We start from the raw sequence: 144,179 nt of genomic DNA, 5'->3' as shown, positions 1-144,179 counted from the left end.
ACGCAAGTTTATTCTCCTTTTCTACTAATTTGTAGTTATTATTACGCTTAGCAAATTTACCACCCAAAAAAATGGGTCTAGACCTACGTTTGGGTCAAGTTTCGTGGAATTCTGAGAACGTTCAAAATTTAGCTGTTTGTCACGGTTTTATTAAAACAAGTTTGTTTCCCTTTTCGACTAACTTGTAGTTATTATTAGGTTTAGCAAATTTACCACACAAAAGAATTGGTCTAGACCAACGTTTGGGTCAAGTTTCATGGAATTTTTTTTGGGTAAATGTAATTTTCAATAAGATAAAAAAAATACAGTACAACAAACTGGCAATCAGTTGGTTTCTCCCTCGGCTGGCCAAGGGATACGCCAAAGTCTATACAAAGCTCGTGTACTGACCGAGGTAGCTAATGTGATACTAAGCATCCGCTGCCTGACGTCATCAACTATCAATTTAGCTATGATGTTTTGTGTCCTTTCAACGTGCTCGAATCGTCTCAAGTTCCTTTCTCTCCAAATGTGGTAAACACATGATGCTAGTAGTGCTCGATAAGCAATGTGAATGATGTGCTTTCCCCTCCATCTCCATGAAGCCCACTCAATATCTCTTGTCCAGTCTGTATTGGGCCAATGGAATCCTAACACCTTCCGGATTGTTGTGAGACACTGTCGACTAAATTTGCACTGGAAGAATAAGTGGGCGTGTGTTTCTAGTGCCCCCTCATTACACAAAATGCATGTGCCAAGATGACATAGCCATGGTTTGTCTGTCGTGGGTAGCTTGCCAAGGATGGCAAACCATAAGATGAATAAGTGACGAGGAATCTTAAGAGAGCCCGAAAGTAGTGAAGACCAGCCTACCTTCGGCCTAGGGGGATCGAACAACCTGTAAAGAGGCTGAGTTGTGGGTTGTCCCTAATCAAATCTCCATACTACCCGGTCATCTCCTCCGCGGATTGCCGGTAGTGTGTGTGTGATCTCCAAGCACTCGAAATCTGTGATCATTGGCCACTGCCATTCTCTTCCACTAATCACCGTGCTGAGTTTTGCTGATTTGTCAAGTCTGAGTAGCCTCGGCCCCTGTGGAAATGTCTCTATAAGAGGACCAAGAGAATGCCAAGGGTCCTGCCATAGGTGAAATCGTCTCCAATCACCGATCTGATAGTCCACCATAGGGCGGAGAAAAGCCCGTAGTTGTAAGATTTTCCTCCAACCCCAAGAACCTTCGTGTTCTTGGATCGTCCATATACAGGTGTCACGTAATCGGCCTTGATATAGCCACTCAACCCAAATAGAAGTCCTATCACATCGAATGATATCACAAAGTTTCTTGGTCATTAAGGCGCGATTCAAGGTGGTAATGTCCTTGAATCCTAGGCCTCCCTCCTCCACCGGCCGACATAATTCTTTCCATTCTACCTTTGCGTAGCCACTGTTTGTTGTGCCCTTCCATAAGAAATTTTGCATCCTCTTTTCAATTTCGTATGTAACTTTCTATGGTAAAATGAAAGCCGAAGTCCAGTATAAGCTCACCGACATCAGTACAGATTTTATAATTTGTACTCTACCGGCATATGAGAGTGCCAAACCCTCCCAACCAGAAATACGTTTATCAATTTTCAACAATAATGGATGACAATCAGCAATCGATAATCTGGAGGATAATAGAGGAAGTCCCAAACATCTCATTGGCAGAAGTCCTTCCTGGAATTCAAGTACTGCCAGCATTTCCTCCCGTAAACCCTGTGCTGACCTCGAAATAATAAGGTGACCTTTTTTTTTGGGTAAAGGTAAGTTTCATTAAAAAAAGGAGTATAGTACAACAATCAATTGGTGTCTCCCTCAAAAGACCAAGGGATGCGCTTAGCAAGGATTTTGTAATAATAACAGACCAAGGAATTCTCAGAACGTACAAAATTTAGCTATTTTTGCACGGTTTTATTAAAGCCAGTTTGTTTCCCCTTTCTACTAATTTCTAGTTATTATTACGCTCAGCAAATTTACCACACAAAAGAATGGGTATAGCCCTACGTTTGAGTCATGTTTTGTGGAATTATGAGAACGATCAAACTTTAGCAGTTTGTCACAGTTATTTCAACGCAAGTTTGTTTCCCTTTTCTACTAATTTGTAGTTATTATTACGTTTAGCAAATTTACCACACAAAAGAATGGGTCTAGACCTACGTTTGGGTCATGTTTGAGGAATTCTGAGAACGATCAAAATTTAGCAGTTTGTCACGATCATTTCAACGCAAGTTTGCTTCCCTTTTCTACTAATTTGTAGTTATTATTTCACTTAGCAAATTTACCACACAAAAGAATGTGTCTAGACCTACGTTTGGGTCAAGTTTTGTGAAATTCTGAAAACGTTCAAAATTTAGTTGTTTGTCACGGTTTTAATAAAACAAGTTTGTTTCCCTTTTATACTAATTTGTAGTTATTATTATGCTTACCAAATTTACCACACAAATGCATGTGTCTAAACCAACGTTTGGGTCAAGTTTCATGGAATTCTGAGAACGTTCAAAATTTAACTGTTTTGCACGGTATTATTAAAGACAGTTTGTTTCCCTTTTATACTATTTTGTAGTTATTATTACGTTTAACAAATTACTACACAAATGCATGGGTCTAAACCAACGTTTGGGTCAAGTATCATGGAATTCTCAGAACGTACAAAATTTAGCTATTTTGCACGGTTTTATTAAAGCCAGTATGTTTTCCTTTTCCAATAATTTCTAGTTAGCAAATTTACCACACAAAAGAATAGGTGTAGACCTACGTTTGGGTCAAGTTTTGTGGAATTCTGTGAACGATCAAAATTTAGCAGTTTGTCACGGTTATTTTAACTCAAGTTTGTTTCCCTTTTCTACTAATTTGTAGTTATTATTATGCTTAGCAAATTTACCACACAAAAGAATGGGTCTAGACCTACGCTTGGGTTACGTTTCGTGGAATTCTGAGAACGTTCAAAATTTAGCTGTTTGTCACGATTTTATTAAAACAAGTTTGTTTCTTTTTTGGTAAAAGTATGTTTCATTGACTAAAAACGGTACAGTACAACAATATGGTCCCGAAATGGTTTTATCCCTCGACAGGCCAAGGGATTCGCCATAATCGAAATAAAGCACGGCGACTGACTGATCTAGCGAGTGAGATGCTATTGTTTATCCCTTTTCTACTAACTTGTAGTTATTATTTGGTTTAGCAAATTTACCACACAAAAGAATTGGTCTAGACCAATGTTTGGGTCAAGTTTCGTGGAATTTTGATAACGTTCAAAATTTAGCTGTTTGGCACGGTTTTATATAAGCAAGTTTGTTTCCCATTTCTACTAATTTGTAGTTATTATTACCTTTAGCAAATTTACCACACAAATGCATGGGTCTAGACCAACATTTGGGTCAATTTTCGTAGAATTTTGAGAATGTTCAAAATTTAGTTGTTTTGCACGGTTTTATTAAAACAAGTTTGTTTTCCTTTTATACTAATTTGTAATCATTATTACGCTTATCAAATTTACCAGACAAATGCATGTGTCTATACCAACGTTGGGTCAAGTTTCATGGAATTCTGAGAACATTCCAAATTTAACTGTTTTGCACAGTTTTATTATAGCATGTTTGTTTTTCTTTTATACTATTTTGTAGTTATTATCACGTTTAACAAATTTACTACACAAATGCACGGGTCTAAACCAACGTTTGGGTCAAGTTTCATGGAATTCTCAGAATGTACAAAATTTGGCTTTTTTGCACGGTTTTATTAAAGCCAGTTTGTTTCCCTTTTCCACTAATTTCTAGTTATTATTACGCTTAGTAAATTTACCACACAAAAGAATGGGTCTAGACCTACGTTTGGGTCAAGTTTTATGGAATTCTGACAACGATCAAAATTTAGCAGTTTGTCACGGTTATTTCAACGCAAGTTTATTCTCCTTTTCTACTAATTTGTAGTTATTATTACGCTTAGCAAATTTACCACCCAAAAAAATGGGTCTAGACCTACGTTTGGGTCAAGTTTCGTGGAATTCTGAGAACGTTCAAAATTTAGCTGTTTGTCACGGTTTTATTAAAACAAGTTTGTTTCCCTTTTCGACTAACTTGTAGTTATTATTAGGTTTAGCAAATTTACCACACAAAAGAATTGGTCTAGACCAACGTTTGGGTCAAGTTTCATGGAATTTTTTTTGGGTAAATGTAATTTTCAATAAGATAAAAAAAATACAGTACAACAAACTGGCAATCAGTTGGTTTCTCCCTCGGCTGGCCAAGGGATACGCCAAAGTCTATACAAAGCTCGTGTACTGACCGAGGTAGCTAATGTGATACTAAGAATCCGCTGCCTGACGTCATCAACTATCAATTTAGCTATGATGTTTGGTGTCCTTTCAACGTGCTCGAATCGTCTCAAGTTCCTTTCTCTCCAAATGTGGTAAACACATGATGCTAGTAGTGCTCGATAAGCAATGTTAATGATGTGCTTTCCCCTCCATCTCCATGAAGCCCACTCAATATCTCTTGTCCAGTCTGTATTGGGCCAATGGAATCCTAACACCTTCCGGATTGTTGTGCGACACTGTCGACTAAATTTGCACTGGAAGAATAAGTGGGCGTGTGTTTCTAGTGCCCCCTCATTACACAAAATGCATGTGCCAAGATGAGATAGCCATGGTTTGTCTGTCGTGGGTAGCTTGCCAAGGATGGCAAGCCATAAGATGAATAAGTGACGAGGAATCTTAAGAGAGCCCGAAAGTAGTGAAGACCAGCCTACCTTCGGCCTAGGGGGATCGAACAACCTGTAAAGAGGCTGAGTTGTGGGTTGTCCCTAATCAAATCTCCATACTACCCGGTCATCTCCTCCGCGGATTGCCGGTAGTGTGTGTGTGATCTCCAAGCACTCGAAATCTGTGATCATTGGCCACTGCCATTCTCTTCCACTAATCACCGTGCTGAGTTTTGCTGATTTGTCAAGTCTGAGTAGCCTCGGCCCCTGTGGAAATGTCTCTATAAGAGGACCAAGAGAATGCCAAGGGTCCTGCCATAGGTGAAATCGTCTCCAATCACCGATCTGATAGTCCACCATAGGGCGGAGAAAAGCCCGTAGTTGTAAGATTTTACTCCAACCCCAAGAACCTTCGTGTTCTTGGATCGTCCATATACAGGTGTCACGTAATCGGCCTTGATATAGCCACTCAACCCAAATAGAAGTCCTATCACATCGAATGATATCACAAAGTTTCTTGGTCATTAAGGCGCGATCCAAGGTGGTAATGTCCTTGAATCCTAGGCCTCCCTCCTCCACCGGCCGACATAATTCTTTCCATTCTACCTTTGCGTAGCCACTGTTTGTTGTGCCCTTCCATAAGAAATTTTGCATCCTCTTTTCAATTTCGTATGTAACTTTCTATGGTAAAATGAAAGCCGAAGTCCAGTATAAGCTCACCGACATCAGTACAGATTTTATAATTTGTACTCTACCGGCATATGAGAGTGCCAAACCCTCCCAACCAGAAATACGTTTATCAATTTTCAACAATAATGGATGACAATCAGCAATCGATAATCTGGAGGATAATAGAGGAAGTCCCAAACATCTCATTGGCAGAAGTCCTTCCTGGAATTCAAGTACTGCCAGCATTTCCTCCCGTAAACCCTGTGCTGACCTCGAAATAATAAGGTGACCTTTTTTTTTGGGTAAAGGTAAGTTTCATTAAAAAAAGGAGTATAGTACAACAATCAATTGGTGTCTCCCTCAAAAGACCAAGGGATGCGCTTAGCAAGGATTTTGTAATAATAACAGACCAAGGAATTCTCAGAACGTACAAAATTTAGCTATTTTTGCACGGTTTTATTAAAGCCAGTTTGTTTCCCCTTTCTACTAATTTCTAGTTATTATTACGCTCAGCAAATTTACCACACAAAAGAATGGGTATAGCCCTACGTTTGAGTCATGTTTTGTGGAATTATGAGAACGATCAAACTTTAGCAGTTTGTCACAGTTATTTCAACGCAAGTTTGTTTCCCTTTTCTACTGATTTGTAGTTATTATTACGTTTAGCAAATTTACCACACAAAAGAATGGGTCTAGACCTACGTTTGGGTCATGTTTGTGGAATTCTGAGAACGATCAAAATTTAGCAGTTTGTCACGATCATTTCAACGCAAGTTTGCTTCCCTTTTCTACTAATTTGTAGTTATTATTTCACTTAGCAAATTTACCACACAAAAGAATGTGTCTAGACCTACGTTTGGGTCAAGTTTTGTGAAATTCTGAAAACGTTCAAAATTTAGTTGTTTGTCACGGTTTTAATAAAACAAGTTTGTTTCCCTTTTATACTAATTTGTAGTTATTATTATGCTTACCAAATTTACCACACAAATGCATGTGTCTAAACCAACGTTTGGGTCAAGTTTCATGGAATTCTGAGAACGTTCAAAATTTAACTGTTTTGCACGGTATTATTAAAGACAGTTTGTTTCCCTTTTATACTATTTTGTAGTTATTATTACGTTTAACAAATTACTACACAAATGCATGGGTCTAAACCAACGTTTGGGTCAAGTATCATGGAATTCTCAGAACGTACAAAATTTAGCTATTTTGCACGGTTTTATTAAAGCCAGTATGTTTTCCTTTTCCAATAATTTCTAGTTAGCAAATTTACCACACAAAAGAATAGGTGTAGACCTACGTTTGGGTCAAGTTTTGTGGAATTCTGTGAACGATCAAAATTTAGCAGTTTGTCACGGTTATTTTAACTCAAGTTTGTTTCCCTTTTCTACTAATTTGTAGTTATTATTATGCTTAGCAAATTTACCACACAAAAGAATGGGTCTAGACCTACGCTTGGGTTACGTTTCGTGGAATTCTGAGAACGTTCAAAATTTAGCTGTTTGTCACGATTTTATTAAAACAAGTTTGTTTCTTTTTTGGTAAAAGTATGTTTCATTGACTAAAAACGGTACAGTACAACAATATGGTCCCGAAATGGTTTTATCCCTCGACAGGCCAAGGGATTCGCCATAATCGAAATAAAGCACGGCGACTGACTGATCTAGCGAGTGAGATGCTATTGTTTATCCCTTTTCTACTAACTTGTAGTTATTATTTGGTTTAGCAAATTTACCACACAAAAGAATTGGTCTAGACCAATGTTTGGGTCAAGTTTCGTGGAATTTTGATAACGTTCAAAATTTAGCTGTTTGGCACGGTTTTATATAAGCAAGTTTGTTTCCCATTTCTACTAATTTGTAGTTATTATTACCTTTAGCAAATTTACCACACAAATGCATGGGTCTAGACCAACATTTGGGTCAATTTTCGTAGAATTTTGAGAATGTTCAAAATTTAGTTGTTTTGCACGGTTTTATTAAAACAAGTTTGTTTTCCTTTTATACTAATTTGTAATCATTATTACGCTTATCAAATTTACCAGACAAATGCATGTGTCTATACCAACGTTGGGTCAAGTTTCATGGAATTCTGAGAACATTCCAAATTTAACTGTTTTGCACAGTTTTATTATAGCATGTTTGTTTTTCTTTTATACTATTTTGTAGTTATTATCACGTTTAACAAATTTACTACACAAATGCACGGGTCTAAACCAACGTTTGGGTCAAGTTTCATGGAATTCTCAGAATGTACAAAATTTGGCTTTTTTGCACGGTTTTATTAAAGCCAGTTTGTTTCCCTTTTCCACTAATTTCTAGTTATTATTACGCTTAGTAAATTTACCACACAAAAGAATGGGTCTAGACCTACGTTTGGGTCAAGTTTTATGGAATTCTGACAACGATCAAAATTTAGCAGTTTGTCACGGTTATTTCAACGCAAGTTTATTCTCCTTTTCTACTAATTTGTAGTTATTATTACGCTTAGCAAATTTACCACCCAAAAAAATGGGTCTAGACCTACGTTTGGGTCAAGTTTCGTGGAATTCTGAGAACGTTCAAAATTTAGCTGTTTGTCACGGTTTTATTAAAACAAGTTTGTTTCCCTTTTCGACTAACTTGTAGTTATTATTAGGTTTAGCAAATTTACCACACAAAAGAATTGGTCTAGACCAACGTTTGGGTCAAGTTTCATGGAATTTTTTTTGGGTAAATGTAATTTTCAATAAGATAAAAAAAATACAGTACAACAAACTGGCAATCAGTTGGTTTCTCCCTCGGCTGGCCAAGGGATACGCCAAAGTCTATACAAAGCTCGTGTACTGACCGAGGTAGCTAATGTGATACTAAGAATCCGCTGCCTGACGTCATCAACTATCAATTTAGCTATGATGTTTGGTGTCCTTTCAACGTGCTCGAATCGTCTCAAGTTCCTTTCTCTCCAAATGTGGTAAACACATGATGCTAGTAGTGCTCGATAAGCAATGTTAATGATGTGCTTTCCCCTCCATCTCCATGAAGCCCACTCAATATCTCTTGTCCAGTCTGTATTGGGCCAATGGAATCCTAACACCTTCCGGATTGTTGTGCGACACTGTCGACTAAATTTGCACTGGAAGAATAAGTGGGCGTGTGTTTCTAGTGCCCCCTCATTACACAAAATGCATGTGCCAAGATGAGATAGCCATGGTTTGTCTGTCGTGGGTAGCTTGCCAAGGATGGCAAGCCATAAGATGAATAAGTGACGAGGAATCTTAAGAGAGCCCGAAAGTAGTGAAGACCAGCCTACCTTCGGCCTAGGGGGATCGAACAACCTGTAAAGAGGCTGAGTTGTGGGTTGTCCCTAATCAAATCTCCATACTACCCGGTCATCTCCTCCGCGGATTGCCGGTAGTGTGTGTGTGATCTCCAAGCACTCGAAATCTGTGATCATTGGCCACTGCCATTCTCTTCCACTAATCACCGTGCTGAGTTTTGCTGATTTGTCAAGTCTGAGTAGCCTCGGCCCCTGTGGAAATGTCTCTATAAGAGGACCAAGAGAATGCCAAGGGTCCTGCCATAGGTGAAATCGTCTCCAATCACCGATCTGATAGTCCACCATAGGGCGGAGAAAAGCCCGCAGTTGTAAGATTTTCCTCCAACCCCAAGAACCTTCGTGTTCTTGGATCGTCCATATACAGGTGTCACGTAATCGGCCTTGATATAGCCACTCAACCCAAATAGAAGTCCTATCACATCGAATGATATCACAAAGTTTCTTGGTCATTAAGGCGCGATTCAAGGTGGTAATGTCCTTGAATCCTAGGCCTCCCTCCTCCACCGGCCGACATAATTCTTTCCATTCTACCTTTGCGTAGCCACTGTTTGTTGTGCCCTTCCATAAGAAATTTTGCATCCTCTTTTCAATTTCGTATGTAACTTTCTATGGTAAAATGAAAGCCGAAGTCCAGTATAAGCTCACCGACATCAGTACAGATTTTATAATTTGTACTCTACCGGCATATGAGAGTGCCAAACCCTCCCAACCAGAAATACGTTTATCAATTTTCAACAATAATGGACGACAATCAGCAATCGATAATTTGGAGGATAATAGAGGAAGTCCCAAACATCTCATTGGCAGAAGTCCTTCCTGGAATCCAAGTACTGCCAGCATTTCCTCCCGTAAACCCTGTGCTGACCTCGAAATAATAAGGTGACTTTTTTTTTTGGGTAAAGGTAAGTTTCATTAAAAAAAGGAGTATAGTACAACAATCAATTGGTGTCTCCCTCAAAAGACCAAGGGATGCGCTTAGCAAGGATTTTGTAATAATAACAGACCAAGGAATTCTCAGAACGTACAAAATTTAGCTATTTTTGCACGGTTTTATTAAAGCCAGTTTGTTTCCCTTTCCTACTAATTTCTAGTTATTATTACACTCAGCAAATTTACCACACAAAAGAATGGGTATAGCCCTACGTTTGAGTCATGTTTTGTGGAATTATGAGAACGATCAAACTTTAGCAGTTTGTCACAGTTATTTCAACGCAAGTTTGTTTCCCTTTTCTACTAATTTGTAGTTATTATTACGTTTAGCAAATTTACCACACAAAAGAATGGGTCTAGACCTACGTTTGGGTCATGTTTGTGGAATTCTGAGAACGATCAAACTTTAGCAGTTTGTCACAGTTATTTCAACGCAAGTTTGTTTCCCTTTTCTACTAATTTGTAGTTATTATTACGTTTAGCAAATTTACCACACAAAAGAATGGGTCTAGACCTACGTTTGGGTCATGTTTGTGGAATTCTGAGAACGATCAAAATTTTTAGCAGTTTGTCACGATCATTTCAACGCAAGTTTGCTTCCCTTTTCTACTAATTTGTAGTTATTATTTCGCTTAGCAAATTTACCACACAAAAGAATGTGTCTAGACCTACGTTTGGGTCAAGTTTTGTGAAATTCTGAAAACGTTCAAAATTTAGTTGTTTGTCACGGTTTTAATAAAACAAGTTTGTTTCCCTTTTATACTAATTTGTAGTTATTATTATGCTTACCAAATTTACCACACAAATGCATGTGTCTAAACCAACGTTTGGGTCAAGTTTCATGGAATTCTGAGAACGTTCAAAATTTAACTGTTTTGCACGGTATTATTAAAGACAGTTTGTTTCCCTTTTATACTATTTTGTAGTTATTATTACGTTTAACAAATTACTACACAAATGCATGGGTCTAAACCAACGTTTGGGTCAAGTATCATGGAATTCTCAGAACGTACAAAATTTAGCTATTTTGCACGGTTTTATTAAAGCCAGTTTGTTTCCCTTTTCCAATAATTTCTAGTTAGCAAATTTACCACACAAAAGAATAGGTGTAGACCTACGTTTGGGTCAAGTTTTGTGGAATTCTGTGAACGATCAAAATTTAGCAGTTTGTCACGGTTATTTTAACTCAAGTTTGTTTCCCTTTTCTACTAATTTGTAGTTATTATTATGCTTAGCAAATTTACCACACAAAAGAATGGGTCTAGACCTACGCTTGGGTTACGTTTCGTGGAATTCTGAGGACGTTCAAAATTTAGCTGTTTGTCACGATTTTATTAAAACAAGTTTGTTTCTTTTTTGGTAAAAGTATGTTTCATTGACTAAAAACGGTACAGTACAACAATATGGTCCCGAAATGGTTTTATCCCTCGACAGGCCAAGGGATTCGCCATAATCGAAATAAAGCACGTGTACTGACTGATCTAGCGAGTGAGATGCTATGGTTTATCCCTTTTCTACTAACTTGTAGTTATTATTTGGTTTAGCAAATTTACCACACAAAAGAATTGGTCTAGACCAATGTTTGGGTCAAGTTTCGTGGAATTTTGATAACGTTCAAAATTTAGCTGTTTGACACGGTTTTATATAAGCAAGTTTGTTTCCCATTTCTACTAATTTGTAGTTATTATTACCCTTAGCAAATTTACCACACAAATGCATGGGTCTAGACCAACATTTGGGTCAATTTTCGTAGAATTTTGAGAATGTTCAAAATTTAGTTGTTTTGCACGGTTTTATTAAAACAAGTTTGTTTTCCTTTTATACTGATTTGTAATCATTATTACGCTTATCAAATTTACCAGACAAATGCATGTGTCTATACCAACGTTGGGTCAAGTTTCATGGAATTCTGAGAACATTCCAAATTTAACTGTTTTGCACAGTTTTATTATAGCATGTTTGTTTTCCTTTTATACTATTTTGTAGTTATTATCACGTTTAACAAATTTACTACACAAATGCACGGGTCTAAACCAACGTTTGGGTCAAGTTTCATGGAATTCTCAGAATGTACAAAATTTGGCTTTTTTGCACAGTTTTATTAAAGCCAGTTTGTTTCCCTTTTCCACTAATTTCTAGTTATTATTACGCTTAGTAAATTTACCACACAAAAGAATGGGCCTAGACCTACGTTTGGGACAAGTTTTATGGAATTCTGAGAACGATCAAAATTTAGCAGTTTGTCACGGTTATTTCAACGCAAGTTTATTCTCCTTTTCTACTAATTTGTAGTTATTATTACGCTTAGCAAATTTACCACCCAAAAAAATGGGTCTAGACCTACGTTTGGGTCAAGTTTCGTGGAATTCTGAGAACGTTCAAAATTTAGCTGTTTGTCACGGTTTTATTAATACAAGTTTGTTTCCCTTTTCGACTAACTTGTAGTTATTATTAAGTTTAGCAAATTTACCACACAAAAGAATTGGTCTAGACCAACGTTTGGGTCAAGTTTCATGGAATTTTTTTTGGGTAAATGTAATTTTCAATAAGATAAAAAAAATACAGTACAACAAACTGGCAATCAGTTGGTTTCTCCCTCGGCTGGCCAAGGGATACGCCAAAGTCTATACAAAGCTCGTGTACTGACCGAGGTAGCTAATGTGATACTAAGAATCCGCTGCCTGACGTCATCAACTATCAATTTAGCTATGATGTTTGGTGTCCTTTCAACGTGCTCGAATCGTCTCAAGTTCCTTTCTCTCCAAATGTGGTAAACACATGATGCTAGTAGTGCTCGATAAGCAATGTTAATGATGTGCTTTCCCCTCCATCTCCATGAAGCCCACTCAATATCTCTTGTCCAGTCTGTATTGGGCCAATGGAATCCTAACACCTTCCGGATTGTTGTGAGACACTGTCGACTAAATTTGCACTGGAAGAATAAGTGGGCGTGTGTTTCTAGTGCCCCCTCATTACACAAAATGCATGTGCCAAGATGAGATAGCCATGGTTTGTCTGTCGTGGGTAGCTTGCCAAGGATGGCAAGCCATAAGATGAATAAGTGACGAGGAATCTTAAGAGAGCCCGAAAGTAGTGAAGACCAGCCTACCTTCGGCCTAGGGGGATCGAACAACCTGTAAAGAGGCTGAGTTGTGGGTTGTCCCTAATCAAATCTCCATACTACCCGGTCATCTCCTCCGCGGATTGCCGGTAGTGTGTGTGTGATCTCCAAGCACTCGAAATTTGTGATCATTGGCCACTGCCATTCTCTTCCACTAATCACCGTGCTGAGTTTTGCTGATTTGTCAAGTCTGAGTAGCCTCGGCCCCTGTGGAAATGTCTCTATAAGAGGACCAAGAGAATGCCAAGGGTCCTGCCATAGGTGAAATCGTCTCCAATCACCGATCTGATAGTCCACCATAGGGCGGAGAAAAGCCCGTAGTTGTAAGATTTTCCTCCAAAAGAACCTTCGTGTTCTTGGATCGTCCATATACAGGTGTCACGTAATCGGCCTTGATATAGCCACTCAACCCAAATAGAAGTCCTATCACATCGAATGATATCACAAAGTTTCTTGGTCATTAAGGCGCGATTCAAGGTGGTAATGTCCTTGAATCCTAGGCCTCCCTCCTCCACCGGCCGACATAATTCTTTCCATTCTACCTTTGCGTAGCCACTGTTTGTTGTGCCCTTCCATAAGAAATTTTGCATCCTCTTTTCAATTTCGTATGTAACTTTCTATGGTAAAATGAAAGCCGAAGTCCAGTATAAGCTCACCGACATCAGTACAGATTTTATAATTTGTACTCTACCGGCATATGAGAGTGCCAAACCCTCCCAACCAGAAATACGTTTATCAATTTTCAACAATAATGGACGACAATCAGCAATCGATAATCTGGAGGATAATAGAGGAAGTCCCAAACATCTCATTGGCAGAAGTCCTTCCTGGAATCCAAGTACTGCCAGCATTTCCTCCCGTAAACCCTGTGCTGACCTCGAAATAATAAGGTGACTTTTTTTTTTGGGTAAAGGTAAGTTTCATTAAAAAAAGGAGTATAGTACAACAATCAATTGGTGTCTCCCTCAAAAGACCAAGGGATGCGCTTAGCAAGGATTTTGTAATAATAACAGACCAAGGAATTCTCAGAACGTACAAAATTTAGCTATTTTTGCACGGTTTTATTAAAGCCAGTTTGTTTCCCTTTCCTACTAATTTCTAGTTATTATTACACTCAGCAAATTTACCACACAAAAGAATGGGTATAGCCCTACGTTTGAGTCATGTTTTGTGGAATTATGAGAACGATCAAACTTTAGCAGTTTGTCACAGTTATTTCAACGCAAGTTTGTTTCCCTTTTCTACTAATTTGTAGTTATTATTACGTTTAGCAAATTTACCACACAAAAGAATGGGTCTAGACCTACGTTTGGGTCATGTTTGTGGAATTCTGAGAACGATCAAAATTTTTAGCAGTTTGTCACGATCATTTCAACGCAAGTTTGCTTCCCTTTTCTACTAATTTGTAGTTATTATTTCGCTTAGCAAATTTACCACACAAAAGAATGTGTCTAGACCTACGTTTGGGTCAAGTTTTGTGAAATTCTGAAAACGTTCAAAATTTAGTTGTTTGTCACGGTTTTAATAAAACAAGTTTGTTTCCCTTTTATACTAATTTGTAGTTATTATTATGCTTACCAAATTTACCACACAAATGCATGTGTCTAAACCAACGTTTGGGTCAAGTTTCATGGAATTCTGAGAACGTTCAAAATTTAACTGTTTTGCACGGTATTATTAAAGACAGTTTGTTTCCCTTTTATACTATTTTGTAGTTATTATTACGTTTAACAAATTACTACACAAATGCATGGGTCTAAACCAACGTTTGGGTCAAGTATCATGGAATTCTCAGAACGTACAAAATTTAGCTATTTTGCACGGTTTTATTAAAGCCAGTTTGTTTCCCTTTTCCAATAATTTCTAGTTAGCAAATTTACCACACAAAAGAATAGGTGTAGACCTACGTTTGGGTCAAGTTTTGTGGAATTCTGTGAACGATCAAAATTTAGCAGTTTGTCACGGTTATTTTAACTCAAGTTTGTTTCCCTTTTCTACTAATTTGTAGTTATTATTATGCTTAGCAAATTTACCACACAAAAGAATGGGTCTAGACCTACGCTTGGGTTACGTTTCGTGGAATTCTGAGAACGTTCAAAATTTAGCTGTTTGTCACGATTTTATTAAAACAAGTTTGTTTCTTTTTTGGTAAAAGTATGTTTCATTGACTAAAAACGGTACAGTACAACAATATGGTCCCGAAATGGTTTTATCCCTCGACAGGCCAAGGGATTCGCCATAATCGAAATAAAGCACGTGTACTGACTGATCTAGCGAGTGAGATGCTATGGTTTATCCCTTTTCTACTAACTTGTAGTTATTATTTGGTTTAGCAAATTTACCACACAAAAGAATTGGTCTAGACCAATGTTTGGGTCAAGTTTCGTGGAATTTTGATAACGTTCAAAATTTAGCTGTTTGGCACGGTTTTATATAAGCAAGTTTGTTTCCCATTTCTACTAATTTGTAGTTATTATTACCCTTAGCAAATTTACCACACAAATGCATGGGTCTAGACCAACATTTGGGTCAATTTTCGTAGAATTTTGAGAATGTTCAAAATTTAGTTGTTTTGCACGGTTTTATTAAAACAAGTTTGTTTTCCTTTTATACTAATTTGTAATCATTATTACGCTTATCAAATTTACCAGACAAATGCATGTGTCTATACCAACGTTTGGGTCAACTTTCATGGAATTCTGAGAACATTCCAAATTTAACTGTTTTGCACAGTTTTATTATAGCATGTTTGTTTTCCTTTTATACTATTTTGTAGTTATTATCACGTTTAACAAATTTACTACACAAATGCACGGGTCTAAACCAACGTTTGGGTCAAGTTTCATGGAATTCTCAGAATGTACAAAATTTGGCTTTTTTGCACGGTTTTATTAAAGCCAGTTTGTTTCCCTTTTCCACTAATTTCTAGTTATTATTACGCTTAGTAAATTTACCACACAAAAGAATGGGCCTAGACCTACGTTTGGGACAAGTTTTATGGAATTCTGAGAACGATCAAAATTTAGCAGTTTGTCACGGTTATTTCAACGCAAGTTTATTCTCCTTTTCTACTAATTTGTAGTTATTATTACGCTTAGCAAATTTACCACCCAAAAAAATGGGTCTAGACCTACGTTTGGGTCAAGTTTCGTGGAATTCTGAGAACGTTCAAAATTTAGCTGTTTGTCACGGTTTTATTAATACAAGTTTGTTTCCCTTTTCGACTAACTTGTAGTTATTATTAAGTTTAGCAAATTTACCACACAAAAGAATTGGTCTAGACCAACGTTTGGGTCAAGTTTCATGGAATTTTTTTTGGGTAAATGTAATTTTCAATAAGATAAAAAAAATACAGTACAACAAACTGGCAATCAGTTGGTTTCTCCCTCGGCTGGCCAAGGGATACGCCAAAGTCTATACAAAGCTCGTGTACTGACCGAGGTAGCTAATGTGATACTAAGAATCCGCTGCCTGACGTCATCAACTATCAATTTAGCTATGATGTTTGGTGTCCTTTCAACGTGCTCGAATCGTCTCAAGTTCCTTTCTCTCCAAATGTGGTAAACACATGATGCTAGTAGTGCTCGATAAGCAATGTTAATGATGTGCTTTCCCCTCCATCTCCATGAAGCCCACTCAATATCTCTTGTCCAGTCTGTATTGGGCCAATGGAATCCTAACACCTTCCGGATTGTTGTGAGACACTGTCGACTAAATTTGCACTGGAAGAATAAGTGGGCGTGTGTTTCTAGTGCCCCCTCATTACACAAAATGCATGTGCCAAGATGAGATAGCCATGGTTTGTCTGTCGTGGGTAGCTTGCCAAGGATGGCAAGCCATAAGATGAATAAGTGACGAGGAATCTTAAGAGAGCCCGAAAGTAGTGAAGACCAGCCTACCTTCGGCCTAGGGGGATCGAACAACCTGTAAAGAGGCTGAGTTGTGGGTTGTCCCTAATCAAATCTCCATACTACCCGGTCATCTCCTCCGCGGATTGCCGGTAGTGTGTGTGTGATCTCCAAGCACTCGAAATCTGTGATCATTGGCCACTGCCATTCTCTTCCACTAATCACCGTGCTGAGTTTTGCTGATTTGTCAAGTCTGAGTAGCCTCGGCCCCTGTGGAAATGTCTCTATAAGAGGACCAAGAGAATGCCAAGGGTCCTGCCATAGGTGAAATCGTCTCCAATCACCGATCTGATAGTCCACCATAGGGCGGAGAAAAGCCCGTAGTTGTAAGATTTTCCTCCAAAAGAACCTTCGTGTTCTTGGATCGTCCATATACAGGTGTCACGTAATCGGCCTTGATATAGCCACTCAACCCAAATAGAAGTCCTATCACATCGAATGATATCACAAAGTTTCTTGGTCATTAAGGCGCGATTCAAGGTGGTAATGTCCTTGAATCCTAGGCCTCCCTCCTCCACCGGCCGACATAATTCTTTCCATTCTACCTTTGCGTAGCCACTGTTTGTTGTGCCCTTCCATAAGAAATTTTGCATCCTCTTTTCAATTTCGTATGTAACTTTCTATGGTAAAATGAAAGCCGAAGTCCAGTATAAGCTCACCGACATCAGTACAGATTTTATAATTTGTACTCTACCGGCATATGAGAGTGCCAAACCCTCCCAACCAGAAATACGTTTATCAATTTTCAACAATAATGGACGACAATCAGCAATCGATAATCTGGAGGATAATAGAGGAAGTCCCAAACATCTCATTGGCAGAAGTCCTTCCTGGAATCCAAGTACTGCCAGCATTTCCTCCCGTAAACCCTGTGCTGACCTCGAAATAATAAGGTGACTTTTTTTTTTGGGTAAAGGTAAGTTTCATTAAAAAAAGGAGTATAGTACAACAATCAATTGGTGTCTCCCTCAAAAGACCAAGGGATGCGCTTAGCAAGGATTTTGTAATAATAACAGACCAAGGAATTCTCAGAACGTACAAAATTTAGCTATTTTTGCACGGTTTTATTAAAGCCAGTTTGTTTCCCTTTTCCACTAATTTCTAGTTATTATTACGCTTAGTAAATTTACCACACAAAAGAATGGGTCTAGACCTACGTTTGGGTCAAGTTTTATGGAATTCTGAGAACGATCAAAATTTAGCAGTTTGTCACGGTTATTTCAACGCAAGTTTATTCTCCTTTTCTACTAATTTGTAGTTATTATTACGCTTAGCAAATTTACCACCCAAAAAAATGGGTCTAGACCTACGTTTGGGTCAAGTTTCGTGGAATTCTGAGAACGTTCAAAATTTAGCTGTTTGTCACGGTTTTATTAAAACAAGTTTGTTTCCCTTTTCGACTAACTTGTAGTTATTATTAGGTTTAGCAAATTTACCACACAAAAGAATTGGTCTAGACCAACGTTTGGGTCAAGTTTCATGGAATTTTTTTTGGGTAAATGTAATTTTTTCAATAAGATAAAAAAAATACAGTACAACAAACTGGCAATCAGTTGGTTTCTCCCTCGGCTGGCCAAGGGATACGCCAAAGTCTATACAAAGCTCGTGTACTGACCGAGGTAGCTAATGTGATACTAAGAATCCGCTGCCTGACGTCATCAACTATCAATTTAGCTATGATGTTTGGTGTCCTTTCAACGTGCTCGAATCGTCTCAAGTTCCTTTCTCTCCAAATGTGGTAAACACATGATGCTAGTAGTGCTCGATAAGCAATGTTAATGATGTGCTTTCCCCTCCATCTCCATGAAGCCCACTCAATATCTCTTGTCCAGTCTGTATTGGGCCAATGGAATCCTAACACCTTCCGGATTGTTGTGAGACACTGTCGACTAAATTTGCACTGGAAGAATAAGTGGGCGTGTGTTTCTAGTGCCCCCTAATTACACAAAATGCATGTGCCAAGATGAGATAGCCATGGTTTGTCTGTCGTGGATAGCTTGCCAAGGATGGCAAGCCATAAGATGAATAAGTGACGAGGAATCTTAAGAGAGCCCGAAAGTAGTGAAGACCAGCCTACCTTCGGCCTAGGGGGATCGAACAACCTGTAAAGAGGCTGAGTTGTGGGTTGTCCCTAATCAAATCTCCATACTACCCGGTCATCTCCTCCGCGGATTGCCGGTAGTGTGTGTGTGATCTCCAAGCACTCGAAATCTGTGATCATTGGCCACTGCCATTCTCTTCCACTAATCACCGTGCTGAGTTTTGCTGATTTGTCAAGTCTGAGTAGCCTCGGCCCCTGTGGAAATGTCTCTATAAGAGGACCAAGAGAATGCCAAGGGTCCTGCCATAGGTGAAATCGTCTCCAATCACCGATCTGATAGTCCACCATAGGGCGGAGAAAAGCCCGCAGTTGTAAGATTTTCCTCCAACCCCAAGAACCTTCGTGTTCTTGGATCGTCCATATATAGGTGTCACGTAATCGGCCTTGATATAGCCACTCAACCCAAATAGAAGTCCTATCACATCGAATGATATCACAAAGTTTCTTGGTCATTAAGGCGCGATTCAAGGTGGTAATGTCCTTGAATCCTAGGCCTCCCTCCTCCATCGGCCGACATAATTCTTTCCATTCTACCTTTGCGTAGCCACTGTTTGTTGTGCCCTTCCATAAGAAATTTTGCATCCTCTTTTCAATTTCGTATGTAACTTTCTATGGTAAAATGGAAGCCGAAGTCCAGTATAAGCTCACCGACATCAGTACAGATTTTATAATTTGTACTCTACCGGCATATGAGAGTGCCAAACCCTCCCAACCAGAAATACGTTTATCAATTTTCAACAATAATGGACGACAATCAGCAATCGATAATCTGGAGGATAATAGAGGAAGTCCCAAACATCTCATTGGCAGAAGTCCTTCCTGGAATCCAAGTACTGCCAGCATTTCCTCCCGTAAACCCTGTGCTGACCTCGAAATAATAAGGTGACTTTTTTTTTTGGGTAAAGGTAAGTTTCATTAAAAAAAGGAGTATAGTACAACAATCAATTGGTGTCTCCCTCAAAAGACCAAGGGATGCGCTTAGCAAGGATTTTGTAATAATAACAGACCAAGGAATTCTCAGAACGTACAAAATTTAGCTATTTTTGCACGGTTTTATTAAAGCCAGTTTGTTTCCCTTTCCTACTAATTTCTAGTTATTATTACACTCAGCAAATTTACCACACAAAAGAATGGGTATAGCCCTACGTTTGAGTCATGTTTTGTGGAATTATGAGAACGATCAAACTTTAGCAGTTTGTCACAGTTATTTCAACGCAAGTTTGTTTCCCTTTTCTACTAATTTGTAGTTATTATTACGTTTAGCAAATTTACCACACAAAAGAATGGGTCTAGACCTACGTTTGGGTCATGTTTGTGGAATTCTGAGAACGATCAAAATTTTTAGCAGTTTGTCACGATCATTTCAACGCAAGTTTGCTTCCCTTTTCTACTAATTTGTAGTTATTATTTCGCTTAGCAAATTTACCACACAAAAGAATGTGTCTAGACCTACGTTTGGGTCAAGTTTTGTGAAATTCTGAAAACGTTCAAAATTTAGTTGTTTGTCACGGTTTTAATAAAACAAGTTTGTTTCCCTTTTATACTAATTTGTAGTTATTATTATGCTTACCAAATTTACCACACAAATGCATGTGTCTAAACCAACGTTTGGGTCAAGTTTCATGGAATTCTGAGAACGTTCAAAATTTAACTGTTTTGCACGGTATTATTAAAGACAGTTTGTTTCCCTTTTATACTATTTTGTAGTTATTATTACGTTTAACAAATTACTACACAAATGCATGGGTCTAAACCAACGTTTGGGTCAAGTATCATGGAATTCTCAGAACGTACAAAATTTAGCTATTTTGCACGGTTTTATTAAAGCCAGTTTGTTTCCCTTTTCCAATAATTTCTAGTTAGCAAATTTACCACACAAAAGAATAGGTGTAGACCTACGTTTGGGTCAAGTTTTGTGGAATTCTGTGAACGATCAAAATTTAGCAGTTTGTCACGGTTATTTTAACTCAAGTTTGTTTCCCTTTTCTACTAATTTGTAGTTATTATTATGCTTAGCAAATTTACCACACAAAAGAATGGGTCTAGACCTACGCTTGGGTTACGTTTCGTGGAATTCTGAGAACGTTCAAAATTTAGCTGTTTGTCACGATTTTATTAAAACAAGTTTGTTTCTTTTTTGGTAAAAGTATGTTTCATTGACTAAAAACGGTACAGTACAACAATATGGTCCCGAAATGGTTTTATCCCTTGACAGGCCAAGGGATTCGCCATAATCGAAATAAAGCACGTGTACTGACTGATCTAGCGAGTGAGATGCTATGGTTTATCCCTTTTCTACTAACTTGTAGTTATTATTTGGTTTAGCAAATTTACCACACAAAAGAATTGGTCTAGACCAATGTTTGGGTCAAGTTTCGTGGAATTTTGATAACGTTCAAAATTTAGCTGTTTGGCACGGTTTTATATAAGCAAGTTTGTTTCCCATTTCTACTAATTTGTAGTTATTATTACCCTTAGCAAATTTACCACACAAATGCATGGGTCTAGACCAACATTTGGGTCAATTTTCGTAGAATTTTGAGAATGTTCAAAATTTAGTTGTTTTGCACGGTTTTATTAAAACAAGTTTGTTTTCCTTTTATACTAATTTGTAATCATTATTACGCTTATCAAATTTACCAGACAAATGCATGTGTCTATACCAACGTTTGGGTCAACTTTCATGGAATTCTGAGAACATTCCAAATTTAACTGTTTTGCACAGTTTTATTATAGCATGTTTGTTTTCCTTTTATACTATTTTGTAGTTATTATCACGTTTAACAAATTTACTACACAAATGCACGGGTCTAAACCAACGTTTGGGTCAAGTTTCATGGAATTCTCAGAATGTACAAAATTTGGCTTTTTTGCACGGTTTTATTAAAGCCAGTTTGTTTCCCTTTTCCACTAATTTCTAGTTATTATTACGCTTAGTAAATTTACCACACAAAAGAATGGGTCTAGACCTACGTTTGGGTCAAGTTTTATGGAATTCTGAGAACGATCAAATTTTGCAATTTGTCACGGTTATTTCAACGTTTATTCTCCTTTTCTACTAATTTGTAGTTATTATTACGCTTAGCAAATTTACCACCCAAAAAAATGGGTCTAGACCTACGTTTGGGTCAAGTTTCGTGGAATTCTGAGAACGTTCAAAATTTAGCTGTTTGTCACGGTTTTATTAAAACAAGTTTGTTTCCCTTTTCGACTAACTTGTAGTTATTATTAGGTTTAGCAAATTTACCACACAAAAGAATTGGTCTAGACCAACGTTTGGGTCAAGTTTCATGGAATTTTTTTTGGGTAAATGTAATTTTCAATAAGATAAAAAAAATACAGTACAACAAACTGGCAATCAGTTGGTTTCTCCCTCGGCTGGCCAAGGGATACGCCAAAGTCTATACAAAGCTCGTGTACTGACCGAGGTAGCTAATGTGATACTAAGAATCCGCTGCCTGACGTCATCAACTATCAATTTAGCTATGATGTTTGGTGTCCTTTCAACGTGCTCGAATCGTCTCAAGTTCCTTTCTCTCCAAATGTGGTAAACACATGATGCTAGTAGTGCTCGATAAGAAATGTTAATGATGTGCTTTCCCCTCCATCTCCATGAAGCCCACTCAATATCTCTTGTCCAGTCTGTATTGGGCCAATGGAATCCTAACACCTTCCGGATTGTTGTGAGACACTGTCGACTAAATTTGCACTGGAAGAATAAGTGGGCGTGTGTTTCTAGTGCCCCCTCATTACACAAAATGCATGTGCCAAGATGAGATAGCCATGGTTTGTCTGTCGTGGGTAGCTTGCCAAGGATGGCAAGCCATAAGATGAATAAGTGACGAGGAATCTTAAGAGAGCCCGGAAGTAGTGAAGACCAGCCTACCTTCGGCCTAGGGGGATCGAACAACCTGTAAAGAGGTTGAGTTGTGGGTTGTCCCTAATCAAATCTCCATACTACCCGGTCATCTCCTCCGCGGATTGCCGGTAGTGTGTGTGTGATCTCCAAGCACTCGAAATCTGTGATCATTGGCCACTGCCATTCTCTTCCACTAATCACCGTGCTAAGTTTTGCTGATTTGTCAAGTCTGAGTAGCCTCGGCCCCTGTGGAAATGTCTCTATAAGAGGACCAAGAGAATGCCAAGGGTCCTGCCATAGGTGAAATCGTCTCCAATCACCGATCTGATAGTCCACCATAGGGCGGAGAAAAGCCCGTAGTTGTAAGATTTTCCTCCAACCCCAAGAACCTTCATGTTCTTGGATCGTCCATATACAGGTGTCACGTAATCGGCCTTGATATAGCCACTCAACCCAAATAAAAGTCCTATCACATTGAATGATATCACAAAGTTTCTTGGTCATTAAGGCGCGATTCAAGGTGGTAATGTCCTTGAATCCTAGGCCTCCCTCCTCCACCGGCCGACATAATTCTTTCCATTCTACCTTTGCGTAGCCACAGTTTGTTGTGCCCTTCCATAAGAAATTTTGCATCCTCTTTTCAATTTCGTATGTAACTTTCTATGGTAAAATGAAAGCTGAAGTCCAGTATAAGCTCACCGACATCAGTACAGATTTTATAATTTGTACTCTACCGGCATATGAGAGTGCCAAACCCTCCCAACCAGAAATACGTTTATCAATTTTCAACAATAATGGACGACAATCAGCAATCGATAATCTGGAGGATAATAGAGGAAGTCCCAAACATCTCATTGGCAGAAGTCCTTCCTGGAATCCAAGTACTGCCAGCATTTCCTCCCGTAAACCCTGTGCTGACCTCGAAATAATAAGGTGACTTTTTTTTTTGGGTAAAGGTAAGTTTCATTAAAAAAAGGAGTATAGTACAACAATCAATTGGTGTCTCCCTCAAAAGACCAAGGGATGCGCTTAGCAAGGATTTTGTAATAATAACAGACCAAGGAATTCTCAGAACGTACAAAATTTAGCTATTTTTGCACGGTTTTATTAAAGCCAGTTTGTTTCCCTTTCCTACTAATTTCTAGGTATTATTACACTCAGCAAATTTACCACACAAAAGAATGGGTATAGCCCTACGTTTGAGTCATGTTTTGTGGAATTATGAGAACGATCAAACTTTAGCAGTTTGTCACAGTTATTTCAACGCAAGTTTGTTTCCCTTTTCTACTAATTTGTAGTTATTATTACGTTTAGCAAATTTACCACACAAAAGAATGGGTCTAGACCTACGTTTGGGTCATGTTTGTGGAATTCTGAGAACGATCAAAATTTTTAGCAGTTTGTCACGATCATTTCAACGCAAGTTTGCTTCCCTTTTCTACTAATTTGTAGTTATTATTTCGCTTAGCAAATTTACCACACAAAAGAATGTGTCTAGACCTACGTTTGGGTCAAGTTTTGTGAAATTCTGAAAACGTTCAAAATTTAGTTGTTTGTCACGGTTTTAATAAAACAAGTTTGTTTCCCTTTTATACTAATTTGTAGTTATTATTATGCTTACCAAATTTACCACACAAATGCATGTGTCTAAACCAACGTTTGGGTCAAGTTTCATGGAATTCTGAGAACGTTCAAAATTTAACTGTTTTGCACGGTATTATTAAAGACAGTTTGTTTCCCTTTTATACTATTTTGTAGTTATTATTACGTTTAACAAATTACTACACAAATGCATGGGTCTAAACCAACGTTTGGGTCAAGTATCATGGAATTCTCAGAACGTACAAAATTTAGCTATTTTGCACGGTTTTATTAAAGCCAGTTTGTTTCCCTTTTCCAATAATTTCTAGTTAGCAAATTTACCACACAAAAGAATAGGTGTAGACCTACGTTTGGGTCAAGTTTTGTGGAATTCTGTGAACGATCAAAATTTAGCAGTTTGTCACGGTTATTTTAACTCAAGTTTGTTTCCCTTTTCTACTAATTTGTAGTTATTATTATGCTTAGCAAATTTACCACACAAAAGAATGGGTCTAGACCTACGCTTGGGTTACGTTTCGTGGAATTCTGAGAACGTTCAAAATTTAGCTGTTTGTCACGATTTTATTAAAACAAGTTTGTTTCTTTTTTGGTAAAAGTATGTTTCATTGACTAAAAACGGTACAGTACAACAATATGGTCCCGAAATGGTTTTATCCCTTGACAGGCCAAGGGATTCGCCATAATCGAAATAAAGCACGTGTACTGACTGATCTAGCGAGTGAGATGCTATGGTTTATCCCTTTTCTACTAACTTGTAGTTATTATTTGGTTTAGCAAATTTACCACACAAAAGAATTGGTCTAGACCAATGTTTGGGTCAAGTTTCGTGGAATTTTGATAACGTTCAAAATTTAGCTGTTTGGCACGGTTTTATATAAGCAAGTTTGTTTCCCATTTCTACTAATTTGTAGTTATTATTACCCTTAGCAAATTTACCACACAAATGCATGGGTCTAGACCAACATTTGGGTCAATTTTCGTAGAATTTTGAGAATGTTCAAAATTTAGTTGTTTTGCACGGTTTTATTAAAACAAGTTTGTTTTCCTTTTATACTAATTTGTAATCATTATTACGCTTATCAAATTTACCAGACAAATGCATGTGTCTATACCAACGTTTGGGTCAAGTTTCATGGAATTCTGAGAACATTCCAAATTTAACTGTTTTGCACAGTTTTATTATAGCATGTTTGTTTTCCTTTTATACTATTTTGTAGTTATTATCACGTTTAACAAATTTACTACACAAATGCACGGGTCTAAACCAACGTTTGGGTCAAGTTTCATGGAATTCTCAGAATGTACAAAATTTGGCTTTTTTGCACGGTTTTATTAAAGCCAGTTTGTTTCCCTTTTCCACTAATTTCTAGTTATTATTACGCTTAGTAAATTTACCACACAAAAGAATGGGTCTAGACCTACGTTTGGGTCAAGTTTTATGGAATTCTGAGAACGATCAAAATTTAGCAGTTTGTCACGGTTATTTCAACGCAAGTTTATTCTCCTTTTCTACTAATTTGTAGTTATTATTACGCTTAGCAAATTTACCACCCAAAAAAATGGGTCTAGACCTACGTTTGGGTCAAGTTTCGTGGAATTCTGAGAACGTTCAAAATTTAGCTGTTTGTCACGGTTTTATTAAAACAAGTTTGTTTCCCTTTTCGACTAACTTGTAGTTATTATTAGGTTTAGCAAATTTACCACACAAAAGAATTGGTCTAGACCAACGTTTGGGTCAAGTTTCATGGAATTTTTTTTGGGTAAATGTAATTTTTTCAATAAGATAAAAAAAATACAGTACAACAAACTGGCAATCAGTTGGTTTCTCCCTCGGCTGGCCAAGGGATACGCCAAAGTCTATACAAAGCTCGTGTACTGACCGAGGTAGCTAATGTGATACTAAGAATCCGCTGCCTGACGTCATCAACTATCAATTTAGCTATGATGTTTGGTGTCCTTTCAACGTGCTCGAATCGTCTCAAGTTCCTTTCTCTCCAAATGTGGTAAACACATGATGCTAGTAGTGCTCGATAAGCAATGTTAATGATGTGCTTTCCCCTCCATCTCCATGAAGCCCACTCAATATCTCTTGTCCAGTCTGTATTGGGCCAATGGAATCCTAACACCTTCCGGATTGTTGTGAGACACTGTCGACTAAATTTGCACTGGAAGAATAAGTGGGCGTGTGTTTCTAGTGCCCCCTCATTACACAAAATGCATGTGCCAAGATGAGATAGCCATGGTTTGTCTGTCGTGGATAGCTTGCCAAGGATGGCAAGCCATAAGATGAATAAGTGACGAGGAATCTTAAGAGAGCCCGAAAGTAGTGAAGACCAGCCTACCTTCGGCCTAGGGGGATCGAACAACCTGTAAAGAGGCTGAGTTGTGGGTTGTCCCTAATCAAATCTCCATACTACCCGGTCATCTCCTCCGCGGATTGCCGGTAGTGTGTGTGTGATCTCCAAGCACTCGAAATCTGTGATCATTGGCCACTGCCATTCTCTTCCACTAATCACCGTGCTGAGTTTTGCTGATTTGTCAAGTCTGAGTAGCCTCGGCCCCTGTGGAAATGTCTCTATAAGAGGACCAAGAGAATGCCAAGGGTCCTGCCATAGGTGAAATCGTCTCCAATCACCGATCTGATAGTCCACCATAGGGCGGAGAAAAGCCCGCAGTTGTAAGATTTTCCTCCAACCCCAAGAACCTTCGTGTTCTTGGATCGTCCATATATAGGTGTCACGTAATCGGCCTTGATATAGCCACTCAACCCAAATAGAAGTCCTATCACATCGAATGATATCACAAAGTTTCTTGGTCATTAAGGCGCGATTCAAGGTGGTAATGTCCTTGAATCCTAGGCCTCCCTCCTCCATCGGCCGACATAATTCTTTCCATTCTACCTTTGCGTAGCCACTGTTTGTTGTGCCCTTCCATAAGAAATTTTGCATCCTCTTTTCAATTTCGTATGTAACTTTCTATGGTAAAATGGAAGCCGAAGTCCAGTATAAGCTCACCGACATCAGTACAGATTTTATAATTTGTACTCTACCGGCATATGAGAGTGCCAAACCCTCCCAACCAGAAATACGTTTATCAATTTTCAACAATAATGGACGACAATCAGCAATCGATAATCTGGAGGATAATAGAGGAAGTCCCAAACATCTCATTGGCAGAAGTCCTTCCTGGAATCCAAGTACTGCCAGCATTTCCTCCCGTAAACCCTGTGCTGACCTCGAAATAATAAGGTGACTTTTTTTTTTGGGTAAAGGTAAGTTTCATTAAAAAAAGGAGTATAGTACAACAATCAATTGGTGTCTCCCTCAAAAGACCAAGGGATGCGCTTAGCAAGGATTTTGTAATAATAACAGACCAAGGAATTCTCAGAACGTACAAAATTTAGCTATTTTTGCACGGTTTTATTAAAGCCAGTTTGTTTCCCTTTCCTACTAATTTCTAGTTATTATTACACTCAGCAAATTTACCACACAAAAGAATGGGTATAGCCCTACGTTTGAGTCATGTTTTGTGGAATTATGAGAACGATCAAACTTTAGCAGTTTGTCACAGTTATTTCAACGCAAGTTTGTTTCCCTTTTCTACTAATTTGTAGTTATTATTACGTTTAGCAAATTTACCACACAAAAGAATGGGTCTAGACCTACGTTTGGGTCATGTTTGTGGAATTCTGAGAACGATCAAAATTTTTAGCAGTTTGTCACGATCATTTCAACGCAAGTTTGCTTCCCTTTTCTACTAATTTGTAGTTATTATTTCGCTTAGCAAATTTACCACACAAAAGAATGTGTCTAGACCTACGTTTGGGTCAAGTTTTGTGAAATTCTGAAAACGTTCAAAATTTAGTTGTTTGTCACGGTTTTAATAAAACAAGTTTGTTTCCCTTTTATACTAATTTGTAGTTATTATTATGCTTACCAAATTTACCACACAAATGCATGTGTCTAAACCAACGTTTGGGTCAAGTTTCATGGAATTCTGAGAACGTTCAAAATTTAACTGTTTTGCACGGTATTATTAAAGACAGTTTGTTTCCCTTTTATACTATTTTGTAGTTATTATTACGTTTAACAAATTACTACACAAATGCATGGGTCTAAACCAACGTTTGGGTCAAGTATCATGGAATTCTCAGAACGTACAAAATTTAGCTATTTTGCACGGTTTTATTAAAGCCAGTTTGTTTCCCTTTTCCAATAATTTCTAGTTAGCAAATTTACCACACAAAAGAATAGGTGTAGACCTACGTTTGGGTCAAGTTTTGTGGAATTCTGTGAACGATCAAAATTTAGCAGTTTGTCACGGTTATTTTAACTCAAGTTTGTTTCCCTTTTCTACTAATTTGTAGTTATTATTATGCTTAGCAAATTTACCACACAAAAGAATGGGTCTAGACCTACGCTTGGGTTACGTTTCGTGGAATTCTGAGAACGTTCAAAATTTAGCTGTTTGTCACGATTTTATTAAAACAAGTTTGTTTCTTTTTTGGTAAAAGTATGTTTCATTGACTAAAAACGGTACAGTACAACAATATGGTCCCGAAATGGTTTTATCCCTCGACAGGCCAAGGGATTCGCCATAATCGAAATAAAGCACGTGTACTGACTGATCTAGCGAGTGAGATGCTATGGTTTATCCCTTTTCTACTAACTTGTAGTTATTATTTGGTTTAGCAAATTTACCACACAAAAGAATTGGTCTAGACCAATGTTTGGGTCAAGTTTCGTGGAATTTTGATAACGTTCAAAATTTAGCTGTTTGGCACGGTTTTATATAAGCAAGTTTGTTTCCCATTTCTACTAATTTGTAGTTATTATTACCCTTAGCAAATTTACCACACAAATGCATGGGTCTAGACCAACATTTGGGTCAATTTTCGTAGAATTTTGAGAATGTTCAAAATTTAGTTGTTTTGCACGGTTTTATTAAAACAAGTTTGTTTTCCTTTTATACTAATTTGTAATCATTATTACGCTTATCAAATTTACCAGACAAATGCATGTGTCTATACCAACGTTTGGGTCAAGTTTCATGGAATTCTGAGAACATTCCAAATTTAACTGTTTTGCACAGTTTTATTATAGCATGTTTGTTTTCCTTTTATACTATTTTGTAGTTATTATCACGTTTAACAAATTTACTACACAAATGCACGGGTCTAAACCAACGTTTGGGTCGAGTTTCATGGAATTCTCAGAATGTACAAAATTTGGCTTTTTTGCACGGTTTTATTAAAGCCAGTTTGTTTCCCTTTTCCACTAATTTCTAGTTATTATTACGCTTAGTAAATTTACCACACAAAAGAATGGGTCTAGACCTACGTTTGGGTCAAGTTTTATGAAATTCTGAGAACGATCAAAATTTAGCAGTTTGTCACGGTTATTTCAACGCAAGTTTATTCTCCTTTTCTACTAATTTGTAGTTATTATTACGCTTAGCAAATTTACCACCCAAAAAAATGGGTCTAGACCTACGTTTGGGTCAAGTTTCGTGGAATTCTGAGAACGTTCAAAATTTAGCTGTTTGTCACGGTTTTATTAAAACAAGTTTGTTTCCCTTTTCGACTAACTTGTAGTTATTATTAGGTTTAGCAAATTTACCACACAAAAGAATTGGTCTAGACCAACGTTTGGGTCAAGTTTCATGGAATTTTTTTTGGGTAAATGTAATTTTCAATAAGATAAAAAAAATACAGTACAACAAACTGGCAATCAGTTGGTTTCTCCCTCGGCTGGCCAAGGGATACGCCAAAGTCTATACAAAGCTCGTGTACTGACCGAGGTAGCTAATGTGATACTAAGAATCCGCTGCCTGACGTCATCAACTATCAATTTAGCTATGATGTTTGGTGTCCTTTCAACGTGCTCGAATCGTCTCAAGTTCCTTTCTCTCCAAATGTGGTAAACACATGATGCTAGTAGTGCTCGATAAGCAATGTTAATGATGTGCTTTCCCCTCCATCTCCATGAAGCCCACTCAATATCTCTTGTCCAGTCTGTATTGGGCCAATGGAATCCTAACACCTTCCGGATTGTTGTGAGACACTGTCGACTAAATTTGCACTGGAAGAATAAGTGGGCGTGTGTTTCTAGTGCCCCCTCATTACACAAAATGCATGTGCCAAGATGAGATAGCCATGGTTTGTCTGTCGTGGGTAGCTTGCCAAGGATGGCAAGCCATAAGATGAATAAGTGACGAGGAATCTTAAGAGAGCCCGAAAGTAGTGAAGACCAGCCTACCTTCGGCCTAGGGGGATCGAACAACCTGTAAAGAGGCTGAGTTGTGGGTTGTCCCTAATCAAATCTCCATACTACCCGGTCATCTCCTCCGCGGATTGCCGGTAGTGTGTGTGTGATCTCCAAGCACTCGAAATCTGTGATCATTGGCCACTGCCATTCTCTTCCACTAATCACCGTGCTGAGTTTTGCTGATTTGTCAAGTCTGAGTAGCCTCGGCCCCTGTGGAAATGTCTCTATAAGAGGACCAAGAGAATGCCAAGGGTCCTGCCATAGGTGAAATCGTCTCCAATCACCGATCTGATAGTCCACCATAGGGCGGAGAAAAGCCCGCAGTTGTAAGATTTTCCTCCAACCCCAAGAACCTTCGTGTTCTTGGATCGTCCATATATAGGTGTCACGTAATCGGCCTTGATATAGCCACTCAACCCAAATAGAAGTCCTATCACATCGAATGATATCACAAAGTTTCTTGGTCATTAAGGCGCGATTCAAGGTGGTAATGTCCTTGAATCCTAGGCCTCCCTCCTCCACCGGCCGACATAATTCTTTCCATTCTACCTTTGCGTAGCCACTGTTTGTTGTGCCCTTCCATAAGAAATTTTGCATCCTCTTTTCAATTTCGTATGTAACTTTCTATGGTAAAATGGAAGCCGAAGTCCAGTATAAGCTCACCGACATCAGTACAGATTTTATAATTTGTACTCTACCGGCATATGAGAGTGCCAAACCCTCCCAACCAGAAATACGTTTATCAATTTTCAACAATAATGGACGACAATCAGCAATCGATAATCTGGAGGATAATAGAGGAAGTCCCAAACATCTCATTGGCAGAAGTCCTTCCTGGAATCCAAGTACTGCCAGCATTTCCTCCCGTAAACCCTGTGCTGACCTCGAAATAATAAGGTGACTTTTTTTTTTGGGTAAAGGTAAGTTTCATTAAAAAAAGGAGTATAGTACAACAATCAATTGGTGTCTCCCTCAAAAGACCAAGGGATGCGCTTAGCAAGGATTTTGTAATAATAACAGACCAAGGAATTCTCAGAACGTACAAAATTTAGCTATTTTTGCACGGTTTTATTAAAGCCAGTTTGTTTCCCTTTCCTACTAATTTCTAGTTATTATTACACTCAGCAAATTTACCACACAAAAGAATGGGTATAGCCCTACGTTTGAGTCATGTTTTGTGGAATTATGAGAACGATCAAACTTTAGCAGTTTGTCACAGTTATTTCAACGCAAGTTTGTTTCCCTTTTCTACTAATTTGTAGTTATTATTACGTTTAGCAAATTTACCACACAAAAGAATGGGTCTAGACCTACGTTTGGGTCATGTTTGTGGAATTCTGAGAACGATCAAAATTTTTAGCAGTTTGTCACGATCATTTCAACGCAAGTTTGCTTCCCTTTTCTACTAATTTGTAGTTATTATTTCGCTTAGCAAATTTACCACACAAAAGAATGTGTCTAGACCTACGTTTGGGTCAAGTTTTGTGAAATTCTGAAAACGTTCAAAATTTAGTTGTTTGTCACGGTTTTAATAAAACAAGTTTGTTTCCCTTTTATACTAATTTGTAGTTATTATTATGCTTACCAAATTTACCACACAAATGCATGTGTCTAAACCAACGTTTGGGTCAAGTTTCATGGAATTCTGAGAACGTTCAAAATTTAACTGTTTTGCACGGTATTATTAAAGACAGTTTGTTTCCCTTTTATACTATTTTGTAGTTATTATTACGTTTAACAAATTACTACACAAATGCATGGGTCTAAACCAACGTTTGGGTCAAGTATCATGGAATTCTCAGAACGTACAAAATTTAGCTATTTTGCACGGTTTTATTAAAGCCAGTTTGTTTCCCTTTTCCAATAATTTCTAGTTAGCAAATTTACCACACAAAAGAATAGGTGTAGACCTACGTTTGGGTCAAGTTTTGTGGAATTCTGTGAACGATCAAAATTTAGCAGTTTGTCACGGTTATTTTAACTCAAGTTTGTTTCCCTTTTCTACTAATTTGTAGTTATTATTATGCTTAGCAAATTTACCACACAAAAGAATGGGTCTAGACCTACGCTTGGGTTACGTTTCGTGGAATTCTGAGAACGTTCAAAATTTAGCTGTTTGTCACGATTTTATTAAAACAAGTTTGTTTCTTTTTTGGTAAAAGTATGTTTCATTGACTAAAAACGGTACAGTACAACAATATGGTCCCGAAATGGTTTTATCCCTCGACAGGCCAAGGGATTCGCCATAATCGAAATAAAGCACGTGTACTGACTGATCTAGCGAGTGAGATGCTATGGTTTATCCCTTTTCTACTAACTTGTAGTTATTATTTGGTTTAGCAAATTTACCACACAAAAGAATTGGTCTAGACCAATGTTTGGGTCAAGTTTCGTGGAATTTTGATAACGTTCAAAATTTAGCTGTTTGGCACGGTTTTATATAAGCAAGTTTGTTTCCCATTTCTACTAATTTGTAGTTATTATTACCCTTAGCAAATTTACCACACAAATGCATGGGTCTAGACCAACATTTGGGTCAATTTTCGTAGAATTTTGAGAATGTTCAAAATTTAGTTGTTTTGCACGGTTTTATTAAAACAAGTTTGTTTTCCTTTTATACTAATTTGTAATCATTATTACGCTTATCAAATTTACCAGACAAATGCATGTGTCTATACCAACGTTTGGGTCAAGTTTCATGGAATTCTGAGAACATTCCAAATTTAACTGTTTTGCACAGTTTTATTATAGCATGTTTGTTTTCCTTTTATACTATTTTGTAGTTATTATCACGTTTAACAAATTTACTACACAAATGCACGGGTCTAAACCAACGTTTGGGTCGAGTTTCATGGAATTCTCAGAATGTACAAAATTTGGCTTTTTTGCACGGTTTTATTAAAGCCAGTTTGTTTCCCTTTTCCACTAATTTCTAGTTATTATTACGCTTAGTAAATTTACCACACAAAAGAATGGGTCTAGACCTACGTTTGGGTCAAGTTTTATGAAATTCTGAGAACGATCAAAATTTAGCAGTTTGTCACGGTTATTTCAACGCAAGTTTATTCTCCTTTTCTACTAATTTGTAGTTATTATTACGCTTAGCAAATTTACCACCCAAAAAAATGGGTCTAGACCTACGTTTGGGTCAAGTTTCGTGGAATTCTGAGAACGTTCAAAATTTAGCTGTTTGTCACGGTTTTATTAAAACAAGTTTGTTTCCCTTTTCGACTAACTTGTAGTTATTATTAGGTTTAGCAAATTTACCACACAAAAGAATTGGTCTAGACCAACGTTTGGGTCAAGTTTCATGGAATTTTTTTTGGGTAAATGTAATTTTCAATAAGATAAAAAAAATACAGTACAACAAACTGGCAATCAGTTGGTTTCTCCCTCGGCTGGCCAAGGGATACGCCAAAGTCTATACAAAGCTCGTGTACTGACCGAGGTAGCTAATGTGATACTAAGAATCCGCTGCCTGACGTCATCAACTATCAATTTAGCTATGATGTTTGGTGTCCTTTCAACGTGCTCGAATCGTCTCAAGTTCCTTTCTCTCCAAATGTGGTAAACACATGATGCTAGTAGTGCTCGATAAGCAATGTTAATGATGTGCTTTCCCCTCCATCTCCATGAAGCCCACTCAATATCTCTTGTCCAGTCTGTATTGGGCCAATGGAATCCTAACACCTTCCGGATTGTTGTGAGACACTGTCGACTAAATTTGCACTGGAAGAATAAGTGGGCGTGTGTTTCTAGTGCCCCCTCATTACACAAAATGCATGTGCCAAGATGAGATAGCCATGGTTTGTCTGTCGTGGGTAGCTTGCCAAGGATGGCAAGCCATAAGATGAATAAGTGACGAGGAATCTTAAGAGAGCCCGAAAGTAGTGAAGACCAGCCTACCTTCGGCCTAGGGGGATCGAACAACCTGTAAAGAGGCTGAGTTGTGGGTTGTCCCTAATCAAATCTCCATACTACCCGGTCATCTCCTCCGCGGATTGCCGGTAGTGTGTGTGTGATCTCCAAGCACTCGAAATCTGTGATCATTGGCCACTGCCATTCTCTTCCACTAATCACCGTGCTGAGTTTTGCTGATTTGTCAAGTCTGAGTAGCCTCGGCCCCTGTGGAAATGTCTCTATAAGAGGACCAAGAGAATGCCAAGGGTCCTGCCATAGGTGAAATCGTCTCCAATCACCGATCTGATAGTCCACCATAGGGCGGAGAAAAGCCCGCAGTTGTAAGATTTTCCTCCAACCCCAAGAACCTTCGTGTTCTTGGATCGTCCATATACAGGTGTCACGTAATCGGCCTTGATATAGCCACTCAACCCAAATAGAAGTCCTATCACATCGAATGATATCACAAAGTTTCTTGGTCATTAAGGCGCGATTCAAGGTGGTAATGTCCTTGAATCCTAGGCCTCCCTCCTCCACCGGCCGACATAATTCTTTCCATTCTACCTTTGCGTAGCCACTGTTTGTTGTGCCCTTCCATAAGAAATTTTGCATCCTCTTTTCAATTTCGTATGTAACTTTCTATGGTAAAATGGAAGCCGAAGTCCAGTATAAGCTCACCGACATCAGTACAGATTTTATAATTTGTACTCTACCGGCATATGAGAGTGCCAAACCCTCCCAACCAGAAATACGTTTATCAATTTTCAACAATAATGGACGACAATCAGCAATCGATAATCTGGAGGATAATAGAGGAAGTCCCAAACATCTCATTGGCAGAAGTCCTTCCTGGAATCCAAGTACTGCCAGCATTTCCTCCCGTAAACCCTGTGCTGACCTCGAAATAATAAGGTGACTTTTTTTTTTGGGTAAAGGTAAGTTTCATTAAAAAAAGGAGTATAGTACAACAATCAATTGGTGTCTCCCTCAAAAGACCAAGGGATGCGCTTAGCAAGGATTTTGTAATAATAACAGACCAAGGAATTCTCAGAACGTACAAAATTTAGCTATTTTTGCACGGTTTTATTAAAGCCAGTTTGTTTCCCTTTCCTACTAATTTCTAGTTATTATTACACTCAGCAAATTTACCACACAAAAGAATGGGTATAGCCCTACGTTTGAGTCATGTTTTGTGGAATTATGAGAACGATCAAACTTTAGCAGTTTGTCACAGTTATTTCAACGCAAGTTTGTTTCCCTTTTCTACTAATTTGTAGTTATTATTACGTTTAGCAAATTTACCACACAAAAGAATGGGTCTAGACCTACGTTTGGGTCATGTTTGTGGAATTCTGAGAACGATCAAAATTTTTAGCAGTTTGTCACGATCATTTCAACGCAAGTTTGCTTCCCTTTTCTACTAATTTGTAGTTATTATTTCGCTTAGCAAATTTACCACACAAAAGAATGTGTCTAGACCTACGTTTGGGTCAAGTTTTGTGAAATTCTGAAAACGTTCAAAATTTAGTTGTTTGTCACGGTTTTAATAAAACAAGTTTGTTTCCCTTTTATACTAATTTGTAGTTATTATTATGCTTACCAAATTTACCACACAAATGCATGTGTCTAAACCAACGTTTGGGTCAAGTTTCATGGAATTCTGAGAACGTTCAAAATTTAACTGTTTTGCACGGTATTATTAAAGACAGTTTGTTTCCCTTTTATACTATTTTGTAGTTATTATTACGTTTAACAAATTACTACACAAATGCATGGGTCTAAACCAACGTTTGGGTCAAGTATCATGGAATTCTCAGAACGTACAAAATTTAGCTATTTTGCACGGTTTTATTAAAGCCAGTTTGTTTCCCTTTTCCAATAATTTCTAGTTAGCAAATTTACCACACAAAAGAATAGGTGTAGACCTACGTTTGGGTCAAGTTTTGTGGAATTCTGTGAACGATCAAAATTTAGCAGTTTGTCACGGTTATTTTAACTCAAGTTTGTTTCCCTTTTCTACTAATTTGTAGTTATTATTATGCTTAGCAAATTTACCACACAAAAGAATGGGTCTAGACCTACGCTTGGGTTACGTTTCGTGGAATTCTGAGAACGTTCAAAATTTAGCTGTTTGTCACGATTTTATTAAAACAAGTTTGTTTCTTTTTTGGTAAAAGTATGTTTCATTGACTAAAAACGGTACAGTACAACAATATGGTCCCGAAATGGTTTTATCCCTCGACAGGCCAAGGGATTCGCCATAATCGAAATAAAGCACGTGTACTGACTGATCTAGCGAGTGAGATGCTATGGTTTATCCCTTTTCTACTAACTTGTAGTTATTATTTGGTTTAGCAAATTTACCACACAAAAGAATTGGTCTAGACCAATGTTTGGGTCAAGTTTCGTGGAATTTTGATAACGTTCAAAATTTAGCTGTTTGGCACGGTTTTATATAAGCAAGTTTGTTTCCCATTTCTACTAATTTGTAGTTATTATTACCCTTAGCAAATTTACCACACAAATGCATGGGTCTAGACCAACATTTGGGTCAATTTTCGTAGAATTTTGAGAATGTTCAAAATTTAGTTGTTTTGCACGGTTTTATTAAAACAAGTTTGTTTTCCTTTTATACTAATTTGTAATCATTATTACGCTTATCAAATTTACCAGACAAATGCATGTGTCTATACCAACGTTTGGGTCAAGTTTCATGGAATTCTGAGAACATTCCAAATTTAACTGTTTTGCACAGTTTTATTATAGCATGTTTGTTTTCCTTTTATACTATTTTGTAGTTATTATCACGTTTAACAAATTTACTACACAAATGCACGGGTCTAAACCAACGTTTGGGTCGAGTTTCATGGAATTCTCAGAATGTACAAAATTTGGCTTTTTTGCACGGTTTTATTAAAGCCAGTTTGTTTCCCTTTTCCACTAATTTCTAGTTATTATTACGCTTAGTAAATTTACCACACAAAAGAATGGGTCTAGACCTACGTTTGGGTCAAGTTTTATGAAATTCTGAGAACGATCAAAATTTAGCAGTTTGTCACGGTTATTTCAACGCAAGTTTATTCTCCTTTTCTACTAATTTGTAGTTATTATTACGCTTAGCAAATTTACCACCCAAAAAAATGGGTCTAGACCTACGTTTGGGTCAAGTTTCGTGGAATTCTGAGAACGTTCAAAATTTAGCTGTTTGTCACGGTTTTATTAAAACAAGTTTGTTTCCCTTTTCGACTAACTTGTAGTTATTATTAGGTTTAGCAAATTTACCACACAAAAGAATTGGTCTAGACCAACGTTTGGGTCAAGTTTCATGGAATTTTTTTTGGGTAAATGTAATTTTCAATAAGATAAAAAAAATACAGTACAACAAACTGGCAATCAGTTGGTTTCTCCCTCGGCTGGCCAAGGGATACGCCAAAGTCTATACAAAGCTCGTGTACTGACCGAGGTAGCTAATGTGATACTAAGAATCCGCTGCCTGACGTCATCAACTATCAATTTAGCTATGATGTTTGGTGTCCTTTCAACGTGCTCGAATCGTCTCAAGTTCCTTTCTCTCCAAATGTGGTAAACACATGATGCTAGTAGTGCTCGATAAGCAATGTTAATGATGTGCTTTCCCCTCCATCTCCATGAAGCCCACTCAATATCTCTTGTCCAGTCTGTATTGGGCCAATGGAATCCTAACACCTTCCGGATTGTTGTGAGACACTGTCGACTAAATTTGCACTGGAAGAATAAGTGGGCGTGTGTTTCTAGTGCCCCCTCATTACACAAAATGCATGTGCCAAGATGAGATAGCCATGGTTTGTCTGTCGTGGGTAGCTTGCCAAGGATGGCAAGCCATAAGATGAATAAGTGACGAGGAATCTTAAGAGAGCCCGAAAGTAGTGAAGACCAGCCTACCTTCGGCCTAGGGGGATCGAACAACCTGTAAAGAGGCTGAGTTGTGGGTTGTCCCTAATCAAATCTCCATACTACCCGGTCATCTCCTCCGCGGATTGCCGGTAGTGTGTGTGTGATCTCCAAGCACTCGAAATCTGTGATCATTGGCCACTGCCATTCTCTTCCACTAATCACCGTGCTGAGTTTTGCTGATTTGTCAAGTCTGAGTAGCCTCGGCCCCTGTGGAAATGTCTCTATAAGAGGACCAAGAGAATGCCAAGGGTCCTGCCATAGGTGAAATCGTCTCCAATCACCGATCTGATAGTCCACCATAGGGCGGAGAAAAGCCCGCAGTTGTAAGATTTTCCTCCAACCCCAAGAACCTTCGTGTTCTTGGATCGTCCATATACAGGTGTCACGTAATCGGCCTTGATATAGCCACTCAACCCAAATAGAAGTCCTATCACATCGAATGATATCACAAAGTTTCTTGGTCATTAAGGCGCGATTCAAGGTGGTAATGTCCTTGAATCCTAGGCCTCCCTCCTCCACCGGCCGACATAATTCTTTCCATTCTACCTTTGCGTAGCCACTGTTTGTTGTGCCCTTCCATAAGAAATTTTGCATCCTCTTTTCAATTTCGTATGTAACTTTCTATGGTAAAATGGAAGCCGAAGTCCAGTATAAGCTCACCGACATCAGTACAGATTTTATAATTTGTACTCTACCGGCATATGAGAGTGCCAAACCCTCCCAACCAGAAATACGTTTATCAATTTTCAACAATAATGGACGACAATCAGCAATCGATAATCTGGAGGATAATAGAGGAAGTCCCAAACATCTCATTGGCAGAAGTCCTTCCTGGAATCCAAGTACTGCCAGCATTTCCTCCCGTAAACCCTGTGCTGACCTCGAAATAATAAGGTGACTTTTTTTTTTGGGTAAAGGTAAGTTTCATTAAAAAAAGGAGTATAGTACAACAATCAATTGGTGTCTCCCTCAAAAGACCAAGGGATGCGCTTAGCAAGGATTTTGTAATAATAACAGACCAAGGAATTCTCAGAACGTACAAAATTTAGCTATTTTTGCACGGTTTTATTAAAGCCAGTTTGTTTCCCTTTCCTACTAATTTCTAGTTATTATTACACTCAGCAAATTTACCACACAAAAGAATGGGTATAGCCCTACGTTTGAGTCATGTTTTGTGGAATTATGAGAACGATCAAACTTTAGCAGTTTGTCACAGTTATTTCAACGCAAGTTTGTTTCCCTTTTCTACTAATTTGTAGTTATTATTACGTTTAGCAAATTTACCACACAAAAGAATGGGTCTAGACCTACGTTTGGGTCATGTTTGTGGAATTCTGAGAACGATCAAAATTTTTAGCAGTTTGTCACGATCATTTCAACGCAAGTTTGCTTCCCTTTTCTACTAATTTGTAGTTATTATTTCGCTTAGCAAATTTACCACACAAAAGAATGTGTCTAGACCTACGTTTGGGTCAAGTTTTGTGAAATTCTGAAAACGTTCAAAATTTAGTTGTTTGTCACGGTTTTAATAAAACAAGTTTGTTTCCCTTTTATACTAATTTGTAGTTATTATTATGCTTACCAAATTTACCACACAAATGCATGTGTCTAAACCAACGTTTGGGTCAAGTTTCATGGAATTCTGAGAACGTTCAAAATTTAACTGTTTTGCACGGTATTATTAAAGACAGTTTGTTTCCCTTTTATACTATTTTGTAGTTATTATTACGTTTAACAAATTACTACACAAATGCATGGGTCTAAACCAACGTTTGGGTCAAGTATCATGGAATTCTCAGAACGTACAAAATTTAGCTATTTTGCACGGTTTTATTAAAGCCAGTTTGTTTCCCTTTTCCAATAATTTCTAGTTAGCAAATTTACCACACAAAAGAATAGGTGTAGACCTACGTTTGGGTCAAGTTTTGTGGAATTCTGTGAACGATCAAAATTTAGCAGTTTGTCACGGTTATTTTAACTCAAGTTTGTTTCCCTTTTCTACTAATTTGTAGTTATTATTATGCTTAGCAAATTTACCACACAAAAGAATGGGTCTAGACCTACGCTTGGGTTACGTTTCGTGGAATTCTGAGAACGTTCAAAATTTAGCTGTTTGTCACGATTTTATTAAAACAAGTTTGTTTCTTTTTTGGTAAAAGTATGTTTCATTGACTAAAAACGGTACAGTACAACAATATGGTCCCGAAATGGTTTTATCCCTCGACAGGCCAAGGGATTCGCCATAATCGAAATAAAGCACGTGTACTGACTGATCTAGCGAGTGAGATGCTATGGTTTATCCCTTTTCTACTAACTTGTAGTTATTATTTGGTTTAGCAAATTTACCACACAAAAGAATTGGTCTAGACCAATGTTTGGGTCAAGTTTCGTGGAATTTTGATAACGTTCAAAATTTAGCTGTTTGGCACGGTTTTATATAAGCAAGTTTGTTTCCCATTTCTACTAATTTGTAGTTATTATTACCCTTAGCAAATTTACCACACAAATGCATGGGTCTAGACCAACATTTGGGTCAATTTTCGTAGAATTTTGAGAATGTTCAAAATTTAGTTGTTTTGCACGGTTTTATTAAAACAAGTTTGTTTTCCTTTTATACTAATTTGTAATCATTATTACGCTTATCAAATTTACCAGACAAATGCATGTGTCTATACCAACGTTTGGGTCAAGTTTCATGGAATTCTGAGAACATTCCAAATTTAACTGTTTTGCACAGTTTTATTATAGCATGTTTGTTTTCCTTTTATACTATTTTGTAGTTATTATCACGTTTAACAAATTTACTACACAAATGCACGGGTCTAAACCAACGTTTGGGTCGAGTTTCATGGAATTCTCAGAATGTACAAAATTTGGCTTTTTTGCACGGTTTTATTAAAGCCAGTTTGTTTCCCTTTTCCACTAATTTCTAGTTATTATTACGCTTAGTAAATTTACCACACAAAAGAATGGGTCTAGACCTACGTTTGGGTCAAGTTTTATGAAATTCTGAGAACGATCAAAATTTAGCAGTTTGTCACGGTTATTTCAACGCAAGTTTATTCTCCTTTTCTACTAATTTGTAGTTATTATTACGCTTAGCAAATTTACCACCCAAAAAAATGGGTCTAGACCTACGTTTGGGTCAAGTTTCGTGGAATTCTGAGAACGTTCAAAATTTAGCTGTTTGTCACGGTTTTATTAAAACAAGTTTGTTTCCCTTTTCGACTAACTTGTAGTTATTATTAGGTTTAGCAAATTTACCACACAAAAGAATTGGTCTAGACCAACGTTTGGGTCAAGTTTCATGGAATTTTTTTTGGGTAAATGTAATTTTCAATAAGATAAAAAAAATACAGTACAACAAACTGGCAATCAGTTGGTTTCTCCCTCGGCTGGCCAAGGGATACGCCAAAGTCTATACAAAGCTCGTGTACTGACCGAGGTAGCTAATGTGATACTAAGAATCCGCTGCCTGACGTCATCAACTATCAATTTAGCTATGATGTTTGGTGTCCTTTCAACGTGCTCGAATCGTCTCAAGTTCCTTTCTCTCCAAATGTGGTAAACACATGATGCTAGTAGTGCTCGATAAGCAATGTTAATGATGTGCTTTCCCCTCCATCTCCATGAAGCCCACTCAATATCTCTTGTCCAGTCTGTATTGGGCCAATGGAATCCTAACACCTTCCGGATTGTTGTGAGACACTGTCGACTAAATTTGCACTGGAAGAATAAGTGGGCGTGTGTTTCTAGTGCCCCCTCATTACACAAAATGCATGTGCCAAGATGAGATAGCCATGGTTTGTCTGTCGTGGGTAGCTTGCCAAGGATGGCAAGCCATAAGATGAATAAGTGACGAGGAATCTTAAGAGAGCCCGAAAGTAGTGAAGACCAGCCTACCTTCGGCCTAGGGGGATCGAACAACCTGTAAAGAGGCTGAGTTGTGGGTTGTCCCTAATCAAATCTCCATACTACCCGGTCATCTCCTCCGCAGATTGCCGGTAGTGTGTGTGTGATCTCCAAGCACTCGAAATCTGTGATCATTGGCCACTGCCATTCTCTTCCACTAATCACCGTGCTGAGTTTTGCTGATTTGTCAAGTCTGAGTAGCCTCGGCCCCTGTGGAAATGTCTCTATAAGAGGACCAAGAGAATGCCAAGGGTCCTGCCATAGGTGAAATCGTCTCCAATCACCGATCTGATAGTCCACCATAGGGCGGAGAAAAGCCCGCAGTTGTAAGATTTTCCTCCAACCCCAAGAACCTTCGTGTTCTTGGATCGTCCATATACAGGTGTCACGTAATCGGCCTTGATATAGCCACTCAACCCAAATAGAAGTCCTATCACATCGAATGATATCACAAAGTTTCTTGGTCATTAAGGCGCGATTCAAGGTGGTAATGTCCTTGAATCCTAGGCCTCCCTCCTCCACCGGCCGACATAATTCTTTCCATTCTACCTTTGCGTAGCCACTGTTTGTTGTGCCCTTCCATAAGAAATTTTGCATCCTCTTTTCAATTTCGTATGTAACTTTCTATGGTAAAATGAAAGCCGAAGTCCAGTATAAGCTCACCGACATCAGTACAGATTTTATAATTTGTACTCTACCGGCATATGAGAGTGCCAAACCCTCCCAACCAGAAATACGTTTATCAATTTTCAACAATAATGGACGACAATCAGCAATCGATAATCTGGAGGATAATAGAGGAAGTCCCAAACATCTCATTGGCAGAAGTCCTTCCTGGAATCCAAGTACTGCCAGCATTTCCTCCCGTAAACCCTGTGCTGACCTCGAAATAATAAGGTGACTTTTTTTTTTGGGTAAAGGTAAGTTTCATTAAAAAAAGGAGTATAGTACAACAATCAATTGGTGTCTCCCTCAAAAGACCAAGGGATGCGCTTAGCAAGGATTTTGTAATAATAACAGACCAAGGAATTCTCAGAACGTACAAAATTTAGCTATTTTTGCACGGTTTTATTAAAGCCAGTTTGTTTCCCTTTCCTACTAATTTCTAGTTATTATTACACTCAGCAAATTTACCACACAAAAGAATGGGTATAGCCCTACGTTTGAGTCATGTTTTGTGGAATTATGAGAACGATCAAACTTTAGCAGTTTGTCACAGTTATTTCAACGCAAGTTTGTTTCCCTTTTCTACTAATTTGTAGTTATTATTACGTTTAGCAAATTTACCACACAAAAGAATGGGTCTAGACCTACGTTTGGGTCATGTTTGTGGAATTCTGAGAACGATCAAAATTTTTAGCAGTTTGTCACGATCATTTCAACGCAAGTTTGCTTCCCTTTTCTACTAATTTGTAGTTATTATTTCGCTTAGCAAATTTACCACACAAAAGAATGTGTCTAGACCTACGTTTGGGTCAAGTTTTGTGAAATTCTGAAAACGTTCAAAATTTAGTTGTTTGTCACGGTTTTAATAAAACAAGTTTGTTTCCCTTTTATACTAATTTGTAGTTATTATTATGCTTACCAAATTTACCACACAAATACATGTGTCTAAACCAACGTTTGGGTCAAGTTTCATGGAATTCTGAGAACGTTCAAAATTTAACTGTTTTGCACGGTATTATTAAAGACAGTTTGTTTCCCTTTTATACTATTTTGTAGTTATTATTACGTTTAACAAATTACTACACAAATGCATGGGTCTAAACCAACGTTTGGGTCAAGTATCATGGAATTCTCAGAACGTACAAAATTTAGCTATTTTGCACGGTTTTATTAAAGCCAGTTTGTTTCCCTTTTCCAATAATTTCTAGTTAGCAAATTTACCACACAAAAGAATAGGTGTAGACCTACGTTTGGGTCAAGTTTTGTGGAATTCTGTGAACGATCAAAATTTAGCAGTTTGTCACGGTTATTTTAACTCAAGTTTGTTTCCCTTTTCTACTAATTTGTAGTTATTATTATGCTTAGCAAATTTACCACACAAAAGAATGGGTCTAGACCTACGCTTGGGTTACGTTTCGTGGAATTCTGAGAACGTTCAAAATTTAGCTGTTTGTCACGATTTTATTAAAACAAGTTTGTTTCTTTTTTGGTAAAAGTATGTTTCATTGACTAAAAACGGTACAGTACAACAATATGGTCCCGAAATGGTTTTATCCCTCGACAGGCCAAGGGATTCGCCATAATCGAAATAAAGCACGTGTACTGACTGATCTAGCGAGTGAGATGCTATGGTTTATCCCTTTTCTACTAACTTGTAGTTATTATTTGGTTTAGCAAATTTACCACACAAAAGAATTGGTCTAGACCAATGTTTGGGTCAAGTTTCGTGGAATTTTGATAACGTTCAAAATTTAGCTGTTTGGCACGGTTTTATATAAGCAAGTTTGTTTCCCATTTCTACTAATTTGTAGTTATTATTACCCTTAGCAAATTTACCACACAAATGCATGGGTCTAGACCAACATTTGGGTCAATTTTCGTAGAATTTTGACAATGTTCAAAATTTAGTTGTTTTGCACGGTTTTATTAAAACAAGTTTGTTTTCCTTTTATACTAATTTGTAATCATTATTACGCTTATCAAATTTACCAGACAAATGCATGTGTCTATACCAACGTTTGGGTCAAGTTTCATGGAATTCTGAGAACATTCCAAATTTAACTGTTTTGCACAGTTTTATTATAGCATGTTTGTTTTCCTTTTATACTATTTTGTAGTTATTATCACGTTTAACAAATTTACTACACAAATGCACGGGTCTAAACCAACGTTTGGGTCAAGTTTCATGGAATTCTCAGAATGTACAAAATTTGGCTTTTTTGCACGGTTTTATTAAAGCCAGTTTGTTTCCCTTTTCCACTAATTTCTAGTTATTATTACGCTTAGTAAATTTACCACACAAAAGAATGGGTCTAGACCTACGTTTGGGTCAAGTTTTATGGAATTCTGAGAACGATCAAAATTTAGCAGTTTGTCACGGTTATTTCAACGCAAGTTTATTCTCCTTTTCTACTAATTTGTAGTTATTATTACGCTTAGCAAATTTACCACCCAAAAAAATGGGTCTAGACCTACGTTTGGGTCAAGTTTCGTGGAATTCTGAGAACGTTCCAAATTTAGCTGTTTGTCACGGTTTTATTAAAACAAGTTTGTTTCCCTTTTCGACTAACTTGTAGTTATTATTAGGTTTAGCAAATTTACCACACAAAAGAATTGGTCTAGACCAACGTTTGGGTCAAGTTTCATGGAATTTTTTTTGGGTAAATGTAATTTTCAATAAGATAAAAAAAATACAGTACAACAAACTGGCAATCAGTTGGTTTCTCCCTCGGCTGGCCAAGGGATACGCCAAAGTCTATACAAAGCTCGTGTACTGACCGAGGTAGCTAATGTGATACTAAGAATCCGCTGCCTGACGTCATCAACTATCAATTTAGCTATGATGTTTGGTGTCCTTTCAACGTGCTCGAATCGTCTCAAGTTCCTTTCTCTCCAAATGTGGTAAACACATGATGCTAGAAGTGCTCGATAAGCAATGTTAATGATGTGCTTTCCCCTCCATCTCCATGAAGCCCACTCAATATCTCTTGTCCAGTCTGTATTGGGCCAATGGAATCCTAACACCTTCCGGATTGTTGTGAGACACTGTCGACTAAATTTGCACTGGAAGAATAAGTGGGCGTGTGTTTCTAGTGCCCCCTCATTACACAAAATGCATGTGCCAAGATGAGATAGCCATGGTTTGTCTGTCGTGGGTAGCTTGCCAAGGATGGCAAGCCATAAGATGAATAAGTGACGAGGAATCTTAAGAGAGCCCGAAAGTAGTGAAGACCAGCCTACCTTCGGCCTAGGGGGATCGAACAACCTGTAAAGAGGCTGAGTTGTGGGTTGTCCCTAATCAAATCTCCATACTACCCGGTCATCTCCTCCGCGGATTGCCGGTAGTGTGTGTGTGATCTCCAAGCACTCGAAATCTGTGATCATTGGCCACTGCCATTCTCTTCCACTAATCACCGTGCTGAGTTTTGCTGATTTGTCAAGTCTGAGTAGCCTCGGCCCCTGTGGAAATGTCTCTATAAGAGGACCAAGAGAATGCCAAGGGTCCTGCCATAGGTGAAATCGTCTCCAATCACCGATCTGATAGTCCACCATAGGGCGGAGAAAAGCCCGCAGTTGTAAGATTTTCCTCCAACCCCAAGAACCTTCGTGTTCTTGGATCGTCCATATACAGGTGTCACGTAATCGGCCTTGATATAGCCACTCAACCCAAATAGAAGTCCTATCACATCGAATGATATCACAAAGTTTCTTGGTCATTAAGGCGCGATTCAAGGTGGTAATGTCCTTGAATCCTAGGCCTCCCTCCTCCACCGGCCGACATAATTCTTTCCATTCTACCTTTGCGTAGCCACTGTTTGTTGTGCCCTTCCATAAGAAATTTTGCATCCTCTTTTCAATTTCGTATGTAACTTTCTATGGTAAAATGAAAGCCGAAGTCCAGTATAAGCTCACCGACATCAGTACAGATTTTATAATTTGTACTCTACCGGCATATGAGAGTGCCAAACCCTCCCAACCAGAAATACGTTTATCAATTTTCAACAATAATGGACGACAATCAGCAATCGATAATCTGGAGGATAATAGAGGAAGTCCCAAACATCTCATTGGCAGAAGTCCTTCCTGGAATCCAAGTACTGCCAGCATTTCCTCCCGTAAACCCTGTGCTGACCTCGAAATAATAAGGTGACTTTTTTTTTTGGGTAAAGGTAAGTTTCATTAAAAAAAGGAGTATAGTACAACAATCAATTGGTGTCTCCCTCAAAAGACCAAGGGATGCGCTTAGCAAGGATTTTGTAATAATAACAGACCAAGGAATTCTCAGAACGTACAAAATTTAGCTATTTTTGCACGGTTTTATTAAAGCCAGTTTGTTTCCCTTTCCTACTAATTTCTAGTTATTATTACACTCAGCAAATTTACCACACAAAAGAATGGGTATAGCCCTACGTTTGAGTCATGTTTTGTGGAATTATGAGAACGATCAAACTTTAGCAGTTTGTCACAGTTATTTCAACGCAAGTTTGTTTCCCTTTTCTACTAATTTGTAGTTATTATTACGTTTAGCAAATTTACCACACAAAAGAATGGGTCTAGACCTACGTTTGGGTCATGTTTGTGGAATTCTGAGAACGATCAAAATTTTTAGCAGTTTGTCACGATCATTTCAACGCAAGTTTGCTTCCCTTTTCTACTAATTTGTAGTTATTATTTCGCTTAGCAAATTTACCACACAAAAGAATGTGTCTAGACCTACGTTTGGGTCAAGTTTTGTGAAATTCTGAAAACGTTCAAAATTTAGTTGTTTGTCACGGTTTTAATAATACAAGTTTGTTTCCCTTTTATACTAATTTGTAGTTATTATTATGCTTACCAAATTTACAACACAAATGCATGTGTCTAAACCAACGTTTGGGTCAAGTTTCATGGAATTCTGAGAACGTTCAAAATTTAACTGTTTTGCACGGTATTATTAAAGACAGTTTGTTTCCCTTTTATACTATTTTGTAGTTATTATTACGTTTAACAAATTACTACACAAATGCATGGGTCTAAACCAACGTTTGGGTCAAGTATCATGGAATTCTCAGAACGTACAAAATTTAGCTATTTTGCACGGTTTTATTAAAGCCAGTTTGTTTCCCTTTTCCAATAATTTCTAGTTAGCAAATTTACCACACAAAAGAATAGGTGTAGACCTACGTTTGGGTCAAGTTTTGTGGAATTCTGTGAACGATCAAAATTTAGCAGTTTGTCACGGTTATTTTAAATCAAGTTTGTTTCCCTTTTCTACTAATTTGTAGTTATTATTATGCTTAGCAAATTTACCACACAAAAGAATGGGTCTAGACCTACGCTTGGGTTACGTTTCGTGGAATTCTGAGAACGTTCAAAATTTAGCTGTTTGTCACGATTTTATTAAAACAAGTTTGTTTCTTTTTTGGTAAAAGTATGTTTCATTGACTAAAAACGGTACAGTACAACAATATGGTCCCGAAATGGTTTTATCCCTCGACAGGCCAAGGGATTCGCCATAATCGAAATAAAGCACGTGTACTGACTGATCTAGCGAGTGAGATGCTATGGTTTATCCCTTTTCTACTAACTTGTAGTTATTATTTGGTTTAGCAAATTTACCACACAAAAGAATTGGTCTAGACCAATGTTTGGGTCAAGTTTCGTGGAATTTTGATAACGTTCAAAATTTAGCTGTTTGGCACGGTTTTATATAAGCAAGTTTGTTTCCCATTTCTACTAATTTGTAGTTATTATTACCCTTAGCAAATTTACCACACAAATGCATGGGTCTAGACCAACATTTGGGTCAATTTTCGTAGAATTTTGAGAATGTTCAAAATTTAGTTGTTTTGCACGGTTTTATTAAAACAAGTTTGTTTTCCTTTTATACTAATTTGTAATCATTATTACGCTTATCAAATTTACCAGACAAATGCATGTGTCTATACCAACGTTTGGGTCAAGTTTCATGGAATTCTGAGAACATTCCAAATTTAACTGTTTTGCACAGTTTTATTATAGCATGTTTGTTTTCCTTTTATACTATTTTGTAGTTATTATCACGTTTAACAAATTTACTACACAAATGCACGGGTCTAAACCAACGTTTGGGTCAAGTTTCATGGAATTCTCAGAATGTACAAAATTTGGCTTTTTTGTACGGTTTTATTAAAGCCAGTTTGTTTCCCTTTTCCACTAATTTCTAGTTATTATTACGCTTAGTAAATTTACCACACAAAAGAATGGGTCTAGACCTACGTTTGGGTCAAGTTTTATGGAATTCTGAGAACGATCAAAATTTAGCAGTTTGTCACGGTTATTTCAACGCAAGTTTATTCTCCTTTTCTACTAATTTGTAGTTATTATTACGCTTAGCAAATTTACCACCCAAAAAAATGGGTCTAGACCTACGTTTGGGTCAAGTTTCGTGGAATTCTGAGAACGTTCAAAATTTAGCTGTTTGTCACGGTTTTATTAAAACAAGTTTGTTTCCCTTTTCGACTAACTTGTAGTTATTATTAGGTTTAGCAAATTTACCACACAAAAGAATTGGTCTAGACCAACGTTTGGGTCAAGTTTCATGGAATTTTTTTTGGGTAAATGTAATTTTCAATAAGATAAAAAAAATACAGTACAACAAACTGGCAATCAGTTGGTTTCTCCCTCGGCTGGCCAAGGGATACGCCAAAGTCTATACAAAGCTCGTGTACTGACCGAGGTAGCTAATGTGATACTAAGAATCCGCTGGCTGACGTCATCAACTATCAATTTAGCTATGATGTTTGGTGTCCTTTCAACGTGCTCGAATCGTCTCAAGTTCCTTTCTCTCCAAATGTGGTAAACACATGATGCTAGAAGTGCTCGATAAGCAATGTTAATGATGTGCTTTCCCCTCCATCTCCATGAAGCCCACTCAATATCTCTTGTCCAGTCTGTATTGGGCCAATGGAATCCTAACACCTTCCGGATTGTTGTGAGACACTGTCGACTAAATTTGCACTGGAAGAATAAGTGGGCGTGTGTTTCTAGTGCCCCCTCATTACACAAAATGCATGTGCCAAGATGAGATAGCCATGGTTTGTCTGTCGTGGGTAGCTTGCCAAGGATGGCAAGCCATAAGATGAATAAGTGACGAGGAATCTTAAGAGAGCCCGAAAGTAGTGAAGACCAGCCTACCTTCGGCCTAGGGGGATCGAACAACCTGTAAAGAGGCTGAGTTGTGGGTTGTCCCTAATCAAATCTCCATACTACCCGGTCATCTCCTCCGCGGATTGCCGGTAGTGTGTGTGTGATCTCCAAGCACTCGAAATCTGTGATCATTGGCCACTGCCATTCTCTTCCACTAATCACCGTGCTGAGTTTTGCTGATTTGTCAAGTCTGAGTAGCCTCGGCCCCTGTGGAAATGTCTCTATAAGAGGACCAAGAGAATGCCAAGGGTCCTGCCATAGGTGAAATCGTCTCCAATCACCGATCTGATAGTCCACCATAGGGCGGAGAAAAGCCCGCAGTTGTAAGATTTTCCTCCAACCCCAAGAACCTTCGTGTTCTTGGATCGTCCATATACAGGTGTCACGTAATCGGCCTTGATATAGCCACTCAACCCAAATAGAAGTCCTATCACATCGAATGATATCACAAAGTTTCTTGGTCATTAAGGCGCGATTCAAGGTGGTAATGTCCTTGAATCCTAGGCCTCCCTCCTCCACCGGCCGACATAATTCTTTCCATTCTACCTTTGCGTAGCCACTGTTTGTTGTGCCCTTCCATAAGAAATTTTGCATCCTCTTTTCAATTTCGTATGTAACTTTCTATGGTAAAATGAAAGCCGAAGTCCAGTATAAGCTCACCGACATCAGTACAGATTTTATAATTTGTACTCTACCGGCATATGAGAGTGCCAAACCCTCCCAACCAGAAATACGTTTATCAATTTTCAACAATAATGGACGACAATCAGCAATCGATAATCTGGAGGATAATAGAGGAAGTCCCAAACATCTCATTGGCAGAAGTCCTTCCTGGAATCCAAGTACTGCCAGCATTTCCTCCCGTAAACCCTGTGCTGACCTCGAAATAATAAGGTGACTTTTTTTTTTGGGTAAAGGTAAGTTTCATTAAAAAAAGGAGTATAGTACAACAATCAATTGGTGTCTCCCTCAAAAGACCAAGGGATGCGCTTAGCAAGGATTTTGTAATAATAACAGACCAAGGAATTCTCAGAACGTACAAAATTTAGCTATTTTTGCACGGTTTTATTAAAGCCAGTTTGTTTCCCTTTCCTACTAATTTCTAGTTATTATTACACTCAGCAAATTTACCACACAAAAGAATGGGTATAGCCCTACGTTTGAGTCATGTTTTGTGGAATTATGAGAACGATCAAACTTTAGCAGTTTGTCACAGTTATTTCAACGCAAGTTTGTTTCCCTTTTCTACTAATTTGTAGTTATTATTACGTTTAGCAAATTTACCACACAAAAGAATGGGTCTAGACCTACGTTTGGGTCATGTTTGTGGAATTCTGAGAACGATCAAAATTTTTAGCAGTTTGTCACGATCATTTCAACGCAAGTTTGCTTCCCTTTTCTACTAATTTGTAGTTATTATTTCGCTTAGCAAATTTACCACACAAAAGAATGTGTCTAGACCTACGTTTGGGTCAAGTTTTGTGAAATTCTGAAAACGTTCAAAATTTAGTTGTTTGTCACGGTTTTAATAATACAAGTTTGTTTCCCTTTTATACTAATTTGTAGTTATTATTATGCTTACCAAATTTACAACACAAATGCATGTGTCTAAACCAACGTTTGGGTCAAGTTTCATGGAATTCTGAGAACGTTCAAAATTTAACTGTTTTGCACGGTATTATTAAAGACAGTTTGTTTCCCTTTTATACTATTTTGTAGTTATTATTACGTTTAACAAATTACTACACAAATGCATGGGTCTAAACCAACGTTTGGGTCAAGTATCATGGAATTCTCAGAACGTACAAAATTTAGCTATTTTGCACGGTTTTATTAAAGCCAGTTTGTTTCCCTTTTCCAATAATTTCTAGTTAGCAAATTTACCACACAAAAGAATAGGTGTAGACCTACGTTTGGGTCAAGTTTTGTGGAATTCTGTGAACGATCAAAATTTAGCAGTTTGTCACGGTTATTTTAAATCAAGTTTGTTTCCCTTTTCTACTAATTTGTAGTTATTATTATGCTTAGCAAATTTACCACACAAAAGAATGGGTCTAGACCTACGCTTGGGTTACGTTTCGTGGAATTCTGAGAACGTTCAAAATTTAGCTGTTTGTCACGATTTTATTAAAACAAGTTTGTTTCTTTTTTGGTAAAAGTATGTTTCATTGACTAAAAACGGTACAGTACAACAATATGGTCCCGAAATGGTTTTATCCCTCGACAGGCCAAGGGATTCGCCATAATCGAAATAAAGCACGTGTACTGACTGATCTAGCGAGTGAGATGCTATGGTTTATCCCTTTTCTACTAACTTGTAGTTATTATTTGGTTTAGCAAATTTACCACACAAAAGAATTGGTCTAGACCAATGTTTGGGTCAAGTTTCGTGGAATTTTGATAACGTTCAAAATTTAGCTGTTTGGCACGGTTTTATATAAGCAAGTTTGTTTCCCATTTCTACTAATTTGTAGTTATTATTACCCTTAGCAAATTTACCACACAAATGCATGGGTCTAGACCAACATTTGGGTCAATTTTCGTAGAATTTTGACAATGTTCAAAATTTAGTTGTTTTGCACGGTTTTATTAAAACAAGTTTGTTTTCCTTTTATACTAATTTGTAATCATTATTACGCTTATCAAATTTACCAGACAAATGCATGTGTCTATACCAACGTTTGGGTCAAGTTTCATGGAATTCTGAGAACATTCCAAATTTAACTGTTTTGCACAGTTTTATTATAGCATGTTTGTTTTCCTTTTATACTATTTTGTAGTTATTATCACGTTTAACAAATTTACTACACAAATGCACGGGTCTAAACCAACGTTTGGGTCAAGTTTCATGGAATTCTCAGAATGTACAAAATTTGGCTTTTTTGCACGGTTTTATTAAAGCCAGTTTGTTTCCCTTTTCCACTAATTTCTAGTTATTATTACGCTTAGTAAATTTACCACACAAAAGAATGGGTCTAGACCTACGTTTGGGTCAAGTTTTATGGAATTCTGAGAACGATCAAAATTTAGCAGTTTGTCACGGTTATTTCAACGCAAGTTTATTCTCCTTTTCTACTAATTTGTAGTTATTATTACGCTTAGCAAATTTACCACCCAAAAAAATGGGTCTAGACCTACGTTTGGGTCAAGTTTCGTGGAATTCTGAGAACGTTCAAAATTTAGCTGTTTGTCACGGTTTTATTAAAACAAGTTTGTTTCCCTTTTCGACTAACTTGTAGTTATTATTAGGTTTAGCAAATTTACCACACAAAAGAATTGGTCTAGACCAACGTTTGGGTCAAGTTTCATGGAATTTTTTTTGGGTAAATGTAATTTTCAATAAGATAAAAAAAATACAGTACAACAAACTGGCAATCAGTTGGTTTCTCCCTCGGCTGGCCAAGGGATACGCCAAAGTCTATACAAAGCTCGTGTACTGACCGAGGTAGCTAATGTGATACTAAGAATCCGCTGGCTGACGTCATCAACTATCAATTTAGCTATGATGTTTGGTGTCCTTTCAACGTGCTCGAATCGTCTCAAGTTCCTTTCTCTCCAAATGTGGTAAACACATGATGCTAGAAGTGCTCGATAAGCAATGTTAATGATGTGCTTTCCCCTCCATCTCCATGAAGCCCACTCAATATCTCTTGTCCAGTCTGTATTGGGCCAATGGAATCCTAACACCTTCCGGATTGTTGTGAGACACTGTCGACTAAATTTGCACTGGAAGAATAAGTGGGCGTGTGTTTCTAGTGCCCCCTCATTACACAAAATGCATGTGCCAAGATGAGATAGCCATGGTTTGTCTGTCGTGGGTAGCTTGCCAAGGATGGCAAGCCATAAGATGAATAAGTGACGAGGAATCTTAAGAGAGCCCGAAAGTAGTGAAGACCAGCCTACCTTCGGCCTAGGGGGATCGAACAACCTGTAAAGAGGCTGAGTTGTGGGTTGTCCCTAATCAAATCTCCATACTACCCGGTCATCTCCTCCGCGGATTGCCGGTAGTGTGTGTGTGATCTCCAAGCACTCGAAATCTGTGATCATTGGCCACTGCCATTCTCTTCCACTAATCACCGTGCTGAGTTTTGCTGATTTGTCAAGTCTGAGTAGCCTCGGCCCCTGTGGAAATGTCTCTATAAGAGGACCAAGAGAATGCCAAGGGTCCTGCCATAGGTGAAATCGTCTCCAATCACCGATCTGATAGTCCACCATAGGGCGGAGAAAAGCCCGCAGTTGTAAGATTTTCCTCCAACCCCAAGAACCTTCGTGTTCTTGGATCGTCCATATACAGGTGTCACGTAATCGACCTTGATATAGCCACTCAACCCAAATAGAAGTCCTATCACATCGAATGATATCACAAAGTTTCTTGGTCATTAAGGCGCGATTCAAGGTGGTAATGTCCTTGAATCCTAGGCCTCCCTCCTCCACCGGCCGACATAATTCTTTCCATTCTACCTTTGCGTAGCCACTGTTTGTTGTGCCCTTCCATAAGAAATTTTGCATCCTCTTTTCAATTTCGTATGTAACTTTCTATGGTAAAATGAAAGCCGAAGTCCAGTATAAGCTCACCGACATCAGTACAGATTTTATAATTTGTACTCTACCGGCATATGAGAGTGCCGAACCCTACCAACCAGAAATACGTTTATCAATTTTCAACAATAATGGACGACAATCAGCAATCGATAATCTGGAGGATAATAGAGAAAGTCCCAAACATCTCATTGGCAGAAGTCCTTCCTGGAATCCAAGTACTGCCAGCATTTCCTCCCGTAAACCCTGTGCTGACCTCGAAATAATAAGGTGACTTTTTTTTTTGGGTAAAGGTAAGTTTCATTAAAAAAAGGAGTATAGTACAACAATCAATTGGTGTCTCCCTCAAAAGACCAAGGGATGCGCTTAGCAAGGATTTTGTAATAATAACAGACCAAGGAATTCTCAGAACGTACAAAATTTAGCTATTTTTGCACGGTTTTATTAAAGCCAGTTTGTTTCCCTTTCCTACTAATTTCTAGTTATTATTACACTCAGCAAATTTACCACACAAAAGAATGGGTATAGCCCTACGTTTGAGTCATGTTTTGTGGAATTATGAGAACGATCAAACTTTAGCAGTTTGTCACAGTTATTTCAACGCAAGTTTGTTTCCCTTTTCTACTAATTTGTAGTTATTATTACGTTTAGCAAATTTACCACACAAAAGAATGGGTCTAGACCTACGTTTGGGTCATGTTTGTGGAATTCTGAGAACGATCAAAATTTTTAGCAGTTTGTCACGATCATTTCAACGCAAGTTTGCTTCCCTTTTCTACTAATTTGTAGTTATTATTTCGCTTAGCAAATTTACCACACAAAAGAATGTGTCTAGACCTACGTTTGGGTCAAGTTTTGTGAAATTCTGAAAACGTTCAAAATTTAGTTGTTTGTCACGGTTTTAATAAAACAAGTTTGTTTCCCTTTTATACTAATTTGTAGTTATTATTATGCTTACCAAATTTACCACACAAATGCATGTGTCTAAACCAACGTTTGGGTCAAGTTTCATGGAATTCTGAGAACGTTCAAAATTTAACTGTTTTGCACGGTATTATTAAAGACAGTTTGTTTCCCTTTTATACTATTTTGTGGTTATTATTACGTTTAACAAATTACTACACAAATGCATGGGTCTAAACCAACGTTTGGGTCAAGTATCATGGAATTCTCAGAACGTACAAAATTTAGCTATTTTGCACGGTTTTATTAAAGCCAGTTTGTTTCCCTTTTCCAATAATTTCTAGTTAGCAAATTTACCACACAAAAGAATAGGTGTAGACCTACGTTTGGGTCAAGTTTTGTGGAATTCTGTGAACGATCAAAATTTAGCAGTTTGTCACGGTTATTTTAACTCAAGTTTGTTTCCCTTTTCTACTAATTTGTAGTTATTATTATGCTTAGCAAATTTACCACACAAAAGAATGGGTCTAGACCTACGCTTGGGTTACGTTTCGTGGAATTCTGAGAACGTTCAAAATTTAGCTGTTTGTCACGATTTTATTAAAACAAGTTTGTTTCTTTTTTGGTAAAAGTATGTTTCATTGACTAAAAACGGTACAGTACAACAATATGGTCCCGAAATGGTTTTATCCCTCGACAGGCCAAGGGATTCGCCATAATCGAAATAAAGCACGTGTACTGACTGATCTAGCGAGTGAGATGCTATGGTTTATCCCTTTTCTACTAACTTGTAGTTATTATTTGGTTTAGCAAATTTACCACACAAAAGAATTGGTCTAGACCAATGTTTGGGTCAAGTTTCGTGGAATTTTGATAACGTTCAAAATTTAGCTGTTTGGCACGGTTTTATATAAGCAAGTTTGTTTCCCATTTCTACTAATTTGTAGTTATTATTACCCTTAGCAAATTTACCACACAAATGCATGGGTCTAGACCAACATTTGGGTCAATTTTCGTAGAATTTTGAGAATGTTCAAAATTTAGTTGTTTTGCACGGTTTTATTAAAACAAGTTTGTTTTCCTTTTATACTAATTTGTAATCATTATTACGCTTATCAAATTTACCAGACAAATGCATGTGTCTATACCAACGTTTGGGTCAAGTTTCATGGAATTCTGAGAACATTCCAAATTTAACTGTTTTGCACAGTTTTATTATAGCATGTTTGTTTTCCTTTTATACTATTTTGTAGTTATTATCACGTTTAACAAATTTACTACACAAATGCACGGGTCTAAACCAACGTTTGGGTCAAGTTTCATGGAATTCTCAGAATGTACAAAATTTGACTTTTTTGCACGGTTTTATTAAAGCCAGTTTGTTTCCCTTTTCCACTAATTTCTAGTTATTATTACGCTTAGTAAATTTACCACACAAAAGAATGGGTCTAGACCTACGTTTGGGTCAAGTTTTATGGAATTCTGAGAACGATCAAAATTTAGCAGTTTGTCACGGTTATTTCAACGCAAGTTTATTCTCCTTTTCTACTAATTTGTAGTTATTATTACGCTTAGCAAATTTACCACCCAAAAAAATGGGTCTAGACCTACGTTTGGGTCAAGTTTCGTGGAATTCTGAGAACGTTCAAAATTTAGCTGTTTGTCACGGTTTTATTAAAACAAGTTTGTTTCCCTTTTCGACTAACTTGTAGTTATTATTAGGTTTAGCAAATTTACCACACAAAAGAATTGGTCTAGACCAACGTTTGGGTCAAGTTTCATGGAATTTTTTTTGGGTAAATGTAATTTTCAATAAGATAAAAAAAATACAGTACAACAAACTGGCAATCAGTTGGTTTCTCCCTCGACTGGCCAACGGATACGCCAAAGTCTATACAAAGCTCGTGTACTGACCGAGGTAGCTAATGTGATACTAAGAATCCGCTGGCTGACGTCATCAACTATCAATTTAGCTATGATGTTTGGTGTCCTTTCAACGTGCTCGAATCGTCTCAAGTTCCTTTCTCTCCAAATGTGGTAAACACATGATGCTAGAAGTGCTCGATAAGCAATGTTAATGATGTGCTTTCCCCTCCATCTCCATGAAGCCCACTCAATATCTCTTGTCCAGTCTGTATTGGGCCAATGGAATCCTAACACCTTCCGGATTGTTGTGAGACACTGTCGACTAAATTTGCACTGGAAGAATAAGTGGGCGTGTGTTTCTAGTGCCCCCTCATTACACAAAATGCATGTGCCAAGATGAGATAGCCATGGTTTGTCTGTCGTGGGTAGCTTGCCAAGGATGGCAAGCCATAAGATGAATAAGTGACGAGGAATCTTAAGAGAGCCCGAAAGTAGTGAAGACCAGCCTACCTTCGGCCTAGGGGGATCGAACAACCTGTAAAGAGGCTGAGTTGTGGGTTGTCCCTAATCAAATCTCCATACTACCCGGTCATCTCCTCCGCGGATTGCCGGTAGTGTGTGTGTGATCTCCAAGCACTCGAAATCTGTGATCATTGGCCACTGCCATTCTCTTCCACTAATCACCGTGCTGAGTTTTGCTGATTTGTCAAGTCTGAGTAGCCTCGGCCCCTGTGGAAATGTCTCTATAAGAGGACCAAGAGAATGCCAAGGGTCCTGCCATAGGTGAAATCGTCTCCAATCACCGATCTGATAGTCCACCATAGGGCGGAGAAAAGCCCGCAGTTGTAAGATTTTCCTCCAACCCCAAGAACCTTCGTGTTCTTGGATCGTCCATATACAGGTGTCACGTAATCGACCTTGATATAGCCACTCAACCCAAATAGAAGTCCTATCACATCGAATGATATCACAAAGTTTCTTGGTCATTAAGGCGCGATTCAAGGTGGTAATGTCCTTGAATCCTAGGCCTCCCTCCTCCACCGGCCGACATAATTCTTTCCATTCTACCTTTGCGTAGCCACTGTTTGTTGTGCCCTTCCATAAGAAATTTTGCATCCTCTTTTCAATTTCGTATGTAACTTTCTATGGTAAAATGAAAGCCGAAGTCCAGTATAAGCTCACCGACATCAGTACAGATTTTATAATTTGTACTCTACCGGCATATGAGAGTGCCGAACCCTACCAACCAGAAATACGTTTATCAATTTTCAACAATAATGGACGACAATCAGCAATCGATAATCTGGAGGATAATAGAGAAAGTCCCAAACATCTCATTGGCAGAAGTCCTTCCTGGAATCCAAGTACTGCCAGCATTTCCTCCCGTAAACCCTGTGCTGACCTCGAAATAATAAGGTGACTTTTTTTTTTGGGTAAAGGTAAGTTTCATTAAAAAAAGGAGTATAGTACAACAATCAATTGGTGTCTCCCTCAAAAGACCAAGGGATGCGCTTAGCAAGGATTTTGTAATAATAACAGACCAAGGAATTCTCAGAACGTACAAAATTTAGCTATTTTTGCACGGTTTTATTAAAGCCAGTTTGTTTCCCTTTCCTACTAATTTCTAGTTATTATTACACTCAGCAAATTTACCACACAAAAGAATGGGTATAGCCCTACGTTTGAGTCATGTTTTGTGGAATTATGAGAACGATCAAACTTTAGCAGTTTGTCACAGTTATTTCAACGCAAGTTTGTTTCCCTTTTCTACTAATTTGTAGTTATTATTACGTTTAGCAAATTTACCACACAAAAGAATGGGTCTAGACCTACGTTTGGGTCATGTTTGTGGAATTCTGAGAACGATCAAAATTTTTAGCAGTTTGTCACGATCATTTCAACGCAAGTTTGCTTCCCTTTTCTACTAATTTGTAGTTATTATTTCGCTTAGCAAATTTACCACACAAAAGAATGTGTCTAGACCTACGTTTGGGTCAAGTTTTGTGAAATTCTGAAAACGTTCAAAATTTAGTTGTTTGTCACGGTTTTAATAAAACAAGTTTGTTTCCCTTTTATACTAATTTGTAGTTATTATTATGCTTACCAAATTTACCACACAAATGCATGTGTCTAAACCAACGTTTGGGTCAAGTTTCATGGAATTCTGAGAACGTTCAAAATTTAACTGTTTTGCACGGTATTATTAAAGACAGTTTGTTTCCCTTTTATACTATTTTGTGGTTATTATTACGTTTAACAAATTACTACACAAATGCATGGGTCTAAACCAACGTTTGGGTCAAGTATCATGGAATTCTCAGAACGTACAAAATTTAGCTATTTTGCACGGTTTTATTAAAGCCAGTTTGTTTCCCTTTTCCAATAATTTCTAGTTAGCAAATTTACCACACAAAAGAATGGTGTAGACCTACGTTTGGGTCAAGTTTTGTGGAATTCTGTGAACGATCAAAATTTAGCAGTTTGTCACGGTTATTTTAACTCAAGTTTGTTTCCCTTTTCTACTAATTTGTAGTTATTATTATGCTTAGCAAATTTACCACACAAAAGAATGGGTCTAGACCTACGCTTGGGTTACGTTTCGTGGAATTCTGAGAACGTTCAAAATTTAGCTGTTTGTCACGATTTTATTAAAACAAGTTTGTTTCTTTTTTGGTAAAAGTATGTTTCATTGACTAAAAACGGTACAGTACAACAATATGGTCCCGAAATGGTTTTATCCCTCGACAGGCCAAGGGATTCGCCATAATCGAAATAAAGCACGTGTACTGACTGATCTAGCGAGTGAGATGCTATGGTTTATCCCTTTTCTACTAACTTGTAGTTATTATTTGGTTTAGCAAATTTACCACACAAAAGAATTGGTCTAGACCAATGTTTGGGTCAAGTTTCGTGGAATTTTGATAACGTTCAAAATTTAGCTGTTTGGCACGGTTTTATATAAGCAAGTTTGTTTCCCATTTCTACTAATTTGTAGTTATTATTACCCTTAGCAAATTTACCACACAAATGCATGGGTCTAGACCAACATTTGGGTCAATTTTCGTAGAATTTTGAGAATGTTCAAAATTTAGTTGTTTTGCACGGTTTTATTAAAACAAGTTTGTTTTCCTTTTATACTAATTTGTAATCATTATTACGCTTATCAAATTTACCAGACAAATGCATGTGTCTATACCAACGTTTGGGTCAAGTTTCATGGAATTCTGAGAACATTCCAAATTTAACTGTTTTGCACAGTTTTATTTTAGCATGTTTGTTTTCCTTTTATACTATTTTGTAGTTATTATCACGTTTAACAAATTTACTACACAAATGCACGGGTCTAAACCAACGTTTGGGTCAAGTTTCATGGAATTCTCAGAATGTACAAAATTTGGCTTTTTTGCACGGTTTTATTAAAGACAGTTTGTTTCCCTTTTCCACTAATTTCTAGTTATTATTACGCTTAGTAAATTTACCACACAAAAGAATGGGTCTAGACCTACGTTTGGGTCAAGTTTTATGGAATTCTGAGAACGATCAAAATTTAGCAGTTTGTCACGGTTATTTCAACGCAAGTTTATTCTCCTTTTCTACTAATTTGTAGTTATTATTACGCTTAGCAAATTTACCACCCAAAAAAATGGGTCTAGACCTACGTTTGGGTCAAGTTTCGTGGAATTCTGAGAACGTTCAAAATTTAGCTGTTTGTCACGGTTTTATTAAAACAAGTTTGTTTCCCTTTTCGACTAACTTGTAGTTATTATTAGGTTTAGCAAATTTACCACACAAAAGAATTGGTCTAGACCAACGTTTGGGTCAAGTTTCATGGAATTTTTTTTGGGTAAATGTAATTTTCAATAAGATAAAAAAAATACAGTACAACAAACTGGCAATCAGTTGGTTTCTCCCTCGGCTGGCCAAGGGATACGCCAAAGTCTATACAAAGCTCGTGTACTGACCGAGGTAGCTAATGTGATACTAAGAATCCGCTGGCTGACGTCATCAACTATCAATTTAGCTATGATGTTTGGTGTCCTTTCAACGTGCTCGAATCGTCTCAAGTTCCTTTCTCTCCAAATGTGGTAAACACATGATGCTAGAAGTGCTCGATAAGCAATGTTAATGATGTGCTTTCCCCTCCATCTCCATGAAGCTCACTCAATATCTCTTGTCCAGTCTGTATTGGGCCAATGGAATCCTAACACCTTCCGGATTGTTGTGAGACACTGTCGACTAAATTTGCACTGGAAGAATAAGTGGGCGTGTGTTTCTAGTGCCCCCTCATTACACAAAATGCATGTGCCAAGATGAGATAGCCATGGTTTGTCTGTCGTGGGTAGCTTGCCAAGGATGGCAAGCCATAAGATGAATAAGTGACGAGGAATCTTAAGAGAGCCCGAAAGTAGTGAAGACCAGCCTACCTTCGGCCTAGGGGGATCGAACAACCTGTAAAGAGGCTGAGTTGTGGGTTGTCCCTAATCAAATCTCCATACTACCCGGTCATCTCCTCCGCGGATTGCCGGTAGTGTGTGTGTGATCTCCAAGCACTCGAAATCTGTGATCATTGGCCACTGCCATTCTCTTCCACTAATCACCGTGCTGAGTTTTGCTGATTTGTCAAGTCTGAGTAGCCTCGGCCCCTGTGGAAATGTCTCTATAAGAGGACCAAGAGAATGCCAAGGGTCCTGCCATAGGTGAAATCGTCTCCAATCACCGATCTGATAGTCCACCATAGGGCGGAGAAAAGCCCGCAGTTGTAAGATTTTCCTCCAACCCCAAGAACCTTCGTGTTCTTGGATCGTCCATATACAGGTGTCACGTAATCGACCTTGATATAGCCACTCAACCCAAATAGAAGTCCTATCACATCGAATGATATCACAAAGTTTCTTGGTCATTAAGGCGCGATTCAAGGTGGTAATGTCCTTGAATCCTAGGCCTCCCTCCTCCACCGGCCGACATAATTCTTTCCATTCTACCTTTGCGTAGCCACTGTTTGTTGTGCCCTTCCATAAGAAATTTTGCATCCTCTTTTCAATTTCGTATGTAACTTTCTATGGTAAAATGAAAGCCGAAGTCCAGTATAAGCTCACCGACATCAGTACAGATTTTATAATTTGTACTCTACCGGCATATGAGAGTGCCGAACCCTACCAACCAGAAATACGTTTATCAATTTTCAACAATAATGGACGACAATCAGCAATCGATAATCTGGAGGATAATAGAGAAAGTCCCAAACATCTCATTGGCAGAAGTCCTTCCTGGAATCCAAGTACTGCCAGCATTTCCTCCCGTAAACCCTGTGCTGACCTCGAAATAATAAGGTGACTTTTTTTTTTGGGTAAAGGTAAGTTTCATTAAAAAAAGGAGTATAGTACAACAATCAATTGGTGTCTCCCTCAAAAGACCAAGGGATGCGCTTAGCAAGGATTTTGTAATAATAACAGACCAAGGAATTCTCAGAACGTACAAAATTTAGCTATTTTTGCACGGTTTTATTAAAGCCAGTTTGTTTCCCTTTCCTACTAATTTCTAGTTATTATTACACTCAGCAAATTTACCACACAAAAGAATGGGTATAGCCCTACGTTTGAGTCATGTTTTGTGGAATTATGAGAACGATCAAACTTTAGCAGTTTGTCACAGTTATTTCAACGCAAGTTTGTTTCCCTTTTCTACTAATTTGTAGTTATTATTACGTTTAGCAAATTTACCACACAAAAGAATGGGTCTAGACCTACGTTTGGGTCATGTTTGTGGAATTCTGAGAACGATCAAAATTTTTAGCAGTTTGTCACGATCATTTCAACGCAAGTTTGCTTCCCTTTTCTACTAATTTGTAGTTATTATTTCGCTTAGCAAATTTACCACACAAAAGAATGTGTCTAGACCTACGTTTGGGTCAAGTTTTGTGAAATTCTGAAAACGTTCAAAATTTAGTTGTTTGTCACGGTTTTAATAAAACAAGTTTGTTTCCCTTTTATACTAATTTGTAGTTATTATTATGCTTACCAAATTTACCACACAAATGCATGTGTCTAAACCAACGTTTGGGTCAAGTTTCATGGAATTCTGAGAACGTTCAAAATTTAACTGTTTTGCACGGTATTATTAAAGACAGTTTGTTTCCCTTTTATACTATTTTGTGGTTATTATTACGTTTAACAAATTACTACACAAATGCATGGGTCTAAACCAACGTTTGGGTCAAGTATCATGGAATTCTCAGAACGTACAAAATTTAGCTATTTTGCACGGTTTTATTAAAGCCAGTTTGTTTCCCTTTTCCAATAATTTCTAGTTAGCAAATTTACCACACAAAAGAATAGGTGTAGACCTACGTTTGGGTCAAGTTTTGTGGAATTCTGTGAACGATCAAAATTTAGCAGTTTGTCACGGTTATTTTAACTCAAGTTTGTTTCCCTTTTCTACTAATTTGTAGTTATTATTATGCTTAGCAAATTTACCACACAAAAGAATGGGTCTAGACCTACGCTTGGGTTACGTTTCGTGGAATTCTGAGAACGTTCAAAATTTAGCTGTTTGTCACGATTTTATTAAAACAAGTTTGTTTCTTTTTTGGTAAAAGTATGTTTCATTGACTAAAAACGGTACAGTACAACAATATGGTCCCGAAATGGTTTTATCCCTCGACAGGCCAAGGGATTCGCCATAATCGAAATAAAGCACGTGTACTGACTGATCTAGCGAGTGAGATGCTATGGTTTATCCCTTTTCTACTAACTTGTAGTTATTATTTGGTTTAGCAAATTTACCACACAAAAGAATTGGTCTAGACCAATGTTTGGGTCAAGTTTCGTGGAATTTTGATAACGTTCAAAATTTAGCTGTTTGGCACGGTTTTATATAAGCAAGTTTGTTTCCCATTTCTACTAATTTGTAGTTATTATTACCCTTAGCAAATTTACCACACAAATGCATGGGTCTAGACCAACATTTGGGTCAATTTTCGTAGAATTTTGAGAATGTTCAAAATTTAGTTGTTTTGCACGGTTTTATTAAAACAAGTTTGTTTTCCTTTTATACTAATTTGTAATCATTATTACGCTTATCAAATTTACCAGACAAATGCATGTGTCTATACCAACGTTTGGGTCAAGTTTCATGGAATTCTGAGAACATTCCAAATTTAACTGTTTTGCACAGTTTTATTATAGCATGTTTGTTTTCCTTTTATACTATTTTGTAGTTATTATCACGTTTAACAAATTTACTACACAAATGCACGGGTCTAAACCAACGTTTGGGTCAAGTTTCATGGAATTCTCAGAATGTACAAAATTTGACTTTTTTGCACGGTTTTATTAAAGCCAGTTTGTTTCCCTTTTCCACTAATTTCTAGTTATTATTACGCTTAGTAAATTTACCACACAAAAGAATGGGTCTAGACCTACGTTTGGGTCAAGTTTTATGGAATTCTGAGAACGATCAAAATTTAGCAGTTTGTCACGGTTATTTCAACGCAAGTTTATTCTCCTTTTCTACTAATTTGTAGTTATTATTACGCTTAGCAAATTTACCACCCAAAAAAATGGGTCTAGACCTACGTTTGGGTCAAGTTTCGTGGAATTCTGAGAACGTTCAAAATTTAGCTGTTTGTCACGGTTTTATTAAAACAAGTTTGTTTCCCTTTTCGACTAACTTGTAGTTATTATTAGGTTTAGCAAATTTACCACACAAAAGAATTGGTCTAGACCAACGTTTGGGTCAAGTTTCATGGAATTTTTTTTGGGTAAATGTAATTTTCAATAAGATAAAAAAAATACAGTACAACAAACTGGCAATCAGTTGGTTTCTCCCTCGACTGGCCAACGGATACGCCAAAGTCTATACAAAGCTCGTGTACTGACCGAGGTAGCTAATGTGATACTAAGAATCCGCTGGCTGACGTCATCAACTATCAATTTAGCTATGATGTTTGGTGTCCTTTCAACGTGCTCGAATCGTCTCAAGTTCCTTTCTCTCCAAATGTGGTAAACACATGATGCTAGAAGTGCTCGATAAGCAATGTTAATGATGTGCTTTCCCCTCCATCTCCATGAAGCCCACTCAATATCTCTTGTCCAGTGTGTATTCGGCCAATGGAATCCTAACACCTTCCGGATTGTTGTGAGACACTGTCGACTAAATTTGCACTGGAAGAATAAGTGGGCGTGTGTTTCTAGTGCCCCCTCATTACACAAAATGCATGTGCCAAGATGAGATAGCCATGGTTTGTCTGTCGTGGGTAGCTTGCCAAGGATGGCAAGCCATAAGATGAATAAGTGACGAGGAATCTTAAGAGAGCCCGAAAGTAGTGAAGACCAGCCTACCTTCGGCCTAGGGGGATCGAACAACCTGTAAAGAGGCTGAGTTGTGGGTTGTCCCTAATCAAATCTCCCTACTACCCGGTCATCTCCTCCGCGGATTGCCGGTAGTGTGTGTGTGATCTCCAAGCACTCGAAATCTGTGATCATTGGCCACTGCCATTCTCTTCCACTAATCACCGTGCTGAGTTTTGCTGATTTGTCAAGTCTGAGTAGCCTCGGCCCCTGTGGAAATGTCTCTATAAGAGGACCAAGAGAATGCCAAGGGTCCTGCCATAGGTGAAATCGTCTCCAATCACCGATCTGATAGTCCACCATAGGGCGGAGAAAAGCCCGCAGTTGTAAGATTTTCCTCCAACCCCAAGAACCTTCGTGTTCTTGGATCGTCCATATACAGGTGTCACGTAATCGACCTTGATATAGCCACTCAACCCAAATAGAAGTCCTATCACATCGAATGATATCACAAAGTTTCTTGGTCATTAAGGCGCGATTCAAGGTGGTAATGTCCTTGAATCCTAGGCCTCCCTCCTCCACCGGCCGACATAATTCTTTCCATTCTACCTTTGCGTAGCCACTGTTTGTTGTGCCCTTCCATAAGAAATTTTGCATCCTCTTTTCAATTTCGTATGTAACTTTCTATGGTAAAATGAAAGCCGAAGTCCAGTATAAGCTCACCGACATCAGTACAGATTTTATAATTTGTACTCTACCGGCATATGAGAGTGCCGAACCCTACCAACCAGAAATACGTTTATCAATTTTCAACAATAATGGACGACAATCAGCAATCGATAATCTGGAGGATAATAGAGAAAGTCCCAAACATCTCATTGGCAGAAGTCCTTCCTGGAATCCAAGTACTGCCAGCATTTCCTCCCGTAAACCCTGTGCTGACCTCGAAATAATAAGGTGACTTTTTTTTTTGGGTAAAGGTAAGTTTCATTAAAAAAAGGAGTATAGTACAACAATCAATTGGTGTCTCCCTCAAAAGACCAAGGGATGCGCTTAGCAAGGATTTTGTAATAATAACAGACCAAGGAATTCTCAGAACGTACAAAATTTAGCTATTTTTGCACGGTTTTATTAAAGCCAGTTTGTTTCCCTTTCCTACTAATTTCTAGTTATTATTACACTCAGCAAATTTACCACACAAAAGAATGGGTATAGCCCTACGTTTGAGTCATGTTTTGTGGAATTATGAGAACGATCAAACTTTAGCAGTTTGTCACAGTTATTTCAACGCAAGTTTGTTTCCCTTTTCTACTAATTTGTAGTTATTATTACGTTTAGCAAATTTACCACACAAAAGAATGGGTCTAGACCTACGTTTGGGTCATGTTTGTGGAATTCTGAGAACGATCAAAATTTTTAGCAGTTTGTCACGATCATTTCAACGCAAGTTTGCTTCCCTTTTCTACTAATTTGTAGTTATTATTTCGCTTAGCAAATTTACCACACAAAAGAATGTGTCTAGACCTACGTTTGGGTCAAGTTTTGTGAAATTCTGAAAACGTTCAAAATTTAGTTGTTTGTCACGGTTTTAATAAAACAAGTTTGTTTCCCTTTTATACTAATTTGTAGTTATTATTATGCTTACCAAATTTACCACACAAATGCATGTGTCTAAACTAACGTTTGGGTCAAGTTTCATGGAATTCTGAGAACGTTCAAAATTTAACTGTTTTGCACGGTATTATTAAAGACAGTTTGTTTCCCTTTTATACTATTTTGTGGTTATTATTACGTTTAACAAATTACTACACAAATGCATGGGTCTAAACCAACGTTTGGGTCAAGTATCATGGAATTCTCAGAACGTACAAAATTTAGCTATTTTGCACGGTTTTATTAAAGCCAGTTTGTTTCCCTTTTCCAATAATTTCTAGTTAGCAAATTTACCACACAAAAGAATAGGTGTAGACCTACGTTTTGGTCAAGTTTTGTGGAATTCTGTGAACGATCAAAATTTAGCAGTTTGTCACGGTTATTTTAACTCAAGTTTGTTTCCCTTTTCTACTAATTTGTAGTTATTATTATGCTTAGCAAATTTACCACACAAAAGAATGGGTCTAGACCTACGCTTGGGTTACGTTTCGTGGAATTCTGAGAACGTTCAAAATTTAGCTGTTTGTCACGATTTTATTAAAACAAGTTTGTTTCTTTTTTGGTAAAAGTATGTTTCATTGACTAAAAACGGTACAGTAGAACAATATGGTCCCGAAATGGTTTTATCCCTCGACAGGCCAAGGGATTCGCCATAATCGAAATAAAGCACGTGTACTGACTGATCTAGCGAGTGAGATGCTATGGTTTATCCCTTTTCTACTAACTTGTAGTTATTATTTGGTTTAGCAAATTTACCACACAAAAGAATTGGTCTAGACCAATGTTTGGGTCAAGTTTCGTGGAATTTTGATAACGTTCAAAATTTAGCTGTTTGGCACGGTTTTATATAAGCAAGTTTGTTTCCCATTTCTACTAATTTGTAGTTATTATTACCCTTAGCAAATTTACCACACAAATGCATGGGTCTAGACCAACATTTGGGTCAATTTTCGTAGAATTTTGAGAATGTTCAAAATTTAGTTGTTTTGCACGGTTTTATTAAAACAAGTTTGTTTTCCTTTTATACTAATTTGTAATCATTATTACGCTTATCAAATTTACCAGACAAATGCATGTGTCTATACCAACGTTTGGGTCAAGTTTCATGGAATTCTGAGAACATTCCAAATTTAACTGTTTTGCACAGTTTTATTATAGCATGTTTGTTTTCCTTTTATACTATTTTGTAGTTATTATCACGTTTAACAAATTTACTACACAAATGCACGGGTCTAAACCAACGTTTGGGTCAAGTTTCATGGAATTCTCAGAATGTACAAAATTTGGCTTTTTTGCACGGTTTTATTAAAGACAGTTTGTTTCCCTTTTCCACTAATTTCTAGTTATTATTACGCTTAGTAAATTTACCACACAAAAGAATGGGTCTAGACCTACGTTTGGGTCAAGTTTTATGGAATTCTGAGAACGATCAAAATTTAGCAGTTTGTCACGGTTATTTCAACGCAAGTTTATTCTCCTTTTCTACTAATTTGTAGTTATTATTACGCTTAGCAAATTTACCACCCAAAAAAATGGGTCTAGACCTACGTTTGGGTCAAGTTTCGTGGAATTCTGAGAACGTTCAAAATTTAGCTGTTTGTCACGGTTTTATTAAAACAAGTTTGTTTCCCTTTTCGACTAACTTGTAGTTATTATTAGGTTTAGCAAATTTACCACACAAAAGAATTGGTCTAGACCAACGTTTGGGTCAAGTTTCATGGAATTTTTTTTGGGTAAATGTAATTTTCAATAAGATAAAAAAAATACAGTACAACAAACTGGCAATCAGTTGGTTTCTCCCTCGGCTGGCCAACGGATACGCCAAAGTCTATACAAAGCTCGTGTACTGACCGAGGTAGCTAATGTGATACTAAGAATCCGCTGCCTGACGTCATCAACTATCAATTTAGCTATGATGTTTGGTGTCCTTTCAACGTGCTCGAATCGTCTCAAGTTCCTTTCTCTCCAAATGTGGTAAACACATGATGCTAGTAGTGCTCGATAAGCAATGTTAATGATGTGCTTTCCCCTCCATCTCCATGAAGCCCACTCAATATCTCTTGTCCAGTCTGTATTGGGCCAATGGAATCCTAACACCTTCCGGATTGTTGTGAGACACTGTCGACTAAATTTGCACTGGAAGAATAAGTGGGCGTGTGTTTCTAGTGCCCCCTCATTACACAAAATGCATGTGCCAAGATGAGATAGCCATGGTTTGTCTGTCGTGGGTAGCTTGCCAAGGATGGCAAGCCATAAGATGAATAAGTGACGAGGAATCTTAAGAGAGCCCGAAAGTAGTGAAGACCAGCCTACCTTCGGCCTAGGGGGATCGAACAACCTGTAAAGAGGCTGAGTTGTGGGTTGTCCCTAATCAAATCTCCATACTACCCGGTCATCTCCTCCGCGGATTGCCGGTAGTGTGTGTGTGATCTCCAAGCACTCGAAATCTGTGATCATTGGCCACTGCCATTCTCTTCCACTAATCACCGTACTGAGTTTTGCTGATTTGTCAAGTCTGAGTAGCCTCGGCCCCTGTGGAAATGTCTCTATAAGAGGACCAAGAGAATGCCAAGGGTCCTGCCATAGGTGAAATCGTCTCCAATCACCGATCTGATAGTCCACCATAGGGCGGAGAAAAGCCCGCAGTTGTAAGATTTTCCTCCAACCCCAAGAACCTTCGTGTTCTTGGATCGTCCATATACAGGTGTCACGTAATCGGCCTTGATATAGCCACTCAACCCAAATAGAAGTCCTATCACATCGAATGATATCACAAAGTTTCTTGGTCATTAAGGCGCGATTGAAGGTGGTAATGTCCTTGAATCCTAGGCCTCCCTCCTCCACCGGCCGACATAATTCTTTCCATTCTACCTTTGCGTAGCCACTGTTTGTTGTGCCCTTCCATAAGAAATTTTGCATCCTCTTTTCAATTTCGTATGTAACTTTCTATGGTAAAATGAAAGCCGAAGTCCAGTATAAGCTCACCGACATTAGTACAGATTTTATAATTTGTACTCTACCGGCATATGAGAGTGCCAAACCCTCCCAACCAGAAATACGTTTATCAATTTTCAACAATAATGGACGACAATCAGCAATCGATAATTTGGAGGATAATAGAGGAAGTCCCAAACATCTCATTGGCAGAAGTCCTTCCTGGAATCCAAGTACTGCCAGCATTTCCTCCCGTAAACCCTGTGCTGACCTCGAAATAATAAGGTGACTTTTTTTTTTGGGTAAAGGTAAGTTTCATTAAAAAAAGGAGTATAGTACAACAATCAATTGGTGTCTCCCTCAAAAGACCAAGGGATGCGCTTAGCAAGGATTTTGTAATAATAACAGACCAAGGAATTCTCAGAACGTACAAAATTTAGCTATTTTTGCACGGTTTTATTAAAGCCAGTTTGTTTCCCTTTCCTACTAATTTCTAGTTATTATTACACTCAGCAAATTTACCACACAAAAGAATGGGTATAGCCCTACGTTTGAGTCATGTTTTGTGGAATTATGAGAACGATCAAACTTTAGCAGTTTGTCACAGTTATTTCAACGCAAGTTTGTTTCCCTTTTCTACTAATTTGTAGTTATTATTACGTTTAGCAAATTTACCACACAAAAGAATGGGTCTAGACCTACGTTTGGGTCATGTTTGTGGAATTCTGAGAACGATCAAAATTTTTAGCAGTTTGTCACGATCATTTCAACGCAAGTTTGCTTCCCTTTTCTACTAATTTGTAGTTATTATTTCGCTTAGCAAATTTACCACACAAAAGAATGTGTCTAGACCTACGTTTGGGTCAAGTTTTGTGAAATTCTGAAAACGTTCAAAATTTAGTTGTTTGTCACGGTTTTAATAAAACAAGTTTGTTTCCCTTTTATACTAATTTGTAGTTATTATTATGCTTACCAAATTTACCACACAAATGCATGTGTCTAAACCAACGTTTGGGTCAAGTTTCATGGAATTCTGAGAACGTTCAAAATTTAACTGTTTTGCACGGTATTATTAAAGACAGTTTGTTTCCCTTTTATACTATTTTGTAGTTATTATTACGTTTAACAAATTACTACACAAATGCATGGGTCTAAACCAACGTTTGGGTCAAGTATCATGGAATTCTCAGAACGTACAAAATTTAGCTATTTTGCACGGTTTTATTAAAGCCAGTTTGTTTCCCTTTTCCAATAATTTCTAGTTAGCAAATTTACCACACAAAAGAATAGGTGTAGACCTACGTTTGGGTCAAGTTTTGTGGAATTCTGTGAACGATCAAAATTTAGCAGTTTGTCACGGTTATTTTAACTCAAGTTTGTTTCCCTTTTCTACTAATTTGTAGTTATTATTATGCTTAGCAAATTTACCACACAAAAGAATGGGTCTAGACCTACGCTTGGGTTACGTTTCGTGGAATTCTGAGAACGTTCAAAATTTAGCTGTTTGTCACGATTTTATTAAAACAAGTTTGTTTCTTTTTTGGTAAAAGTATGTTTCATTGACTAAAAACGGTACAGTACAACAATATGGTCCCGAAATGGTTTTATCCCTCGACAGGCCAAGGGATTCGCCATAATCGAAATAAAGCACGTGTACTGACTGATCTAGCGAGTGAGATGCTATGGTTTATCCCTTTTCTACTAACTTGTAGTTATTATTTGGTTTAGCAAATTTACCACACAAAAGAATTGGTCTAGACCAATGTTTGGGTCAAGTTTCGTGGAATTTTGATAACGTTCAAAATTTAGCTGTTTGGCACGGTTTTATATAAGCAAGTTTGTTTCCCATTTCTACTAATTTGTAGTTATTATTACCCTTAGCAAATTTACCACACAAATGCATGGGTCTAGACCAACATTTGGGTCAATTTTCGTAGAATTTTGAGAATGTTCAAAATTTAGTTGTTTTGCACGGTTTTATTAAAACAAGTTTGTTTTCCTTTTATACTAATTTGTAATCATTATTACGCTTATCAAATTTACCAGACAAATGCATGTGTCTATACCAACGTTTGGGTCAAGTTTCATGGAATTCTGAGAACATTCCAAATTTAACTGTTTTGCACAGTTTTATTATAGCATGTTTGTTTTCCTTTTATACTATTTTGTAGTTATTATCACGTTTAACAAATTTACTACACAAATGCACGGGTCTAAACCAACGTTTGGGTCGAGTTTCATGGAATTCTCAGAATGTACAAAATTTGGCTTTTTTGCACGGTTTTATTAAAGCCAGTTTGTTTCCCTTTTCCACTAATTTCTAGTTATTATTACGCTTAGTAAATTTACCACACAAAAGAATGGGTCTAGACCTACGTTTGGGTCAAGTTTTATGAAATTCTGAGAACGATCAAAATTTAGCAGTTTGTCACGGTTATTTCAACGCAAGTTTATTCTCCTTTTCTACTAATTTGTAGTTATTATTACGCTTAGCAAATTTACCACCCAAAAAAATGGGTCTAGACCTACGTTTGGGTCAAGTTTCGTGGAATTCTGAGAACGTTCAAAATTTAGCTGTTTGTCACGGTTTTATTAAAACAAGTTTGTTTCCCTTTTCGACTAACTTGTAGTTATTATTAGGTTTAGCAAATTTACCACACAAAAGAATTGGTCTAGACCAACGTTTGGGTCAAGTTTCATGAAATTTTTTTTGGGTAAATGTAATTTTCAATAAGATAAAAAAAATACAGTACAACAAACTGGCAATCAGTTGGTTTCTCCCTCGGCTGGCCAACGGATACGCCAAAGTCTATACAAAGCTCGTGTACTGACCGAGGTAGCTAATGTGATACTAAGAATCCGCTGCCTGACGTCATCAACTATCAATTTAGCTATGATGTTTGGTGTCCTTTCAACGTGCTCGAATCGTCTCAAGTTCCTTTCTCTCCAAATGTGGTAAACACATGATGCTAGTAGTGCTCGATAAGCAATGTTAATGATGTGCTTTCCCCTCCATCTCCATGAAGCCCACTCAATATCTCTTGTCCAGTCTGTATTGGGCCAATGGAATCCTAACACCTTCCGGATTGTTGTGAGACACTGTCGACTAAATCTGCACTGGAAGAATAAGTGGGCGTGTGTTTCTAGTGCCCCCTCATTACACAAAATGCATGTGCCAAGATGAGATAGCCATGGTTTGTCTGTCGTGGGTAGCTTGCCAAGGATGGCAAGCCATAAGATGAATAAGTGACGAGGAATCTTAAGAGAGCCCGAAAGTAGTGAAGACCAGCCTACCTTCGGCCTAGGGGGATCGAACAACCTGTAAAGAGGCTGAGTTGTGGGTTGTCCCTAATCAAATCTCCATACTACCCGGTCATCTCCTCCGCGGATTGCCGGTAGTGTGTGTGTGATCTCCAAGCACTCGAAATCTGTGATCATTGGCCACTGCCATTCTCTTCCACTAATCACCGTACTGAGTTTTGCTGATTTGTCAAGTCTGAGTAGCCTCGGCCCCTGTGGAAATGTCTCTATAAGAGGACCAAGAGAATGCCAAGGGTCCTGCCATAGGTGAAATCGTCTCCAATCACCGATCTGATAGTCCACCATAGGGCGGAGAAAAGCCCGCAGTTGTAAGATTTTCCTCCAACCCCAAGAACCTTCGTGTTCTTGGATCGTCCATATACAGGTGTCACGTAATCGGCCTTGATATAGCCACTCAACCCAAATAGAAGTCCTATCACATCGAATGATATCACAAAGTTTCTTGGTCATTAAGGCGCGATTCAAGGTGGTAATGTCCTTGAATCCTAGGCCTCCCTCCTCCACCGGCCGACATAATTCTTTCCATTCTACCTTTGCGTAGCCACTGTTTGTTGTGCCCTTCCATAAGAAATTTTGCATCCTCTTTTCAATTTCGTATGTAACTTTCTATGGTAAAATGAAAGCCGAAGTCCAGTATAAGCTCACCGACATCAGTACAGATTTTATAATTTGTACTCTACCGGCATATGAGAGTGCCAAACCCTCCCAACCAGAAATACGTTTATCAATTTTCAACAATAATGGACGACAATCAGCAATCAATAATCTGGAGGATAATAGAGGAAGTCCCAAACATCTCATTGGCAGAAGTCCTTCCTGGAATCCAAGTACTGCCAGCATTTCCTCCCGTAAACCCTGTGCTGACCTCGAAATAATAAGGTGACTTTTTTTTTTGGGTAAAGGTAAGTTTCATTAAAAAAAGGAGTATAGTACAACAATCAATTGGTGTCTCCCTCAAAAGACCAAGGGATGCGCTTAGCAAGGATTTTGTAATAATAACAGACCAAGGAATTCTCAGAACGTACAAAATTTAGCTATTTTTGCACGGTTTTATTAAAGCCAGTTTGTTTTCCTTTCCTACTAATTTCTAGTTATTATTACACTCAGCAAATTTACCACACAAAAGAATGGGTATAGCCCTACGTTTGAGTCATGTTTTGTGGAATTATGAGAACGATCAAACTTTAGCAGTTTGTCACAGTTATTTCAACGCAAGTTTGTTTCCCTTTTCTACTAATTTGTAGTTATTATTACGTTTAGCAAATTTACCACACAAAAGAATGGGTCTAGACCTACGTTTGGGTCATGTTTGTGGAATTCTGAGAACGATCAAAATTTTTAGCAGTTTGTCACGATCATTTCAACGCAAGTTTGCTTCCCTTTTCTACTAATTTGTAGTTATTATTTCGCTTAGCAAATTTACCACACAAAAGAATGTGTCTAGACCTACGTTTGGGTCAAGTTTTGTGAAATTCTGAAAACGTTCAAAATTTAGTTGTTTGTCACGGTTTTAATAAAACAAGTTTGTTTCCCTTTTATACTAATTTGTAGTTATTATTATGCTTACCAAATTTACCACACAAATGCATGTGTCTAAACCAACGTTTGGGTCAAGTTTCATGGAATTCTGAGAATGTTCAAAATTTAACTGTTTTGCACGGTATTATTAAAGACAGTTTGTTTCCCTTTTATACTATTTTGTAGTTATTATTACGTTTAACAAATTACTACACAAATGCATGGGTCTAAACCAACGTTTGGGTCAAGTATCATGGAATTCTCAGAACGTACAAAATTTAGCTATTTTGCACGGTTTTATTAAAGCCAGTTTGTTTCCCTTTTCCAATAATTTCTAGTTAGCAAATTTACCACACAAAAGAATAGGTATAGACCTACGTTTGGGTCAAGTTTTGTGGAATTCTGTGAACGATCAAAATTTAGCAGTTTGTCACGGTTATTTTAACTCAAGTTTGTTTCCCTTTTCTACTAATTTGTAGTTATTATTATGCTTATCAAATTTACCACACAAAAGAATGGGTCTAGACCTACGCTTGGGTTACGTTTCGTGGAATTCTGAGAACGTTCAAAATTTAGCTGTTTGTCACGATTTTATTAAAACAAGTTTGTTTCTTTTTTGGTAAAAGTATGTTTCATTGACTAAAAACGGTACAGTACAACAATATGGTCCCGAAATGGTTTTATCCCTCGACAGGCCAAGGGATTCGCCATAATCGAAATAAAGCACGTGTACTGACTGATCTAGCGAGTGAGATGCTATGGTTTATCCCTTTTCTACTAACTTGTAGTTATTATTTGGTTTAGCAAATTTACCACACAAAAGAATTGGTCTAGACCAATGTTTGGGTCAAGTTTCGTGGAATTTTGATAACGTTCAAAATTTAGCTGTTTGGCACGGTTTTATATAAGCAAGTTTGTTTCCCATTTCTACTAATTTGTAGTTATTATTACCCTTAGCAAATTTACCACACAAATGCATGGGTCTAGACCAACATTTGGGTCAATTTTCGTAGAATTTTGAGAATGTTCAAAATTTAGTTGTTTTGCACGGTTTTATTAAAACAAGTTTGTTTTCCTTTTATACTAATTTGTAATCATTATTACGCTTATCAAATTTACCAGACAAATGCATGTGTCTATACCAACGTTTGGGTCAAGTTTCATGGAATTCTGAGAACATTCCAAATTTAACTATTTTGCACAGTTTTATTATAGCATGTTTGTTTTCCTTTTATACTATTTTGTAGTTATTATCACGTTTAACAAATTTACTACACAAATGCACGGGTCTAAACCAACGTTTGGGTCAAGTTTCATGGAATTCTCAGAATGTACAAAATTTGGCTTTTTTGCACGGTTTTATTAAAGCCAGTTTGTTTCCCTTTTCCACTAATTTCTAGTTATTATTACGCTTAGTAAATTTACCACACAAAAGAATGGGTCTAGACCTACGTTTGGGTCAAGTTTTATGGAATTCTGAGAACGATCAAAATTTAGCAGTTTGTCACGGTTATTTCAACGCAAGTTTATTCTCCTTTTCTACTAATTTGTAGTTATTATTACGCTTAGCAAATTTACCACCCAAAAAAATGGGTCTAGACCTACGTTTGGGTCAAGTTTCGTGGAATTCTGAGAACGTTCAAAATTTAGCTGTTTGTCACGGTTTTATTAAAACAAGTTTGTTTCCCTTTTCGACTAACTTGTAGTTATTATTAGGTATAGCAAATTTACCACACAAAAGAATTGGTCTAGACCAACGTTTGGGTCAAGTTTCATGGAATTTTTTTTGGGTAAATGTAATTTTCAATAAGATAAAAAAAATACAGTACAACAAACTGGCAATCAGTTGGTTTCTCCCTCGGCTGGCCAACGGATACGCCAAAGTCTATACAAAGCTCGTGTACTGACCGAGGTAGCTAATGTGATACTAAGAATCCGCTGCCTGACGTCATCAACTATCAATTTAGCTATGATGTTTGGTGTCCTTTCAACGTGCTCGAATCGTCTCAAGTTCCTTTCTCTCCAAATGTGGTAAACACATGATGCTAGTAGTGCTCGATAAGCAATGTTAATGATGTGCTTTCCCCTCCATCTCCATGAAGCCCACTCAATATCTCTTGTCCAGTCTGTATTGGGCCAATGGAATCCTAACACCTTTCGGATTGTTGTGAGACACTATCGACTAAATTTGCACTGGAAGAATAAGTGGGCGTGTGTTTCTAGTGCCCCCTCATTACACAAAATGCATGTGCCAAGATGAGATAGCCATGGTTTGTCTGTCGTGGGTAGCTTGCCAAGGATGGCAAGCCATAAGATGAATAAGTGACGAGGAATCTTAAGAGAGCCCGAAAGTAGTGAAGACCAGCCTACCTTCGGCCTAGGGGGATCGAACAACCTGTAAAGAGGCTGAGTTGTGGGTTGTCCCTAATCAAATCTCCATACTACCCGGTCATCTCCTCCGCGGATTGCCGGTAGTGTGTGTGTGATCTCCAAGCACTCGAAATCTGTGATCATTGGCCACTGCCATTCTCTTCCACTAATCACCGTGCTGAGTTTTGCTGATTTGTCAAGTCTGAGTAGCCTCGGCCCCTATGGAAATGTCTCTATAAGAGGACCAAGAGAATGCCAAGGGTCCTGCCATAGGTGAAATCGTCTCCAATCACCGATCTGATAGTCCACCATAGGGCGGAGAAAAGCCCGCAGTTGTAAGATTTTCCTCCAACCCCAAGAACCTTCGTGTTCTTGGATCGTCCATATACAGGTGTCACGTAATCGGCCTTGATATAGCCACTCAACCCAAATAGAAGTCCTATCACATCGAATGATATCACAAAGTTTCTTGGTCATTAAGGCGCGATTCAAGGTGGTAATGTCCTTGAATCCTAGGCCTCCCTCCTCCACCGGCCGACATAATTCTTTCCATTCTACCTTTGCGTAGCCACTGTTTGTTGTGCCCTTCCATAAGAAATTTTGCATCCTCTTTTCAATTTCGTATGTAACTTTCTATGGTAAAATGAAAGCCGAAGTCCAGTATAAGCTCACCGACATCAGTACAGATTTTATAATTTGTACTCTACCGGCATATGAGAGTGCCAAACCCTCCCAACCAGAAATACGTTTATCAATTTTCAACAATAATGGACGACAATCAGCAATCGATAATCTGGAGGATAATAGAGGAAGTCCCAAACATCTCATTGGCAAAAGTCCTTCCTGGAATCCAAGTACTGCCAGCATTTCCTCCCGTAAACCCTGTGCTGACCTCGAAATAATAAGGTGACTTTTTTTTTTGGGTAAAGGTAAGTTTCATTAAAAAAAGGAGTATAGTACAACAATCAATTGGTGTCTCCCTCAAAAGACCAAGGGATGCGCTTAGCAAGGATTTTGTAATAATAACAGACTAAGGAATTCTCAGAACGTACAAAATTTAGCTATTTTTGCATGGTTTTATTAAAGCCAGTTTGTTTCCCCTTTCTACTAATTTCTAGTTATTATTACGCTCAGCAAATTTACCACACAAAAGAATGGGTATAGCCCTACGTTTGAGTCATGTTTTGTGGAATTATGAGAACGATCAAAATTTAGCAGTTTGTCACAGTTATTTCAACGCAAGTTTGTTTCCCTTTTCTACTAATTTGTAGTTATTATTACGTTTAGCAAATTTATCACACAAAAGAATGGGTCTAGACCTACGTTTGGGTCATGTTTGTGGAATTCTGAGAACGATCAAAATTTAGCAGTTTGTCACGGTCATTTCAACGCAAGTTTGCTTACCTTTTCAACTAATTTGTAGTTATTATTACGCTTAGCAAATTTACCACACAAAAGAATGTGTAAAGACCTACGTTTGGGTCAAGTTTTGTGAAATTCTGAAAACGTTCAAAATTTAGTTGTTTGTCACGGTTTTATTAAAACAAGTTTCTTTCCCTTTTTATACTAATTTGTAGTTATTATTATGCTTACCAAATTTACCACACAAATGCATGTGTCTAAACCAACGTTTGGGTCAAGTTTCATGGAATTCTGATAACGTTCAAAATTTAATTGTTTTGCACGGTATTATTAAAGACAGTTTGTTTCCCTTTTATACTATTTTGTAGTTATTATTACGTTTAACAAATTACTACACAAATGCATGGGTCTAAACCAACGTTTGGGTCAAGTATCATGGAATTCTCAGAACGTACAAAATTTAGCTATTTTGCACGGTTTTATTAAAGCCAGTTTGTTTTCCTTTTCCAATAATTTCTAGTTATTGTTACGCTTAGCAAATTTACCACACAAAAGAATAGGTGTAGACCTACGTTTGGGTCAAGTTTTTTGGAATGCTAAGAACAATCAAAATTTAGCAGTTTGTCACGGTTATTTTAACTCAAGTTTGTTTCCCTTTTCTACTAATTTTTAGTTATTATTATGTTTAGCAAATTTACCACACAAAAGAATGGGTCTAGACCTACGCTTGGTTACGTTTCGTGGAATTCTGAGAACGTTCAAAATTTAGCTGTTTGTCACGATTTTATTAAAACAAGTTTTTTTTTTCTTTTTTGGTAAAAGTAAGTTTAATTGAGTAAAAATGGTACAGTACAACAATATGGTCCCCAAATGGTTTATCCCTTAACCAGATGCGCCTACCTCCCAGATGCGCGGTTAAAGTGGATATCAGGAAGGCCTATGATACAGTGGAGTGGGACTTCTTGTTAGCAGTTTTGCAGTTGTTCGGATTCCCACCTAAGTTCACATGGTGGATCGAGGAGTGTATTTCCACGACATCATTCTCAATTGGTCTCAATGGAAAACCTCATGGGTTCTTTACTGGAGCGAGAGGATTACGACAGGGAGACCCACTATCGCCTTATCTGTTTGTCCTCGTTATGGAAGCTTTACATTTGGAATTCCTGCAACGAATTGAGCAGGACATGCAATTCACCTATCATTTGAAGTGTGAGAGTTCCAAGGTTTTCCAAATGGGATTTGCAGATGACCTACTTCTTTTCTGTCGAGCTGACTTTGATTCCATCAGAGTCTTCAAGGAGGGATTGAACTGGTTTGCGGAGGTATCGGGCCTTAGGCTGAATGTTCAAAAAAGCCACTTAATCATATCCCGTTCGGCTCAAGAATTGAAAGATCAGATGTTGGAGATTTTGGGCTTCCAAGAGGGGCATCTACCGATGAGGTATCTGGGTCTCCCCTTAATCTCTTCTAGACTGTCTATCTCTGAATGTGAGCCTCTTATTTCAAAAATCGATGCACGCATTACTGGATGGGAAGGGATTTCGTTATCATATGCTGGGCGGGTACAAATCATCAAATCCGTAATTTCGACATTGAGCTTATACTGGGTATCTGCATTCATACTACCTAAAAAAGTTATCAATGAAATTGAGAAGAGGTTGAGGAATTTTCTATGGAAGGGTACGACGTTTAGTGGCTACGCCAAGGTAGCCTGGAAAGATGTGTGTCGACCGACAGATGAGGGGGGACTCGGGTTCAAGGACATCTCTACCTTGAATCGCGCATTAATGAGCAAGAAATTATGTGATGTTATCCGGTGTGACAGGACATCCATCTGGGTTCAATGGCTTTACCAAGACCGATTACGGGACACATCAATTTGGACTGTCCGTGAACATGGAGGTTCTTGGGGATGGCGGAAAATGCTCAGGCTCCGTCCTTTTCTTCGCTCTATCGTGGACTACCAGATTGGAAATGGAGACAGATTCTTTATTTGGCAGGACCCGTGGCATCACTTGGGTCCACTTATTAAGCGGTTCCCTCGTGGTCCACGTCATCTTAGACTTGAAGAATCTGCAAAACTCAGTTCGGTGATTTCAGCAGGAGAGTGGCAATGGCCTACCATCACGGACTTCGAATGTTTGGAGATCACACATAACCTACCGCTTATTCTTGGAGGTGAGGATCGGGTGGTGTGGAGATGTGACGAAGGGAAACCTACTACTCAGGCCCTCTACCGATTATTTGATCCCCCCGAGCCGAAAGTAGGATGGTCTTCACTACTTTCGGGCTCCTTGAAGATTCCTCGTCATTCGTTCGTCTTATGGCTCGCAATCCTTGGCAAACTACCTACCATGGATAAATCATGGCTATCTCACCTGGGGGTATGCATATTGTGCGATGAGGGAGCTACAGAATCTCATTCACATTTATTCTTCCAATGCAGATTTAGTCGTCAATGCCTTTTTGAGATTCGCAGATGGATTCGTTTTCACTGGCCTAAGAGGGATTGGGGAACAGATATTGAATGGGCGACGTGGAAATGGAGAGGTAAGCACATTATTTATAGCGCTTTCCGTACACTACTTGCATCTTGTGTCTACCACATATGGAGGGAGAGAAATTTGAGAAGATTTGAACACACTGAACGGACACCGGCCACATTGAGTATCCTAATTGTCGATGACGTCAGGCAGAGGTTCTTAGCGTTGATTTGACATCGTCAGTCAGTACACGAGCATTGTATAGATTATGGCGTATCTCTTGGGTTGAGGGAGAAACCATTTGATGATCACATGTTGTACTGTACCATTACTCTTTATTAATGAAATTTACATTTACCAAAAAAAAAAAAATGGTTTATCCCTCGACAGGCCAAGGGATTCGCCATAATCGAAATAAAGCACGTGTACTGACTGATCTAGCGAGTGAGATGCTATGGTTTATCCCTTTTCTACTAACTTGTAGTTATTATTTGGTTTAGCAAATTTACCACACAAAAGAATTGGTCTAGACCAATGTTTGGGTCAAGTTTCGTGGAATTTGAGAACGTTCAAAATTTAGCTGTTTGGCACGGTTTTATATAAGCAAGTTTGTTTCCCATTTCTACTAATTTGTAGTTATTATTACCCTTAGCAAATTTACCACACAAATGCATGAGTCTAGACCAACATTTGGGTCAATTTTCGTAGAATTTTGAGAACGTTCAAAATTTAGTTGTTTTGCACGGTTTTATTAAAACAAGTTTGTTTTCCTTTTACACTAATTTGTAATTATTATTACGCTTATCAAATTTACCACACAAATGCATGTGTCTATACCAACGTTTGGGTCAAGTTTCATGGAATTCTAAGAACATTCCAAATTTAACTGTTTTGCACGGTTTTATTAAAGCAAGTTTGTTTCCCTTTTATACTATTTTGTAGTTATTATTACGTTTAACAAATTTACTACACAAGTGCATGGGTCTAAACCAACGTTTGGGTCAAGTTTCATGGAATTCTCAGAATGTACAAAATTTGGCTGTTTTGCACGGTTTTATTAAAGCCAGTTTGTTTCCCTTTTCCACTAATTTCTAGTTATTATTACGCTTAGTAAATTTACCACGCAAAAGAATGGGTCTAGACCTACGTTTGGGTCAAGTTTTATGGAATTCTAAGAACGATCAAAATTTAGCAGTTTGTCACGGTTATTTCAACGCAAGTTTATTCTCCTTTTCAACTAATTTGTAGTTATTATTACGCTTAGCAAATTTACCACGCAAAAAAATGGGTCTAGACCTACGTTTGGGTCAAGTTTCGTGGAATTCTGAGAATGTTCAAAATTTAGCTGTTTGTCACGGTTTTATTAAAACAAGTTTGTTTCCCTTTTCGACTAACTTGTAGTTATTATTAGGTTTAGCAAATTTACCACACAAAAGAATTGGTCTAGACCAACGTTTGGGTCAAGTTTCGTGGAATTTTTTTTGGGTAAATGTAATTTTCATTAAGATAAAAAAATACAGTACAACAAACTGGCAATCAGTTGGTTTCTCCCTCGACAGGCCAAGGGATACGCCAAAGTCTATACAAAGCTCGTGTACTGACGGAGGTAGCTAATGTGATACTAAGAATCCGATGCCTGACGTCATCAACTATCAATTTAGCTATGATGTTTGGTGTCCTTTCAACGTGCTCGAATCGTCTCAAGTTCCTTTCTCTCCAAATGTGGTAAACACATGATGCTAGTAGTGCTCGATAAGCAATGTTAATGATGTGCCTTCCCCTCCATATCCGTGAAGCCCACTCAATATCTCTTGTCCAGTCTGTATTGGGCCAATGGAATCCTAACACCTTCCGGATTGTTGTGAGACACTGTCGACTAAATTTTCACTGGAAGAATAAGTGGGCGTGTGTTTCTAGTGCCCCCTCATTACATAAAATGCATGTGCCAAGATGAGATAGCCATGGTTTGTCTGTCGTGGGTAGCTTGCCAAGGATGGAAAGCCATAAGATGAATAAGTGACGAGGAATCTTAAGAGAGCCCGAAAGTAGTGAAGACCAGCCTACCTTCGGCCTAGGGGGATCGAACAACCTGTAAAGAGGCAGAGTTGTGGGTTGTCCCAAATCAAATCTCCATACTACCCGGTCATCTCCTCCGCGGATTGCCGGTAGTGTGTGTGTGATCTCCAAGCACTCGAAATCAGTGATCATTGGCCACTGCCACTCTCCTCCACTAATCACCGTGCTGAGTTTTGCTGATTTGTCAAGTCTGAGTAGCCTCGGCCCCTATGGAAATGTCTCTATAAGAGGACCAAGAGAATGCCAAGGGTCCTGCCATAGGTGAAATCGTCTCTCATCAGCGATCTGATAGTCCACCATAGGGCGGAGAAAAGCCCGTAGTTGTAAGATTTTCCTCCAGCCCCAAGAACCTCCGTGTTCTTAGATCGTCCATATACAGGTGTCACATAACCGACCTTGATTTAGCCACTCAACCCAAATAGAAGTCCTATCACATCGAATGATATCACAAAGTTTCTTGGTCATTAAGGCGCGATTCAAGATGGTAATATCCTTAAATCCTAGGCCTCCCTCCTCTACCGGCCGACATAATTCTTTCCATTCTACCTTTGCGTAGCCACTGTTTGTTGTGCCCTTCCATAAGAAATTTTGCATCCTCTTTTCAATTTCGTATGTAACTTTCTATGGTAAAATGAAAGCCGAAGTCCAGTATAAGCTCACCGACATCAGTACAGATTTTATAATTTGTACTCTACCAGCATATGAGAGTGCCAAACCCTCCCAACCAGAAATACGTTTATCAATTTTCAACAATAATGGACGATAATCAGCAATCGATAATCTGGAGGATAATAGAGGAAGTCCCAAACATCTCATTGGCAGAAGTCCTTCCTGGAATCCAAGTACTGCCAGCATTTCCTCCCGTAAACCCTGTGCTGACCTCGAAATAATAAGGTGACTTTTTTTTTTGGGTAAAGGTAAGTTTCATTAAAAAAAGGAGTATAGTACAACAATCAATTGGTGTCTCCCTCAAAAGACCAAGGGATGCGCTTAGCAAGGATTTTGTAATAATAACAGACCAAGGAATTCTCAGAACGTACAAAATTTAGCTATTTTTGCACGGTTTTATTAAAGCCAGTTTGTTTCCCTTTCCTACTAATTTCTAGTTATTATTACACTCAGCAAATTTACCACACAAAAGAATGGGTATAGCCCTACGTTTGAGTCATGTTTTGTGGAATTATGAGAACGATCAAACTTTAGCAGTTTGTCACAGTTATTTCAACGCAAGTTTGTTTCCCTTTTCTACTAATTTGTAGTTATTATTACGTTCAGCAAATTTACCACACAAAAGAATGGGTCTAGACCTACGTTTGGGTCATGTTTGTGGAATTCTGAGAACGATCAAAATTTTTAGCAGTTTGTCACGATCATTTCAACGCAAGTTTGCTTCCCTTTTCTACTAATTTGTAGTTATTATTTCGCTTAGCAAATTTACCACACAAAAGAATGTGTCTAGACCTACGTTTGGGTCAAGTTTTGTGAAATTCTGAAAACGTTCAAAATTTAGTTGTTTGTCACGGTTTTAATAAAACAAGTTTGTTTCCCTTTTATACTAATTTGTAGTTATTATTATGCTTACCAAATTTACCACACAAATGCATGTGTCTAAACCAACGTTTGGGTCAAGTTTCATGGAATTCTGAGAACGTTCAAAATTTAACTGTTTTGCACGGTATTATTAAAGACAGTTTGTTTCCCTTTTATACTATGTAGTAGTTATTATTACGTTTAACAAATTACTACACAAATGCATGGGTCTAAACCAACGTTTGGGTCAAGTATCATGGAATTCTCAGAACGTACAAAATTTAGCTATTTTGCACGGTTTTATTAAAGCCAGTTTGTTTCCCTTTTCCAATAATTTCTAGTTAGCAAATTTACCACACAAAAGAATAGGTGTAGACCTACGTTTGGGTCAAGTTTTGTGGAATTCTGTGAACGATCAAAATTTAGCAGTTTGTCACGGTTATTTTAACTCAAGTTTGTTTCCCTTTTCTACTAATTTGTAGTTATTATTATGCTTAGCAAATTTACCACACAAAAGAATGGGTCTAGACCTACGCTTGGGTTACGTTTCGTGGAATTCTGAGAACGTTCAAAATTTAGCTGTTTGTCACGATTTTATTAAAACAAGTTTGTTTCTTTTTTGGTAAAAGTATGTTTCATTGACTAAAAACGGTACAGTACAACAATATGGTCCCGAAATGGTTTTATCCCTCGACAGGCCAAGGGATTCGCCATAATCGAAATAAAGCACGTGTACTGACTGATCTAGCGAGTGAGATGCTATGGTTTATCCCTTTTCTACTAACTTGTAGTTATTATTTGGTTTAGCAAATTTACCACACAAAAGAATTGGTCTAGACCAATGTTTGGGTCAAGTTTCGTGGAATTTTGATAACGTTCAAAATTTAGCTGTTTGGCACGGTTTTATATAAGCAAGTTTGTTTCCCATTTCTACTAATTTGTAGTTATTATTACCCTTAGCAAATTTACCACACAAATGCATGGGTCTAGACCAACATTTGGGTCAATTTTCGTAGAATTTTGAGAATGTTCAAAATTTAGTTGTTTTGCACGGTTTTATTAAAACAAGTTTGTTTTCCTTTTATACTAATTTGTAATCATTATTACGCTTATCAAATTTACCAGACAAATGCATGTGTCTATACCAACGTTTGGGTCAAGTTTCATGGAATTCTGAGAACATTCCAAATTTAACTGTTTTGCACAGTTTTATTATAGCATGTTTGTTTTCCTTTTATACTATTTTGTAGTTATTATCACGTTTAACAAATTTACTACACAAATGCACGGGTCTAAACCAACGTTTGGGTCAAGTTTCATGGAATTCTCAGAATGTACAAAATTTGGCTTTTTTGCACGGTTTTATTAAAGCCAGTTTGTTTCCCTTTTCCACTAATTTCTAGTTATTATTACGCTTAGTAAATTTACCACACAAAAGAATGGGTCTAGACCTACGTTTGGGTCAAGTTTTATGGAATTCTGAGAGCGATCAAAATTTAGCAGTTTGTCACGGTTATTTCAACGCAAGTTTATTCTCCTTTTCTACTAATTTGTAGTTATTATTACGCTTAGCAAATTTACCACCCAAAAAAATGGGTCTAGACCTACGTTTGGGTCAAGTTTCGTGGAATTCTGAGAACGTTCAAAATTTAGCTGTTTGTCACGGTTTTATTAAAACAAGTTTGTTTCCCTTTTCGACTAACTTGTAGTTATTATTAGGTTTAGCAAATTTACCACACAAAAGAATTGGTCTAGACCAACGTTTGGGTCAAGTTTCATGGAATTTTTTTTGCGTAAATGTAATTTTCAATAAGATAAAAAAAAATACAGTACAACAAACTGGCAATCAGTTGGTTTCTCCCTCGGCTGGCCAACGGATACGCCAAAGTCTATACAAAGCTCGTGTACTGACCGAGGTAGCTAATGTGATACTAAGAATCCGCTGCCTGACGTCATCAACTATCAATTTAGCTATGATGTTTGGTGTCCTTTCAACGTGCTCGAATCGTCTCAAGTTCCTTTCTCTCCAAATGTGGTAAACACATGATGCTAGTAGTGCTCGATAAGCAATGTTAATGATGTGCTTTCCCCTCCATCTCCATGAAGCCCACTCAATATCTCTTGTCCAGTCTGTATAGGGCCAATGGAATCCTAACACCTTCCGGATTGTTGTGAGACACTGTCGACTAAATTTGCACTGGAAGAATAAGTGGGCGTGTGTTTCTAGTGCCCCCTCATTACACAAAATGCATGTGCCAAGATGAGATAGCCATGGTTTGTCTGTCGTGGGTAGCTTGCCAAGGATGGCAAGCCATAAGATGAATAAGTGACGAGGAATCTTAAGAGAGCCCGAAAGTAGTGAAGACTAGCCTACCTTCGGCCTAGGGGGATCGAACAACCTGTAAAGAGGCTGAGTTGTGGGTTGTCCCTAATCAAATCTCCATACTACCCGGTCATCTCCTCCGCGGATTGCCGGTAGTGTGTGTGTGATCTCCAAGCACTCGAAATCTGTGATCATTGGCCACTGCCATTCTCTTCCACTAATCACCGTGCTGAGTTTTGCTGATTTGTCAAGTCTGAGTAGCCTCGGCCCCTGTGGAAATGTCTCTATAAGAGGACCAAGAGAATGCCAAGGGTCCTGCCATAGGTGAAATCGTCTCCAATCACCGATCTGATAGTCCACCATAGGGCGGAGAAAAGCCCGTAGTTGTAAGATTTTCCTCCAACCCCAAGAACCTTCGTGTTCTTGGATCGTCCATATACAGGTGTCACGTAATCGGCCTTGATATAGCCACTCAACCCAAATAGAAGTCCTATCACATCGAATGATATCACAAAGTTTCTTGGTCATTAAGGCGCGATTCAAGGTGGTAATGTCCTTGAATCCTAGGCCTCCCTCCTCCACCGGCCGACATAATTCTTTCCATTCTACCTTTGCGTAGCCACTGTTTGTTGTGCCCTTCCATAAGAAATTTTGCATCCTCTTTTCAATTTCGTATGTAACTTTCTATGGTAAAATGAAAGCCGAAGTCCAGTATAAGCTCACCGACATCAGTACAGATTTTATAATTTGTACTCTACCGGCATATGAGAGTGCCAAACCCTCCCAACCAGAAATACGTTTATCAATTTTCAACAATAATGGACGACAATCAGCAATCGATAATCTGGATGATAATAGAGGAAGTCCCAAACATCTCATTGGCAGAAGTCCTTCCTGGAATCCAAGTACTGCCAGCATTTCCTCCCGTAAACCCTGTGCTGACCTCGAAATAATAAGGTGACTTTTTTTTTTGGGTAAAGGTATGTTTCATTAAAAAAAGGAGTATAGTACAACAATCAATTGGTGTCTCCCTCAAAAGACCAAGGGATGCGCTTAGCAAGGATTTTGTAATAATAACAGACCAAGGAATTCTCAGAACGTACAAAATTTAGCTATTTTTGCACGGTTTTATTAAAGCCAGTTTGTTTCCCTTTCCTACTAATTTCTAGTTATTATTACACTCAGCAAATTTACCACACAAAAGAATGGGTATAGCCCTACGTTTGAGTCATGTTTTGTGGAATTATGAGAACGATCAAACTTTAGCAGTTTGTCACAGTTATTTCAACGCAAGTTTGTTTCCCTTTTCTACTAATTTGTAGTTATTATTACGTTTAGCAAATTTACCACACAAAAGAATGGGTCTAGACCTACGTTTGGGTCATGTTTGTGGAATTCTGAGAACGATCAAAATTTAGCAGTTTGTCACGATCATTTCAACGCAAGTTTGCTTCCCTTTTCTACTAATTTGTAGGTATTATTATGCTTAGCAAATTTACCACACAAAAGAATGTGTCTAGACCTACGTTTGGGTCAAGTTTTGTGAAATTCTGAAAACGTTCAAAATTTAGTTGTTTGTCACGGTTTTAATAAAACAAGTTTGTTTCCCTTTTATACTAATTTGTAGTTATTATTATGCTTACCAAATTTACCACACAAATGCATGTGTCTAAACCAACGTTTGGGTCAAGTTTCATGGAATTCTGAGAACGTTCAAAATTTAACTGTTTTGCACGGTATTATTAAAGACAGTTTGTTTCCCTTTTATACTATTTTGTAGTTATTATTACGTTTAACAAATTACTACACAAATGCATGGGTCTAAACCAACGTTTGGGTCAAGTATCATGGAATTCTCAGAACGTACAAAATTTAGCTATTTTGCACGGTTTTATTAAAGCCAGTTTGTTTCCCTTTTCCAATAATTTCTAGTTAGCAAATTTACCACACAAAAGAATAGGTGTAGACCTACGTTTGGGTCAAGTTTTGTGGAATTCTGTGAACGATCAAAATTTAGCAGTTTGTCACGGTTATTTTAACTCAAGTTTGTTTTCCTTTTCTACTAATTTGTAGTTATTATTATGCTTAGCAAATTTACCAAACAAAAGAATGGGTCTAGACCTACGCTTGGGTTACGTTTCGTGGAATTCTGAGAACGTTCAAAATTTAGCTGTTTGTCACGATTTTATTAAAACAAGTTTGTTTCTTTTTTGGTAAAAGTATGTTTCATTGACTAAAAACGGTACAGTACGACAATATGGTCCCAAAATGGTTTTATCCCTCGACAGGCCAAGGGATTCGCCATAATCGAAATAAAGCACGTGTACTGACTGATCTAGCGAGTGAGATGCTATGGTTTATCCATTTTCTACTAACTTGTAGTTATTATTTGGTTTAGCAAATTTACCACACAAAAGAATTGGTCTAGACCAATGTTTGGGTCAAGTTTCGTGGAATTTTGAGAACGTTCAAAATTTAGCTGTTTGGCACGGTTTTATATAAGCAAGTTTGTTTCCCATTTCTACTAATTTGTAGTTATTATAACCCTTAGCAAATTTACCACACAAAATGCATGGGTCTAGACCAACATTTGGGTCAATTTTCGTAGAATTTTGAGAATGTTCAAAATTTAGTTGTTTTGCACGGTTTTATTAAAACAAGTTTGTTTTCCTTTTATACTAATTTGTAATCATTATTACGCTTATCAAATTTACCAGACAAATGCATGTGTCTATACCAACGTTTGGGTCAAGTTTCATGGAATTCTGAGAACATTCCAAATTTAACTGTTTTGCACAGTTTTATTATAGCATGTTTGTTTTCCTTTTATACTATTTTGTAGTTATTATCACGTTTAACAAATTTACTACACAAATGCACGGGTCTAAACCAACGTTTGGGTCAAGTTTCATGGAATTCTCAGAATGTACAAAATTTGGCTTTTTTGCACGGTTTTATTAAAGCCAGTTTGTTTCCCTTTTCCACTAATTTCTAGTTATTATTACGCTTAGTAAATTTACCACACAAAAGAATGGGTCTAGACCTACGTTTGGGTCAAGTTTTATGGAATTCTGAAAACGATCAAAATTTAGCAGTTTGTCACGGTTATTTCAACGCAAGTTTATTCTCCTTTTCTACTAATTTGTAGTTATTATTACGCTTAGCAAATTTACCACCCCAAAAAATGGGTCTAGACCTACGTTTGGGCCAAGTTTCGTGGAATTCTGAGAACGTTCAAAATTTAGCTGTTTGTCACGGTTTTATTAAAACAAGTTTGTTTCCCTTTTCGACTAACTTGTAGTTATTATTAGGTTTAGCAAATTTACCACACAAAAGAATTGGTCTAGACCAACGTTTGGGTCAAGTTTCATGGAATTTTTTTTGGGTAAATGTAATTTTCAATAAGATAAAAAAAATACAGTACAACAAACTGGCAATCAGTTGGTTTCTCCCTCGGCTGGCCAACGGATACGCCAAAGTCTATACAAAGCTCGTGTACTGACCGAGGTAGCTAATGTGATACTAAGAATCCGCTGCCTGACGTCATCAACTATCAATTTAGCTATGATGTTTGGTGTCCTTTCAACGTGCTCGAATCGTCTCAACTTCCTTTCTCTCCAAATGTGGTAAACACATGATGCTAGTAGTGCTCGATAAGCAATGTTAATGATGTGCTTTCCCCTCCATCTCCATGAAGCCCACTCAATATCTCTTGTCCAGTCTGTATTGGGCCAATGGAATCCTAACACCTTCCGGATTGTTGTGAGACACTGTCGACTAAATTTGCACTGGAAGAATAAGTGGGCGTGTGTTTCTAGTGCCCCCTCATTACACAAAATGCATGTGCCAAGATGAGATAGCCATGGTTTGTCTGTCGTGGGTAGCTTGCCAAGGATGGCAAGCCATAAGATGAATAAGTGACGAGGAATCTTAAGAGAGCCCGAAAGTAGTGAAGACCAGCCTACCTTCGGCCTAGGGGGATCGAACAACCTGTAAAGAGGCTGAGTTGTGGGTTGTCCCTAATCAAATCTCCATACTACCCGGTCATCTCCTCCGCGGATTGCCGGTAGTGTGTGTGTGATCTCCAAGCACTCGAAATCTGTGATCATTGGCCACTGCCATTCTCTTCCACTAATCACCGTGCTGAGTTTTGCTGATTTGTCAAGTCTGAGTAGCCTCGGCCCCTGTGGAAATGTCTCTATAAGAGGACCAAGAGAATGCCAAGGGTCCTGCCATAGGTGAAATCGTCTCCAATCACCGATCTGATAGTCCACCATAGGGCGGAGAAAAGCCCGTAGTTGTAAGATTTTCCTCCAACCCCAAGAACCTTCGTGTTCTTGGATCGTCCATATACAGGTGTCACGTAATCGGCCTTGATATAGCCACTCAACCCAAATAGAAGTCCTATCACATCGAATGATATCACAAAGTTTCTTGGTCATTAAGGCGCGATTCAAGGTGGTAATGTCCTTGAATCCTAGGCCTCCCTCCTCCACCGGCCGACATAATTCTTTCCATTCTACCTTTGCGTAGCCACTGTTTGTTGTGCCCTTCCATAAGAAATTTTGCATCCTCTTTTCAATTTCGTATGTAACTTTCTATGGTAAAATGAAAGCCGAAGTCCAGTATAAGCTCACCGACATCAGTACAGATTTTATAATTTGTACTCTACCGGCATATGAGAGTGCCAAACCCTCCCAACCAGAAATACGTTTATCAATTTTCAACAATAATGGACGACAATCAGCAATCGATAATCTGGATGATAATAGAGGAAGTCCCAAACATCTCATTGGCAGAAGTCCTTCCTGGAATCCAAGTACTGCCAGCATTTCCTCCCGTAAACCCTGTGCTGACCTCGAAATAATAAGGTGACTTTTTTTTTTGGGTAAAGGTAAGTTTCATTAAAAAAAGGAGTATAGTACAACAATCAATTGGTGTCTCCCTCAAAAGACCAAGGGATGCGCTTAGCAAGGATTTTGTAATAATAACAGACCAAGGAATTCTCAGAACGTACAAAATTTAGCTATTTTTGCACGGTTTTATTAAAGCCAGTTTGTTTCCCTTTCCTACTAATTTCTAGTTATTATTACACTCAGCAAATTTACCACACAAAAGAATGGGTATAGCCCTACGTTTGAGTCATGTTTTGTGGAATTATGAGAACGATCAAACTTTAGCAGTTTGTCACAGTTATTTCAACGCAAGTTTGTTTCCCTTTTCTACTAATTTGTAGTTATTATTACGTTTAGCAAATTTACCACACAAAAGAATGGGTGTAGACCTACGTTTGGGTCAAGTTTTGTGGAATTCTGTGAACGATCAAAATTTAGCAGTTTGTCACGGTTATTTTAACTCAAGTTTGTTTCCCTTTTCTACTAATTTGTAGTTATTATTATGCTTAGCAAATTTACCACACAAAAGAATGGGTCTAGACCTACGCTTGGGTTACGTTTCGTGGAATTCTGAGAACGTTCAAAATTTAGCTGTTTGTCACGATTTTATTAAAACAAGTTTGTTTCTTTTTTGGTAAAAGTATGTTTCATTGACTAAAAACGGTACAGTACAACAATATGGTCCCAAAATGGTTTTATCCCTCGACAGGCCTAGGAATTCGCCATAATCGAAATAAAGCACGTGTACTGACTGATCTAGCGAGTGAGATGCTATGGTTTATCCCTTTTCTACTAACTTGTAGTTATTATTTGGTTTAGCAAATTTACCACACAAAAGAATTGGTCTAGACCAATGTTTGGGTCAAGTTTCGTGGAATTTTGAGAACGTTCAAAATTTAGCTGTTTGGCACGGTTTTATATAAGCAAGTTTGTTTCCCATTTCTACTAATTTGTAGTTATTATTACCCTTAGCAAATTTACCACACAAAATGCATGGGTCTAGACCAACATTTGGGTCAATTTTCGTAGAATTTTGAGAATGTTCAAAATTTAGTTGTTTTGCACGGTTTTATTAAAACAAGTTTGTTTTCCTTTTATACTAATTTGTAATCATTATTACGCTTATCAAATTTACCAGACAAATGCATGTGTCTATACCAACGTTTGGGTCAAGTTTCATGGAATTCTGAGAACATTCCAAATTTAACTGTTTTGCACAGTTTTATTATAGCATGTTTGTTTTCCTTTTATACTATTTTGTAGTTATTATCACGTTTAACAAATTTACTACACAAATGCACGGGTCTAAACCAACGTTTGGGTCAAGTTTCATGGAATTCTCAGATTGTACAAAATTTGGCTTTTTTGAACGGTTTTATTAAAGCCAGTTTGTTTCCCTTTTCCACTAATTTCTAGTTATTATTACGCTTAGTAAATTTACCACACAAAAGAATGGGTCTAGACCTACGTTTGGGTCAAGTTTTATGGAATTCTGAGAACGATCAAAATTTAGCAGTTTGTCACGGTTATTTCAACGCAAGTTTATTCTCCTTTTCTACTAATTTGTAGTTATTATTACGCTTAGCAAATTTACCACCCAAAAAAATGGGTCTAGACCTACGTTTGGGTCAAGTTTCGTGGAATTCTGAGAACGTTCAAAATTTAGCTGTTTGTCACGGTTTTATTAAAACAAGTTTGTTTCCCTTTTCGACTAACTTGTAGTTATTATTAGGTTTAGCAAATTTACCACACAAAAGAATTGGTCTAGACCAACGTTTGGGTCAAGTTTCATGGAATTTTTTTTGGGTAAATGTAATTCTCAATAAGATAAAAAAAATACAGTACAACAAACTGGCAATCAGTTGGTTTCTCCCTCGGCTGGCCAACGGATACGCCAAAGTCTATACAAAGCTCATGTACTGACCGAGGTAGCTAATGTGATACTAAGAATCCGCTGCCTGACGTCATCAACTATCAATTTAGCTATGATGTTTGGTGTCCTTTCAACGTGCTCGAATCGTCTCAAGTTCCTTTCTCTCCAAATGTGGTAAACACATGATGCTAGTAGTGCTCGATAAGCAATGTTAATGATGTGCTTTCCCCTCCATCTCCATGAAGCCCACTCAATATCTCTTGTCCAGTCTGTATTGGGCCAATGGAATCCTAACACCTTCCGGATTGTTGTGAGACACTGTCGACTAAATTTGCACTGGAAGAATAAGTGGGCGTGTGTTTCTAGTGCCCCCTCATTACACAAAATGCATGTGCCAAGATGAGATAGCCATGGTTTGTCTATCGTGGGTAGCTTGCCAAGGATGGCAAGCCATAAGATGAATAAGTGACGAGGAATCTTAAGAGAGCCCGAAAGTAGTGAAGACCAGCCTACCTTCGGCCTAGGGGGATCGAACAACCTGTAAAGAGGCTGAGTTGTGGGTTGTCCCTAATCAAATCTCCATACTACCCGGTCATCTCCTCCGCGGATTGCCGGTAGTGTGTGTGTGATCTCCAAGCACTCGAAATCTGTGATCATTGGCCACTGCCATTCTCTTCCACTAATCACCGTGCTGAGTTTTGCTGATTTGTCAAGTCTGAGTAGCCTCGGCCCCTGTGGAAATGTCTCTATAAGAGGACCAAGAGAATGCCAAGGGTCCTGCCATAGGTGAAATCGTCTCCAATCACCGATCTGATAGTCCACCATAGGGCGGAGAAAAGCCCGTAGTTGTAAGATTTTCCTCCAACCCCAAGAACCTTCGTGTTCTTGGATCGTCCATATACAGGTGTCACGTAATCGGCCTTGATATAGCCACTCAACCCAAATAGAAGTCCTATCACATCGAATGATATCACAAAGTTTCTTGGTCATTAAGGCGCGATTCAAAGTGGTAATGTCCTTGAATCCTAGGCCTCCCTCCTCCACCGGCCGACATAATTCTTTCCATTCTACCTTTGCGTAGCCACTGTTTGTTGTGCCCTTCCATAAGAAATTTTGCATCCTCTTTTCAATTTCGTATGTAACTTTCTATGGTAAAATGAAAGCCGAAGTCCAGTATAAGCTCACCGACATCAGTACAGATTTTATAATTTGTACTCTACCGGCATATGAGAGTGCCAAACCCTCCCAACCAGAAATACGTTTATCAATTTTCAACAATAATGGACGACAATCAGCAATCGATAATCTGGAGGATAATAGAGGAAGTCCCAAACATCTCATTGGCAGAAGTCCTTCCTGGAATCCAAGTACTGCCAGCATTTCCTCCCGTAAACCCTGTGCTGACCTCGAAATAATAAGGTGACTTTTTTTTTTGGGTAAAGGTAAGTTTCATTAAAAAAAGGAGTATAGTACAACAATCAATTGGTGTCTCCCTCAAAAGACCAAGGGATGCGCTTAGCAAGGATTTTGTAATAATAACAGACCAAGGAATTCTCAGAACGTACAAAATTTAGCTATTTTTGCACGGTTTTATTAAAGCCAGTTTGTTTCCCTTTCCTACTAATTTCTAGTTATTATTACACTCAGCAAATTTACCACACAAAAGAATGGGTATAGCCCTACGTTTGAGTCATGTTTTGTGGAATTATGAGAACGATCAAACTTTAGCAGTTTGTCACAGTTATTTCAACGCAAGTTTGTTTCCCTTTTCTACTAATTTGTAGTTATTATTACGTTTAGCAAATTTACCACACAAAAGAATGGGTCTAGACCTACGCTTGGGTTACGTTTCGTGGAATTCTGAGAACGTTCAAAATTTAGCTGTTTGTCACGATTTTATTAAAACAAGTTTGTTTCTTTTTTGGTAAAAGTATGTTTCATTGACTAAAAACGGTACAGTACAACAATATGGTCCCAAAATGGTTTTATCCCTCGACAGGCCTAGGGATTCGCCATAATCGAAATAAAGCACGTGTACTGACTGATCTAGCGAGTGAGATGCTATGGTTTATCCCTTTTCTACTAACTTGTAGTTATTATTTGGTTTAGCAAATTTACCACACAAAAGAATTGGTCTAGACCAATGTTTGGGTCAAGTTTCGTGGAATTTTGAGAACGTTCAAAATTTAGCTGTTTGGCACGGTTTTATATAAGCAAGTTTGTTTCCCATTTCTACTAATTTGTAGTTATTATTACCCTTAGCAAATTTACCACACAAAATGCATGGGTCTAGACCAACATTTGGGTCAATTTTCGTAGAATTTTGAGAATGTTCAAAATTTAGTTGTTTTGCACGGTTTTATTAAAACAAGTTTGTTTTCCTTTTATACTAATTTGTAATCATTATTACGCTTATCAAATTTACCAGACAAATGCATGTGTCTATACCAACGTTTGGGTCAAGTTTCATGGAATTCTGAGAACATTCCAAATTTAACTGTTTTGCACAGTTTTATTATAGCATGTTTGTTTTCCTTTTATACTATTTTGTAGTTATTATCACGTTTAACAAATTTACTACACAAATGCACGGGTCTAAACCAACGTTTGGGTCAAGTTTCATGGAATTCTCAGAATGTACAAAATTTGGCTTTTTTGCACGGTTTTATTAAAGCCAGTTTGTTTCCCTTTTCCACTAATTTCTAGTTATTATTACGCTTAGTAAATTTACCACACAAAAGAATGGGTCTAGACGTACGTTTGGGTCAAGTTTTATGGAATTCTGAGAACGATCAAAATTTAGCAGTTTGTCACGGTTATTTCAACGCAAGTTTATTCTCCTTTTCTACTAATTTGTAGTTATTATTACGCTTAGCAAATTTACCACCCCAAAAAATGGGTCTAGACCTACGTTTGGGTCAAGTTTCGTGGAATTCTGAGAACGTTCAAAATTTAGCTGTTTGTCACGGTTTTATTAAAACAAGTTTGTTTCCCTTTTCGACTAACTTGTAGTTATTATTAGGTTTAGCAAATTTACCACACAAAAGAATTGGTCTAGACCAACGTTTGGGTCAAGTTTCATGGAATTTTTTTTGGGTAAATGTAATTTTCAATAAGATAAAAAAAATACAGTACAACAAACTGGCAATCAGTTGGTTTCTCCCTCGGCTGGCCAACGGATACGCCAAAGTCTATACAAAGCTCGTGTACTGACCGAGGTAGCTAATGTGATACTAAGAATCCGCTGCCTGACGTCATCAACTATCAATTTAGCTATGATGTTTGGTGTCCTTTCAACGTGCTCGAATCGTCTCAAGTTCCTTTCTCTCCAAATGTGGTAAACACATGATGCTAGTAGTGCTCGATAAGCAATGTTAATGATGTGCTTTCCCCTCCATCTCCATGAAGCCCACTCAATATCTCTTGTCCAGTCTGTATTGGGCCAATGGAATCCTAACACCTTCTGGATTGTTGTGAGACACTGTCGACTAAATTTGCACTGGAAGAATAAGTGGGCGTGTGTTTCTAGTGCCCCCTCATTACACAAAATGCATGTGCCAAGATGAGATAGCCATGGTTTGTCTGTCGTGGGTAGCTTGCCAAGGATGGCAAGCCATAAGATGAATAAGTGACGAGGAATCTTAAGAGAGCCCGAAAGTAGTGAAGACCAGCCTACCTTCGGCCTAGGGGGATCGAACAACCTGTAAAGAGGCTGAGTTGTGGGTTGTCCCTAATCAAATCTCCATACTACCCGGTCATCTCCTCCGTGGATTGCCGGTAGTGTGTGTGTGATCTCCAAGCACTCGAAATCTGTGATCATTGGCCACTGCCATTCTCTTCCACTAATCACCGTGCTGAGTTTTGCTGATTTGTCAAGTCTGAGTAGCCTCGGCCCCTTTGGAAATGTCTCTATAAGAGGACCAAGAGAATGCCAAGGGTCCTGCCATAGGTGAAATCGTCTCCAATCACCGATCTGATAGTCCACCATAGGGCGGAGAAAAGCCCGTAGTTGTAAGATTTTCCTCCAACCCCAAGAACCTTCGTGTTCTTGGATCGTCCATATACAGGTGTCACGTAATCGGCCTTGATATAGCCACTCAACCCAAATAGAAGTCCTATCACATCGAATGATATCACAAAGTTTCTTGGTCATTAAGGCGCGATTCAAGGTGGTAATGTCCTTGAATCCTAGGCCTCCCTCCTCCACCGGCCGACATAATTCTTTCCATTCTACCTTTGCGTAGCCACTGTTTGTTGTGCCCTTCCATAAGAAATTTTGCATCCTCTTTTCAATTTCGTATGTAACTTTCTATGGTAAAATGAAAGCCGAAGTCCAGTATAAGCTCACCGACATCAGTACAGATTTTATAATTTGTACTCTACCGGCATATGAGAGTGCCAAACCCTCCCAACCAGAAATACGTTTATCAATTTTCAACAATAATGGACGACAATCAGCAATCGATAATCTGGAGGATAATAGAGGAAGTCCCAAACATCTCATTGGCAGAACTCCTTCCTGGAATCCAAGTACTGCCAGCATTTCCTCCCGTAAACCCTGTGCTGACCTCGAAATAATAAGGTGACTTTTTTTTTTGGGTAAAGGTAAGTTTCATTAAAAAAAGGAGTATAGTACAACAATCAATTGGTGTCTCCCTCAAAAGACCAAGGGATGCGCTTAGCAAGGATTTTGTAATAATAACAGACCAAGGAATTCTCAGAACGTACAAAATTTAGCTATTTTTGCACGGTTTTATTAAAGCCAGTTTGTTTTCCTTTCCTACTAATTTCTAGTTATTATTACACTCAGCAAATTTACCACACAAAAGAATGGGTATAGCCCTACGTTTGAGTCATGTTTTGTGGAATTATGAGAACGATCAAACTTTAGCAGTTTGTCACAGTTATTTCAACGCAAGTTTGTTTCCCTTTTCTACTAATTTGTAGTTATTATTACGTTTAGCAAATTTACCACACAAAAGAATGGGTCTAGACCTACGTTTGGGTCATGTTTGTGGAATTCTGAGAACAATCAAAATTTAGCAGTTTGTCACGATCATTTCAACGCAAGTTTGCTTCCCTTTTCTACTAATTTGTAGGTATTATTATGCTTAGCAAATTTACCACACAAAAGAATGTGTCTAGACCTACGTTTGGGTCAAGTTTTGTGAAATTCTGAAAACGTTCAAAATTTAGTTGTTTGTCACGGTTTTAATAAAACAAGTTTGTTTCCCTTTTATACTAATTTGTAGTTATTATTATGCTTACCAAATTTACCACACAAATGCATGTGTCTAAACCAACGTTTGGGTCAAGTTTCATGGAATTTTGAGAACGTTCAAAATTTAACTGTTTTGCACGGTATTATTAAAGACAGTTTGTTTCCCTTTTATACTATTTTGTAGTTATTATTACGTTTAACAAATTACTACACAAATGCATGGGTCTAAACCAACGTTTGGGTCAAGTATCATGGAATTCTCAGAACGTACAAAATTTAGCTATTTTGCACGGTTTTATTAAAGCCAGTTTGTTTCCCTTTTCCAATAATTTCTAGTTAGCAAATTTACCACACAAAAGAATAGGTGTAGACCTACGTTTGGGTCAAGTTTTGTGGAATTCTGTGAACGATCAAAATTTAGCAGTTTGTCACGGTTATTTTAACTCAAGTTTGTTTCCCTTTTCTACTAATTTGTATTTATTATTATGCTTAGCAAATTTACCACACAAAAGAATGGGTCTAGACCTACGCTTGGGTTACGTTTCGTGGAATTCTGAGAACGTTCAAAATTTAGCTGTTTGTCACGATTTTATTAAAACAAGTTTGTTTCTTTTTTGGTAAAAGTATGTTTCATTGACTAAAAACGGTACAGTACAACAATATGGTCCCAAAATGGTTTTATCCCTCGACAGGCCAAGGGATTCGCCATAATCGAAATAAAGCACGTGTACTGACTGATCTAGCGAGTGAGATGCTATGGTTTATCCCTTTTCTACTAACTTGTAGTTATTATTTGGTTTAGCAAATTTACCACACAAAAGAATTGGTCTAGACCAATGTTTGGGTCAAGTTTCGTGGAATTTTGAGAACGTTCAAAATTTAGCTGTTTGGCACGGTTTTATATAAGCAAGTTTGTTTCCCATTTCTACTAATTTGTAGTTATTATTACCCTTAGCAAATTTACCACACAAATGCATGGGTCTAGACCAACATTTGGGTCAATTTTCGTAGAATTTTGAGAATGTTCAAAATTTAGTTGTTTTGCACGATTTTATTAAAACAAGTTTGTTTTCCTTTTATACTAATTTGTAATCATTATTACGCTTATCAAATTTACCAGACAAATGCATGTGTCTATACCAACGTTTGGGTCAAGTTTCATGGAATTCTGAGAACATTCCAAATTTAACTATTTTGCACAGTTTTATTATAGCATGTTTGTTTTCCTTTTATACTATTTTGTAGTTATTATCACGTTTAACAAATTTACTACACAAATGCACGGGTCTAAACCAACGTTTGGGTCAAGTTTCATGGAATTCTCAAAATGTACAAAATTTGGCTTTTTTGCACGGTTTTATTAAAGTCAGTTTGTTTCCCTTTTCCACTAATTTCTAGTTATTATTACGCTTAGTAAATTTACCACACAAAAGAATGGGTCTAGACCTACGTTTGGGTCAAGTTTTATGGAATTCTGAGAACGATCAAAATTTAGCAGTTTGTCACGGTTATTTCAACGCAAGTTTATTCTCCTTTTCTACTAATTTGTAGTTATTACGCTTAGCAAATTTACCACCCAAAAAAATGGGTCTAGACCTATGTTTGGGTCAAGTTTCGTGGAATTCTGAGAACGTTCAAAATTTAGCTGTTTGTCACGGTTTTATTAAAACAAGTTTGTTTCCCTTTTCGACTAACTTGTAGTTATTATTAGGTTTAGCAAATTTACCACACAAAAGAATTGGTCTAGACCAACGTTTGGGTCAAGTTTCATGGAATTTTTTTTGGGTAAATGTAATTTTCAATAAGATAAAAAAAATACAGTACAACAAACTGGCAATCAGTTGGTTTCTCCCTCGGCTGGCCAAGGGATACGCCAAAGTCTATACAAAGCTCGTGTACTGACCGAGGTAGCTAATGTGATACTAAGAATCCACTGCCTGACGTCATCAACTATCAATTTAGCTATGATGTTTGGTGTCCTTTCAACGTGCTCGAATCGTCTCAAGTTCCTTTCTCTCCAAATGTGGTAAACACATGATGCTAGTAGTGCTCGATAAGCAATGTTAATGATGTGCTTTCCCCTCCATCTCCATGAAGCCCACTCAATATCTCTTGTCCAGTCTGTATTGGGCCAATGGAATCCTAACACCTTCCGGATTGTTGTGAGACACTGTCGACTAAATTTGCACTGGAAGAATAAGTGGGCGTGTGTTTCTAGTGCCCCCTCATTACACAAAATGCATGTGCCAAGATGAGATAGCCATGGTTTGTCTGTCGTGGGTAGCTTGCCAAGGATGGCAAGCCATAAGATGAATAAGTGACGAGGAATCTTAAGAGAGCCCGAAAGTAGTGAAGACCAGCCTACCTTCGGCCTAGGGGGATCGAACAACCTGTAAAGAGGCTGAGTTGTGGGTTGTCCCTAATCAAATCTCCATACTACCCGGTCATCTCCTCCGCGGATTGCCGGTAGTGTGTGTGTGATCTCCAAGCACTCGAAATCTGTGATCATTGGCCACTGCCATTCTCTTCCACTAATCACCGTGCTGAGTTTTGCTGATTTGTCAAGTCTGAGTAGCCTCGGCCCCTGTGGAAATGTCTCTATAAGAGGACCAAGAGAATACCAAGGGTCTTGCCATAGGTGAAATCGTCTCCAATCACCGATCTGATAGTCCACCATAGGGCGGAGAAAAGCCCGTAGTTGTAAGATTTTCCTCCAACCCCAAGAACCTTCGTGTTCTTGGATCGTCCATATACAGGTGTCACGTAATCGGCCTTGATATAGCCACTCAACCCAAATAGAAGTCCTATCACATCGAATGATATCACAAAGTTTCTTGGTCATTAAGGCGCGATTCAAGGTGGTAATGTCCTTGAATCCTAGGCCTCCCTCCTCCACCGGCCGACATAATTCTTTCCATTCTACCTTTGCGTAGCCACTGTTTGTTGTGCCCTTCCATAAGAAATTTTGCATCCTCTTTTCAATTTCGTATGTAACTTTCTATGGTAAAATGAAAGCCGAAGTCCAGTATAAGCTCACCGACATCAGTACAGATTTTATAATTTGTACTCTACCGGCATATGAGAGTGCCAAACCCTCCCAACCAGAAATACGTTTATCAATTTTCAACAATAATGGACGACAATCAGCAATCGATAATCTGGAGGATAATAGAGGAAGTCCCAAACATCTCATTGGCAGAAGTCCTTCCTGGAATCCAAGTACTGCCAGCATTTCCTCCCGTAAACCCTGTGCTGACCTCGAAATAATAAGGTGACTTTTTTTTTTGGGTAAAGGTAAGTTTCATTAAAAAAAGGAGTATAGTACAACAATCAATTGGTGTCTCCCTCAAAAGACCAAGGGATGCGCTTAGCAAGGATTTTGTAATAATAACAGACCAAGGAATTCTCAGAACGTACAAAATTTAGCTATTTTTGCACGGTTTTATTAAAGCCAGTTTGTTTCCCTTTCCTACTAATTTCTAGTTATTATTACACTCAGCAAATTTACCACACAAAAGAATGGGTATAGCCCTACGTTTGAGTCATGTTTTGCGGAATTATGAGAACGATCAAACTTTAGCAGTTTGTCACAGTTATTTCAACGCAAGTTTGTTTCCCTTTTCTACTAATTTGTAGTTATTATTACGTTTAGCAAATTTACCACACAAAAGAATGGGTCTAGACCTACGTTTGGGTCATGTTTGTGGAATTCTGAGAACGATCAAAATTTAGCAGTTTGTCACGATCATTTCAACGCAAGTTTGCTTCCCTTTTCTACTAATTTGTAGTTATTATTTCGCTTAGCAAATTTACCACACAAAAGAATGTGTCTAGACCTACGTTTGGGTCAAGTTTTGTGAAATTCTGAAAACGTTCAAAATTTAGTTGTTTGTCACGGTTTTAATAAAACAAGTTTGTTTCCCTTTTATACTAATTTGTAGTTATTATTATGCTTACCAAATTTACCACACAAATGCATGTGTCTAAACCAACGTTTGGGTCAAGTTTCATGGAATTCTGAGAACGTTCAAAATTTAACTGTTTTGCACGGTATTATTAAAGACAGTTTGTTTCCCTTTTATACTATTTTGTAGTTATTATTACGTTTAACAAATTACTACACAAATGCATGGGTCTAAACCAACGTTTGGGTCAAGTATCATGGAATTCTCAGAACGTACAAAATTTAGCTATTTTGCACGGTTTTATTAAAGCCAGTTTGTTTCCCTTTTCCAATAATTTCTAGTTAGCAAATTTACCACACAAAAGAATAGGTGTAGACCTACGTTTGGGTCAAGTTTTGTGGAATTCTGTGAACGATCAAAATTTAGCAGTTTGTCACGGTTATTTTAACTCAAGTTTGTTTCCCTTTTCTACTAATTTGTAGTTATTATTATGCTTAACAAATTTACCACACAAAAGAATACGCTTGGGTTACGTTTCGTGGAATTCTGAGAACGTTCAAAATTTAGCTGTTTGTCACGATTTTATTAAAACAAGTTTGTTTCTTTTTTGGTAAAAGTATGTTTCATTGACTAAAAACGGTACAGTACAACAATATGGTCCCAAAATGGTTTTATCCCTCGACAGGCCAAGGGATTCGCCATAATCGAAATAAAGCACGTGTACTGACTGATCTAGCGAGTGAGATGCTATGGTTTATCCCTTTTCTACTAACTTGTAGTTATTATTTGGTTTAGCAAATTTACCACACAAAAGAATTGGTCTAGACCAATGTTTGGGTCAAGTTTCGTGGAATTTTGAGAACGTTCAAAATTTAGCTGTTTGGCACGGTTTTATATAAGCAAGTTTGTTTCCCATTTCTACTAATTTGTAGTTATTATTACCCTTAGCAAATTTACCACACAAATGCATGGGTCTAGACCAACATTTGGGTCAATTTTCGTAGAATTTTGAGAATGTTCAAAATTTAGTTGTTTTGCACGATTTTATTAAAACAAGTTTGTTTTCCTTTTATACTAATTTGTAATCATTATTACGCTTATCAAATTTACCAGACAAATGCATGTGTCTATACCAACGTTTGGGTCAAGTTTCATGGAATTCTGAGAACATTCCAAATTTAACTATTTTGCACAGTTTTATTATAGCATGTTTGTTTTCCTTTTATACTATTTTGTAGTTATTATCACGTTTAACAAATTTACTACACAAATGCACGGGTCTAAACCAACGTTTGGGTCAAGTTTCATGGAATTCTCAGAATGTACAAAATTTGGCTTTTTTGCACGGTTTTATTAAAGTCAGTTTGTTTCCCTTTTCCACTAATTTCTAGTTATTATTACGCTTAGTAAATTTACCACACAAAAGAATGGGTCTAGACCTACGTTTGGGTCAAGTTTTATGGAATTCTGAGAACGATCAAAATGTAGCAGTTTGTCACGGTTATTTCAACGCAAGTTTATTCTCCTTTTCTACTAATTTGTAGTTATTATTACGCTTAGCAAATTTACCACCCAAAAAAATGGGTCTAGACCTACGTTTGGGTCAAGTTTCGTGGAATTCTGAGAACGTTCAAAATTTAGCTGTTTGTCACGGTTTTATTAAAACAAGTTTGTTTCCCTTTTCGACTAACTTGTAGTTATTATTAGGTTTAGCAAATTTACCACACAAAAGAATTGGTCTAGACCAACGTTTGGGTCAAGTTTCATGGAATTTTTTTTGGGTAAATGTAATTTTCAATAAGATAAAAAAAATACAGTACAACAAACTGGCAATCAGTTGGTTTCTCCCTCGGCTGGCCAAGGGATACGCCAAAGTCTATACAAAGCTCGTGTACTGACCGAGGTAGCTAATGTGATACTAAGAATCCACTGCCTGACGTCATCAACTATCAATTTAGCTATGATGTTTGGTGTCCTTTCAACGTGCTCGAATCGTCTCAAGTTCCTTTCTCTCCAAATGTGGTAAACACATGATGCTAGTAGTGCTCGATAAGCAATGTTAATGATGTGCTTTCCCCTCCATCTCCATGAAGCCCACTCAATATCTCTTGTCCAGTCTGTATTGGGCCAATGGAATCCTAACACCTTCCGGATTGTTGTGAGACACTGTCGACTAAATTTGCACTGGAAGAATAAGTGGGCGTGTGTTTCTAGTGCCCCCTCATTATACAAAATGCATGTGCCAAGATGAGATAGCCATGGTTTGTCTGTCGTGGGTAGCTTGCCAAGGATGGCAAGCCATAAGATGAATAAGTGACGAGGAATCTTAAGAGAGCCCGAAAGTAGTGAAGACCAGCCTACCTTCGGCCTAGGGGGATCGAACAACCTGTAAAGAGGCTGAGTTGTGGGTTGTCCCTAATCAAATCTCCATACTACCCGGTCATCTCCTCCGCGGATTGCCGGTAGTGTGTGTGTGATCTCCAAGCACTCGAAATCTGTGATCATTGGCCACTGCCATTCTCTTCCACTAATCACCGTGCTGAGTTTTGCTGATTTGTCAAGTCTGAGTAGCCTCGGCCCCTGTGGAAATGTCTCTATAAGAGGACCAAGAGAATACCAAGGGTCTTGCCATAGGTGAAATCGTCTCCAATCACCGATCTGATAGTCCACCATAGGGCGGAGAAAAGCCCGTAGTTGTAAGATTTTCCTCCAACCCCAAGAACCTTCGTGTTCTTGGATCGTCCATATACAGGTGTCACGTAATCGGCCTTGATATAGCCACTCAACCCAAATAGAAGTCCTATCACATCGAATGATATCACAAAGTTTCTTGGTCATTAAGGCGCGATTCAAGGTGGTAATGTCCTTGAATCCTAGGCCTCCCTCCTCCACCGGCCGACATAATTCTTTCCATTCTACCTTTGCGTAGCCACTGTTTGTTGTGCCCTTCCATAAGAAATTTTGCATCCTCTTTTCAATTTCGTATGTAACTTTCTATGGTAAAATGAAAGCCGAAGTCCAGTATAAGCTCACCGACATCAGTACAGATTTTATAATTTGTACTCTACCGGCATATGAGAGTGCCAAACCCTCCCAACCAGAAATACGTTTATCAATTTTCAACAATAATGGACGACAATCAGCAATCGATAATCTGGAGGATAATAGAGGAAGTCCCAAACATCTCATTGGCAGAAGTCCTTCCTGGAATCCAAGTACTGCCAGCATTTCCTCCCGTAAACCCTGTGCTGACCTCGAAATAATAAGGTGACTTTTTTTTTTGGGTAAAGGTAAGTTTCATTAAAAAAAGGAGTATAGTACAACAATCAATTGGTGTCTCCCTCAAAAGACCAAGGGATGCGCTTAGCAAGGATTTTGTAATAATAACAGACCAAGGAATTCTCAGAACGTACAAAATTTAGCTATTTTTGCATGGTTTTATTAAAGCCAGTTTGTTTCCCTTTCCTACTAATTTCTAGTTATTATTACACTCAGCAAATTTACCACACAAAAGAATGGGTATAGCCCTACGTTTGAGTCATGTTTTGCGGAATTATGAGAACGATCAAACTTTAGCAGTTTGTCACAGTTATTTCAACGCAAGTTTGTTTCCCTTTTCTACTAATTTGTAGTTATTATTACGTTTAGCAAATTTACCACACAAAAGAATGGGTCTAGACCTACGTTTGGGTCATGTTTGTGGAATTCTGAGAACGATCAAAATTTAGCAGTTTTTCACGATCATTTCAACGCAAGTTTGCTTCCCTTTTCTACTAATTTGTAGTTATTATTTCGCTTAGCAAATTTACCACACAAAAGAATGTGTCTAGACCTACGTTTGGGTCAAGTTTTGTGAAATTCTGAAAACGTTCAAAATTTAGTTGTTTGTCACGGTTTTAATAAAACAAGTTTGTTTCCCTTTTATACTAATTTGTAGTTATTATTATGCTTACCAAATTTACCACACAAATGCATGTGTCTAAACCAACGTTTGGGTCAAGTTTCATGGAATTCTGAGAACGTTCAAAATTTAACTGTTTTGCACGGTATTATTAAAGACAGTTTGTTTCCCTTTTATACTATTTTGTAGTTATTATTACGTTTAACAAATTACTACACAAATGCATGGGTCTAAACCAACGTTTGGGTCAAGTATCATGGAATTCTCAGAACGTACAAAATTTAGCTATTTTGCACGGTTTTATTAAAGCCAGTTTGTTTCCCTTTTCCAATAATTTCTAGTTAGCAAATTTACCACACAAAAGAATAGGTGTAGACCTACGTTTGGGTCAAGTTTTGTGGAATTCTGTGAACGATCAAAATTTAGCAGTTTGTCACGGTTATTTTAACTCAAGTTTGTTTCCCTTTTCTACTAATTTGTAGTTATTATTATGCTTAACAAATTTACCACACAAAAGAATACGCTTGGGTTACGTTTCGTGGAATTCTGAGAACGTTCAAAATTTAGCTGTTTGTCACGATTTTATTAAAACAAGTTTGTTTCTTTTTTGGTAAAAGTATGTTTCATTGACTAAAAACGGTACAGTACAACAATATGGTCCCAAAATGGTTTTATCCCTCGACAGGCCAAGGGATTCGCCATAATCGAAATAAAGCACGTGTACTGACTGATCTAGCGAGTGAGATGCTATGGTTTATCCCTTTTCTACTAACTTGTAGTTATTATTTGGTTTAGCAAATTTACCACACAAAAGAATTGGTCTAGACCAATGTTTGGGTCAAGTTTCGTGGAATTTTGAGAACGTTCAAAATTTAGCTGTTTGGCACGGTTTTATATAAGCAAGTTTGTTTCCCATTTCTACTAATTTGTAGTTATTATTACCCTTAGCAAATTTACCACACAAATGCATGGGTCTAGACCAACATTTGGGTCAATTTTCGTAGAATTTTGAGAATGTTCAAAATTTAGTTGTTTTGCACGGTTTTATTAAAACAAGTTTGTTTTCCTTTTATACTAATTTGTAATCATTATTACGCTTATCAAATTTACCAGACAAATGCATGTGTCTATACCAACGTTTGGGTCAAGTTTCATGGAATTCTGAGAACATTCCAAATTTAACTATTTTGCACAGTTTTATTATAGCATGTTTGTTTTCCTTTTATACTATTTTGTAGTTATTATCACGTTTAACAAATTTACTACACAAATGCACGGGTCTAAACCAACGTTTGGGTCAAGTTTCATGGAATTCTCAGAATGTACAAAATTTGGCTTTTTTGCACGGTTTTATTAAAGTCAGTTTGTTTCCCTTTTCCACTAATTTCTAGTTATTATTACGCTTAGTAAATTTACCACACAAAAGAATGGGTCTAGACCTACGTTTGGGTCAAGTTTTATGGAATTCTGAGAACGATCAAAATTTAGCAGTTTGTCACGGTTATTTCAACGCAAGTTTATTCTCCTTTTCTACTAATTTGTAGTTATTACGCTTAGCAAATTTACCACCCAAAAAAATGGGTCTAGACCTACGTTTGGGTCAAGTTTCGTGGAATTCTGAGAACGTTCAAAATTTAGCTGTTTGTCACGGTTTTATTAAAACAAGTTTGTTTCCCTTTTCGACTAACTTGTAGTTATTATTAGGTTTAGCAAATTTACCACACAAAAGAATTGGTCTAGACCAACGTTTGGGTCAAGTTTCATGGAATATTTTTTGGGTAAATGTAATTTTCAATAAGATAAAAAAAATACAGTACAACAAACTGGCAATCAGTTGGTTTCTCCCTCGGCTGGCCAAGGGATACGCCAAAGTCTATACAAAGCTCGTGTACTGACCGAGGTAGCTAATGTGATACTAAGAATCCACTGCCTGACGTCATCAACTATCAATTTAGCTATGATGTTTGGTGTCCTTTCAACGTGCTCGAATCGTCTCAAGTTCCTTTCTCTCCAAATGTGGTAAACACATGATGCTAGTAGTGCTCGATAAGCAATGTTAATGATGTGCTTTCCCCTCCATCTCCATGAAGCCCACTCAATATCTCTTGTCCAGTCTGTATTGGGCCAATGGAATCCTAACACCTTCCGGATTGTTGTGAGACACTGTCGACTAAATTTGCACTGGAAGAATAAGTGGGCGTGTGTTTCTAGTGCCCCCTCATTACACAAAATGCATGTGCCAAAATGAGATAGCCATGGTTTGTCTGTCGTGGGTAGCTTGCCAAGGATGGCAAGCCATAAGATGAATAAGTGACGAGGAATCTTAAGAGAGCCCGAAAGTAGTGAAGACCAGCCTACCTTCGGCATAGGGGGATCGAACAACCTGTAAAGAGGCTGAGTTGTGGGTTGTCCCTAATCAAATCTCCATACTACCCGGTCATCTCCTCCGCGGATTGCCGGTAGTGTGTGTGTGATCTCCAAGCACTCGAAATCTGTGATCATTGGCCACTGCCATTCTCTTCCACTAATCACCGTGCTGAGTTTTGCTGATTTGTCAAGTCTGAGTAGCCTCGGCCCCTGTGGAAATGTCTCTATAAGAGGACCAAGAGAATACCAAGGGTCTTGCCATAGGTGAAATCGTCTCCAATCACCGATCTGATAGTCCACCATAGGGCGGAGAAAAGCCCGTAGTTGTAAGATTTTCCTCCAACCCCAAGAACCTTCGTGTTCTTGGATCGTCCATATACAGGTGTCACGTAATCGGCCTTGATATAGCCACTCAACCCAAATAGAAGTCCTATCACATCGAATGATATCACAAAGTTTCTTGGTCATTAAGGCGCGATTCAAGGTGGTAATGTCCTTGAATCCTAGGCCTCCCTCCTCCACCGGCCGACATAATTCTTTCCATTCTACCTTTGCGTAGCCACTGTTTGTTGTGCCCTTCCATAAGAAATTTTGCATCCTCTTTTCAATTTCGTATGTAACTTTCTATGGTAAAACGAAAGCCGAAGTCCAGTATAAGCTCACCGACATCAGTACAGATTTTATAATTTGTACTCTACCGGCATATGAGAGTGCCAAACCCTCCCAACCAGAAATACGTTTATCAATTTTCAACAATAATGGACGACAATCAGCAATCGATAATCTGGAGGATAATAGAGGAAGTCCCAAACATCTCATTGGCAGAAGTCCTTCCTGGAATCCAAGTACTGCCAGCATTTCCTCCCGTAAACCCTGTGCTGACCTCGAAATAATAAGGTGACTTTTTTTTTTGGGTAAAGGTAAGTTTCATTAAAAAAAGGAGTATAGTACAACAATCAATTGGTGTCTCCCTCAAAAGACCAAGGGATGCGCTTAGCAAGGATTTTGTAATAATAACAGACCAAGGAATTCTCAGAACGTACAAAATTTAGCTATTTTTGCACGGTTTTATTAAAGCCAGTTTGTTTCCCTTTCCTACTAATTTCTAGTTATTATTACACTCAGCAAATTTACCACACAAAAGAATGGGTATAGCCCTACGTTTGAGTCATGTTTTGTGGAATTATGAGAACGATCAAACTTTAGCAGTTTGTCACAGTTATTTCAACGCAAGTTTGTTTCCCTTTTCTACTAATTTGTAGTTATTATTACGTTTAGCAAATTTACCACACAAAAGAATGGGTCTAGACCTACGTTTGGGTCATGTTTGTGAAATTCTGAGAACGATCAAAATTTAGCAGTTTGTCACGATCATTTCAACGCAAGTTTGCTTCCCTTTTCTACTAATTTGTAGTTATTATTTCGCTTAGCAAATTTACCACACAAAAGAATGTGTCTAGACCTACGTTTGGGTCAAGTTTTGTGAAATTCTGAAAACGTTCAAAATTTAGTTGTTTGTCACGGTATTAATAAAACAAGTTTGTTTCCCTTTTATACTAATTTGTAGTTATTATTATGCTTACCAAATTTACCACACAAATGCATGTGTCTAAACCAACGTTTGGGTCAAGTTTCATGGAATTCTGAGAACGTTCAAAATTTAACTGTTTTGCACGGTATTATTAAAGACAGTTTGTTTCCCTTTTATACTATTTTGTAGTTATTATTACGTTTAACAAATTACTACACAAATGCATGGGTCTAAACCAACGTTTGGGTCAAGTATCATGGAATTCTCAGAACGTACAAAATTTAGCTATTTTGCACGGTTTTATTAAAGCCAGTTTGTTTCCCTTTTCCAATAATTTCTAGTTAGCAAATTTACCACACAAAAGAATAGGTGTAGACCTACGTTTGGGTCAAGTTTTGTGGAATTCTGTGAACGATCAAAATTTAGCAGTTTGTCACGGTTATTTTAACTCAAGTTTGTTTCCCTTTTCTACTAATTTGTAGTTATTATTATGCTTAACAAATTTACCACACAAAAGAATACGCTTGGGTTACGTTTCGTGGAATTCTGAGAACGTTCAAAATTTAGCTGTTTGTCACGATTTTATTAAAACAAGTTTGTTTCTTTTTTGGTAAAAGTATGTTTCATTGACTAAAAACGGTACAGTACAACAATATGGTCCCAAAATGGTTTTATCCCTCGACAGGCCAAGGGATTCGCCATAATCGAAATAAAGCACGTGTACTGACTAAACTAGCGAGTGAGATGCTATGGTTTATCCCTTTTCTACTAACTTGTAGTTATTATTTGGTTTAGCAAATTTACCACACAAAAGAATTGGTCTAGACCAATGTTTGGGTCAAGTTTCGTGGAATTTTGAGAACGTTCAAAATTTAGCTGTTTGGCACGGTTTTATATAAGCAAGTTTGTTTCCCATTTCTACTAATTTGTAGTTATTATTACCCTTAGCAAATTTACCACACAAATGCATGGGTCTAGACCAACATTTGGGTCAATTTTCGTAGAATTTTGAGAATGTTCAAAATTTAGTTGTTTTGCACGGTTTTATTAAAACAAGTTTGTTTTCCTTTTATACTAATTTGTAATCATTATTACGCTTATCAAATTTACCAGACAAATGCATGTGTCTATACCAACGTTTGGGTCAAGTTTCATGGAATTCTGAGAACATTCCAAATTTAACTATTTTGCACAGTTTTATTATAGCATGTTTGTTTTCCTTTTATACTATTTTGTAGTTATTATCACGTTTAACAAATTTACTACACAAATGCACGGGTCTAAACCAACGTTTGGGTCAAGTTTCATGGAATTCTCAGAATGTACAAAATTTGGCTTTTTTGCACGGTTTTATTAAAGTCAGTTTGTTTCCCTTTTCCACTAATTTCTAGTTATTATTACGCTTAGTAAATTTACCACACAAAAGAATGGGTCTAGACCTACGTTTGGGTCAAGTTTTATGGAATTCTGAGAACGATCAAAATTTAGCAGTTTGTCACGGTTATTTCAACGCAAGTTTATTCTCCTTTTCTACTAATTTGTAGTTATTATTACGCTTAGCAAATTTACCACCCAAAAAAATGGGTCTAGACCTACGTTTGGGTCAAGTTTCGTGGAATTCTGAGAACGTTCAAAATTTAGCTGTTTGTCACGGTTTTATTAAAACAAGTTTGTTTCCCTTTTCGACTAACTTGTAGTTATTATTAGGTTTAGCAAATTTACCACACAAAAGAATTGGTCTAGACCAACGTTTGGGTCAAGTTTCATGGAATTTTTTTTGGGTAAATGTAATTTTCAATAAGATAAAAAAAATACAGTACAACAAACTGGCAATCAGTTGGTTTCTCCCTCGGCTGGCCAAGGGATACGCCAAAGTCTATACAAAGCTCGTGTACTGACCGAGGTAGCTAATGTGATACTAAGAATCCACTGCCTGACGTCATCAACTATCAATTTAGCTATGATGTTTGGTGTCCTTTCAACGTGCTCGAATCGTCTCAAGTTCCTTTCTCTCCAAATGTGGTAAACACATGATGCTAGTAGTGCTCGATAAGCAATGTTAATGATGTGCTTTCCCCTCCATCTCCATGAAGCCCACTCAATATCTCTTGTCCAGTCTGTATTGGGCCAATGGAATCCTAACACCTTCCGGATTGTTGTGAGACACTGTCGACTAAATTTGCACTGGAAGAATAAGTGGGCGTGTGTTTCTAGTGCCCCCTCATTACACAAAATGCATGTGCCAAGATGAGATAGCCATGGTTTGTCTGTCGTGGGTAGCTTGCCAAGGATGGCAAGCCATAAGATGAATAAGTGACGAGGAATCTTAAGAGAGCCCGAAAGTAGTGAAGACCAGCCTACCTTCGGCCTAGGGGGATCGAACAACCTGTAAAGAGGCTGAGTTGTGGGTTGTCCCTAATCAAATCTCCATACTACCCGGTCATCTCCTCCGCGGATTGCCGGTAGTGTGTGTGTGATCTCCAAGCACTCGAAATCTGTGATCATTGGCCACTGCCATTCTCTTCCACTAATCACCGTGCTGAGTTTTGCTGATTTGTCAAGTCTGAGTAGCCTCGGCCCCTGTGGAAATGTCTCTATAAGAGGACCAAGAGAATACCAAGGGTCTTGCCATAGGTGAAATCGTCTCCAATCACCGATCTGATAGTCCACCATAGGGCGGAGAAAAGCCCGTAGTTGTAAGATTTTCCTCCAACCCCAAGAACCTTCGTGTTCTTGGATCGTCCATATACAGGTGTCACGTAATCGGCCTTGATATAGCCACTCAACCCAAATAGAAGTCCTATCACATCGAATGATATCACAAAGTTTCTTGGTCATTAAGGCGCGATTCAAGGTGGTAATGTCCTTGAATCCTAGGCCTCCCTCCTCCACCGGCCGACATAATTCTTTCCATTCTACCTTTGCGTAGCCACTGTTTGTTGTGCCCTTCCATAAGAAATTTTGCATCCTCTTTTCAATTTCGTATGTAACTTTCTATGGTAAAATGAAAGCCGAAGTCCAGTATAAGCTCACCGACATCAATACAGATTTTATAATTTGTACTCTACCGGCATATGAGAGTGCCAAACCCTCCCAACCAGAAATACGTTTATCAATTTTCAACAATAATGGACGACAATCAGCAATCGATAATCTGGAGGATAATAGAGGAAGTCCCAAACATCTCATTGGCAGAAGTCCTTCCTGGAATCCAAGTACTGCCAGCATTTCCTCCCGTAAACCCTGTGCTGACCTCGAAATAATAAGGTGACTTTTTTTTTTGGGTAAAGGTAAGTTTCATTAAAAAAAGGAGTATAGTACAACAATCAATTGGTGTCTCCCTCAAAAGACCAAGGGATGCGCTTAGCAAGGATTTTGTAATAATAACAGACCAAGGAATTCTCAGAACGTACAAAATTTAGCTATTTTTGCACGGTTTTATTAAAGCCAGTTTGTTTCCCTTTCCTACTAATTTCTAGTTATTATTACACTCAGCAAATTTACCACACAAAAGAATGGGTATAGCCCTACGTTTGAGTCATGTTTTGCGGAATTATGAGAACGATCAAACTTTAGCAGTTTGTCACAGTTATTTCAACGCAAGTTTGTTTCCCTTTTCTACTAATTTGTAGTTATTATTACGTTTAGCAAATTTACCACACAAAAGAATGGGTCTAGACCTACGTTTGGGTCATGTTTGTGGAATTCTGAGAACGATCAAAATTTAGCAGTTTGTCACGATCATTTCAACGCAAGTTTGCTTCCCTTTTCTACTAATTTGTAGTTATTATTTCGCTTAGCAAATTTACCACACAAAAGAATGTGTCTAGACCTACGTTTGGGTCAAGTTTTGTGAAATTCTGAAAACGTTCAAAATTTAGTTGTTTGTCACGGTTTTAATAAAACAAGTTTGTTTCCCTTTTATACTAATTTGTAGTTATTATTATGCTTACCAAATTTACCACACAAATGCATGTGTCTAAACCAACGTTTGGGTCAAGTTTCATGGAATTCTGAGAACGTTCAAAATTTAACTGTTTTGCACGGTATTATTAAAGACAGTTTGTTTCCCTTTTATACTATTTTGTAGTTATTATTACGTTTAACAAATTACTACACAAATGCATGGGTCTAAACCAACGTTTGGGTCAAGTATCATGGAATTCTCAGAACGTACAAAATTTAGCTATTTTGCACGGTTTTATTAAAGCCAGTTTGTTTCCCTTTTCCAATAATTTCTAGTTAGCAAATTTACCACACAAAAGAATAGGTGTAGACCTACGTTTGGGTCAAGTTTTGTGGAATTCTGTGAACGATCAAAATTTAGCAGTTTGTCACGGTTATTTTAACTCAAGTTTGTTTCCCTTTTCTACTAATTTGTAGTTATTATTATGCTTAACAAATTTACCACACAAAAGAATACGCTTGGGTTACGTTTCGTGGAATTCTGAGAACGTTCAAAATTTAGCTGTTTGTCACGATTTTATTAAAACAAGTTTGTTTCTTTTTTGGTAAAAGTATGTTTCATTGACTAAAAACGGTACAGTACAACAATATGGTCCCAAAATGGTTTTATCCCTCGACAGGCCAAGGGATTCGCCATAATCGAAATAAAGCACGTGTACTGACTGATCTAGCGAGTGAGATGCTATGGTTTATCCCTTTTCTACTAACTTGTAGTTATTATTTGGTTTAGCAAATTTACCACACAAAAGAATTGGTCTAGACCAATGTTTGGGTCAAGTTTCGTGGAATTTTGAGAACGTTCAAAATTTAGCTGTTTGGCACGGTTTTATATAAGCAAGTTTGTTTCCCATTTCTACTAATTTGTAGTTATTATTACCCTTAGCAAATTTACCACACAAATGCATGGGTCTAGACCAACATTTGGGTCAATTTTCGTAGAATTTTGAGAATGTTCAAAATTTAGTTGTTTTGCACGGTTTTATTAAAACAAGTTTGTTTTCCTTTTATACTAATTTGTAATCATTATTACGCTTATCAAATTTACCAGACAAATGCATGTGTCTATACCAACGTTTGGGTCAAGTTTCATGGAATTCTGAGAACATTCCAAATTTAACTATTTTGCACAGTTTTATTATAGCATGTTTGTTTTCCTTTTATACTATTTTGTAGTTATTATCACGTTTAACAAATTTACTACACAAATGCACGGGTCTAAACCAACGTTTGGGTCAAGTTTCATGGAATTCTCAGAATGTACAAAATTTGGCCTTTTTGCACGGTTTATTAAAGTCAGTTTGTTTCCCTTTTCCACTAATTTCTAGTTATTATTACGCTTAGTAAATTTACCACACAAAAGAATGGGTCTAGACCTACGTTTGGGTCAAGTTTTATGGAATTCTGAGAACGATCAAAATTTAGCAGTTTGTCACGGTTATTTCAACGCAAGTTTATTCTCCTTTTCTACTAATTTGTAGTTATTATTACGCTTAGCAAATTTACCACCCAAAAAAATGGGTCTAGACCTACGTTTGGGTCAAGTTTCGTGGAATTCTGAGAACGTTCAAAATTTAGCTGTTTGTCACGGTTTTATTAAAACAAGTTTGTTTCCCTTTTCGACTAACTTGTAGTTATTATTAGGTTTAGCAAATTTACCACACAAAAGAATTGGTCTAGACCAACGTTTGGGTCAAGTTTCATGGAATTTTTTTTGGGTAAATGTAATTTTCAATAAGATAAAAAAATACAGTACAACAAACTGGCAATCAGTTGGTTTCTCCCTCGGCTGGCCTAGGGATACGCCAAAGTCTATACAAAGCTCGTGTACTGACCGAGGTAGCTAATGTGATACTAAGAATCCGCTGCCTGACGTCATCAACTATCAATTTAGCTATGATGTTTGGTGTCCTTTCAACGTGCTCGAATCGTCTCAAGTTCCTTTCTCTCCAAATGTGGTAAACACATGATGCTAGTAGTGCTCGATAAGCAATGTTAATGATGTGCTTTCCCCTCCATCTCCATGAAGCCCACTCAATATCTCTTGTCCAGTCTGTATTGGGCCAATGGAATCCTAACACCTTCCGGATTGTTGTGAGACACTGTCGACTAAATTTGCACTGGAAGAATAAGTGGGCGTGTGTTTCTAGTGCCCCCTCATTACACAAAATGCATGTGCCAAGATGAGATAGCCATGGTTTGTCTGTCGTGGGTAGCTTGCCAAGGATGGCAAGCCATAAGATGAATAAGTGACGAGGAATCTTAAGAGAGCCCGAAAGTAGTGAAGACCAGCCTACCTTCGGCCTAGGGGGATCGAACAACCTGTAAAGAGGCTGAGTTGTGGGTTGTCCCTAATCAAATCTCCATACTACCCGGTCATCTCCTCCGCGGATTGCCGGTAGTGTGTGTGTGATCTCCAAGCACTCGAAATCTGTGATCATTGGCCACTGCCATTCTCTTCCACTAATCACCGTGCTGAGTTTTGCTGATTTGTCAAGTCTGAGTAGCCTCGGCCCCTGTGGAAATGTCTCTATAAGAGGACCAAGAGAATGCCAAGGGTCCTGCAATAGGTGAAATCGTCTCCAATCACCGATCTGATAGTCCACCATAGGGCGGAGAAAAGCCCGCAGTTGTAAGATTTTCCTCCAACCCCAAGAACCTTCGTGTTCTTGGATCGTCCATATACAGGTGTCACGTAATCGGCCTTGATATAGCCACTCAACCCAAATAGAAGTCCTATCACATCGAATGATATCACAAAGTTTCTTGGTCATTAAGGCGCGATTCAAGGTGGTAATGTCCTTGAATCCTAGGCCTCCCTCCTCCACCGGCCGACATAATTCTTTCCATTCTACCTTTGCGTAGCCACTGTTTGTTGTGCCCTTCCATAAGAAATTTTGCATCCTCTTTTCAATTTCGTATGTAACTTTCTATGGTAAAATGAAAGCCGAAGTCCAGTATAAGCTCACCGACATCAGTACAGATTTTATAATTTGTACTCTACCGGCATATGAGAGTGCCAAACCCTCCCAACCAGAAATACGTTTATCAATTTTCAACAATAATGGACGACAATCAGCAATCGATAATCTGGAGGATAATAGAGGAAGTCCCAAACATCTCATTGGCAGAAGTCCTTCCTGGAATCCAAGTACTGCCAGCATTTCCTCCCGTAAACCCTGTGCTGACCTCGAAATAATAAGGTGACTTTTTTTTTTGGGTAAAGGTAAGTTTCATTAAAAAAAGGAGTATAGTACAACAATCAATTGGTGTCTCCCTCAAAAGACCAAGGGATGCGCTTAGCAAGGATTTTGTAATAATAACAGACCAAGGAATTCTCAGAACGTACAAAATTTAGCTATTTTTGCACGGTTTTATTAAAGCCAGTTTGTTTCCCTTTCCTACTAATTTCTAGTTATTATTACACTCAGCAAATTTACCACACAAAAGAATGGGTATAGCCCTACGTTTGAGTCATGTTTTGTGGAATTATGAGAACGATCAAACTTTAGCAGTTTGTCACAGTTATTTCAACGCAAGTTTGTTTCCCTTTTCTACTAATTTGTAGTTATTATTACGTTTAGCAAATTTACCACACAAAAGAATGGGTCTAGACCTACGTTTGGGTCATGTTTGTAGAATTCTGAGAACGATCAAAATTTAGCAGTTTGTCACGATCATTTCAACGCAAGTTTGCTTCCCTTTTCTACTAATTTGTAGGTATTATTATGCTTAGCAAATTTACCACACAAAAGAATGTGTCTAGACCTACGTTTGGGTCAAGTTTTGTGAAATTCTGAAAACGTTCAAAATTTAGTTGTTTGTCACGGTTTTAATAAAACAAGTTTGTTTCCCTTTTATACTAATTTGTAGTTATTATTATGCTTACCAAATTTACCACACAAATGCATGAACCAACGTTTGGGTCAAGTTTCATGGAATTCTGAGAACGTTCAAAATTTAACTGTTTTGCACAGTATTATTAAAGACAGTTTGTTTCCCTTTTATACTATTTTGTAGTTATTATTACGTTTAACAAATTACTACACAAATGCATGGGTCTAAACCAACATTTGGGTCAAGTATCATGGAATTCTCAGAACGTACAAAATTTAGCTATTTTGCACGGTTTTATTAAAGCCAGTTTGTTTCCCTTTTCCAATAATTTCTAGTTAGCAAATTTACCACACAAAAGAATAGGTGTAGACATACGTTTGGGTCAAGTTTTGTGGAATTCTGTGAACGATCAAAATTTAGCAGTTTGTCACGGTTATTTTAACTCAAGTTTGTTTCCCTTTTCTACTAATTTGTAGTTATTATTATGCTTTGCAAATTTACCACACAAAAGAATGGGTCTAGACCTACGCTTGGGTTACGTTTCGTGGAATTCTGAGAACGTTCAAAATTTAGCTGTTTGTCACGATTTTATTAAAACAAGTTTGTTTCTTTTTTGGTAAAAGTATGTTTCATTGACTAAAAACGGTACAGTACAACAATATGGTCCCAAAATGGTTTTATCCCTCGACAGGCCAAGGGATTCGCCATAATCGAAATAAAGCACGTGTACTGACTGATCTAGCGAGTGAGATGCTATGGTTTATCCCTTTTCTACTAACTTTTAGTTATTATTTGGTTTAGCAAATTTACCACACAAAAGAATTGGTCTAGACCAATGTTTGGGTCAAGTTTCGTGGAATTTTGAGAACGTTCAAAATTTAGCTGTTTGGCACGGTTTTATATAAGCAAGTTTGTTTCCCATTTCTACTAATTTGTAGTTATTATTACCCTTAGCAAATTTACCACACAAATGCATGGGTCTAGACCAACATTTGGGTCAATTTTCGTAGAATTTTGAGAATGTTCAAAATTTAGTTGTTTTGCACGGTTTTATTAAAACAAGTTTGTTTTTCTTTTATACTAATTTGTAATCATTATTACGCTTATCAAATTTACCAGACAAATGCATGTGTCTATACCAACGTTTGGGTCAAGTTTCATGGAATTCTGAGAACATTCCAAATTTAACTATTTTGCACAGTTTTATTATAGCATGTTTGTTTTCCTTTTATACTATTTTGTAGTTATTATCACGTTTAACAAATTTACTACACAAATGCACGGGTCTAAACCAACGTTTGGGTCAAGTTTCATGGAATTCTCAGAATGTACAAAATTTGGCTTTTTTGCACGGTTTTATTAAAGTCAGTTTGTTTCCCTTTTCCACTAATTTCTAGTTATTATTACGCTTAGTAAATTTACCACACAAAAGAATGGGTCTAGACCTACGTTTGGGTCAAGTTTTATGGAATTCTGAGAACGATCAAAATTTAGCAGTTTGTCACGGTTATTTCAACGCAAGTTTATTCTCCTTTTCTACTAATTTGTAGTTATTATTACGCTTAGCAAATTTACCACCCAAAAAAATGGGTCTAGACCTACGTTTGGGTCAAGTTTCGTGGAATTCTGAGAACGTTCAAAATTTAGCTGTTTGTCACGGTTTTATTAAAACAAGTTTGTTTCCCTTTTCGACTAACTTGTAGTTATTATTAGGTTTAGCAAATTTACCACACAAAAGAATTGGTCTAGACCAACGTTTGGGTCAAGTTTTATGGAATTTTTTTTGGGTAAATGTAATTTTCAATAAGATAAAAAAAATACAGTACAACAAACTGGCAATCAGTTGGTTTCTCCCTCGGCTGGCCAAGGGATACGCCAAAGTCTATACAAAGCTCGTGTACTGACCGAGGTAGCTAATGTGATACTAAGAATCCACTTCCTGACGTCATCAACTATCAATTTAGCTATGATGTTTGGTGTCCTTTCAACGTGCTCGAATCGTCTCAAGTTCCTTTCTCTCCAAATGTGGTAAACACATGATGCTAGTAGTGCTCGATAAGCAATGTTAATGATGTGCTTTCCCCTCCATCTCCATGAAGCCCACTCAATATCTCTTGTCCAGTCTGTATTGGGCCAATGGAATCCTAACACCTTCCGGATTGTTGTGAGACACTGTCGACTAAATTTGCACTGGAAGAATAAGTGGGCGTGTGTTTCTAGTGCCCCCTCATTACACAAAATGCATGTGCCAAGATGAGATAGCCATGGTTTGTCTGTCGTGGGTAGCTTGCCAAGGATGGCAAGCCATAAGATGAATAAGTGACGAGGAATCTTAAGAGAGCCCGAAAGTAGTGAAGACCAGCCTACCTTCGGCCTAGGGGGATCGAACAACCTGTAAAGAGGCTGAGTTGTGGGTTGTCCCTAATCAAATCTCCATACTACCCGGTCATCTCCTCCGCGGATTGCCGGTAGTGTGTGTGTGATCTCCAAGCACTCGAAATCTGTGATCATTGGCCACTGCCATTCTCTTCCACTAATCACCGTGCTGAGTTTTGCTGATTTGTCAAGTCTGAGTAGCCTCGGCCCCTGTGGAAATGTCTCTATAAGAGGACCAAGAGAATGCCAAGGGTCCTGCAATAGGTGAAATCGTCTCCAATCACCGATCTGATAGTCCACCATAGGGCGGAGAAAAGCCCGCAGTTGTAAGATTTTCCTCCAACCCCAAGAACCTTCGTGTTCTTGGATCGTCCATATACAGGTGTCACGTAATCGGCCTTGATATAGCCACTCAACCCAAATAGAAGTCCTATCACATCGAATGATATCACAAAGTTTCTTGGTCATTAAGGCGCGATTCAAGGTGGTAATGTCCTTGAATCCTAGGCCTCCCTCCTCCACCGGCCGACATAATTCTTTCCATTCTACCTTTGCGTAGCCACTGTTTGTTGTGCCCTTCCATAAGAAATTTTGCATCCTCTTTTCAATTTCGTATGTAACTTTCTATGGTAAAATGAAAGCCGAAGTCCAGTATAAGCTCACCGACATCAGTACAGATTTTATAATTTGTACTCTACCGGCATATGAGAGTGCCAAACCCTCCCAACCAGAAATACGTTTATCAATTTTCAACAATAATGGACGACAATCAGCAATCGATAATCTGGAGGATAATAGAGGAAGTCCCAAACATCTCATTGGCAGAAGTCCTTCCTGGAATCCAAGTACTGCCAGCATTTCCTCCCGTAAACCCTGTGCTGACCTCGAAATAATAAGGTGACTTTTTTTTTTGGGTAAAGGTAAGTTTCATTAATAAAAGGAGTATAGTACAACAATCAATTGGTGTCTCCCTCAAAAGACCAAGGGATGCGCTTAGCAAGGATTTTGTAATAATAACAGACCAAGGAATTCTCAGAACGTACAAAATTTAGCTATTTTTGCACGGTTTTATTAAAGCCAGTTTGTTTCCCTTTCCTACTAATTTCTAGTTATTATTACACTCAGCAAATTTACCACACAAAAGAATGGGTATAGCCCTACGTTTGAGTCATGTTTTGTGGAATTATGAGAACGATCAAACTTTAGCAGTTTGTCACAGTTATTTCAACGCAAGTTTGTTACCCTTTTCTACTAATTTGTAGTTATTATTACGTTTAGCAAATTTACCACACAAAAGAATGGGTCTAGACCTACGTTTGGGTCATGTTTGTGGAATTCTGAGAACGATCAAAATTTAGCAGTTTGTCACGATCATTTCAACGCAAGTTTGCTTCCCTTTTCTACTAATTTGTAGGTATTATTATGCTTAGCAAATTTACCACACAAAAGAATGTGTCTAGACCTACGTTTGGGTCAAGTTTTGTGAAATTCTGAAAACGTTCAAAATTTAGTTGTTTGTCACGGTTTTAATAAAACAAGTTTGTTTCCCTTTTATACTAATTTGTAGTTATTATTATGCTTACCAAATTTACCACACAAATGCATGTGTCTAAACCAACGTTTGGGTCAAGTTTCATGGAATTCTGAGAACGTTCAAAATTTAACTGTTTTGCACGGTATTATTAAAGACAGTTTGTTTCCCTTTTATACTATTTTGTAGTTATTATTACGTTTAACAAATTACTACACAAATGCATGGGTCTAAACCAACATTTGGGTCAAGTATCATGGAATTCTCAGAACGTACAAAATTTAGCTATTTTGCACGGTTTTATTAAAGCCAGTTTGTTTCCCTTTTCCAATAATTTCTAGTTAGCAAATTTACCACACAAAAGAATAGGTGTAGACCTACGTTTGCGTCAAGTTTTGTGGATTTCTGTGAACGATCAAAATTTAGCAGTTTGTCACGGTTATTTTAACTCAAGTTTGTTTCCCTTTTCTACTAATTTGTAGTTATTATTATGCTTAGCAAATTTACCACACAAAAGAATGGGTCTAGACCACGCTTGGGTTACGTTTCGTGGAATTCTGAGAACGTTCAAAATTTAGCTGTTTGTCACGATTTTATTAAAACAAGTTTGTTTCTTTTTTGGTAAAAGTATGTTTCATTGACTAAAAACGGTACAGTACAACAATATGGTCCCAAAATGGTTTTATCCCTCGACAGGCCAAGGGATTCGCCATAATCGAAATAAAGCACGTGTACTGACTGATCTAGCGAGTGAGATGCTATGGTTTATCCCTTTTCTACTAACTTGTAGTTATTATTTGGTTTAGCAAATTTACCACACAAAAGAATTGGTCTAGACCAATGTTTGGGTCAAGTTTCGTGGAATTTTGAGAACGTTCAAAATTTAGCTGTTTGGCACAGTTTTATATAAGCAAGTTTGTTTCCCATTTCTACTAATTTGTAGTTATTATTACCCTTAGCAAATTTACCACACAAATGCATGGGTCTAGACCAACATTTGGGTCAATTTTCGTAGAATTTTGAGAATGTTCAAAATTTAGTTGTTTTGCACGGTTTTATTAAAACAAGTTTGTTTTCCTTTTATACTAATTTGTAATCATTATTACGCTTATCAAATTTACCAGACAAATGCATGTGTCTATACCAACGTTTGGGTCAAGTTTCATGGAATTCTGAGAACATTCCAAATTTAACTATTTTGCACAGTTTTATTATAGCATGTTTGTTTTCCTTTTATACTATTTTGTAGTTATTATCACGTTTAACAAATTTACTACACAAATGCACGGGTCTAAACCAACGTTTGGGTCAAGTTTCATGGAATTCTCAGAATGTACAAAATTTGGCTTTTTTGCACGGTTTTATTAAAGTCAGTTTGTTTCCCTTTTCCACTAATTTCTAGTTATTATTACGCTTAGTAAATTTACCACACAAAAGAATGGGTCTAGACCTACGTTTGGTTCAAGTTTTATGGAATTCTGAGAACGATCAAAATTTAGCAGTTTGTCACGGTTATTTCAACGCAAGTTTATTCTCCTTTTCTACTAATTTGTAGTTATTATTACGCTTAGCAAATTTACCACCCAAAAAAATGGGTCTAGACCTACGTTTGGGTCAAGTTTCGTGGAATTCTGAGAACGTTCAAAATTTAGCTGTTTGTCACGGTTTTATTAAAACAAATTTGTTTCCCTTTTCGACTAACTTGTAGTTATTATTAGGTTTAGCAAATTTACCACACAAAAGAATTGGTCTAGACCAACGTTTGGGTCAAGTTTTATGGAATTTTTTTTGGGTAAATGTAATTTTCAATAAGATAAAAAAAATACAGTACAACAAACTGGCAATCAGTTGGTTTCTCCCTCGGCTGGCCAAGGGATACGCCAAAGTCTATACAAAGCTCGTGTACTGACCGAGGTAGCTAATGTGATACTAAGAATCCGCTGCCTGACGTCATCAACTATCAATTTAGCTATGATGTTTGGTGTCCTTTCAACGTGCTCGAATCGTCTCAAGTTCCTTTCTCTCCAAATGTGGTAAACACATGATACAAGTAGTGCTCGATAAGCAATGTTAATGATGTGCTTTCCCCTCCATCTCCATGAAGCCCACTCAATATCTCTTGTCCAGTCTGTATTGGGCCAATGGCATCCTAACACCTTCCGGATTGTTGTGAGACACTGTCGACTAAATTTGCACTGGAAGAATAAGTGGGCGTGTGTTTCTAGTGCCCCCTCATTACACAAAATGCATGTGCCAAGATGAGATAGCCATGGTTTGTCTGTCGTGGGTAGCTTGCCAAGGATGGCAAGCCATAAGATGAATAAGTGACGAGGAATCTTAAGAGAGCCCGAAAGTAGTGAAGACCAGCCTACCTTCGGCCTAGGGGGATCGAACAACCTGTAAAGAGGCTGAGTTGTGGGTTGTCCCTAATCAAATCTCCATACTACCCGGTCATCTCCTCCGCGGATTGCCGGTAGTGTGTGTGTGATCTCCAAGCACTCGAAATCTGTGATCATTGGCCACTGCCATTCTCTTCCACTTATCACCGTGCTGAGTTTTGCTGATTTGTCAAGTCTGAGTAGCCTCGGCCCCTGTGGAAATGTCTCTATAAGAGGACCAAGAGAATGCCAAGGGTCCTGCCATAGGTGAAATCGTCTCCAATCACCGATCTGATAGTGCACCATAGGGCGGAGAAAAGCTCGTAGTTGTAAGATTTTCCTCCAGCCCCAAGAACCTCCGTGTTCTTAGATCGTCCATATACAGGTGTCACGTAATCGGCCTTGATATAGCCACTCAACCCAAATAGAAGTCCTATCACATCGAATGATATCACAAAGTTTCTTGGTCATTAAGGCGCGATTCAAGGTGGTAATGTCCTTAAATCCTAGGCCTCCCTCCTCTACCGGCCGACATAATTCTTTCCATTCTACCTTTGCGTAGCCACTGTTTGTTGTGCCCTTCCATAAGAAATTTTGCATCCTCTTTTCAATTTCGTATGTAACTTTCTATGGTAAAATGAAAGCCGAAGTCCAGTATAAGCTCACCGACATCAGTACAGATTTTATAATTTGTACTCTACCGGCATATGAGAGTGCCAAACCCTCCCAACCAGAAATACGTTTATCAATTTTCAACAATAATGGACGACAATCAGCAATCGATAATCTGGAGGATAATAGAGGAAGTCCCAAACATCTCATTGGCAGAAGTCCTTCCTGGAATCCAAGTACTGCCAGCATTTCCTCCCGTAAAGCCTGTGCTGACCTCGAAATAATAAGGTGACTTTTTTTTTTGGGTAAAGGTAAGTTTCATTAAAAAAAGGAGTATAGTACAACAATCAATTGGTGTCTCCCTCAAAAGACCAAGGGATGCGCTTAGCAAGGATTTTGTAATAATAACAGACCAAGGAATTCTCAGAACGTACAAAATTTAGCTATTTTTGCACGGTTTTATTAAAGCCAGTTTGTTTCCCCTTTCTACTAATTTCTAGTTATTATTACGCTCAGCAAATTTACCACACAAAAGAATGGGTATAGCCCTACGTTTGAGTCATGTTTTGTGGAATTATGAGAACGATCAAAATTTAGCAGTTTGTCACAGTTATTTCAACGCAAGTTTGTTTCCCTTTTCTACTAATTTGTAGTTATTATTACGTTTAGCAAATTTACCACACAAAAGAATGGGTCCAGACCTACGTTTGGGGTCATGTTTGTGGAATTCTGAGAACGATCAAAATTTAGCAGTTTGTCACGGTCATTTCAACGCAAGTTTGCTTCCCTTTTCTACTAATTTGTAGGTATTATTACGCTTAGCAAATTTACCACACAAAAGAATGTGTCTAGACCTACGTTTGGGTTAAGTTTTGTGAAATTCTTAAAACGTTCAAAATTTAGTTGTTTGTCACGGTTTTATTAAAACAAATTTGTTTCCCTTTTATACTAATTTGTAGTTATTATTATGCTTACCAAATTTACCACACAAATGCATGTGTCTAAACCAACGTTTGGGTCAAGTTTCATGGAATTTTGAGAACGTTCAAAATTTAACTGCTTTGCACGGTATTTTTTTTTTTTTGGGTAAATGTAAGTTTCATTAATAAAAAGGAAGTAAAGTACAACAATCATGTGGTGGCTCCCCCGACAGAGCAAGGGATACGCCAAAGTCTATAGAGTGCACATGGACTAATAGAACTGGAAAGATTAATACTAATAATCCTCTGTTTAACGTCTTCTATGATGCAAGTAGCTAATACACTTTCCGACCGATGGGTTTGCTCAAATCGTCTCAAGTTCCTCTCTTGCCATAAATGGTATATGCATGCACCAAGTAATGCTCGATAGGCAACGTTGACAATATGCTTCCCCCTCCACTTCCTTGATGCCCATTCCACGTCTCTTGTCCACTCACGATTTGGCCAAGCAAATCGAATATGTTGTCGTATAGCTGCAAGGCATCCTCTGCTAAACCGACATCGGAAAAACATGTGATTGTGTGTCTCCACTGTACCCTCGTCACACAGAATACATCCCCCTAGATGGGTCATCCATGGTTTGTCAGTTGTCGGTGGCTTCTCCTGAATTGCTAACCATAGGATGAAGTTATGTTGGGGAATCTTCAAAGTACCAGAAAGTAGTGAAGACCATCCTACTTTCGGTCCAGGTGGACAGAAAAGTCTGTATAGGGATTGTGTAGTGGGTCGTCCCTCTGAAAACCGCCATTTGATCCTGTCATCCCCTCCATGAATCTGAGGTAAAGTGTAAATGATTTCCAAGCATTCCAAATCAGTAATGAAAGGCCACTGCCATTGTCCCTCATCAATGACTACTTGTAGTTTGGCGGATTCATCAAGTCCTAGGAGGCTCGGTCCTCGTGGGAATCTAGCAATAAGTGGGCCCAAGTGGTTCCATGGATCCTTCCACAAGTAGAATGATCTCCCCTCTCCAATAAGGAATTCCGTCATAGGTAGGATAGAGCTGCGAAATCGGAGCATTTTTCGCCATCCCCATGATCCTCCCTTTTCATTAATAGTCCAAATTGAAGTGTTGTGCAATCGTCCCTGCTTCAACCACTCAACCCATATAGATGTTCGGTCACATCTGATGACGTCACATAACTTCTTTGCTATTAAGGAACGGTTAAGGATACCGATGGCCTTAATTCCTTGGCCTCCTTCATTAAATGGTTTACACACATCCTTCCACGCTACCTTGGCGTATCGCGACGTAGAAGTGCCTTTCCATAGAAAAGTTCTGAAGCGTTTCTCAATTTGTTTAATAATAGCCTTCGGTAGGATGAATGCAGATGCTCAATAGATGCTCATTGCTGATAGTACGGATTTAATGATTTGTATACGTCCAGCATAAGATAATGAAATTCCTTCCCAACCATTAATGCGGACATCAATATTCAATAAAAGTGGTTTGCAATCGGGTATAGACAATCTAGAAGACAGTAGAGGGAGGCCCAAGTACCTCATTGGTAGTTGGCCCTCCTGGAAGCCCATAATTGCTAAGATCTGATCCTTCCAGCCTTGTGCTGATCGAGAGATAATGACATGGCTTTTTTGTACATTCAGTCGAAGTCCCGACCATTCAGCAAATCGGTCCAACCCCCTCTTGAGGATCCTGAGAGAATCCAAGTCAGCTCTACAGAAAAGTAGGAGGTCGTCTGCGAATCCCAGCTGGAAGACTTTGGCCGGCTCACATTTCCAGTGGTAAGAGAATTGCAAGTCCTGTTCAATAAGATGTAATAATCCCAAATGCAAGACTTCCATAACGAGAACAAAAAGATAGGGAGATAGAGGGTCTCCCTGTCTTAATCCATGTGCTCCTGTGAAGAAACCGTGAGGGTTTCCATTAATACCAATCGAGAATGCCGCCGTCGTTACACACTCCTCAATCCATCTGGTGAACGTTTGGGGGAAACAAATAATTGCAAGACCGCAAGTAGAAAATCCCACTCCACAGTATCATATGCCTTCCTTATATCGACTTTTAGGGTACAACGAGGTGGCAGCCTCACCTGGTTATATCCCGTGAGCAGTTCCTGTGCCAACAGAATATTGTCCCTAATGCTACGCCCTGGGATAAACGCTCCCTGACAGGGACTAATTATCTTGTCCAGAACGACACTCAGTCGTTGGACAAGTAATTTCACAATAATTTTGTATAACACATTACAGCATGAAATTGGCCTAAAATCACCAACAGTCATAGGAGTGTGTACCTTTGGTATTAGTGCCAAAAGTGTGGAGTTGACTTGTTTGAGAAGTTTACCGGTACTAAAGAATTCCAATACCGCCTTTGTAACTTCCTGTCCCACCACTGGCCAGGCTGCTTTAAAGAATCCTGATGAATATCCATCAGGTCCCGGGGCCTTGTCCTCTGCAATATCAAATACTGCTTGCTTCACATCATCCGGTGTAAACGCCGATATAAGATGGCCAGCCTCCTCATTAGAGAGAACATGTCTTGCCCACGGTCTGAGAAAGCCAATATCCAACGTTATCTGTCGTCTGTTACCGCCCAAGAGGTTTTGATAGTAACGGACAAATTCATTGATAATATCTTCTGGTTCAGTGTGGATGGTCCCATTATAATCATTAATCTGCAGTATCCTCCTTGCCACCCTTCTCTGAGCAATTTTACGAAAGAAAATCCGAGAGCATTGGTCACCCCCCCTTCATCCACTGCATCTTGGCTCGCTGTTGCAGCATGATTTGTTCCAGTTTTGCCGCTTTTGTATATACTAGGCGGCAGCAGTGTTCTAATTGTAAAAAGGCCTCACTCTGTCTATCTGAGCTCACCAGCTGTTGTGCCTCATCTAGAAAGCCTTTAGCTAATTGAACGTTTAGAGTCAAATCCCCCTTCTTCCTCCTTTGCTCCCTGAAGACCGGCTTCAATGCTTTAAGTTTACGTGTTACCGCAAACATAGGAACCCCAACGATTGTATTCTGCCAGATATTCTGCACACTGGGGATAAATTCAGGTGAGTGTGTCAGGTAGTTGTCAAATCAAAACATACCTCCAGTTTGACTTTGCCTGTCCCCATGCAGTACAAGCGGCGAGTGGTCTGAAGTCCGCGGTAAAAGGCTATGATAACATGAGGAAGGGAATCTCGCAAGCCATCTGTCATTAATGAGAATTCGATCCAATCTCTTCCATAGACTCCGAGAGTTCGTGCTGCAGTTATGCCACGTATACCATTCCCCCTGCATAGGCAATGGTATTAACCCGGCCTCCTGGATACCAGTATTGAATTCTTCCATGGCCATCCTTATATCACCAGAAGCTCCACACACCTCATTCATTTCACGGACCGCATTGAAGTCCCCCCCCCCCACCTGCCAGGGCTCATCCGAGTGCTCTCGAGCTAATGTTTCCAAGGTATTCCAAAGACTTCTACGATCAATCATCTCAGAGGCACCATAAACAATAGTGATTAAGAGGGATTCACTATTTGCCCTATGAGTGACACGACAGTGCATAAATTGATTCCCCAAATCAAGAATATGAACATCCACAACATTCTCATCCCACGCTACCCAAATACGGTTACCCACAGTTGCATAATCAACAAACCATTTCCATTGAGGAAGCAAAAACGACTGAATATGCATGACATTGTTAATACGAACACGAGTTTCTAAGATGCCCATAAAATCTAACCTGTATTCCGAGATAAGGTCCTTTACTGCGAGCTGATGGTCTCTCTTTTTTTTTTTTTTTTTTTTTTTTTTTTGGTAAAAGTAAGTATCATTGAGTAAAAAATGTTACAGTACAACAATATGGTCCCATAATGGTTTATCCCTCGGCAGGCCAAGGGATTCGCCATAATCGAAATAAAGCATGTGTACTGACTGATCTAGAGAGTGAGATGCTATGGATTCGCTGTCGAATGTCCTCAATGATCAGTAATGCTATGGTAGTAGGCGTCCTCTCGGTGTTATCGAATCTTCTCAGGTTTCTTTCTTTCCAAATGTGGTATACACATGCTGCAAGTAGTGCTCTATAAGACATGTTGATTATGTGTTTACCCCTCCATCTCTGTGAAGCCCATGTAATGTCATCTTTCCACTCTCTATTGGGCCATAAGAATCGTACCGTTCTTCGAATTTCCGTGAGACATCTTCGACTAAATCTGCATTGGAAGAATAAATGTGCATGTGTCTCTGTCAGTCCTTCATTACATAGGACACATGGCCCAAGGTGAGCAAGCCATGGTTTATCAGTCGTAGCCAACTTGTCTTGGATGGCAAGCCAAAGAATAAATATGTGACGTGGGATTTTAAGTGATCCCGAAAGTAGTGAAGCCCAGCCTACTTTCGGTCCTGGTGGGTCACATAACTCATAAATAGCCTGTGTTGTTGGTCGCCCATTCTCAAATCTCCAAATTATACGGTCTTCCCCTCCAAAAATAGTGGGTAGTACATGTGTGATCTCCAAGCACTCGACATCCGTGATAAGGGGCCACTGCCATACTCCTTCATGAATCACCGTGCTTAGTTTGCATGACTCATCAAGTCCAAGAAGCCTCGGTCCTCTTGGGAAGGTGTCACATAGAGGGCCAAGGTGGTGCCACGGATCCTACCACAAGAAGAAATTCCTCCCATCTCCAATCCGGTAGTCTACCATGGTTCGGAGAAACATCCGTAATCGAAGGATTTTCCTCCATCCCCATGAGCCGCCATGGTCCGTAATCGTCCATATAGAGGTGTGTTGTAGGCGTCCCTTGTACAACCATTCAACCCAAATCGATGTTCTGTCGCATCTAATGACATCACATAGTTTTTTGGTCATCAATGCACGGTTCAAGGTGCTGATATCCTTGAATCCAAGTCCTCCCTCCTCCTTAGGTCGGCATATATCCTTCCACGCAACCTTGGCATAGCCACTATTCGTCGTTCCCTTCCACAAGAAAGCTCGCAACCTTTTCTCAATTTCATTAATAACTTTCTTCGGTAATATAAATGCCGATGCCCAATAAAGACTCAGTGATATAAGTACAGATTTAATAATTTGTACTCTACCAGCATAAGATATAGTGGTACCTTCCCATCCAGCGATCCGTTTGTCAATCTTTTGTAATAGTGGGTGGCAATCTGCAATAGTTAGTCGAGACGATATAAGTTGTAACCCCAGATACCTCATTGGAAGCACCCCTTCCTGAAATACGAGTAGTGCCAACATCTCCTCACGTAATGTTTGCGCTGAGCGTGATATAATCAAGTGGCTTTTCTGTACGTTCAGTCTGAGACCCGACCATTCGGCAAAACGATCCAGACCTACTTTAAAGATTCTTAGAGATTCCATATCAGCACAGCTAAATAATATCACATCATTAGCAAACCCCAACTGAAAGATCCTGGCTGCCTCACATTTCCAGTGATAGGAAAATAACTCCTCCTGATCAATCAACTGTAGGAAGCCCAAGTGTAGGACTTCCATCACAAGCACAAATAGGTAGGGTGATAAACCAGTGGTTGAAGATATACCCAAAGCAGATGCGGGAGATAGACATGTGCACCAGAACCACTCCAAGCAAGACGAGAGAGGTAAGGCAATTGTTATTTATAATGCTTTTGACGCTTTGCACTTAATTGATGATGCAGGTGAGCATTCAGGGGGTCCTAACACAAGCAGTGCCATGGACAATGATCCATGTTGAACATCGTTGTGTGGAATGTCCGTGGGCTGAACAAACGAGACCATCAGCTCGCTTTGAAGGACTTGGTCTCTGAATACAGGTTACACTTCCTAGGCATTCTTGAAACTCGTGTTCATTTGAATAATGTTATGCATATTCAATCGTTTCTACTTCCACATTGGAAATGGTTTGTCAATTATTCTTCTGTTGGTAATCGCATCTGGCTAGCTTGGGATGAGAATGTTGTTGATGTCCATATCTTAGACTCGGCAGATCAATTTATTCACTGTCGGGTTACTAATATGGCTGACAATGAATCTGTTATTATCACTGTTGTTTATGGGGCATCTGAGGTGATTGATCGTCGGAATTTATGGACTGCACTGGAGATGCTAGCTCAGCAATGCTCTGACATCCCGTGGATGGTGGGAGGGGATTTTAATGCAGTACGTGACCTTAACGAAGTATGTGGCATCTCAGGAGATATAAGGATGGCCACCGAAGAATTTAATGCCGGTATTCTGGAGGCGGGGCTGATCCCACTTCCTATGCAAGGTGAATGGTTCACGTGGCATAATTGCAGTACGTCTATGAGGAGTTTATGGAAGCAGCTGGATCGGATTCTTATTAATGACCGCTGGCTGGCAAGGTTCCCGAGCGCATATTATCACAGCCTTACTCCACGGACATCTGACCACTCTCCACTAGTTTTACATGGGGATATACAACAACATAATGGAGGCATGTTTCGATTTGATAACTATCTTGCCCATTCACCTGAGTTTATCCACAATGTACAGAATATTTGGCATCATGAGATTGTTGGTATTCCTATGTATGCTGTGACACGTAAACTGAAGGCACTTAAACCAGTCTTTAGACTACAAAGGAGAAATAAGGGAGATTTGATGATGAATGTCCAACTAGCCAAAGGTTTTCTTGATGAGGCACAACAGTTGGTGAGCTCTGACAGACAAAATGAGCTATATTTACTTCTGGAGCATTGTTGTCGAGTCGTTTATGCTAAAGCGGCAAAACTTGAACAAATTATGCTGCAACAGAGAGCCAAGATGCAATGGATGAAAGACGGAGACCAATGTTCCCGGGTTTTCTTTCGTAAAATTGCACAGAGACAAGTAATGAGAAGAATCTTACAGATCAATGATGAGAATGGTTTCACACACACGGATCTAGGGGAAGTCGCCCATGAGTTTGTCTCATACTATCAGAACCTCTTAGGAGGCACCAGAAGACGGCTGCCAGTGGATATTCGTTATCTTAGACCGTGGGCAAGGCACTGTATCACTGATGAGGAAGCTAATCAATTACTCCTTCCACTCTCGGCGGATGATGTGAAGCAAGCAGTGTTCGATATTGCTGATGACAAGGCACCGGGACCTGATGGTTACTCGTCAAGGTTTTTCAAGGCGGCTTGGCCTGTGGTGGGGGAAGAAGTTACGAGGGCGGTACTAGATTTCTTTTCTACCGGAAAACTTCTGAAGCAGATCAACTCCACGATCTTATCCCTGATCCCAAAGGTACATACTCCTATGTCGGTTAATGATTTTAGACCAATTTCATGCTGCAATGTTTTATACAAGATCATTGCGAAACTACTCGTCCAAAAAATTAGTGTGCTACTGGACAAGATAGTTAGCCCATGTCAGACAACTTTTATTCCGGGAAGAAGCATTGGGGACAACATTATGTTAGCCCAGGAATTATTCTCGAGATATAACCAGATGCGCCTACCCCCGAGATGCGCACTTAAAGTGGATATCAGGAAGGCCTATGATACGGTGGAGTGGGACTTCCTCTTAGCAGTTTTGCAGTTGTTCGGGTTTCCACCTACGTTTACAAGGTGGATTGAGGAGTGTGTTTCCACGACATCATTCTCGATTGGGCTCAATGGAAAACCTCATGGGTTCTTTGCTGGAGCAAGAGGACTACGACAGGGAGACCCACTTTCTCCTTATCTGTTTGTTCTTGTTATGGAAGCTTTACATCTGGGATTCTTGCAACGAATTGAACAGGACATCCAATTCACTTATCATTGGAAGTGTGAGAGTTCTAAGGTTTTTCATATGGGATTTGCAGACGACCTCCTCTTACTGTGCAGAGCTGACTTAGACTCCATCAGAGTCTTCAAAGAGGGATTGGACTGGTTTGCGGAGTTGTCGGGCCTTCGGTTGAATGTCCAAAAAAGTCACTTAATCATTTCACGTTCGGCTCAAAATTTGAAGGACCAGATGTTGGATATTTTGGGCTTTCAGGAGGGCCACCTTCCAATGAGGTACCTGGGTCTTCCCTTAATCTCGTCTAGGTTGACCATCTCTGATTGCCAACCGCTTATCTCAAAAATTGATGCACGTATTAATGGATGGGAAGGGATTTCATTATCATATGCTGGGCGGGTACAAATCATCAAATCTGTGCTTTCAGCATTGAGCTTATATTTGGCTTCTGCATTCATATTACCTAAGAAAGTCATCAATGAAATTGAGAAGAGGTTGAGGACTTTCCTATGGAAGGGTACGACGTCTAGTGGGTACGCTAAGGTGGCCTGGAAAGATGTGTGTCGACCGATGGATGAGGGGGGACTTGGGTTCAAGGACATCTCCACCTTGAATCGCGCATTAATGAGCACGAAATTATGTGATGTTATCCAGTGTGACAGGACATCCATATGGGTTCAGTGGCTCTACCAAGACCGATTACGTGAGAGATCGATTTGGACTATCCGTGAACATGGAGGTTCTTGGGGATGGCGAAAAATACTCAGGCTTCGTCCTTTCCTTCGCGCTATCGTGGATTACCAGATTGGAAATGGAGACAGATTCTTTGTTTGGCAGGACCCGTGGCATCACTTGGGTCCACTTATCGAGCGATTCCCTCAAGGTCCTCGCCATCTTAGACTTGAAGAATCAGCAAAACTCAGCTTGGTGATTTCAGCAGGAGAATGGCATTGGCCTACCATCACTGACTTTGAATGTTTGGAAATCACACATAACCTACCGCTTATTTTCGGAGGAGAGGATCGGGTGGTGTGGAGATGTGATGAAGGGCAACCTACTACTCAGGCCCTCTACCGATTATTCGCTCACCCTGAGCCGAAAGTAGGATGGTCTTCACTACTTTTGGGCTCCTTGAAGATTCCTCGTCATTCGTTCATCTTATGGCTAGCAATCCTTGGCAAACTACCTACCACAAACAAATCATGGCTATCTCACCTGGGGGTGTGCATATTGTGCGATGAGGGAGCTACGGAATCTCATCCACATTTATTCTTCCGATGCAGATTTAGTCGTTAGTGCCTTTATGAGATTCGCAGAAGGATTCGCTTTCACTGGTGATAGGAATATCGAGGGCGTCCAACAAGCAAAAGAAATTCAAGATCCAATGGACCAAGATTTAACCATTGGAAGTGGGCCAATGACAAGAGAAAGGTTGAAGAGAATGCAAGTAATTCAAGCCCAATCCAACTTAGTCCTTGCTAATGGGATCAAGTCACAATCGGAGGCCCAACATGTGAGCTTAATTTCATTAATTCAAGCCCAAGGAAGCCCACAATAGGAGCCCAACTCGTCCAAGTGCAGTCATGTGGTCAAAAGAGACCTTTCAACTACATTCAAAGTGCATTTATACACCAATTCTCGGATTTACATGGTCATGCATGGGTTTTACTCGGTTATGACCAAGAATGCATAGTTTTTAGTTATTTTTGACCAAGTATTAAATGTACGTCCACCAAGGAGTCACTTGGGGATATGAAAGGTTAATTTGGAAGTGTTTTAGGCCTATAAAAGGCGCATACCAGCCATGCATGCGGGATACAATCGAAATATTCAAGAATTGATCTAGTTTATAAAATATTGAGTGTTCTCTTACTTTTTTTTTTTTGGTAAATGTAAGTATCATTAAGTAAAATGAAATAGTAGTACAGTACAACAGTGTGGTTATCAGTTGGTTTCTCCCTCGACAGGCCAAGGGATACGCCACAGTCTATATAAAGCTCTTGTACTGACTGATCTAGGTAGAGAGATACTAAGGATCCGCTGCTTGATATCCTCAACTATCAATAAATCCATGGTGCTAGGTGTCCTCTCGGTGTGCTCGAATCTTCTCAAGTTTCTCTCCCTCCAAATGTGCTAAACACATGATGCTAATAGTGCTCGATAAGATATGTTAACAATGTGTTTACCTCTCCATTTTTGGGAAGCCCATTCAATATCCGTTTTCCAGTCTCTATTAGGCCAAGAATATCGTACCATTCTCCGGATAGCTGTGAGACACTGTCGACTAAATCTGCACTGAAAGAATAAGTGGCCATGTGTCTCTGTCGCTCCCTCATTACATAGAATATATGGGCCAAGGTGCGCTAACCATGATTTGTCCGTTGTAGCCAATTTGCCTAGAATAGCAAGCCACAGGATGAACAAATAACGTGGAATCTTCAGTGATCCCGAAAGTAGTGAAGCCCAGCCTACTTTCGGTCCTGGGGGATCAAAAAGCCTATATAGAGCCTGGCTTGTAGGTTTACCCTGATCAAATCTCCAAATAATTCGGTCCTCCCCTCCATGAATTGTGGGTAAACCATGTGTGATCTCCAAACACTCAAAATCTGTGGTAGGAGGCCACTGCCACTCTCCTTCACTAATAACTGTGCTCAATCTGGCTGATTCCTCTATTCTGAGTAGTCTCGATCCCCATGGGAATGTGACACTGAGTGGTCCGAGATAATGCCACGGGTCCTGCCAAAGGTAAAAAGTTCGCCCATCGCCAATCTGATAGTCCACCATAGGGCGGAGGAAAGCCCGTAGACGTAGAATTTTCCGCCAACCCCATGAGCCTCCATTCTCCCTAATCGTCCAAATGGAGGTGTCGCGTAATCGACCCTGGTAAAGCCATTCAACCCAAATTGAGGTCCTATCGCACCTGATGATATCACAGAGTTTCTTGGTCATTAACGTGCGATTCAAAATAGCAATATCTTTGAATCCTATTCCTCCCTCATCTTTCGGTCGGCAGAGATCTTTCCATGCTACGTTCGCATAACCACTGTTTGTTGTCCCCTTCCACAAGAAAGTTCGTAATCTCTTCTCAATTTCGTTAGTAACTTTCTTTGGAAGGATGAACGCCGATGACCAATATAAACTCAGCGACAAGAGTACAGATTTAATAATCTGCACCCTACCAGCATAAGAAAGAGCCATACCCTCCCAACCCGCAATGCGTTTATCAATTTTCAACAATAGAGGGTTACAATCAGCAACTGTTAAACGAGAAGATAAAAGAGGTAGCCCTAAATACCTCATCGGTAGGACTCCCTCTTGAAATCCGAGTGCTTCCAACATCTCCTCTCGTAGTCCTTGTGCTGAACGTGAGATAATGAGGTGGCTTTTCTGCACATTTAGCCTGAGCCCCGACCATTCAGCAAAGCGATCCAATCCTGTCTTAAATACTCCAATAGAGTTCATATCGGCACGGCAGAATAGTAACAAATCATCAGCAAAACCCAGCTGAAAAATCCTGGCTGCATCACACTTCCAATGAAAGGAAAATAATTCATCCTGGTCAATCAGCTGTAGGAAACCCAATTGTAGGACTTCCATCACAAGCACGAATAAGTATGGTGATAGAGGGTCTCCCTGCCGAAGCCCTCTAGCCCCCGTAAAGAAGCCGTGAGGTTTCCCGTTAAGCCCAACAGAAAATGAGGGTGTTGTGACACACTCCTCAATCCATTTCATGAATGTATGAGGGAACCCAAATAACTCCATCACAGCAACTAGGAAATCCCACTCCACCGTATCATATGCCTTTCGAATGTCCACTTTTAGAGCGCACCGGGGTGGTAGATGGGTCTGGTTATATCCCGTAAATAGTTCCTGTGCCAACATGATATTGTCTCCTATGCTTCGTCCGGGCACGAACGCCGCTTGGCACGGACTAATAAGTTTGTCCAGTATCACACTCAACTGTTGGACAAGGAGCTTGGCAATAATCTTGTACAGTACATTGCAGCAAGATATAGGACGGGAATCACCAACATTCATAGGAGAATGTACCTTTGGTATGAGCGCCAAAAGTGTAGTATTTATCTGCTTCAGAATTCGGCCTGTATGAAAGAAATCCAAGACTGCCGAAGACACCTCCTGCCCTATTATAGGCCATGCAGCTTTGAAGAAGCCCGATGAATACCCGTCCGGCCCAGGTGCCTTATCTTGAGCAATGTCAAAAATCGCTTGCTTGACATCCATATGAGTAAATGGCAAGACTAAGGAGTTGACATCATCTTCACTCAATATATGTCTAGCCCATGGTCGCAGGAATCGAAGATCTATCATGTCTCTTCGTCGTTCCCCACCAAGTAAATTTTGATAGTACATGACAAACTCATTAATTACTGCTCCTGGATCTGTCTGAGTGGCTCCATGATCATCATTGATTTGTAAGATTCTTCTCGCCGATCTCCTTTGAGCAATCTTACGAAAGAATACCCGGGAGCACTGGTCACCCCCCTTCATCCACTGCATTTTTGATCTCTGTTGTAGCATAATCTGTTCAAGTTTAGCTGCTTTAGCTAGTACTACCCGGCAGCAGTGTTCCAACTGTAGGAATAGTTCATCCTGCCTGTTTGAAGTAACAAGTACTTGCGCCATCTCAAGAAACCCTTTTGCCAGTTGGACATTGTGAGATAAGTCCCCCTTTTTCCTCCTCTGCTCTCTAAATATCGGTTTAAGTGCTTTGAGTTTCCTTGTTACGGCATACATGGGTGTCCCTATTATGTTATGTTGCCATACCTGCTGTACACTGGGAATAAATTCTGGAGATAGGGCGAGGTAATTATCGAATCGAAACATACCTCCTAATTGTTGTTGTATATCCCCACTTAACACCATTGGGGAGTGATCTGAAGTGCGTGCTGTGAGGGAAGAATAATATGATGTCGGGAACTGAGCCATCCATCTATCATTGATCAGCATGCGATCCAGTCTTTTCCAGAGGTTTCGTGGCCCGGCACTGCAATTGTGCCATGTGTACCGTTCGCCCTGCATGGGTAATGGTAATAATCCTGTATTCTGGATGCAAGTATTAAAGTCTTCCATGGCCATTCGAATATCTCCTGATACACCACAGATTTCACTAAGGTCTCGCACTGTATTGAAATCCCCTCCAACAAGCCACGGAATATCAGCACTCTGCATAGCAATAGATCCATGGAATCCCATAACGCCCTCCTCTCTACCAACTCATTTGCCCCATAGATAACAGTAATAGCAATGGATTCATGAAGTGCACGGATATTAACATGACAGTGAATAAACTGTGTGCTACATTCAACCACATCAACATCAATAAAATTTTCATCCCACGCTATCCAAATCCGATTACCAGACGATCCATAATCCACAAACCATTTCCATTGAGGTAGTAAAAAAGCCTGAATATGAGATACGTTATTGATACGAACACGAGTTTCAAGGAGACCGAGGAATTGTAACCTGAACTCAGCAACGATGTCTTTGACTGCTAACTGATGATCTCGTTTTTTCAGGCCACGAACATTCCATACTGCTGCATTCAACATGGATCACAAGGCATGGGGCTGCTATGCTTAGGACCCCGAGACGACTCATCTGTATCATCTAATAGGTGAAGTGCGTCAAAAGTATTATATATAACAAGCGCCTTACCCCTTTCCTCACGACTAGGGCCGGCTGCATCTCTAGGGGATTCACGTCCCTCTCTCTGCTTTTCTACCACTCGAGCTGATGGTGGTCTGCTCATGTTCCGATCAGGCATATTTGTTGGTCGGGATGGTTTATAAGTAGTATCACCTTCCTCCCTAGGATGGTTCCTACTCCATTTAGGCATTGTTGGTTCTTGCGGCGTCCCCATTTTTGGTACATATACAGCAATCGGTGGTTTAGCTGGTTTTGGTTTGTTGAGGATACACTCTTTGTCAGAGTGTCCCATTGTCATACATCTTTGGCACTTCTGGGGTAGCCATTCGTACTCAACATCGACTTTACAAGGTGATTCTCCTCCATCCTCATCCGGTGTCATAATTATAATGTGCTTCGGTAAATTTGAGGTCACATCCAACATTACGCATACACGAGCGAAGTCCAGTCTCGTGCATGCTCTCGTAATTGCATCCGGGTAAAGTGGTTTACCCACTCCACTGGCCACCATACTAAGGCCTTCATCTGTCCATAACTCGACTGGAAGGTGACGTAATTTGATCCACACAGGAACTTGAGTATGCTGTAGTTTCCTTAATACCATCCCTGGTTCCCATTTTTGAAGAACAATAGGCTGCCCCTGAAATAACCACGGCCCTCCTTCAATGACATCTTCCATAGCTGCGACTGATTTGAATTGTAAGAAAAAGAAACCATTATTTGTACCCGTGACCTCCTTCAAGTCCGGCCATACTGACATTGCAAATTCCTTCAGATGGTAAAAGTACGGTCTTTTCCCAAGGAAGTATCCGACAGCGGTGGCTCTCCATCGTTTAGACCCATTGCGTATAATATCCAATGTTGGTCGCACTATTACCTCCCCGTTTTGCATTGTTGGAGCCACATAGGATAGGGTCTTGCGAGTGGAGTTATGGAATGCATGAGCTATTTTGTCATTGATAATCGTGTCCGAACATGCATGTAATGGAATATTTCCAACAAACAATCCAGTTGGAGAGCTAGAAAAGTTAGAAAACTGTTTTCTTGTCTTCTTGTGCAGAGTGACATCATCTATGACATCAACAGCTGATGTTGTCATGCCTGCATCAGCAGTGATGCCATCTGTAGTGATCTCAGCAGTGATGTCATCTGAAGTGATGTCAGTAGTGATGTCATCAGAGGTCATCCTAGCATCATCAGTGATGTCACCTTCCACGTCATCCGCCATAGCAGCTGCCAACTCACCATCCCCGTCACCAGCAATGGCCACGTCAGCCAGATGTGGAACTCGCCGTTCACCCGTCGCCGGCAAAACAGTCGCGTTTCCGGCGGAAATCCCAATCGCCGATGACTGTTTTTCTGAATCAGATGATATGAATGCATTTTCCGATTCCCCGCTGTTCATTCCCGACGGCAGAAGGCATCTCAATGCCGGACGTAGCTTGCTAACTCGTGACGGCGCTCCTCTACTCTCAACGAACGAACGTAGCAACGGTATGCTTCGGAATCTCTCCTTCCATCTATCTTTCAGATCTCTAAGCGCTGCAATGGTTTTCTCATTGCCGTTGTCAATGACCACGTTCGCCAATCGCAAGAACTCTTCAAGGTTGAAAGGCTCAAACCTTCGTCCGCCATTTATGGAAGATGGAGCTTCACCAAACCCTAACGATGACGCCTGTATTGTTGCTTCTTTTCTCAACAGTCCTTCATCTCCAACCTCTGCAAAGCCGGTAGTATTTGCATCGGTCGCCAAAGATACCGGCGACGTTACATATTCGTCCGGCGACTTTTCGTTTTCTGCGTAAACTCGTCCCTGCGGCTGTTCGGTTTCATCAACCGCTTGTGGTTCCAATGGCGCAGCATACCCAAGCAAATTCGGCGCCGAAGCAGCCTCCTTTTCCGTGTCCAATGGCGCATCAATTCCGAGCAATTGCGGCGTCGAAACGGCCGCTTTTTCCACGTTCGAGGAAGCGGCAAACCCTAGTAGTTGCGGCGCTGAAACAGCCGCTTTCTCCATCTCCAAGCGTCCTCTTTTCCCATGCGCAATTAATGTTGATGTCTCCCCAATCATCGGTTCCGATTTGTTCGCCTGAAAGTCGCCGGTGAAAGGCGCGGTTTGAACTGAAGCGGCCGCTTTTACCACGTCCGAGGGCGCGGCAAACCCTAGTAATTGCGGCGCCGTAACAGCCGCTTTCTCCATCTCCAAGCCTCCTCTTTTCCCATGCGCAATTAATGTTGATGTCTCCCCAATCGTCGGTTCCGATTCGCTCGCCTGAAAGTCGCCGGTGAAAGGCGCGGTTTGAACTAAAAGCCGCGTGGTTTTTCCAGATTTTCTACGGTAGCTATCCTCGCCATCGCCGGTCACCAATTGTCGGCCTCCCACTTTTTCGACATCCCCATCACTGGCCGAAGCGTCGCCGTCGTCCTCCTCGTCTCCGGCGGCCATGTGCATGGATAGTGTATTAGTGCGTGTTTGATATGGTGTGCTAGTGTGTGTTTTAGAGAGAATATTTTTAGAGAGAGAATTTTTGTGGTCCATTTTTTTGTGTTCTCTTACTTTGGAGAGTTATACACTTGTTTTAGCTTTTGTGAAACCTTTGCTTTGTCAATCTAGTCTATTAGATTGGTGATTCAAATTCACATAGCCTCCAATTCGTGCTCGACCCAAGTGTGTCGTTGTGTGGATTGGTTTACTCGTGCTCGTGGTTGGTTGAATGTTCTAAGCAGTAGGTCACGTTCATATAACGTGGTTGACTATTTACATTCCTCAGGTCACGAACCACTTTATCCATTTCTAGCCTACGCCGTAAAGATCGGGCCACCCATGGTCAATACCATATCATGTGGTATCAGAGCCTAAGTTGATACGGTAGGCTTTCTTTATTTCATTTGATTTTCCTTGAATCTTTTATCTACCACCACAATCTTCCATACCTCCCCCCTGTTGTTATATTTAAAAAAAAACAAAAGAAAAACAGCAAAAAGAAAAGCTCAAAAAAAAAAAAGGAGAGCAGCAAAAAAAAAAAATAGAAACAAAAAAAAAAATCGTTCATCACTTTACTTTGCTATTATCTTTGTAAGCCAATTGGTCTTCATTTCCCCAGTTATACCGAACTTCTTTAGACCTTTCTCTAGCTACGGGTGAGTGTGAAGCGTCCACATACGCATACTTGGTTGAGAAAAGAATTGGCATTACATAGCTCAAGTAGGCGAGATGAGCTATACATACAACTAGAACACTGTTGCCGACTCGTACTAGCCAAAGCAACAAAATTGGAGCAGATTATGCTACAACAACGTGCGAAGATGCAGTGGATGAAGGGCGGTGATCAGTGCTCCCGAGTGTTCTTTTGGAAGATTGCCCAACGAAGATCATCAAGAAGGATCTTCCAGATCAACGATGACCAGGGATCCACTCACACTGATCCAGAAGAAGTTATTAATGAGTTTGTCACATATTACCAAAGCCTGCTAGGGGGAGACAGACGACGAACAGCTATTGACATTCGATTTCTCAGACCGTGGGCCAGGCACATTTTGAGTAATGAGGAATCTACCGCTTTACTGTTACCGTTCACACCAGCAGATGTTAAACAGGCAGTTTTTGACATTGATGAGGACAAGGCCCCAGGCCCGGACGGATACTCATCGGGCTTCTTCAAAGCAGCATGGCCTATTGTTGGACAGGAGGTGACTTCGGCAGTACTGGACTTCTTTAGTACAGGCCGACTTCTGAAGCAGATAAATACTACACTTTTGGCGCTCATACCAAAAGTACATTCCCCTACGACGGTTAGTGATTTTCGGCCCATAGCATGCTGTAATGTGATTTACAAGATCATTGCAAAGCTCATTGTCCAAAGACTGAGTGTGATAATGGACAAACTGACCAGCCCATGTCAAGCAGCATTTGTGCCGGGACGCAGCATTGGAGATAACATCATGTTAGCACAGGAAATCTTTACGGGATACAACCAGTCTCGTCTACCACCTAGATGTGCTCTAAAAGTTGACATCCGGAAGGCATATGACACAGTGGATTAGGATTTCTTGACAGCAGTTATGGAGATGTTTGGATTTCCTATTACTTTTGTGAAGTGGATTGAGGAGTGTGTGACAACGCCTTCATTTTCTGTTGGACTAAATGGAAAGCCCCATGGATTCTTTCGAGGAGCCAGAGGACTTCGGCAAGGTGACCCTTTATCACCCTACCTA

This window comes from Sesamum indicum, linkage group LG12, assembly GCF_026168435.1.
Source record: "Sesamum indicum cultivar Baizhima isolate 11 linkage group LG12, ASM2616843v1, whole genome shotgun sequence".
Taxonomy (NCBI): Eukaryota; Viridiplantae; Streptophyta; class Magnoliopsida; order Lamiales; family Pedaliaceae; genus Sesamum; species Sesamum indicum.
This window is presented reverse-complemented; position numbering follows the sequence as displayed.